Raw genomic sequence first — 127,759 nt, 5'->3', positions numbered from 1 at the left:
CCCTGGCTGGGGGGTCTAGAACGAGGGGTCACAGTCTCAGGATACGGGGTAGGACATTTAGGACTGAGATGAGGAGAAATTTCTTCGCTCAGAGGGTGGTGAACCTGTGGAATTCTCTACCACAGAAAGCTGTGGAGGCCAAGTCACTGAATATATTTAAGAAGGAGATAGATAGATTTCGAGACACAAAAGCCATCAAGGGGTATGGGGAGAGAGCAGGAATATGGTATTGAGATAGAGGATCAGCCATGATCATATTGAATGGCGGAGCAGGCTCGAAGGGCCGAATGGCCTACTCCTGCTCCTATTTTTCTATGTTTCTAACTGCTGTCCGGAAAAAAGTTTGGGAGCAGTGGTTAAGTCCTGATCACTCCCACTCTGACCTCGGCCTCCTACACTGTTCTAATGAAGCTCAACATAAGCTCGAGGAACAGCACTTCATCTTTCGAGCCTTCCAGACTCAACATTGAGTTCAACAATTTCAGATTATAACCAATGGGAAGAGAGCATAGATAGGCAGAAAGAGAGCCAAATGAGGCATGTGGGAAAATGGGCAAGTTTTAGAAAGAGGGCATGAACAAGTTCAATGGTGGGGCAGATGTTCTGAGTATCAAGGCCCCTAAATGATTAGGACAAGCAGTCCCCAGAGAGAGGAGGGAAGTGAGCAGTCACCAGGAAAGATCCACTGAGGCAACAGTGGCAAGTAGAGCTTAAATAAATTAAAAATAAAGCTTATAAATTTAAAATAAAACTTACTGCAGGGAATATGGCAGCCCAGAAAAGTTAGAAATAAATATATTTAAATAAAACTTACATGTAGCATCACCAAGGTTTGTTTCTCTCCATCTGTGTCTGCCTCTCTGTCTTGTTTTTGCCTTTGCTTATCTGTATATGTCTCTTTAAGTGTGCTTTTACAATACAACAGTAGCCTAAGTGTGAAGTGGCTTCAATTCACATTGCGTTACTGTTAGAACGTAAATCTAGTGTAAACATGGAGTTGAGGCCCGAACTGACGCTCGTGCAAAATGGAGTGCGAGGGTGGAGAGAGTCTCACATCTTTTTGTCCCTTTCGCCCCAGTTCTGGATTTTCACTACACATTTAGCGGTAATGCAACACAGAAATTGCTTAAAAACAATTTATAATGTAAATGCACCCTTTGACTGTATCTTTCTCTTTCCGTCTGTCTTCCTCCCTCTTTCTCCTGTTTTTCTCTTCCCTATCAGTAAGTAAACAATTCCCAGAAAATAGTTTCCTGTCAATAGTTTTGAATGAGTAGATTTTTGGCAAAAACAAACTCAGAATGACGGTTTATAATTTCTGGGCTTCATGTACTGCACAGACAAATACTGAGGCATCATGGAAAGCTTCTCCACTGTGTCCAGAGTTTACACTGCAGCATGCTGGGAATTGTAGGCACAGATGCATGCTGGGAGCTGCTAGTGGTACCTTTGGTCTTTCAAATCAATTAATTCTAGATTTTCAGATAAACTAAGTCCTCCAATGAAAGACATTGTTATGCACATTTTAAACAAGAAAAATGCTGTTGTATGAGCAAATGTAGTAACTTTTTTTGATTTTAGTATTGTACAGTCCTTAATTCCAGTGGTAATGAAAGTTCAAGAAGGCAGATGGAATGATTTTCAAAGTGTTTGGAGCAATTTGATTGGTTTCTGCTCCTTGCTATTGGTTTATTGTTCCATTCCAAAATATGCAACATTCAAATATCAAGAGCTCACGAAGAAGGGTAGATCCAGGTAGCCTCAGCTAGGCCAAGATATATTTGACTTTTCAAGGGTCCAAAATGGAAAAATCAATAATTCCAGCCAGAACCAAACCTTACTGAATGATGAATAATCAGCACAGATCATATTTTATTCTGAAGCTCAGAACAGCACACTTAGACCAAGGTTTCCATTCAAAAAATCCTTGTGGGCTCCTTTTAAGGTTTTCAGGCCAAAATGATGTTGACAGTAGTCTACAAAAGACTAGGTTTAGAAAAATGTGTCCAGTTTAAATGTGAAGCCTGGTTTCACTTGTCAGGGGTGGCGTTAGGACCATGCAAGTGCACGGGGCCGGAGCGGATCCAGTGACATCAGATTAAGTCGGTAGTATTTAGTATCATTGTCCAGTACAAGCCCAAAATGCACGAGGATCCTGCAAATTGGCGGGAGCAAGTTCCCGCAAACAGCGATGTGGACATTGACCAGATAATCTGTTTTTGTGATGTTGGCTGAGGGTTAAATATTGGTCAGGACAAGGGGGTGAACTCCTATGCTCTTCTGGGAAATAGTGCACCCGAGAAAGCAGACAGGATCTCAGGTTAAAGTCTCATCAGAAAAACAGCACATCCAACACTCGCTCAGTACTGTACTGGGAGTGTCAGCCTAGGTTTTTGTGCCCAAGTCTCTGGACTGGAACAAACGAACACACAACATTCTGACTCGGAGGCAAGAGAGCTACCCATTGAGCTACGGCTCACACTCAATGATGTAGGAAGATATATATAGTTTTTTCACTTTTTTCTGTCATTTCAGTGTTTTATATTTTTTAATTTTCTTGCCAATTTTCTCCCCTCTCCTGAAAAGAGTTGACTCCTTGCTCGGCGTCAATCGCCATGGGCACCAGTTGCTCTCTGATAACTCTGATCCAACTAACTATTATTCATGTGTGAATCTTGACAGTGAGTGAATCTTGACAGTAAGTGTCCTTGTACAAGACCTTGACTAGACCTCATTTGGAATAGTGTGTCCAGTTTTGGTCCCCTCACATAGTGGGAGATATTGAGGCTCTGGAAAGGGTGCAGAGGAGGGCCACAAGATTGATTCCCCGTTCAAAACACCTTAGCTTTCCAGGTAGGCTTAAAGAGCTGTGTTTGTTTACTTTAGAGAATACATGATGCACTCTCTTTCCTTAATGACTTCTCTGCAGCCTTTGGACACAGTTGACCACACAATCCTCCTCCGTTGTCCAGCTGAGTGGGACTGCCCTCGCCTGGTTCCACTCTTACCTATCCAGTTGTAGCCAGAGAATCTCCTGCATTGGCTTTTTTCTTGCCCTGCACCATTACCTCTGGAGTCCCCCCAAAGATCTATCCTCCCCCCACCCCCATTTCTCATTTGCACGCTGCTCCTCGGTGTCATCATAAGATACGATGTCTGGTTCCACATGTATACGGACGATCCCCAGCTATACCTCACCACCACCTCTCTTGAACCCTCCACTGCCTCGGTGTTGTCAGACTGCTTGACCAACATCCAGTCCTGGATGAGTCACAATTTCCTCCAATTAAACCTTGGGAAGACTGAAGCCATTGTCTTTGACTCCCACCACAAACCCCATTCCCTCTCCACTGATTCCATCACCCTCCCTGGCAACAGTCTCAGGCTGAACCAGAGTGTTCACAATCTCGGCATCCTATTTGACTCCAAGCGGAGTTTCCAACCCCATATCCTCTCCATCACAAAGACCACCTACTTCAACTTCCATCTCCACCCCACCTCAGCTTATTTGCTGCTGAAACCCTCAACCATGCTTTTGTTAGCTCCAGACTCAACTATTCCAGACTCAACTATTCCAGACTCAACTATTCCAATGTTCTCCTGGCCAGCCTCCCATCTACCACCTGAAACGCACCAAGACCTGTTCACCCGTCATCCCTGTGCTCGCTGACCTACATTGGCTCCCCATCCACCACCACCTTGATTTTAAAATTCTCATCCTCACGTTCAAATCCTTCCACGGCCTCGCCTATCTCTATCACAGTGATCTACTCCATCCCTACAAACCTCCATGAACTCTGTGTTGCTCCAACTCTGGCTTCTTGTATATCCCCACTCACTTCCCCCAACCATTGGCAACGTGCCTTCACGCCATATAGACCCTAAGCTCTGGAATTCCCTCCCTAAACCTCTCTCCCTCTCCTTTAAGACCCTCCTTAAAACTTACCTCTTTGACCAAGCTTTTACTCACCTGTCCTAAAATCATCTTCTTGGTATCAATTTTTTTCTTTTACTAAGCTCCTGTTGTTAAATCCGTGAATCTTTAGGTAGTGTGTCCTTCAAATAATCGACAGAGACGGCAGAGAACAATCAACAGGTGTTTACTGGATGAGGGTTGCTCTAAAACTAAACAATACAGATCCCTACTCAGGGTTATATACAGGTGTGGTCACTGCCGGTACTACAGTATACAGGAGCTGTAAAAAGTAGTTCTCCCCTTAAAGGTACATACACTACAATTCCTCCCCTTTTAGATTAACAGTACCATAACATTCATTTAACAATTAACACTTTTAACATGCAACATTAACTGAAAATAGTCCATTTATAAATTCAGTCTTTGGGGCGGCTTCCTGATCCTTTCTGGATAGCGCCTTTCCTGAGTGTCTTGTTCTTGGTGCGGAGGTGATTCTGGCCCCCTGTCATCGGTTGGTTCATCAGCTTCCGATGCTACTGTTTCTGGGGTAGATGCTACCTGTATGTCGGGTTCATTACCAGGTACGCGAGACATGGGGTTGACTCGTTCTTGTGACGCTAGGATCTGGTCGACATAGCGTCTCACAATGTTCTCCCCAACATCCACTGCGTACATTAGTGGCCCCTGCCGTGTGCATATCATTCCTGGTTGCCATTTCTCTGTTCGGTAGTCGCGGGCCAAGACTGGTTGCCCTACATTGAAGCTCCTGGTCGGCTTCTCATTGATGTGCTGGAATTGCTTATTCTCAACATTTCTTCGTACATTTGGTCTGAGCAAATCCAGACGAGATCTCAACCTTCGGTTAAAGAACATCATGGCCGGGGTCTGGTTGGTAACTGCATGTGCCGCATTTCTGTAGGCTAACAGGAAATTGTCCACCTTATGCTGCAGTGGAATGTCGTCATCGCACATGGCCCTTACTGCCTTTTTAAAGGTACGTACGAACCTCTCAGCCAATCCATTTGTGGCTGGATGATACGGGGCGGATGTGTAATGCCTTACCCCATTCCTTTTCATAAATTTCCGAAACTCTTCGGACACAAACTGTGGTCCATTATCAGAGCAAATCTGCTCTGGCAAGCCGTTCCTGGCAAATATGGTCCGTAGGACTGCAATCGTTTTCTCCATGGTGGTGGAGGATATTTTGATCACCTCAGGCCATTTCGAGTGCGCATCCACGGCTATTAAAAACATTGAGTCCATGAATGGACCAGCAAAATCAATATGCACCCATTGCCATGGAGAGGAGGGCCACTCCCATGGGCATGTGGTGGTGCATTTTTGGACCTTCTGGCATCCTGAGCAGCTCTTTGTCAGGTCCTCGATTTGCTGATCGATCCCCGGCCACCACACATAAGCCCTAGCAAGGCTTTTCATTTTCACCCCTCCCAGATGGCCTTTGTGAAGCTCATTGAGCACTCTCTCCCTTAACTTGGGTGGAATTACCACTCGGGATCCACACATCAAGGTCCCCTGGCATACTGACAGCTGTTCTCTTCTGGATGAGAATGCTGGCAACAGTGAGTCGCCATGTGTTGGCCATCCCTTCACCATCAAGTCATATACCCGAGACAGTGTCGGGTCATTTCGGGTCTCCTTCTCTATATCCGCGTTAATTACTGGCAAGCGTTCAATTATAGTCGAATAAAATATTTCGACAGGGTCCACTGCTGGTGCTTCCTCCGCAGTAGGCAGTGGCAGGCATGATAGCCCATCAGCGTTTCCATGCTGTTTCGTGCCCTTATACTCTATTTCATAATGGTTCGCCCCTAGAAAAAGGGACCATCTTTGTAGCCGTTGCGCAGTCATCACTGGAACACCCTTCTTTGGATTAAAGATGGAGACAAGTGGTTGGTGGTCGGTCAGCAAGGTGAACTTCTGCCCGTGCAGATAGTGGTTGAACTTTTTCACTCCCCACACTAGGCTGAGGGCCTCCCTGTCAATCTGGGTGTAGTTACGCTAGGCTGAGGTTAGTGACTGAGACGCAAAGGCTACCGGCCTCTCCGAGCCGTCCGGGAATTTGTGCGACAGCACCGCTCCAATACCATAGGGTGATGCATCACACGCCAACCGAATTGGTAGTGCTGGGTTGAAATGAGCCAACACCTCTTTTGATGTGATCAATTCTTTGCACTTCTGGAAAGCTCGTTTACATTCGTCATTCCACTTCCATGGTACCCCCATTTGCAGTAGGGAGTTCAGTGGGTGTAGTACTGTAGACAAATTCGGCAAGAACTTATGGTAGTAGTTCACCAGCCCGAGGAATGACCCTCAGTTGCGACACATTTTCCGGTGCTGGAGCCTTGACTACTGCCTCAATCTTTTCAGGGGACTTATGTAACCCCTCTGCATCAATAACGTGGCCGCAATACGAGATCTGCTTCTGGAAAAACTCGCATTTGTGGCGATTAGCTCGGAGCCCATATTCCTTCAATCTAGTGAGCACCTGCTCCAGGTTGGCGAGGTGATCACTGTCATTTTTGCCCGTGACCAGGATGTCGTCCAAATAACACTGGGTCCCTGGAATCCCTTGCAGGACTTGATCCATTGCACTTTGCCAAATAGCCGGAGCTGATGCTACCCCGAACACCAGCCGGTTGTATTGGTAGAGACCTTTATGAGTGTTGATCGTGAGGTACTGTTTCGAGGCTTCTTCTACCTGCATTTGCAGGTACGCCTGGGCCAGATCAATCTTAGTGAAGCGTTTTCCTCCAGATAGCGAGGCGAAAATATCTTCAATCCGCGGAAGCGGATATTGTACCGTGTGAAGGACTGGGTTCACTGTCACCTTAAAGTCCCCACAGATGCGAACCTTCTTTGGTTCCCCAGGCGTATTACTCAATGACCTCTTCATTACAGGAACGATGGGTGTAGCCCACTCGCTCCAGTCCACTTTGGACAGTACTCCAGAATGTTCCAAACCTTCCAGCTCTGCTTCGACGGCTGGGCAGATCGCATAAGGCACCGGTCTGGCCTTAAAAAACTTTGGGCTTGCATGTTCCTCAATTTTAATCATCGCTGTCATGCCTTTTAGTGTTCCGAGTCCTTGCTGGAACACTTTTTTCGCGTCAGTTAGGATCTTTGACAGTCGCCCAGGTGTGACGTCGTCATCCTTTTTGTCAGCCACAGTCAGTGCCTGTATGGAATGCCAATCTAGCTGTATCTTCCGGATCCATTCACGTCCTAGTAGTGGTGGTCCTCCATCTGGCAATACATATAGGTCCATTTTTGGTGTTTCCTTGCCGTTGTATATCACGTTCACCCTTATTTTTCCTTTGGGATAGACTTTTTGCCTCGTGTACGTCTTCAAGACAATCTCTGTATCTCTCAAGGGTATATGTGAGAATAGCCGCTTGTAGTCCCTTTGGTTTATGACTGTTAGGGCTGATCCTGTGTCCAATTCCATTTTCACTTGGACTCCGTCTATCTTGAGCGTGACCCAGATAGTTTGGTGATCCTCCATTTTGATTACATTATGTAGTTTCAGACAACCCAGCTCCTTGCTTCCAGAGTCTGTATCACTTTTCTGTTTGCCTGAACTACTCTCCGTCACCTTATGTACCTTTTTGTACTTCTCTGTGGAGATTTCTTGCTGCTAGTTTTCTTTCCCGACCTGCAGACTCTTGTTATGTGTCCTACTTTTCCACACTGTCTGCACACTTGGTCCTTGAACCAACAATCCTTATGGCCGTGTGTTGTTCTGCCACAGTGATAACACTTCACTGCTCCATATGACATTTCATTTGTGCCATATTCTTGCGGTCTCCGTTGTATCTCTGCAGCGCCCCATGCGGCTGCTTCGTGTGATACTGCCATGTTGAAAGCCTTGTCCAGCGTAAGATCCTTTTCTGATAGAAGCCGTTTCTGGGTTCCTTCACTTTGAAGCCCACACATAAACTTGTCCCTTAAAGTATCTGCTAGTCCCGTTCCAAACTGGCAGTGTTTCGATAGCTTGCGCAGTTCCGTTAAATACTCAGCATTACTTTCGTCTTTATGCTGGTTCCTTTTGTGAAACTTAAATCTTTCTGCTATCAGCAGCGGTGTGGGGTTTAAGTGGTCCTGTAGGATTGCCACTATGCTTTCAAAATCCTTTTCCACTGGCTTCTCTGGGGTTACTAGGTTTCGCAGTAAGCCGTATGTTTTTGCACCCATGGAATTCAACAATACCAGTGCTTTCCTGGCATCTGGCACTTCATTCGCCTTGCAGTACGCTTCTATGCGTTCTACATATGTCGCCCAATCTTCGACTTCATTGTCGAACGCTGTGACACTGCCACTCTTCGGCATCCCTGGGTGTGGTTAGACTGGCTAAAAATGGCATCTCCCGTGCTCTCCCTTCTTCTCCGCTGGCTCAAAATGGCGTCTCCCGCGCTTTCCTTTCTTCCCGCGCTCTCCCTTCTTCTCCACTGTGGCTCAAAATGGCGTCTCCCGCGCTCTCCCTTCTTCTCCGCTGCGGCCCAAATGGTGTCTCCCACGCTTTCTTTTCTTCCCCCGCGGACGCTGCTCAGCCCTTGAACACCGGCTGCGCTCTGCGCGTTTTCCTGCGCGCCTCTCTCGTTGACGCCGCTCGGTCCAAAACCCCGGCTGCGCCCTGTGTGCTTTACCCTCTCTCGTTGACGCCGCTCGGTCTTCAACCCCGGCTGCGCCCTGTGCGCTTTACCCTCTCTCTTACCCGTCGACGCTGCTCGGCCTTTTTCTGTGCCGTCGGTCGGCTCCCGCCGCTGCTGTCCGGGAAGGGTCTGCGCTGTACCTGCTGCCAGCCCGCTGCGCTGGATTGTTGCGACTGGAGAACCAAGCCCAGCGCTCTACAGCCTCCTCTGCGATGCTCAAGTCCTCCCTGGATGGTCGACGCCTGCACTGGTGGAATCGGCCTTCTTCTTCAGAGTTGCAGGTAGATTCGAAACGACTCATCGCCAATGTTAAATCCATGAATCTTTAGGTAGTGTGTCCTTCAAATAATCGACAGAGACTGCAGAGAACAATCAACAGGTGTTTACTGGATGAGGGTTACTCTAAAACTAAACAGTACAGATCCCTACTCAGGGTTATATACAGGTGTGGTCACTACCGGTACTACAGTATACAGGAGCTGTAAAAAGTAGTTCTCCTCTTAACTCTTTTTATTTGAACCCAAAAAACTGTAAATAAACAAAAGTTTAACTAAATCTTAACAAATCAAATTAAAATTTGGTTTTCCGAATTAATTATGCACTCCAGCCCCCGCGGCGCCCACCGGTCGCGGAAATACTCAAGCGTACTGGCGGAAGTTCTCCCCTTAAAGGTACATACACTACACCTGTGAAGCACCTTGGGACATTTTCCCACCTTAAGGTGCTCTTTTAAATGCAGTTGTTGTTGTAAACGTAAATCACCTCTAACTGGTATCAGGTTACACTATTTAGCATTGACTGCAATAACAAATATGTTCAATAAGTAAATAGCACATGGTTAAGGTCCAATTACCTTGTGTATTTAATCCTCTCTAAGGGCTGTGGGGTTACAGCTTGCACTATTCAGCATTGACTGCAATAGCAACCATGATTGGAAAGTGTCAGCATTAAATTCAAACTACTGAACAAAATCATGAGTTGCCCAAAATATATCAGTGGTCAGTGCAACCTAGCACAGCACTTGGGTCTTCCAAAATCTACTGTCTTGGAGTTGCTGAAACAGTGTGAAAAGCAGTATGATGAATAGCATCAGAATTACAATCCAAACAGAAAAAAGAAACGTGAGGGTAAGAATGGGGAAGTCGAGGAGGCATTTCTCCGCTGGTTTGGAAATGCGCGTGGGAGAGATGCACCTATCACTGACCTTCTAGCCCAAAAAGCCAAGCAGTTGGCTGAATCGCTTGGAAATCCTGATTTTAATCTCTCAGACGGCTGGCTTCAGAGATGGAAGCCTCTGTACCACCGTGCATATGGGTCAAAGTTTAACACAGATACTACACGTGCAGAGCTGTGGATAGAAAATGTGGCTGCAATGCGAGCCCAAAATGAAGAGGGGGAACAGGATCAGATATTATGGTAACATTGGCCTATGTTCGCTCTGTGGTTGTTGCATTGCGGCTATGGAGCGGCACCTGCTGTAAAATTAGCCTGGGAAGCCATCATGAAGGAGGTCCCAGATTGGCTACAAATCTCCTCTGAAATGCCATTAGCTAAGAATTTTTATTCAATGACTTAATTTGTATGGAGCATGGAACAAAATTAAATCTTTTTAAAAGTCTGATGGATATTTTCCTTGATAGTGCCTCACAGTTGTTAATTAAAAATTAATCCATCCTATCACAGACCTTCCCTTTGTTCTTCCCTCCCCTCCTCCCTTTCCCTGTTCCACACTTGCTTAAAAATCTGTTACTTCTCCAGCTTTTTCCAGTTCTGATAAAGGATCATTGACCTGAAACGTTAACTCTGTTTCTCTCTCCACGATGCTACCTGACCTGCTGAGTGTTTCCAGCATTTTTTGTTGTTAATTGAAAATGTTCTGTATGGCTGTCAGTGCATTCTGGGTATTGTAGTTGCAGAGGAACAAGGTGAAAACTACAATTCCTATAATGCATCTCGCACACATACACACTGACTTTAAAACCCAGGCTTGAGACAAGCAGGCAGAAAACTTATTGGAGAAATGTCTAACATTAAATAACCAAGGTTGTTGATTTTATTCAGAATTGTCAGTTTTAATTTTTTTTAAGTAAATGTTATTCTAGTTATACAACTGACTCAAATGAAGAAGGAAAATTGAAGTTGATAAGTGTGAAGAAATTATTGAGGTGCTATTTTGATCAACTGACTTTAAGGAACCAGCTGTTTTGTGAATAGCATGTTTGAAAACAATTGAAAGATCCGATTAGGCACTTTCCAGCCTTCCGGACTCAATAGCGAGTCAACAATTTCAGATCATAACCTCGGCCCCTATTACATTTTTATATATATTTTTTATCCACACCTTTGTTTTGTGTCCTTCCCTCTTTTTTTCTCTCCCACCTGGCAGCTGTCTCTCATTCTGCCAGCGCATTTCACACCTAATCTAGAGCCGCCTTTTGTCTCCACTAGTCCTATCACCATCTCGTCTTGTTTTGAATACCTCTTTTAATGTCTCTTCTCTTTTGTTCTCTCATCCCCATTTCCCAGCCCCCAAACTGGCCTTTTAATCGGTTTCATTTCCTGTGTTTTCTCAGTCTTGATGAAGGGTTTTGACCTGAAACGTTGACTCTATTTCTCTCTCCACAGATGCTGCCTGGCCTGCTGAGTTTTTCCAGCATTTTCTGTTATTTTGGATTTCCAGCATCCACAGTATTTTGTTATTGTGAAAGATTTGATTGTTTGTTTGGTTTTCTGTTAGCTACTCGTTCCTCTTGGTACTATTTGCTACTTTTTGATTCACCGGCAGTTAAAAGGATAATTGATTGACACCCTCAAAGCCTCCTTGAAAAAGTGCAACATCCCCACTGCCACCTGGGAATCCCTGGCCCAAGACCGCACAAAGTGGAGGAGAAGCATCCGAGAAGGCGCCGAACACCTCTAGTCTCTTCGTTGGGAGCAAGCGGAAGCCAAGCGCAAGGAGCGCACATCAACCCAAGCACCCCACCCCTTCAACCACCGTCTGCCCCACCTGTGATATAGACTGTAGGTCCCGCATTGGACTCATCAGTCACTTGAGAACTCAGTTTTAATGTGGAAGCAAGTCATCCTCGGTTCCGAGGGACTGCCTAAGATAGATGATTTGATTAGTAAGAAAGACTTGCATTTATATAGCACCTTTCACGACCAGCGGACGTCTCGCAGCGCTTCACAGCCAATGAAGTACTTTTTGAAGTGGAGTCACTGTTGGAATGTGGGAAGTGTAGTTACTTGAGCTCCTCATTATTCTATTGCTCTACAAATGACACTTTGGAGATATGACACTTTTCAGGTGACTCGTCTGAGGTCGCACCTTCAGGTGTGATGTCTTTGAAAGTGGTGACAACACACACCCTGTGTAGATTTCTTTAAAATTAATTGAATTCCAGAGCTGGGAGTCGGCCACTGCTTCTGGAAGGCAGTTTGGTGCATTTCACACACTAGCTGGGGTGTTTTAGAGGCATGTGGTGCATACAGCTAGAGGGAGACAGAAAGGTTAGCCTTCAAAAAAAAAAGTGGAAAACAAAAACCATTGTATTAAAACTGCAAGGCAGGTCTACCAACATTAAGTAGGAGACTCTAATGTGACCGTTTCAGGATAGCAATCTCGCGGGGGGGGGGGACGCACTCGGCCAATAATTCCCATACTTTCTCATTTCTTTCTAGAGAAATGCCTAGAAATGATTGGCACAGTCAGTGCAGGTGATGCAATCTTGTATGTGACTCGCCTGTTGAATGTAGGGGAGTTGGGAGGCCTGCCTTGCAGTATTTCTGGCTGTAACAGTAGTAGTAGGCCCTCTATTATATGGCTGAGATAATGATTTAAAGCCACTGCGCTCTGCAACACTCTCCACCCCAGGTCCCCAATGGTGCTCAGCTTACCTGGAGATTTCATCACATGACCTGCTGCCGCTCAGGGCCCTGTCCCTGCCATTGGTTGCCTGACCTGTCCATCCTCCCGGCGCCCCGCCTCCCCACGCCAATCAGAGAGCAAAGCCACTCTTCCTTACCCAATTGGACAACTCGAGTGTCAGTCAAACAGCCGTTCCCCCCCATCTCCAATTTTTAATATAAACTAATAAATTAAAGTTCTAATAAAATGTAAAAAGAACACTTTTATTAAGTGGCCCTATGATTTTTCTTGTGGGTCACTGGCAGCAGTGTCCTAAAGATTAATCTATAATTCCTGGAGACTCGGGACAATTTTGGCGGGTTGGTAAGTTCAACCCTAAGCAGTGCCAGCACTCTGAAAATTAGCCCAGAAATTCTGCAGTGGTTGCATTTTATCTCTCTGCACAGGACAATCATTGGAGGAGCACAGCGTTAAACAGGCGAAACTTTAATTCTTGGCCTTTGGAAACCCCGGCCTCGGTGGGGAAAGTTGTCAAAACGCCATTGAAGTGTTAGCTGGATGTTCAGAAATATTGGAGGCGGTAGACCCATGTAATTGTTGCAGGAACAGTAACTCTGTCCGGAACAGTTTCAGGGAGTAAGGGGCATCGTCCAGTTTACAGATTCACTGCACTCAGTTCCAATCTGGGAGAATCGAACACGTTTGGTCGAGGAGGTTTTTTGCCTTTTGCACATTGTGCGGTTTGTTTCTCATCCGTGCTTGCTGCTTTTTCCTCTCTCACTGCAACAGAACGAAAGGTTAGTGGGAGGAGCGTGCTGTCCCGAAAAAAAAAAGTGTCTCGGAAGTGAAGCATTGCCCGTTTAAATGGTAAACGCGAGGCAGCCCGGAACAGGAGCTTTACAGAGGATTGGAGTCGGGTTCGTCTGATGCAACAACGCTCGGGTCTGGCGCAGCTTTTCCCTTACGCTGTTTTTGAGAACAAATTCCAACTAAACCGATGCGATTTGCTGGGGCGGACCGGACTCTTTCATTCGACTTCGGGGTGTGTGTGTGAGAGAGATGGACCTTCACATCTTGGAGCACCGGCTCAGGGTGACGAGCCTCAGCAAAGCCGGGCTGGAGCGTTACACGCACGGGCTCATCAAACTAGTCTTCCTGCGGGACAGGACGAGGTAACGGCGCGGATCCTGACACTGACTCAGTCCATTTCACGCTTCCCGGGCTTGTCCAAGCAAACACTGGCCCTGTTATTGTCATTGCAGCCGCGACCGGCGCCTTTGTTCTAATGGCTTTTAAGGATTTGGAGTAAAGATGCACCTTTTTTAAAGGTCTTACTTTCATTAAATATTAAATGGAAATTGGGAATCCAGTCCCCGAATTGAGCTGTGTGTTTTTTTGAGGTCAGCCGTTATGACAACTGTACCTCTGCTCAATGCATCGCTCAGTCGTGTAACATTTTTTAATTTAAAAGTAGTTACTTAACCTCGTGGTGATTGTGCACTTATATCCTATTTTGTTATTAAAAGAAAATCCAATGATTGTGGCGGGGTGCTGATAGTCTTTCGGTTAAATGTTTACCCTACTTTTTACATATTTAAAAACCAATCTTCATATTTTAGGCAGCATTTAAAGGGACTTGGCACATCCACCCTCCTGCAAAACACATTCCTCTGTTGTGCAATCCTCATTAGTGTTGAGACATGGATTCGGTTATTTTACTTAGTTCGGCTTCATTAGCATATTTTTGTTTTTATTTAAGTTCTGGGCAAACCCTGGCAGTTCAGCTGAAGTCCAGATGGCCCTAGATTCATTCCAGGGCCTGTGGTTAGGTGATCTCAGTTGGACAGTGGTGTGGGGTATTCCAGTTCACCTCTGAACTGGGGGAGGGGAAAATATTTGGCCAGGGGGCCCGATTCCTTATCAATAGCCTAAAACTCTGTTGAGAGGGCAAATGTGTAGATGCAAAGTGAGGACATAACTGAGATCAGCTGTGATGTGTTTGATCTGCAGGTTTAACTCTCACATGGCATAATTAAAGGAAGAAAGAACATGCATTAACGTAGCACCTTCAGGATGTCCCAAAGCACTTCATATTCACTAAATTGCTTTTGAATTGCCTTTTGTTATGTGGCAAATACGGCAGCTAATTTGTGCACAGCAAGGTTCCACAAACGGCAATGAAACAAACGACCCGTCGATCTGTGTTTACATAGAACGTACAGGACAGAATCCGGGCATTCGGTCCAATTGGTCTGTGCCGGTGTTTATGCTTCACATGAGCTTTCTCCCACCCTACTTCGTCTAACCCTATCAGCATATCCTTCTGTTTTTTTTCTCCGCCATGTAGTTATCTATCTTCCCCTTAAAGGCATCTATGCTATTTGCTTCAGCTACTCCACGTGGTAGCAAGTTCCACATTCTAACCATTCTCTGGGTAAAGAGGTTTCTCTCGAATTCCTCATTGTTTTTGGTGGTACTTTAGTAATAAACATTGACCAGGACGTTGGGAGAACTCCTGCTCCTCTTTGAAAATTGTTATGAGATCTTTTACAGCCACCTGGAGAGGCAGAGGGTGCTTCTGTTTAATGTTGCATTTGAAAGGTAGACTGAGAATGAATAACTGCAAATGCTGGAGAGTGATGTCACAACAATTTCAAGGATGTTGTCTGTAAGACTTCTTGACCACATTCTTTCCAATGGTGGAGGATCCCAGACTTTTACCACCACTACTGCTGCTGTTCTGTGCCCTTGTAGAGGTGGGCTGACCATGGCCATTCTTAGAAAGTTTTTCAGTAAACTAGAGAAGACCAAATGATCTTTCTAATTCTTGCATTTGTCAATGAGACCCCATTTGTAAGTTTGCAATTCTGGTCTTTGAGGTGAGACAACCCGCTAGTCATGTGTAATGTCCCAACGTGGCCTCATTCAGGCAGGAGTGAGGGACACGCCAGATTCTCACTATTTCACTGGCTGTGGTGGATAAATAGAGATTTAAATTGTGACGTTGAAGGGGCCTCTCATCTTGGAGAAATATTTTCAATGTAAAATGCTCCCTCTCAATTCTCCTACCTGCTCAGAGAAATTACCCATTGTCTCTGCCAGCAACTTGCTGGAATCCTGCCATGTTCCATCATTCACTTGGAAGAGAGCCATTGTGCTGATTATATGGTGGGTCTCTTGGCAAGTGGACCTTGTATGTGGAGTATGTATGGATTAACATATCTTCTCCTAGATCCCAGTTTTAAAACAAGGCTGGCTAGTACTGAAATTGAACCTTTAGGGCTGACTTTTGGGATGAGAGGCTCCATCAGACTGCTAGAGCAGCAGGAAAATAAAATAAACACTGTATGTAATTGTTTTTCAAAGTTTATTTCGTAAAGCTAATCATTACAAATAGGAACAGGAAGCAGTTGCATCGAGTGTTTTCCAAACTAAGTGCTGAGCATACTTTCTTGTTATTTCTGCCCACTCCCCCAGAACACATGGACAAAGTAATGTTAATTGGGAAATATTACTGCAAAGCCCAAGGGTGCCAGCACTTCTGTGCAAAATTAGTTTTGATGAGAGATTCGAGTCCAGAGCATAATCTCCCTCTGGAGGAACCTTTCAACAGTACAAATTATTTTAAAATGTTTTAATTGTAACACTTCCTGAGCAGCATCCGCTGATATTCCACATGATCTTGCATTTGCACTTAGTTTTAGATGATTCTGTACTGAATTTAATTAACCTATTCGTCCTGATGCACAGTATGTTACTCTTTTGCTATCGTCTCCATTATCACTGGCAAGAACAGCAAAGAACACGAGTTTTTGTCAGGAACCTGTACGGTAAATCAGGAAATTGCTGTCAAATTTTAATATTCAAATTCTACACGAATGTAACTAAATGTACTTGACGGGAAATTTACCAATTTATTGTTTCACTTTTGTGTGACTGCCAGTGCAGTACCAAGGGAGTGCTGCGGTGTTGAAGGTGCCGTCTTTCTGATGTTGCGTTAAACCGAGGCCCCATCTGTCCTTTCAAGTGGGCATAAAAGATCCCATGGCTTTTTTTGGAAGAGAAGCAGGAAGCTCACCTGGTGTCCAGACCAACATTTATCTCTCAGCCAACATCACTAAAACGTTATCTGATCATTTATCTCATTGCTGTTTGTGCAACTTTGCTGTGTGCAAATTGGCTGCCATTTTTTTCCACTACATTTCAACAGCAACTGCAATTCATTGGCTGTGAAGCACTTTGGGATATCCTGAGATCATGAAAGGTGCTATGCAAATGAAAGTTCCTTCTTCCACAGTCCTTTCACTTTTAATGTGTTATTTGCAATTCTGATATATGCAAAGGAGTTTTAGGACTACAGCCCTAAAAAGGAGGAAATGTTATCGTCCTGATAAGTTCCTAAAGAATTACCATATTCTATCTTCATCCTCTACTGTATTTGAACCAACACTGTGCGGTCTTTCTGTCAGGTGTTTCCCCAGCACTGTATTAAAGGAAAGTGAAGTAGAGTTATTTATTATTGTGGGTGTAAATATACAGTAAATTGATCCACAATTTGCACTTTTTGTGGCTGCACTCTGTTGATAGGGCTCATGCCCTACAGAACTATCTGTATTTACTATCTGTTCTGACCCGTGGGTAGATAGTTGTAGAATTAATACATGGTATCTACTGGTCTTCTTTTAGGTTTGGCTGTAATTGTAGTTCTAAATATGGCAAGTGAAACTTTACATTTAAAATGTTGCTTTGCGTTGTATATCATGTGTGTTCTGAGTGGTTCGGGGCAACTGAACCTTTTTTACTGTGTGTCTGAGAGCGCATAAACAAGAACAACACAGAGAAAGAGTTAACTTAAAGGAGGGACTGTATCATTACTTGAGTAGGGAGGGAAATAGGTTAGCAATATTTTTTAAAGTCCTCAAGTCCGGCATGGACTCGATGGGCCGAATGGCCTCCTTCTGTGCCGTTATGACTCTATGACTCTAAGTTAGGAATGGCATATAAGTAGAAACTCTTTTTTAATAACGAGGACTATTGCAGAGACATTTGGTAAGGGAAAGATGCAAGCTAATTTAAGTTTTGGATTTTTGGTTCTTGTTGTAAAAATTCAGCCACTAGCCTGATGAAACAGTTTGTTTATTAGTTCCAGGTAAGGCCGGCCTTATTTATTTCAATGAAGATGTTATGATTTGTATTAATTTTTGTTCTGCACATTATATTCGCTTCTAATCATCCAGGAACAATGAAATGAATTATTAAATAATCTGCTGTATATCAGTCTGTTTATTTGGTAATTGTAGCATAGCATAATTAAGTTATTTTGTTGATAAAATAAATGTTTTCAACCATACCCAGCTGATTTCCTGTGTCTAAATAAGATCGAGACTATAGAGGGAGGAAGGAAAGAATAAAATGCAAGCAGAACTGCAGCACAGAGCATCTATCAGAACTAGCCAGATTCCCTTGACACCAGTTTAGGCTGTGAAGATGGTACTTTAGGCAAATGAGTTACAGATTTTAGTGTTACTTGCTACCTTTGATCTGTACTGAACAGTGTATTTGGACACTGCTAAGAAAGCCCTATTCAGCCTGCACCTCACAACCAACCTGACGACTCCCAGTGATTCAGAGACACAGAGGGCTGGATTTTACCAGCCCTGAGGAGGCGGGTCTGGAGGCGGGACTGCTGGGAAAATCCCCAAAAATGGGAGCGGGTCCCGAACCCGCTCCCAACCCGCTTTCAACCAATCTTCCCGAGAGTCAGGTACTCGATTTGCGCAGGGACCCGGCTCCTAGTGGCGGGAAGAGGATTATAACCACTTAACTGCCTGTTAACAGGTGGTTAACAGGCAGTTAAGAGGCTTTTCCCATTTTGAGACTTCTGCGGGCTTCCCGACGTCTGGGAACCCCGCCAGGGTAAGTGAGGCATGCTGTAGGTCTGTTATGTTTGTGTATAGATGACAGCTGCAGAAGTGGTGTGAAGGATGCAATGGGACACTGGTGAGTATCAGAGGTAAGGAAATGTTGAGAAAGTCATTTTTAATGTGTTTAGATTTTTCTGTGTGGCTGCACCTCATTGGGAGAAGCGACAGATCGCTTCTGTACCCTCACCTACAGCTGCCATCTGTTTTATCCTAAGGAGAGCGTCATTGGAGAGCCTTGGTGCAAGGGCTCACCGTTGCACAGTGATTGTCAGTGTTTGACAGCACCTCAATGCTGTCAAACACTGACAGATCATCTGTCAAAAATAAAAGGTTCATGTCACTTTAAGAAAGCCGGCAGATGAAGCGTCATCAACTGACGTCATCTGACACCGGCTTTCCCTTAATTGGCCGGCAAGCTTGCAGGGCGGGCTTAACAAGGCCAATCATGGAAAAATAGCGTCTGTGCATCGGATGTCGCTGGGGGCGGGACCAGAACCCAGAAAGCAGCAGTCCCGCCCCCAACTCCTCTCAGTAGGTAAAATCCAGCCGAGAGTGTCCACGGCGCCTGGTCTGCACTCAAGTCCTCCATAATCAGCACCTGTGAAGAGACGCTCGGTCACTCGACCAGGAAACATCAAGACTGGTTCGACGGGAATGACCAGGAGATCCAGGAGCTAATAAGCTGCAAGCGCAAGGCATTCCTGATCTGGAAACAGCAACACAACTCAAGAGCAAGAAACCAGCTCTACAGATGCCTGAAGGCTGAGGTCTAACAAAAAACTCGAGACCTAAAAAACAGATGGTGGGTGGAGAAAGCGCAGGAGATCCAGCAACTAGCCAACAACCATGATGTGCGTGGATTCTTTAGCGCAGTCAAGAACACCTATGGCCCAAGGTCCTACCCCACTGCGGGCCAAGAACGCAGAGGTACTCATCAAGGACAAAGGCAGTCAGTGCCCGCTGGAAGGAGCACTTCGAAGATCTCCTTAACCAAGACTCTGTCTTCGACGTGAGTGTCCTCAACTCCATCCCGCAGCATGCTAACCGCCACCACCTCAGTACAACCGCAGCCAGGCATGAGGTTGAAAAGGCCATCCGACAACTGAAGAACAACAAGGCCTCATGACCAGATGGAATCCCCGCCGAGGCACTAAAACATGGTGGAGAAGCACTATTGGCGCGAATACATGAACTCAGTTCTCTTATTTGGAAGGAGGAGAGCATGCCAGGGGATCTCGGAGACGACGTAATCGTGACCATCTTCAAGAAAGGTGACAAGTCCGATTGTGGTAATTACAGAGGAGTTTCCTTGCTGTCTGCCACAGGGAAAATTATCGCAAGAATCCTCCTCAGTCTCCTCCTCCCAGTGGCTGAAGAGCTCCTCCCAGAATCGCAATGCGGACTCCACCCACTAAGGGGCGCAATGGACATGATCTTCACCGCGCGTCAATTACAAGAGAAATGCAGGGAACAGCGCCAACCGCTGTACATGGCCTTCTTTGCTCTCACAAAGGCCTTCGACACTGTCAGCCATGAGGAATATGGAGTGTCCTCAAATTCGGCTGCCCTCAAAAGTTTGTCACCATCCTCCGCCTGCTTCACGACGACCTGCAAGCCGTGATCCTGACCAACGGTTCCACCACAGACCCAATTCATGTACGGACCGGGGTCAAGCAAGGCTTTGTCATCGCACCAACACTCTTCTCGACCTTCCTTGCTGCAGTGCTCCATCTCACCCTCAATAAGCTCCCCGCTGGAGTGGAGCTAATTTACAGAACAAACGGGAAACTGTTCAACCTCCGTCACCTCCAGTCCAGATCCAAGGTCGTCCCATCCTCTGTCATCGAATTACAGTATGCAGACGATGCTTGCATCTGCGCACACTCGGAGGCCGAACTCCAAACCATCGTCAACACCTTCACTGAAGCGTATGAGAGCATAGGCCTTGCACTAAACATCCGTAAGACAAAAGTCCTCTACCAACCTGCCCCCGCCACATAGTACTGCTCCCCGATTATCAAAATCCACGACGAGGCCTTGGACAATGTGGACCACTTTCCATACCTTGGGAGCCTACTGTCAACAAGGAAAGACGTCGATGACGAAGTCCAACACCGCCTTCAGTGTGCCAGTGCAGCCTTCGGTCGCCTGAGGAAGAGAGTGTTTGAAGACCAGGACCTCAAACCCGGCACCAAGCTCATGTCTACAGAGCAGCAGTGATACCTGCCCTCCTGTATGCTTCAACGACATGGACCATGTACAGCAGGCACCTCAAAGCACTGGAGAAGTACCACCAACGCTGCCACCGCAAGATCCTGCAAATCCATTGGCAGGATAGGCGCACCAACGTCAGTGTTCTTGCTCAGGCCAATATCCCCAGCATCGAAGCTTTGACCACACTTGATCAGCTCCGATGGACGGGTCACATTGTCCGCATGCCCCATACGAGACTCCCAAAGCCAGTGCTCCACTCGGAGCTCCGTCACGGCAAGAGAGCCCCAGGTGGGCAGAGGAAATGTTTCAAGGACACCCTCAAAGCCTCCTTGTAAAAGTACAACATCCCCACCGACACCTGGGAATCCCTGGTCCAAGACCGCACAAAGTGGAGGAGAAGCATCCGGGAAGGCGGCGAACACCTCAAGTCTCTTCGCCAGGAGCAAGCGGAAGCCGAGCGCACATCAACCCAAGCACCCCACCCACCCGCCCCTTCAACCACCATCTGGCCCACCTGTGACGGACTGTAGGTCCCGCATTGGACTCATCAGTCACCTGAGAACTCATTTTATTGTGGAAGCAAGTCATCCTTGGTTCCGAGGGACTGCCTAAGAAGAGAAGATTTGGACACTTTGCTTTGGCTTCCCTATAATCATGAAATGTAAATGGTGATTTAGTGTGGTCAGTTTATGAACAGCATTTATAGCCATTTCATCAAATTTACTTGAGGCTTCTTTTGACTCAAACATACTTGCATTGGTACCGTACTTTTAGTCTGTACAGGCCCTAACCTCACAATTCTGCTCCCTCTACTTAGTTTCTCGTGTCATTTGAAATAATGGATGTGATGGCTAAGTATTACAGCAGTGTACCACCCAGTACCTTGGGAACGGGCCAGACTGTGGCTGGCAGAAATATGCTCCAGAGCAACCTGCCAAGTCGACACTTAGCTGCTAATTGCCAGTTATGGCAGGCTAGCAGAAATGTTTGTCCACTAATGCACTAGTTTTTAATGCATATTAATGTGAATTCCTCGAAGTTCACTGTTTATTGTAAATGTTATGAAATAACACACTTGCATATGGAGAGAGCAGTTTTAAGATCAGTTTGTAAAAGAACACTTTCAAGGCTACTGTAGAAACATTGGACTCCACTGTGACTTTAGAAGGCAACAGTTTGAATTGCCTTTTCCCTGGATAAAATATTTTGTTGGTGAAATGACTTCTACAGATGAATGGTATCTCTGTTAGAGATGAAACATTATTACAGGAATTTCATTAGCATTTCCTGGTTAGATAGAGTGCAGTTGCTCATGTTCGAGATGCAACATTCATGCCAGATAATGACCGTCTCAAAAAAGAGCAAGTCCAGTCATCTTTTTTACCTTCAGTGGTACCACCATTGCCGAGTCCCTCGCCAACATCCTGAGGGTCACTGTTGACCAGAAGAACATAGAACATAGAACATAGAACATAAGAAGTAGGAGCAGGAGTAGGCCATACGGCCCCTCGGGCCTGCTCCGCCATTCAATAGTATCATGGCTGATCCAAATCTAGACTCACGTCCACTTCCCTGCCCTCTCCCCATAACCCCTAATTTCCTTATCTGCTAGGAAACTGTCTATCTCCATTTTAAATTTATTTAATGTTGCAGCTTCCGCAGCTCTCTGGGGTAGCAAATTCCATAGATTTACTACCCTCCTGAGTGAAGAAGTTTCTCCTCATCTCAGTTTTGAAAGGGCAGCCCCTTATTCTTAGATTATGCCCCCTAGTTCTAGTCTCACCCATCAGTGGAAACATCCTCACCGCATCCACCCGATCAAGCCCCTTCACAATCTTATGTTTCGATAAGATCGCCTCTCATTCTTCTGAACTCCAATATGAGTAGAGTCCCAACCTACTCAACCTTTCCTCATACGTCAACCTCCTCATCTCCGGAATCAACCGAGTGAACCTTCTCTGAACCGCCTCGAGAGAAAGTATATCTTTTCTTAAATATGGAAACCAAAACTGCACGCAGTATTCCAGGTGTGGCCTCACCAGTACCCTGTATAACTGCAGCAAGACTTCCCTGTTTTTATACTCCATCCCCCTTGCAATAAAAGCCAAGATTCCATTGGCCTTCCTGATCACCTGCATACTAACTTTTTGTGTTTCATGCACCAGGACCCCCAGATCCCTTTGTACTGTAGCACTTTGCAGTTTCTCTCCATTTAGATAATAACTTGCTCTTTGATTTTTTTCTGCCAAAGTGCATAACCTCACACTTTCCAACATTATATTGCATCTGCCAAATCTCTGCCCACTCACTTAGCCTGTCTATGTCCTTTTGCAAGTTTTTTATGTCCTCCTCACTCACTGCTTTCCCTCCCATCTTTGTATCGTCGGCAAACTTGGATATGTTGCACTCAGTCCCTTCCTCCAAATCGTTAATATAGATTGTAAAGAGTTGGGGCCCCAGCACTGACCCCTGCAGAACACCACTAGTTACTGATTGCCAGCCCGAGAATGAACCATTTATCCCAACTCTCTGCCTTCTGTTAGATAGCCAATCTTCCACCCATGCCAGTATATTACCCCCAATCCCATGATTTCTTATCTTGATCAGTAATCTTTTGTGTGGAACCTTGTCAAATGCCTTTTGGAAGTCCAAATACACTACATCCACTGGTTCCCCTTTATCCACCCTGTATGTTACATCCTCAAAGAATTCGAGCAGATTTGTCAAACATGACTTCCCCTTCGTAAAACCATGCTGACTCTGTCCTATTAAATTATGTTTATCCAAATGCTCTGTTACTGTTTCCTTAATAATGGACTCTAACATTTTGCCAACCACAGATGTTAGACTAACTGGTCTATAGTTTCCAGCTTTTTGTCTACTTCCCTTCTTAAATAAGGGTGTTACATTAGCAGTTTTCCAATCTGCCGGGACCTTTCCTGAGTCCAGGGAGTTCTGGAAAATAAGCACCAATGCATCCACAATCCCTACCGCCACTTCTCTCAAGACCCTAGGATGTAGGCCATCAGGTCCGGGGGATTTATCTGCCTTAAGTCCCATTATTTTACTGAGTACCATCTCCTTAGTGATTTTAATCGTGTTTAGCTCCTCCCCGCCACCCCCCCCCCCCCCCCCCCAACCACCATTGTCCCCTGTTTGTCCAGTGTTGGGATATTTTTAGTGTCCTCTACTGTAAAGACTGATACAAAATATTTGTTCAGCGTCTTTGCCATCTCCATGTTCCCCACCACTAGTTTCCCGGTCCCATCCTCTAAGGGACCAACATTCACTTTAGCCACCCTTTTTCTTTTTATATAGCTGTAGAAACTCTTGCTATCTGTTTTTATATTTTTTGCTAGTTTACTTTCATAATCTATCTTCCCTTTCTTAATTAATCTTTTAGTTATTGTTTGCTGGCTTTTAAATGCTTCCCAATCTTCTATCCTCCCACTAGATTTGGCTACTTTATATGCCCTTGTTTTCAGTCGGATACTATCCTTTATTACTTTACTAAGCCACGGATGGCTGTCTTTTCTTTTATTCCCCTTTTTCCTCAGTGGAATATACTTATCTTGAAAGATGTGAACTATCTCCTTGAATGTAGACCACTGCTCTTGTACCGTCTTACACTTTTTAATCTGTTTTCCCAGTCCACTTTAGTCAATTCTACTCTCATACCTTCATAGTCTCCTTTATTTAAGCTCAGTACGCTGGTTTGAGATCCAACTCTCTCATCCTCAAACTGAATTTGGAATTCAACCATATTATGGTCACTCATTCCAAGGGGATCCTTTATTGGGACATTTTTTATTAATCCTGTCTCATTACACAGGACCAGATCTAAGATTGCCTGCCCCCTGGTTGGTTCAGTTACATACTGCTCAAGGAACCTGTCCCTAATACACTCTATGAACTCTTCCTCAAGGCTGCCATGCCCAATTTGTTTAGTCCAGTCAATATGAAAGTTAAAATCCCCCATGATTATAGCTGTTCCCTTATTACAAGCCCCAACTATTTCCTGATTTATACTCCGACCAACAGAGTTGCAACTGTTAGGAGGCCTATAGACTACGCCCACTAGTGACTTTTTCCCCTTATTATTCCTTATCTCCACCCAAACTATTTCACTATCCTGATCCTTTGACCCAATATCATTTCTGACTATTGCAGTGATTCCATCCTTCATTAACATAGCAACCCCACCTCCCATTCCTTCCTGTCTGTCCTTCCTAATTGTCAAATACCCTTGTATGTTTAGTTCCCAGTCATGATTATCTTGCAGCCATGTTTCCGTAATGGCCACCAGATCATACCCATGTGTAGTTATTTGCACCGTCAACTCGTCAATTTTGTTACGAATGCTGTGTGCATTCAGATAAAGAACTTTCAAATATGTTTTCTGACAATTTATTCCTGCTTTTACCCCTTTTACTACTTTACCTTTATCATTATACATTCTGTCCCTTCCTGACACGCTCTGGTTTTTAATTCCCCCACTGCTATTGCCTTCTCCGCTGTCATTTTTATTTTTCGCTCTCTTAAAACCTCCCCCCCACTAATTAGTTTAAAGTCCTCTCTACAGCCCTAGTTATTCGATTCGCCAGGACTCTAGTCCCAGCACTGGCCAAGTGAAGTCCGTCCCAACGGAACAGCTCTCTCCTGTCCCAGTACTGATGCCAGTGTCCCAGGAAGCAAAACCCATTTCTCCCACACCAGTCTTTGAGCCACGCATTTAACTCTCTAATTTTATTTACCCTAGCCAAATTTGCACGTGGCTCAGGTAGTAATCCAGAGATTATTACCCTTGTGGTTCTGCTTTTTAATTTGGCCCCTAGCTGCTCAAACTCCCTCAGCAGAACCTCCTCCCTTGTCCTATCTATGTCGTTGGTACCAACATGGACCACGACAACTGGATCCTCCCCCTCCAAGTTTCTCTCCAGCCCAGAGGAGATGTCCTTAACCCTGGCACCGGGCAGGCAACACAGCCTTCGGGACTCTCGCTCTCGGCTGCAAAGAACTCTATCTATCCCCCTAACGATACTATCCCCTACCACTACAACATTTCTTTTATCTCCCCCCACTTGAATGGCCCCCCGCTCCACGGTGCTGTGGCCAGGTTGCTCATCCTCCCCGCAGTCCCCGTTCCCATCCTCACAGGGAGTAAGAGCCTCAAACCTGTTGGACAAGAGCAAGGGCTGCGGCTCCTCCAACACTACCTCCTGGACCCCCGTACCTGCCTCACTTCTAGTCACACCATCCTGGCCACGGACTACATCTGAATTAATTAATCTAATTGGTGTGAATACCTCGTGATACACAGAGCCCAGGTAACACTCCCCCTCCCTGATGTGTCTCAGTGTTTGAAGCTTGGACTCCAGCTCTTCAACACGGAGCCGGAATTCCTCGAGCAGCCAACACTTACTGCAAATGTGATCACCGTGAGCATCAATGGTGTCCACCAGCTCCCACATATTGCAGCAGCAACACATCTGATCTCCCATTCTATGTAATTAATTAAATTTATTAATATTATTCTTAAATACCCTCTGCCCCGATTCTAGATGATGAATATCGCACCTTAGAAACTATAAACCACAGAGTTTAAGCTTAAAAAAGAGAGAAATACTCACCAACCAATCACTTACCCGCTTTCTGGTGACGTCACATTTGGATTACTTTTTACCTCCTTCCCTCTGAGTTCCAAGATTGGAGATTGGTAAGCCTTACCTGGGTCTCGGGAGCCTTTATACAGCCGCTCAGCCCGTGATTCCCGCCGATTCTCGCACTGAGGCCTTACCTGGGTCTCGGGAGCCTTTATACAGCCGCTCAGCCCGCTGAGCTGTATCAACACCATGGCTACAAGAGTAGGGAAGGAACTGAGTACTCTGTGACGAGTGGTTCACCTCCTGACCCCTCAAAGCCTCTCCACCATCTATGACGCCCAGGAGTGTGATGGAATACTCGTCATCCACCTAGATGGTTGCAGCTAAAACAAGAGTCAAAAAGCTCGACACCATCCAGGACAGTGCATTCCTGTCACTAGGCAGACTATCTACTCTCTTGGTGCCCTGCTGCTGCAGTAGGTTATTTCCACAGCCCCTCTCCCTCCGTGACCTCTACCATCAAGAAGTACAAGAGCAATAATGTTATGGGAACACCACCAATGTTCCCTCTTTTTTTGGGTGGCTGGCCCATTCACAGTTCCGCGCATGCGCGATACTTTACGTTGGAAAAAGTCAGTCCCGGGCTGCGCAGGTTAGGGAACATTGAACACACCTCCAAGTTCTCCTCCATGTCCCACACCATCTTGGATCAGAACTCTTATTAAAATTAATGTCTACTGCAGCAATTCGGTGGCTTGATGATCTACAGTGGTTTTGCCATACTTGGGTACAACAACTACAACTACTTGCATTTATTTAGCGCTTTTTAATGTGGTAAAACATCCCAAGGCTCCTCAGCAGCGTAATCGGACCCAACTTAACACAGGGCCAAAGGAGGAGATATTGGGACTGGTGACAAAACCTACCTCTTTCACCAAGTTTTTAAAGAGGAGAGTGAGGCGGACAGGTTTAGGGAGGGAATTCCCGCGCTTAGGGCATCAACGGCTTCAGGCACGTTCACCAGTGGTGAGGCGAGGGAAGCGGGGGCTGCACAAGAAGCCAGTGTTGGAGGAACGCAGAGTTCTCTGAGGGTTGGAGGCAGCTACATCAATGTACCGCCCAGTAGCTGGGAAACCAGGCTGAGATGAGGCGAGGCTGTGGAGGGATTTGAACACGAGGATGTGAATTTTAGAATTGAGGCATTGGTGGACCGGGAGCCAGTGTAGGTCTGCGATCACACGGGAATTGAGTGAACGGGACTTGGTGCGAGTTAGGATACGGGCAGCAGAGCTTTGGATGAGCTCGAGTTTATTAAGGGTGGGAGATGGTAGGCCGGCCAGGAGAGCATTGGAATAGTCGCATCTGGAGGTAACGAAAGCATGGATGAGAGTTTCAGCAGCAGATGGGCTGAGGCAGCATTAGAGATGGGCGATGTTCGAGGTTGAAGTAAATTATTCAATGTTAGATTGTCATTTAAAAAAATTGAGTATGGCCTATTTAAACCTAAAGGTTATTTTACAAAAGTGCCCTGATAACAAAGTTAAGACTAAAACTTCACCACATTTCGATTTATTATCTCTCTGGCTTTTAAATTAGTTTAGAAGGTAACAATTGAAGATGGCTTTTAAAAGGCAACTTAAGACATTTTGTTGCAAAGATTCTAAACTGGGATCATTTTGAAATGGAAACCAACACTTGGCAAGATCGGTGCTGCACCATCAACTTGTACCATTCGCGAGATTTTCTTGAGTTAATTTTGTTCTGGTAATTTTGCTAGAATGATATGCACTTCTTACATTGTCACTGAAAGGCTTCTTGGTGCAATTTCCAGAATCATTGCCTCCTTGAGGGGTGTGTGGTTTTAAAGTATGTGTGTTACTGTTAACTTGTAAGAATAAGATGCTACCGAAGTGATGATGGAATGTTCTTAGACACAGGATATATCTTTAGAACTGGAATTAGCTGAGAGATATTATAGAGAATGACCATGTCCCTGTACTGCAGAAATTGAAAACTCAGTAAGAAAGTTGAGTGTTGACTGGGTTAACAGAATTAAATTGATAATTGAGATGAACAACGGTCCATTTTTCTCCGTTCAGCTCGGCAGTATCCTGCATTGTGTATGGCTTGCACTGTGTTCTGCTAATATCCCTTTCTTTTGCTGCTGCAGGTGTAAGTTTTTCAGCCTGACCGAGATGCCTGATGACTACACACTGGTATTAGATGAGGAGGGATTTAAAGGTACAAAGTTATTTTGCCTCAATTTATGAATACAAGAAGCACCTCTCTCTACAATGTAGACTTTCAGTTGGCTGCCTCTGTTGAAATGCTGTAGCACTGGTATTCACACAGTCGGATATCTTATTACAGCCGGCAATTGATCTCTTGTCCTAAACAACTATGGATTTCATTTTCCCTGTGCAATATTTAGTGTTGGTTAGCTTACTTCCTCTGTGCACTATTTAACAAGTTTGTTAACCTATCCTAAATGCCTGTGTTTAATTTTCTCTTATATTTAGGACATTGGTTAACAGGTTGCTGTCTGACTTGTTTTAATTCATTTTTAACATGTTATTTTAAATGGGTTAACAATTGCATTTAAAATAACATAAAGAGAAATGTTTGCATGATAGCCAATGCACTAATGGACAAAGTTAAAATAAGCATTTGTATAGCACCTCAGTGCATTGCAAAGTGCTTCATAGCCAATTAATTACTTTTTGAAGTGTAGTCACTCTTCATTTTCTAGACAAGCCTGATGGCTCCGACACTGTCCGGTTCCACTGACAGCAGTGAGATGAATGACCAGTTAAACTGTTTTGCTGACGTTGGTTGAGGGACACTGGGAGGACTCCCTGCTCTTCTTCAGAGTGCCATGGGATCGATCTTGTTTACTTGAACGGGCAGATGGGGTCTTGGTTTCATGTCTTCACTGAAAGATGGCGCCTCCAACAATGAAGCACCCCATAGTACTGTACGCCACCCCCCCACAGTACTGTACTGAAGTGTCAGCTAGATTATGTGCTCAAGTCCTAAAATTGCACTTAAGCCCACTCCCTTTCTACTGAGGCGTGGGTACTGCCACTGAGCCAAACTGACACTTAAACCCCATATGTAAATATAGTGGTGAAGGTGAGCAATCTCTTTGATTTAGATTCTACAAAATGCAGCCTCCAGCTTAAAAGTCAACCTGAAACACTCATTTCATTAAAAAATATTTAACACATTTTTGTTTCAGTAAAATCCTTTTTTTTGCCATTCTTAAATCTTTTCCTCCTAAGATGATAAAGGTTACGTGGTCGATCAAGCGGGTTCTTTCCAGGGACTACACGTAACTCTGGAATGTGTTTAATCTCCTAAGCAAAAGTTCTGCAGTCTTTCTCCCTGGTCCCTAAAATGAATTGAGGAAAAACTCTTGTATTTAAAATGAGAGAGATACTCATTATTCATCCACAAACTGATATTTTTTTTTCTTCCTTGGCATAACATTTCTGAGGTGCCAATAGTTTAAGAACCATTATGTTCCACATAGTGTTCAGCTTAACTGGAGGTACTCAATCCTGTTCCTGACCAGATATTCAGCCAGTTAATAGGTGCTAATCAGTACATGAACAATTATTGAACTTAAAGTTACTGACTACTTCTGTTCCAATAAATTGTCAAATAGTCTTGAATCTTTCAAAAATATTAAATGCTGTTTGTTTTCTAAGTTACACAACTGGCATGCTTTAAATAATCTTTATCGGAATGAGCATTTAAACATGAACTTTGATTTCAATGGTGTAAAGTTTTAGAATCTAACCGATGAGCCGTTGGGCCATATGTGGTGACCTTAAATCACTGAATTTCTTTCACAGAACATGCACCGTTTTACATTGGGAAATCGGTGAAAAACCCAGGTGTGTGTTATGTGATACAGTTTTTTAAAGCATCAAATGTATTTGATACTTTTGAGGTATTAAGTACTAACATTAAACCAAAACTCACTGAATTGCTGAGGAGATACTCTTTCACTCCAGTTTAGATTAATTTCTTTCTATTGAGACTTCCTGTTTCTCATCTTCCCAGTCAGTACTGCCCTTATTGGGAGGGTTGGGTGGTTTTACGTTTTAATACTTGTTCACAGGAAGGAACATTTGGGTAGAGCCGGAAGGGGAGTCTGCTTTTAAAGAAAAGGAAATTTAGTTTCCCTGACATCCGAGTGTAAAGGTACTGTCTGATTTATCACAAAGCTATAAAGACCAGAAAATGGCAGGTTCAATCCCTGACTGCATCGAGCTTACTGCTCTCAGCCAGAACAACAACTTGCATTTATATAGTGCCGTTTATGTCATGAAATGTCCCAAGGTGCTTCATAGAAGCCTTTTCAAACAAAATTTGACACCGAGTCTCACAATGAGCTACTAGGCTAGATGACCAAAAAGCTTGATTAAAGACGTAGGTTTTAAAGAGCATCTTAAAGAAGGCGGGAGAGGTAAGAGAGGTTTAGGGCGGGAATTCCAGAGCTGATGGCCTACGCAGCTGAAGGCACAGCCACCAATGGTGGAGCGATTGAAATCAGATCACATAATCACGGAATCACAGAAACCCCACAGTGCAGATAGAGGCCATTTCGGCCCATCGAGCCTGCACCGACACATATCCCACCCGATCCCCGTAACCCCTACACCAACACATATCCCACCCTATCCCTGTAACCCCACGTATTTAATCCCCCTAACACTAAGGGTCAATTTATCATAGCCAATCAACCTAACCTGCACATCTTTGGACAGATGTGCAAGAGGCCAGAATTGGAGGAGCGCAGAGATCTCGAAGGGTTTTACGGCTGGAGGAGGTTACAGAGATAGGGAGGGGTGAGGCCATGGAGGGATTTGAAAACCAGGATAAGAATTTTAAAATTGAGGCGTTGCTGGACTGGAAGCCAGTGTAGGCCAGAGAGCACAGGGGTAATGGGTGAACAGGACTTGGTGCGTGTTAGGAAAAGGGCAGCAGAGTTTTGGATGACCTCAAGTTTATGAACAGCAGTTGGGGCCCTGTATCTGGAATTGCTACGACAATTCCTACTCTGCACCATTGTGCTAGGAATGGGAAAAGTTCAGTCAGGGTTCCTGTCCCTGATGGTTGCCTGTTGACACGCGTGAGAACAGGATTGCATTTGGCCGCAGCCTGCTTCTTGATTGAATGTCCTACTAGCATTCTTTGTCTAGGCTCACTCCTGACTGGTTGCTTGATTAGGGTACTGGAGGATTGCTAGCTCCAGTGAATCCGCACATCAGTAGGAATTTGCACCTTTTAAGGAGAGAAGTGTATATGTGGTGGGGGAAATTAGACAAACTGCATCTCCTGAGAGTGCTTGATGCTAACATTGAATATTTAAAATGCTCCCAGCAATGACATTTTTGGTGACTGAAAAATTCACCAAAAGATTTAAAAAAAAATAAGGGGCCAGAAATTCGGGTCGGAGGCTTCCCGCGATGCAAGCCCCCGACCTGCACTTACCTAGTGCGCCGGCCGTTGTGCTGTGGGCCCGGGTGGGATTCCGATCCTGGGCCTCCTCCAGCTGCTGGCGCGCAGTGCTTGCGTATCCCAGGGGCGCAGTTAGTTCAAAGCGTCCCCTGGGATCACGTGGGCCATGGAGAGCCAATCGTAGCAGGGAATCTCTATTCATAGATTTGACAGGAAGACCTGTCAAATCTATGAATTGGAGATCGACCCCAAAACATAACTAAAACTTAAAATAAATTTTTAAAAAAAAATCATATTTTTAAAATAACAAATTACATAAAATAACTATTTTAAACAATAATTTTAATTTTTGAAAAAATTAATTACAGTTTTTAACAGGGCTAAAAATAAACTTACCTTTCTTTAAATTATTTAAAAATAATAAAACTGTGGAAAAAATGTTTAAATTTTACTTAATTCACCGCTTACCTTGTTAAAAGCAGGCCTTGCGACTGCTTTTTAAAAGCGTAGTTGCTGGAGACTTACCTCCCGGAGAAACCTGTTTTTAAAAAAAAAAGAAAGCGGAAGTTCCGGGCGTGCACGTGTTCGTCCTGTGAACCCCTTCCTTGAAGGGAATGGAAGTTTCGGTTTCCTGCGCATGCGCAGTGCATGCACGAAACCGGCACTTTCGTTGGCCCTACGCGTGAGTACCCAATGCGTACTCACCCGTGGGGACCTGAATTTCTGGCCCAAGAAAATGTAAATCAGCACTCCACTTTGCAGCTGAGTGATGCTGGCAGTGGTTGGAAACAGGGCAGCTTCTTTATTAACCCAGTGGTGGAAATGGTTTATATGGAGGAACCTAAGAAGGAGAGAACCAATAACATAAAATGGGTGAAACCATGCGAACCTTAGCCCTTTCTAGTTCCTATGTGAAGTGAACATCTTTTCAATGACTGCACCCCAGTCAGGCCCTAGTTGAGAGCTCAGTGCTGTAAGTTATTCGGCTGCTCCAGAGTTTGCTATGTTTTTTCTTATTGTTCAAAGCACTTGCAATTAGCTGTATGATAGTGGTGGGCTCTCAAAACCTTATCCTGGGCTGCAGATACATCAAATAGTTCATGGAAGTTTGTTTTTCTTTTTCAAAAACTAGATTAGCAGACTTCTGATTTCCAGATTCCCATACCATGGTACTCCCTGAAAAATGCATGCATGGGATCACCTCATGAGACGATTCACAGACTAAACACAGATTTCTGTGAATTTTTAATGCATCAGCAAGACCTATCATGATGGCCTGGATTTTTTGGTCTGCAGCAAAGGAATGGCGCTAATTACAGGAAACTGTGCTATCCAGCACCAACGGGACTGAGCTGTTGCCGTCCCATCAAAACTGCCGGACAAACCAGCGCTAATGTTGAAACATACGGAGATTTTGAGCTCCGTATCGGGCAACAAACCCTGTTGCTTAGCTTCTAAACAGTCGGCCGTACCTTGCAAGCGTCTCTGTAGCTTAGCAACAGCTTCAGCGAGACCTTGCAGAGCCTGACTGGTGGAAAAAAAAGCAACGAAAAGGGAAAAAAAAGCAACGAAAAGAAAAAAAACCTAACGAAACGGCTCCTGATTTTTGCTGGTGGCTCGAGCATTCTGGACAGTTACCCTCCGGATAAACCAAAGTTTCCTGTACACTTATCCAATGACTTTCTATGGGCTTTTGCACTAGAATTTGTGGTAATTCGAGATCCTAAACAACACAGTGCCCTCTAGAGGGGATTTGGGACCTGTGTGAACAGGGCAAGCAATGCTGTCGTCTTAACCAATCAAACTGAAGAAGCCTGCAGAACCACGCAGAGTCTGAACCAGTAAGTGTCAGTTAGAATAGTTAATTCAATGCCAAATCATATACAAAAAACGAAAGAAAGATGGGATTAAGAGATAAAAGCGACAGAAAGAAGTAAAAGAAAGTATTTACATTAAAAAAAAATCTCCAACAATAATTAAAATCTGAAGGAATGAGACTCCACACATGTAAAAGTTAATTTTCAGTGCCAGAGAGGTTGTTTGCCAGTAATTAAGGCTTATCACGCCATTAAAAAATCACTTGCATTTGAATGGACAAGCCCTAACATTTTCTGCGAGTTTATTGGATATCCGTTACGTAAGTACCCCAACTTCACGGCGTTGCATGTATTGGAATGCTGACTTTCTCCGCGCGATACCACTGCAGTGAAGCTTGTGAAGGCGCTGATTTCCACGTTTAACTGCATATGTGCGGTTGCCGGAAGTTGCTGTCCAGTTTACACTTTATTAACGCTGAGTGCTGATAGCCTCATCATCATTTTTACCGCAAAAACCGGGCCGATCTTTCCGATGCATGAAACGACTACTCTAGGTCTACATTAACTAGCTTCATTCTGCACATGGTGAGGGTATGGGGGAAGAAGATAGCATTGATTCCACTTAAACATGAAATGTATTGTGTGAATGCTGCTAGTGTACATAAATCAATCAGGTAGAGAATTGTCTTGTTCCAGCTGTTGCCAGTCATGTTGAATGACTCTTATCAGCACAATTTGAATAGTTGTTTGTTGCCAGGCAACTGAGATTCTGATTGTCTTTAATAGCCAATTAGGATGGCCCAGGAGTCATCAATGAAGCATCAATTGATTCTGAAATGCAGTTTCTTTGTGTCTGTACAAAGAAACTGTACAGTCAATTCAGTCCTGCACTAACTTGGGGTCCATGACTACATTTTGGTGGAATCCATTGGGCCATGTGGGAGTCTATCTGAGGTGCTTAAATATTGCAGCATGAATGAAGTCCAAATACAATGCTTTGTCCACCATTTTATCAACCCCTTTGGCTCTTTTCTGGAATCTTCTTCTTGGGCAGTCCCTCGGAACCGAGGATGACTTGCTTCCACACTAAAATGAGTTCTCAGGTGACTGATGAGTCCAATGCGGGACCTGTCACAGGTGGGGCAGGTGGTGGTTGAAGGGGCGGGTGGGTGGGGTGCTTGGGTTGACGTGCGCTCCTTGCGCTGCCTGCGCTTGGCTTCCACTTGCTCCCGGCGAAGAGACTCGAGGTGTTCGGCGCCTTCCCGGATGCTTCTCCTCCACTTTGTGCGGTCTTGGGCCAGGGATTCCCAGGTGTCGGTGGGGATGTTGCACTTTTTCAAGGAGGCTTTGAGGGTGTCCTTGAAGCATTTCCTCTGCCCACCTGGGGCTCTCTTGCCATGTCGGGGCTCCGAGTAGAGCGCTTGTTTTGGGAGTCTCATATCGGGCATGCGGACGATGGGGCCCGTCCATCAGAGCTGATTGAGCGTGGTGAAAGCTTCGATGCTGGGGACGTTGGCCTGAGCGAGAACACTGATGTTGCGCCTATCCTACCAATGGATTTGCAGGATCTTGCGGAGGCTGGAAGAGTTCAGATTCCCACACTGTTGCCTCAGCACTGTGTTAATTTCTAAGTAATTTACTTAGACATACATACCAGCCTAGAGAAGTAGCAAAAACTTCAGACAAATTGACCCAGTTCCCTAAAAAGCTGACACTTCAAGAATGGCCCAGTTTATGATGTGTGTAGGCAAGTAACTACATAGACTTTTAATTTAACTGTAGATTATATCCACCATTCCTTCACTTATATTGTCAAAAACATATAATGACATTAAAACCTGAAGGGGGAAATCCAAATGTTAAAGTATAAAAGTAATGGTTCATTTCTTGGGGCAAGCTCCCTTGGACAATGTTGACTTAGTGTGAAGGGTATAGAGGGTGCGGAATTCCTAAAATGCATCCAGGAGAACTTTTTTCGCTAGTATGTAGCAAGTCCAAAAAGGGAGGGGGCGGTTCTGGACTTAGTTTTAGGGAATGATGAAGCTGGGCAGGTAGAAGGCGTATCAGTGGGAGAGCATTTTGGTGCTCATGACCATAATTCAGTTAGATCTAAGGTAGTTATGGAAAAGGACAAGGATAGACCAGGAATAATAATTCTAAATTGGGGAAAAGCTAATTTTGCTAAGCTCAGGGGGGATTTAGCCATAGTGGACTGGAAACGGTGTCAGAGCAGTGGGAGGCATTCAAGGAGGAGATCCGGAGGGTTCAGACCAAATATGTGCCCTTAAAGAAAAAAGGTGGGTCTAACAAATCTAGAGCCCCCTGGATGTCTAGGGACATACAGGGTAGGATAAAGAAAAAAAGGGAGGTGTATGACAGATACCGAGGGCTAAATATTCCAGAATCTTTTGAGGAGTACAGAAAGTGCAGGGGTGCAATTACAAAGGATATTAGGAAAGCAAAGAGAGAGCATGAAAAATTCTTGGCAAGTAAAATCAAGGAAAACCCAAAGATGTTTTATAAATACATTGAGAGTAAGAGGATAATTAAAGAAAGGGTAGGGCCTATTCGAGATCATGAGGGTAATCTGTGTGTGGAGGTGAGAGACGTCGGTAGGGTTCTTAATGAATATTTTGTGTTTGTTTTCACAAAGGAGAGAGGCGAAGCAGACATTGCTATCGGGGGAGGAGTGTGAAATATTAGACAAAATAAACATAGTGAGAGAGGAAGTATTAAGGGGGTTAGCAGCTTTAAAAGTGGATAAATCCCCAGGCCCGGATTAAATGTATCCCAGGCTGTTAAGCGAAGCAAAAGAGGAAATAGCAAGGCCCTGACCATCATTTTCCAATCCTCTCTCTCTGGAGGACTGCTAATGTGGTACCCTTGTTCAGCCTAACCTCGGTGGTGGGAAAATTGTTGGAAAGAACTCTGAAGGACAGGATAAATCTTCATTTAGAAAGACATGGATTAATCAAGGATAGTCAGCACAGATTTGTTAAGGGAAGGCCGTGTCTGACAAACTTGATTGAATTTTTTGAGGAGGTAACAAGGAGGGTAGATGAAGGTAGTGCGTTTGATGTAGTGTATATGGACTTTAGCAAGGCTTTTGATAAGGTTCCACATGGCAGACTGGTCACGAAGTTAAAAGCCCATGGGATCCAGGGCAAAGTGTCAAGTTGGATTCAAAACTGGTTCGGAGGCAGGAAGCAGAGGGTAATGGTTGCTGGGTGTTTTTGTGACTGGAAGCCTGCTTCCAGTGGGGTTCCGCAGGGCTCAGTACTAGGTCCCTTGCTTTTTGTGGTATACAGGAAACTTTGTGATATCCGGCACTGACGGGACCGGCGTGTTGCCGATCTATCAAAACTGCCGGACATACAAAGTTAATGTTGAAGCATACGGAGGTTTTCATCTCCATATCTGACAACAAACACTGTTGCTTAGTAACAGCTTCTAAAGAGTCGGCTGCAGCTGCAAGCGTCTCTAGCTGAAGCTGTTGCTATAGCTACAGACCTTGCAGTGCCTGACTGGGGCGAAAAAAAAAGAACGAGAACTAAAAAAACTTATAGAAAACTGATTTTTGCCGTTCGATCGAGTATTCCGGACATACAACCTCCGGATAAACCAAAGTTTCCTGTATATCAATGATCTAGACTTGAATATAGGGGGTATGATTAAGAAGTTTGCAGATGATACTAAAATCAGCTGTGTGGTTGATACTGAAGAAGGAAGCTGTAGACTGCAGGAAGATATCAATAAATTGGTCAGGTGGGCAGAACAGTGGCAAATGGAATTCAATCCGGAGAAGTGCGAGGTAATGCATTTGGGGAGGGCTAACGAGGAAAGGGAATACACATTAAATGGTAGGACACTGAATAGTGTAGAGGAACAAATGGACCTTGGAGTGCATGTCCACAGATCCCTGAAGGTAGCAGGCCAGGTAGATAAGGTGGTTAAGAAGGCATACGGAATGCTTGCCTTTATTAGCCATGGCATAGAATAAAAGAGCAGGGGGGGGTTATGCTTCAACTGTATAAAACACTAGTTAGGCCTCAGCTAGAGTACTGCGTGCAGTTCTGGTCACCACATTACAGGAAAGATGTGATTGCGCTAGAGAGGGTGCAGAGGAGATTTACAAGGATGTTGCCGGGAGTAGAGAATCTTAGCTATGGGGAAAGACTGGATAGGCTGGGTTTGTTTTCCTTGGAACAGAGGAGGCTGAGGGGAGACCTTATTGAGGTGTATAAAATTATGAGGGGCATAGATAAAGTGGATAGAAAGGACCTATTTTCCTTGGCAGAGGGGTCAAAAATCAGGGGGCACAGATTTAAAGTAATTGGTGTAAGGTTTAGAGGGGATTTGAGGGGAAATTTCTTCACCCAGAGGGTTGTGGGGGTCTGGAACTCACTGCCTGAAAGGGTAGTAGAGGCAGAAACCCTAACCACATTTAAAAAGTACTTGGGATGCTGTAACCTGCAGGGCTACGGACCAAGAGCTGGGAAGTGGGATTAGGCTGGATAGCTCTTTGTTGGCCAGCGCGGACACGATGGGCCGAAATGGCCTCCTTCCGTGTTGTAACTTTCTATGATTCTATTCTATGACTGTTTACAGGATAATGATGCATTCTGCTTAGAACAACAACTTACATTTATAAAGCACCTTTAATGTAGGAAAACGTCCAAATGTGCTTCACAGAATTGTAATCAGACAACAATTGTCACTGAGCCAAAGAGGGAGATATTAGAAGGGGCGACTAAAAGCTTGATCAAAGAGATGAGTTTGAAGCAGGGTCTTAGAGATGGAGAGCTTTAGGGAGGGAATTCCAGAGGATCCAGAAGTTCCTGTTCCTACAGTATACAGACTGGGATCTCTGTCATTAGCCATGCCGAGAAGAGAGGGTTTTCCGTCTAGCCCATTAGCATCAGGTTTTGGGTAGGAGTAGGGGATTAGGAAAGACAGGAGTGGCAGTAATGATTTTAGAGGGCTTGGTCTCGACTGGGCACCCAAAACACCGACTGTTGGCATGAAACACTGATGGGTGGCATTTACGAAAAAGTGTTCAATATTAGTGCCTCGAAAATACCAAATGTGCATGTTTAGTTAACGTTTACAAATTTAATTAACTGCTCCAGTACAATTGAAAACTTTCAAAAAACAAGAGTAAGGAAGAAAGGTAATTTCCTGTAATGCTGTGAATAAATGGAATAGATTCCCTTTGAAAAGCAATTGATGCCAGTTCGCTAACAGCCAAATTCTGGAACCAAGTGATTCCTGCGCTGCTAATTTCGTAGATTATCATCTGTGATTTCAACAGCTTGTCAGACTCGAAGAGAATTTATGACTGGAGGATTATCGTATGGCCTTACCTGAATATCGCATTTTACCTGTGCTTCATTGCCTCCTTCAGGAAATTTAATAGAGTCTATAATCGAGCAAGTACTATAGGAAGGAATGGTCTTGAATGTGCTATTTTCCTTCCATTTCTCTTTTTTAATGTAATCTAAAAGAGTTAAACAATTTCCCAGATAGCCACCAACAACGAGCAAAAGCTCCTTGGCCCATTCCACCCATCACTAAAGATAATTGAGTGAAAACTTCCACGATATTAATTCAATTTTAACAGCTTGCACTCTTCAACCCTGACATTCCTGTGATCACAAAAGCCCATCTGTATATGTCGCTATCCTTTTATAGCCATCCGTTGTGTTCCTAAGCAGAGATTTCATCCAGCTCCTCCCTTCAAAGGAGCTAATTGACATTATGTCTAGTCTACTTCTTATTCTCATTCCCATTGTCCTTCCTTGCTCCAGTCTCAAGTTTGAGCCCACAAATGTCTGGGGGAAATGTTTGGACAGGAATGTACAGCTCAATCAAACTGATGGTTTGAAGAAGAATGATAAAATTGACTTCCAGGTCCTTGAGCTTTTCATGCTGATGTATCCCAGTTGAGGATGGCCTCTCATTGATCACAGCTGGAAGTTTAAAACAAAATGATCAGCATTAAACAGATCTGAATGGGTTAACTGAAATAAAACTGTTTTCCATTAACCGGCAAAGTAATCAATGATGTTTGATTTTTTTAAACCATGGTTTAACCTTGTAAATAAGCCAGCTTTCTTTATGACCTGTGATATTAGAAACACTCTTTGTGAAACTGCAGCAAATATTTGCTAACTTGGGTACAATAACTTCTTGGCAGTCTTCTGATGAAGACAAGGTTATGGGCTTTGGCAGACTGTGGCTTTATTCTGTTAAGTTTTAGCTAAAGGGACAGGACCTTTGGTATTGCTTTCTATTTATGCAAAACATAATTTTGCAGAACAGTATCCGTGTACACCAAACTGGAACAACTTGTGTTTATAAACAGAAAACAAAACTGCAATGTTGGCCAATGATCCCAAGTTACAGATGAGTGATTTTTTTTATTTTATTTTTTATTTCAAGGATTTTCCAGCATTTATTTCCACCATCTGCTGAAGTAGCCGATGGTTACCAAAGATAAATGTTATTTGGCCACAAACTTCCTACAAAAATTATGTTTTCTAAGTTCCAAACTTTATATGGTTGATCGGGAGCTTTATCAATGTCCATTGCATGCAGAAGGTTTTGAAGTCATAAAACAAGGAATTGACTTTTCTCTCGGACTCCATAATGTGTTCGAGTTCAGTAGAGGGTCTGAGTTCCAATTTCAATCCTGTTTTTAAAAGTAGGAGCTTTAACTGTTCTCTTCATGTAGATTTTCAGTAGATCATGACTGATGACCCTTTTATTGTTGGCCCACTACTTTAACTCTTTACATCACGGATTTGGAAAACGATTCCACACATCTCCTTGAAGTTTAGTCTTTAGTCTTTAAGGAAACTGAGAGAAGTAATTACCCACAGACATGTTCCTGCTGTTCATTTCCTAATGCATTCATTTGTATAGGGCTTCCAATGTTCATCCATTTCAGAAATGCGCACTGTCTTGATGTAAAGAGACGCCATTGGAGGATGGTTGGCAATGATGCATATCACAGAATCACAGAATCCCCACAATGCAGATAGAGGCCATTTCGGCCCATCGAGCCTGCACCGACACATATCCCACCCGATCCCCGTAACCCCTACACCAACACATATCCCACCCTATCCCCATAACCCCACGTATTTAATCCCCCTAACACTAAGGGTCAATTTATCATAGCCAATCAACCTAACCCGCACATCTTTGGACTGTGGGAGGAAACCCACGCAAACACGGGGAGAATGTGCAAACTCCACACAGACAGTCGCCCGAGGCTGGATTTGAACCCGGGTCCCTGGCGCTGTGAGGCAACAGTGCTAACCACTATGCCACCGTGCTGCCCTCCATATCTGAGGTCGTTCGGTTTCAGCTTTCACAGAAAAACAAACCGAATTGTGGAATGTGATCTTGAAAACACGTTCTTTAAAAAAAAAAAAAAAAAAAAAAAAAATAAATCCTGAAATCCAGTGCAGTGAAAAGGAATTTAAATTATTCCGTTGCCTTGAGGCAATGGCCTTGGTTATAGGCGTGTGTTTATTTCAGTAGTACATTGTTTTTCTGTTGAGCTATCAGCTTTTCTGGGGCTGCCAGCTGTTTCGGCTTTGAGTTCTGTAAGTTGGCATGTATGCACTATAGGGATGGAAGCTGTAGGTGCCAAACTTGTGGTTTTTTTATGGTTGTAACCAACTGCAACAGTATAAATTTTCACATTCCCTTCCTGACCTAATTGATACTGAAGGATTATTAATCAATAGTGTTTATCATAGCATATCCTTTTACTTTTGAATAAAAGCCCTCAAATGTGCCACTTCTACATTAGTTGTTGCTGCGGCAGCCAAGTGTGTTATAGACTTACAAAAATAATTTTCATCTCTCTCCGTGCTTTTTAATGTTTTCTCTTTCTCCTTGGTGTTGGCACACTACATCATTCAGTCATGCATAGCCAGTGACATATTGTAGGGAATTGCATGTGTGAACTTGTGTACTATTATTCTCTGGGACTATGTGTTTGGAGTACTACTGCATTAAGACAGCTCAAAATTAGTACGGTAGTTATCATCCTGAAATGCCTGAATGACATTGCTAATTGGAAACACTCTTCAGAATTAATGTAGAAACATAAGCTGTGCTATTTTGACATCCCTCATTCTGCTGTAGACAGTAGCTAACAAGAATAGACATGTTATCTCTATTTCAGTCTTCATGATGCTACATACAAGTGACTTGTGGTTGGGTTTCACTGTGGTTCGTGTCATTATTTTGTTTCTAAATCGTGTTTTGGCAAATCCTTCACACTAAGGGAAATCTACACTGTCGCCCAACGCACTGATTTTAGTTACAGGAGACTTTGGTTTATCCGGAGGTTGTATGTCCGGAAACCTTGATCTACCGGCAGAAATCAGGAGCCGTTTTGTTTGGTTTTTTTTCTTCTCGTGGCTTTTTTTTCCAACAGTCAGGCTCTGGAAAGTCTCTCTGAAGCTGTTGCTAAGCTACAGAGACGCTTCTAAGGTACAGGCCGACTGTTTAGAAGCTGTTGCTAAGCAACAGTGTTTGTTGCCAGATACGGAGCTGCAAATCTCCATATGCTTCAACATTAACGCTGGTATGTCCGGCAGTTTTGATAGATCGGCAACGGCTCGGTCCCGTCGGTGCCAGATATAACACAGTTTCCTGTATTGAGAAACCGCATTTTGTGAGAAAATTGTATGAATTTTTAGAAACAAAGCCAACAGATTTCACCAAATTTCTATAAACCTCATTATTGTGAATTTGGTGGGATTTAATAGTCTTTAATAGCAGTGTCAGCTGTGGCTCAGTTGGTAGCACTCTGGGTTGTGGGTTCACGTCCCACTCCAGAGACTAGGCTGACACTCCAGTGCAGTACTGAGGGAGTGCTGCACTATCGGAGGTGCCGTCTTTTGGGTGAAACATTAAATCGAGGCCCCAACTGCTCTTTCAGGTGGACGTAAAAAGATCCCATGGCACTATTTTGAAGAGGAGCAAGCGAGTTATCCCTGGTGTCGTGGCCAATATTTATCCCTCAATTAATATCACTAAAAAACGATTATCTGGCCATCATCACATTGCTTGTGGGAGCTTGCTGTGTGCAAATTGACTGCCACTTTTCCAACATTACAACAATGACTACACTTCAAAAGTACATCCTTGGCTGTAAAGCGCTTTGTGATGTCCTGAGGTTGTGAAAGGCACTATATAAATGTAAGTCATCTTCCTTTTAAACAACAGTTCATGCTGCTGACTTCCTTTTCTCCCAGTGGTAAAAAGCAAACGTGGAACTGAATGAAGTTAAATTTTGGACAAGAGAATTGTGACATGGATTAGATGAGGAGCGTTCATTAAATCTGAACTTTCGGGCCACTTTTTAGGTACCATATTTCTGTGAGGATTTCTTTGTTTGGATCTGCATGTTTCGTTTCTGAGGCTATGTTAAGTATTTGCAAGTATTTAATTCTTGAACAGGTTGTTATTAAATCCTTGCACGTAGTTCAGGTTTGATTTTCATTGTTCATTTCTTTGTGTGGGAATGGGTTGTGGAGGGGGAAGAGGAGAAGTTGAACCTGAATTCCTAATTTAATTTGAATAGTTATTGCTACTGCTTAGTATTAATTTGGCTTTGAGAAGCCATCAGGATGGAAGAAATGGGAACTCCCTTGCTTAGAAGCAGATCGTGCACAGAAGCTAACTTAAGGAAGCTTATTGAGTACAGTGATAATAGCTTCACACGGCACTTAATATATGTGCCATGCTTCACTTCAAAGGATTTGTTGCTATCATTTAAATGCGGTGGGGGGAGGGGAATATGTATTCTCTAGCAATCAACCCATACACATATGGATCCAGGTTTCTTGAAAGAAAATCAATTCATGAAAATGTGCTGTATGTGTTTGGGGACTGACCTCTCATTATACCTCTCTCTTTAAGAGCTAATTTCTCCAGCTTTTAGCACCGTGACAGAATGTCACTGGCTGTGCCTCTATAGCTGGTTGCCAAGATGTGCTGATTTGAACTGTTGGCGTTGTGGGAGATGAAGTGTGCGCACACACATGTATTGAATGTTTGTGATTAATGCAGTCACAGCAAGTGCCAGCAACCTGATCGTGAGCTAGCCTGGTTTTATCCAGCAATGAGAATGTGATGAACCATGCTTCACATAGGAGGAGGCGGGGGTGGAGAGAGACACCTGGGATCATGTCCCTCTTCCAGAAATTATTTATTTTTGACACATTCGTTATTACATTTTCTGGCATCTTAAAGCCGACTTTAATTCTGCTTTTCAAGCCAATGTTTATCCTGGATAGGTTACAGAAATTTTAAGTATGAAAATAAAAGTAGTTGCGGGGTCTTGAGTACAATTTTACTGGGTCCAGTTCTTTTCATTGGGAATATAACCCCAGACACATCACAATTCCTGAATTGAAAGCTCTTGCAATATGCACCTACCATAATCCCAACCAGCAGTGGATTCCACACTTGCAGGCAAAACTGGCTCACTATCGCATCGGTCTGTCCTTGTCCCAGACCCCAAGGCAGCTCCGTGCCAGACGGGGGATTACCTGGATCGAGAACATGCTGATTGAACTATTTTTACCAAATAACTTCTTTATTTGTAATTATCTTTTGAAGAAGGATCAGGGCGAGTCAAAATCGTCAAAACAAAATCTTAGAACTGAGTTTGATGAAGGTTCATGCCCAAGCCAGATGAAAGGTAGCTTTGGTCACTAAATACTGTCCTCCTCGTGGGAGTGATGTACAGCAAATTCAATCTTTTAGTAAACCTTTCACACTAGAAATTCCTGGTCTGGAAAAGACTAAAGATTGTGGTTAGACTAAGCCAAAAAGCAATATATATAATACATGTATGCTTGAAATTTGTTTTGCATTTCTAGAGAAAGAACAATGAAAGGATTTGTATTTTTATGCACTTTTCACATCCTTAGGCTGTCCCAAAGTGTTTCTTAGCTAAATAATTAGTTTTGAAGCGTAGTCGCTGTTGTTCTGTAGGTAGATGTGGCACATGGTAAGGCCCAACAAACACCAATGAAATGAATGATCAGATTATCGATGGTGGTGCTTGTTGAGGGGAAAACATTAGTCTGGACATGGAGAAGGGAGCTCTCCCATTCAAAAGTGCCATCGAGTGTTTTATGTCCACCCTGAAGAGGTAGACAGGGCCTTGGTTTAACATCTTATCTAAGAGACTGCACTTTCAGTAATGCAGCACTCCCTCGGTAATGCACAAGTGTCGGCCCTAGTTTTTGTGCACAAGTCCTGGAGGGGACTTTGAAGTCAAAGGCAAGAGTGCTGCCACTGAGCCAAGCTGACTCTTGAATATACAGACTCAAGCCTAGAAATGTTTACAAATAAAGCTGCAAGTTCTTCTAACTTGAGGATGCCCAAATAATTGGAATCTATTGTATGTACACCTAATGGGTATAAAACCTACTTCTTTTAAATGTAACACTTTTGTGAAAGGTGAGAAATATAAAATGCGAATGTTTCTAACCTGAGTGTAGAGGATGTGATGATAGAAGGTGTTAAGTTTGATTCTTTGTGACCTTTTCTCTGGTGTGGGTGTGAGTGTGAGGTGTTGATTATGAGGGGGCTGTCTGTGGGCAATTTTAAAGACCATGGGGGGGGGGGAGATTTGTACTTGGTTAATGGGAAAAGCCAGCTAATTCTATTCTGGCCATTAGTCCATCTAATAGTGGAAGGGATTTTCAGAGCACATCACTGATGGGACCTCCTGAAGAGGATAAGTGTGATTGACCAGCTGGGTGGAGAGGTGGCCACTGTCCAGGCAATGTTTTGCTGGAAAAATCCAAAGAACTGAGAATTTAGTTTTCAAGCCCATCCCATTTGTTGTATCCTTGGCCGCCTCCTATTCCGCATCTACATGCTGCCCCTCGGCGACATCATCCGAAAACACGTCGGGTTCCACATGTACGCTGGCGACACCCAGCTCTACCTCACCACCACCTCTCTCGACCCTGCCACTTTCTCAATTGTCAGGGACTGCTTTTCTGACTTGCAGAAATTTCCTCCAACTAAATATTGGGAAGACTAAATTCATTGTCTTTGGTCCCTGCCACCAACTCATTCCCTCTCCCTGGCATCTTTCTGAGGCTGAAATGGACTGTTCACAACCTTGGTGTCGTATTTGACCCCGAGATGAGTTTCCGACCACGTATCCGCAGCATAACCAAGACCGCCTATTTCCACCTCTGTAACATCGCCCGACTCTGCCCCTACCTCAGCTCATCAGCTGCTGAAACCCTCATCCATGCCTTTGTTACTGCTAGACTTGACTATTCCAACGCACTCCTGGCTGGCCTTCCACATTCCACCCTACGTAAACTTGAGGTCATCGAAAACTCGACTGCCCGTGTCCTAACTCACACCAAGTCCTGTTTGCCCATCACCCCTGTGCTCGCTGACCTACATCGGCTCCCCGTTAAGCAACGCCTCGATTTCAAAATTCTCATCCTTGTTTTCAAATCCCTCCATGGCCTCGCCCCTCCCTATCTCTGTAATCTCCTCCAACCTTACTACCCTCAGATATCTGCGCTCCTCCAATTCTGGCCTCTTGCGCATCCCTGATTTTAATCGCTCCACCATTGGCGACTGTGCCATCAGCTGCCAAGGCCCTAAGCTCTGAAATTCCCTCTCTAAACTTCTACGCCTTTCGGCATCTCTTTCCTCCTTTTAAGACGCTCCTTAAAACCTACTTCTTTGACCAAGTCTGCCCTGATATCTCCTTATGTGGCTCATTGTCAAATTTTGTTTGCTAACACTTCCTCTGAAGTATCTTGGGATGTTTTACTACATTAAAGGCACTATATAAATGCAAGTTGTTGTTACTGCAACGATCAAAGGATTACATAGAATATACAGCACAGAAATGGGCCATTCGGCCCAACCAGTCCATACCGGTGTTTATGCTCCACTCGAGCTTCCTCCCATCCTTCCTCATCTGAATCTATCAGCATAATCCTCTATTCCCTTCTCCCTCATATATGCTTCTCTAACCGCCCCTTAAATGCATCTATACTATTCGCTGCAACCACTCCCTGTGGTAGCGAGTTCCACATTCTCACCACTCTCTGGGTAAAGAAGTTTCTTCTGAATTCCCTATTTAATTTCTTGTTAGAACAAGGGGTTAAAATTCTGGTCTGTTCTGTAACTGGTAACTTAAAGAAAGACTTGCATTTATATAGCGCCTTTCATGACCCCAGGACTTTTCAAGTACTTTTGAAGTGTAGTCACTGTTGTAGGAAATGCGGCAGCCAGTTTGCGCAGTGCAAGGAGCCACGTGAAAGTGGCCGGATAATCCACTCTTTTTAGTGATGTTTATTTAAGGATATAATAAAGTATTTATTTGGTTTAAATTGCCTTGCTTAACTGTATACAGGTGTAGGCTGTTAAAACAGGCCTGATTATCTTTTATTGATCGTGTCAAACTGTCAACATGGTGTACCTGATGAACCTGCAGTGTGACGTGACCTGGAATGTACATAGGCTAATTTGCTTTTTTGTTGTTTTAAAATGAACTGCATTCGTGTCCTGCACACTTTCTGAAATTGCTTTCTCCTTGTGTGTAAATGGATTCAGCCCGGCCTGCTCTCTCCTGAGGCCAGTTTTCACTTTGGACAAAATCGGCATTAATGGTGTGGTGAGAGCCTAAAAATAGTGTCCTCACCGCCCCGTTAACTCCGATGACAGGCTCGCTGCTAAAGGGGCGGCCGCTGGGCAGGTGAAACACCTACCTGTTTCAGGCAGTAAGCCCCTTTTTAACGTGCAAATTGGGGTCCTATGAGATACATAGTAGGACCCAGCAGTGTAGCACTCCCCTCAGTATTGTACCAAGATTATGTGCTCAAGTCTGTGGAGTAGGACTTGAAACCACGACCTTCTGACTCGGAGGCGAGAGTCATTTTAGGAGAGAACTAAACAGAGAGAGCGATACTGTACAATCAGTTCCCTAGGCGATAGAGAAGAGGCCCAGCAAAGGTAAGTTTGAAATTATTTTTGTGGGACGAGGAGGAACATGAGCGTTCCTCCGGGCCCCACAAAAATAATCTGGGTTGTTGCGCACCCCACCACCCCCCCCCCCCCCCCCAACCACACAGCTTGCTGTCAGCCGAGGCAGCCCGATGGTGGTCAGTCTCAGTCCGCATCGGGGGTTCCCCTTTCGGCGCCCTGCAGCTTTGTGTTCCGATGTAAATGAGGCCCGGGCCTCACAATCATGGCCGTCTCTTCACCACCTGGACAGGCGGACAACTGGCGCGCTGTGTCAGACAGCCGCCCAAGACTCTGATCACTTCCTCCACCCCTTGTATTTGAAGTGGAGGTATGGATCCCCAATTCACAACAATGTAACCAGGTGTCAACTATGGCTCAGTGGTAGCACTCTCGCCTCTGAGTCAGAAGGTCGTGGTTTCAAGTCCTACTCCACAGACTTGAGCACATAATCTTGGCTTACGCTTTGGTGCAGCACTGAGGGGAGTGCTGCATTGTTAGAAGTTCTGTCTTTTGGATGAGACATGAAACCGAGACCTCGATTAGATTTTGTTAGTTAAACCAGTTTATTGAGAACGGTTAAGAAAAGCTACCCCTCAACATGCCATGCAATACATATAATGATCACCCAAATCCTCCTCTTCTACACAAACACTTCTACATCCTGAAATGACGATTAAGGCTATTTGTTTGCTGAGGAGTGAGAGAAAGCAAAAGAACACTAGAGGGAGAGCTATCCCAGCGTCCGCATGGGACATGGGTACTGAAAGCCCTCCTATTAAAACTCCAGTACATGCAGTTTTAATCAAGGGCTTTCAATACCATCATGGATGCTGGGATAGCCTCACCTCGACCTTCATTCTTCAGCAAAACAAAGGAACAGAATATTACAAAGCCAGGATTTACCAGCCTAATGAAGGGGTCATGAGATCAAGGTTCTCAGATGCAAGATTGCAATCTGATGCGGAGAGTTGATTATTCGGTGTGTACTGTCTGGAAGGGAAAGGCTGAATGGCCTTATCTTATTCCATACCATATAATGTTCAGCTCTCGGGTCAATCTGCACAGTGCAGTAAATTCTGGTTATCACACCATAGCATTGTAAATCCCATTTATTGCGAAGATAAAAGCCGCTTTGTAATAGAAATACGGGGTGTGTAAATTGGTGGGTTATTACTTCTGGCTTACAAAATAGTAAAAAGAGGCAGACTGGATTACTGATGGCCTTTTTTTTTTATTGCTCCTATCTAGCTTGTTGTGGAAATATACTTTCTTGGTGTTTTTAAACTCATTTTTTAACGTGGATCTTGTGCAATGTTTTGAAATGTTTTCTTGGAAATTTTTTATAAACGGTTACAATCGCAAAGTGCAATACATGCAGGTTGAAACACTCTGTCCTCACTGCCTCCCTCCACCAAGTGTTTTAGTACCTATCCAGATTAGATCATATCATCGATAAATGGGCATTTGTTGGGGGTGTGGGTGAATGGGAGGGTTATCTATTGCATGGCAAAGCGATTTTGTAACATGCAGAAGAATCGTTTTCAGAGCTTATTTTTATGTGAATGTGTACTTTTGTGGCACTTTAGCTGCCTTTTATGGCCTCGTTGAGATTGCTATAATAGATACTAAATTGGCAGCTTTTGTACTGTGGATTTCTGCCAACCTGGAGCTGGGTTAAAACTTGCTAAAACTCCTATCACTTGTGATACTGGCATCTGGCAGAGTGAGGAGACATTCATCCTCTCGGCATGGGCTGGATTTGAGAAGTTATGTTCTACTTGCTGCGCCACCCTGTTCTTCAATTTGATTTTTTTTTAAACCAACTCACAGTATAATTACACTCACCACGTCCTTTCTCCTCTCTTTCCACCCCGTCTCTTCCCCCCCCCCCCCCCCCAAACTATTTATATTAAGTTTTATGTAAATAATTCTGAGTTTCGGATTCAGGTGTTAAATATTTGTAGCACACGCAATGTTAAATTTAGCATTTTCAAATTGTTGCGTCAACCAACCAAGCTCTGCAAAGTGACCTGAGGACATAGCCAGCCCGTTTTGGAGTTGCTCCAATTTTAGTGTTTTCTGAACCATTGGTTTGCTTTCTGTCTGGTTGCTGGAGACTGGATCTCACTGTGATGGTCTCAGCACTATATGTGCCCCCCACCCCTTATCCCACAAGTGGAACAATGACCTTGATTGCCAGTTATACCAACGCAGTGGGTCAGTGTCTTAATCCACTAAAGTTTTGGAGTTTTAACTTCTAACCCCTTAAAATAAATAGATTTGAATAATGTGTTTTTTCTGAACATTTGGTGACAAAAATACTTTTTTCGAACCACTTTGCTGTGTTTACTTTCCTCCCCCAACACCTGTCAAATTAAGCAGTCACATTCAAATAGTTCTCAGTGATCCTCTTCACCATGATCTCAATTATGACCTTTTCTGAAGTTTTATATTAAAAATTTGTTTTTCTCAATTTCTTCCCCCGCACACCGCCATCTCCCTTGAAGGCCCCGACTTATGATATTACATAGTTTCATGGTGTTGGCAACTAATCAGTACCTCACTGGAAGTGTTTAGACAGTGATTGCTGGGAGGACTTTCAACTATTTGGGCCTCACAGTTCAACTTCCCTCCACACATGCATATTTTCCTGCAGGAATTCTAGAAGCATGGGCGGGATCTGTGACAAGAACTTGCATTTATATAGCGCATTTAACATAGTAAAATGTCCCAAGGTGCTTCACAGAAGCTTCATCAGACTCAATTTGACATAGCAGCACCTAAGGAGGTATTAGGACAGGTGAGCAAAAGCTTGGTCAAAGAGTTTGGTTTAAAGGAGGAGAGAGATGCAGAGAGGATTAGGGAGGGAATTTCTGAGTTTCGGGCCTAGACAGCTGCAGGCACGGCTGCCGATGGAGGGGCGAAGTGAGTTGGGGATCCTCAAGAGGCCAGAATTGGAGGAACACGGAGTTCTCGAAGGGTTGTAGAGCTTGAGGAGGTTACAGAGTCAGGGAAGGCCATGGAGGGATTTGAACAGGAGTATGAGGATTTTAAATTTGAGGCATTGCTGGACGGGGAGTCAATATAGGCTGATGGGTGAACAGGACTTGGTGCAAGTCAGGATACGGGCAGCAGAGCTTTGGATGAGCTGAAGTTTATGGAGGGTGGAAGATGGTAGACTGGCTAGGAGAGCACTGGAATAGTTGAGTCTTGTTGAGATGAGGATGAGGGTTTCAACAGCAGATGGGCAGAGACAGGCAATATAGTGGAGTTGGAAGTTGGTGGTCTTGATGGTGGAGAGGATATGGGGTTGGAAGCTCAGCGCAGGGTCAAATGGGATGCCAAGGAGGGGGATGGAATTGGTGGCTAGGGAACAATTTGTGGCAGGGGCCGAAGACAATGGCTTCGGTCTTCCAGGAAAAACTTTCTCCAATTAAATATTGGGATGTCGGACAAGCAGTCTTGACAAATTGGATGCAGTGGAAGGATGGAGAGAGGTGACAAGTTAGAAACCGTGGAGGGGTTGAGAGAGGTGGTGGTGAGGTGGAGCTGGGTGTCATCAGCGTACATGTGGAATGTGACTTGTATTTTCGGATGATGTCGCCGAGGGGTAGCATGTAGCTAAGAAATATCATGCCAATAAAGCGATGTGAATTGTGAGCCAAGGATAGATCCTTGGGGGACTCCAGAGGTAACGGTGCGGGAGTAGGAAGAGAAACAATTGCAGGAGTTTCTCTGGCTATGACTGATTAAGAATGGAACCAAGTGAGGGCAGTCCCACTCAGCTGGACGACAGAGGAGAGGCATTGGAGGAGGATGCTATGGTTAGCCATGTTCCAGACAGGTTGAGCAGGGATGAGGAGGGATAGTTTACCGCTGTCACAGTCACATAGGAGTTTTTTTTTAATAAAGGTGAAGTTTTTTTAATAAACTTGGCATAATTGTGGATATTCGCAGCTGTGAATCTAAACCATTTGTTCAACCTCATTTTATTAAGTAAACAAATTGAACTTGATCAAGAATATTGTAACTGCGCACTTGCCTGCAAATACTATATATGCAGAGACTTGGGATGATGTAATGTTTCTTTCTAAGCGACAGCCATGCCGAAGAACTTGTCTCCTCCTTCCTGTTGGCTGAGTGATCCGCACTCCGTGAATAAAGGCTCAAGACCCAGGAGTCAGATCAACTTGACAGATTTTAGTGGACAGCACACAGGAGTAATACAGATTGAGCGTCCCAAATCCAGAGTTCCGGAATGATCCGGACTCCGGGACGATTGTTGGCAGGAATCCGGAATCTGTAAAATGTTCCGGAATCCAGACACCCTGAGGGAGGCTTACCAAAAGCACAACCTGGGCCCAGGCATTTCCGGACTCGGCACGTGTTTCTGATGTCCAAAGTCTGGAAATATCGCAACCTGGGCTCGGGCGTTTATGGACTTCGGACACCAGAAACACGTTCCGAAGTTCGGGGAAAACCGGCTCGGCCTCGGTCCCGAGGTTGCCGGATTCGGGATGTTCTACCTGTACAAGCAAACGATACATCTACACATTTACCAGCAGGAGACTCCTCAGGCTAGGAGCATCACTAGTTGAGGTTGTTCCTAATGCTGAGTTCACCTGACTGAGATTTTCATTATATATTTATACCTTTCTTGAAACACACCTCCTTGTACTGTTTCTTTGTCTGCAACAATCACTCATACTGACTTAGCAGATATCACATGACTAGTTTCAGCATGAAACCATGGGAACTAAGGGCCCCAATTCTTATCTGTCCTTCTCCAGCTTTGCATTCCTTAATGTTCAGCTGAGCTCATCCATTTTCTCAGTAATTTTCCATTGTCTCTAGGTCCCAGTTGTGTTAGTTTATTCTAATCATGCTTTAACTTAATTGAGTCTCTCCATTGTTCATTCTAAATTCAGTTTACATTGGGCTGGATTTGCTGTGAGTGTCGAATGTTGTTTGTTAGACTTGCACTTGCCCGTAGACTTTCAATGGGCTTTTGTACGGCAAGGTCCCGTCAGCCAAACATCTAATCAGCACTGCGCCCTCTACAGGGCATCTGGGACTTGTGTGAACAAGGCAAACAACTGTGCATCTCCTTAACCAATCACATTGAAGAATCATTAATGAGCAACGCAGAGTCTGAACCAGGAAATGTCAGTTAGAATAATGAATTCAATGTCAAATCAGGCACAGAATGCAAAATAAAGGGACGGAGAGGAAGATTGGATTGAGAGAGAGAGCTAAGAGATGGAGAAAAAGTTTATTTTTATTTAAATGATTCAGGATGGAATGTTTTTCTAAGGGCAGTGTTGCCATGTGGAAACAACAATTGCAGCTGGTTTTCTAGATTATTATCTAACTGGACTTTGATATAATTTAATGACTTGCTCTTGAAATAATCTACTGCTCACATTAGGTCGGTTCAGGCTCGTTTTTCTTGGGACTCATTCTCGTCCATAATGACATGTGTCCTGCTTGTGAAAATATGCTTCAGGGGACTGGCAATGTCCGACACTCGGTAACTTCAGACTTCACTGCTCTCAGAGCGGGGACCGCGTAACCCAGTGATCTACTTTTAATAAACGTGGAATTTGAACATATTCTGCATTGAGTGTTCTACACTATGCTCTAGATTGCTGCCCACAGACTAACTATAGTTGCAAAGAAATCCATTATATAGTCTCTGTATTTAAAAAGAAAATTATGATCTTAGTTTCAGAATTAATGGACTCATGAGAATAAAACAATGTGTCGGGTATGAGATTTTAGTACTTTTAGTAATCTGTAGTAGCAATGATAAGAACATTGTCATGTAAAGCAAAAACACAGCCCTCCACTCCCAGCTGACTTGGAAATTAATCTAATTTCCATTTTAATACCAACTTAGTCATTCTGTGCTACACTAGATGGCAGTCTATGCCATAAGTTAATGACTTTAAGTATTAAAAGGTAATTTATTATTGGCTTTGTAAAAATTTGCAGCAAATTTTGTTTGTAAACCACTTGTGCTGTTTGCATCAAAAATAATGTCTTCTACACATTGACTTCCATTGGGTAGAAAATGTAGTCCATTATTACATTATTAAAACAGCACTCGGACATGATGTAATGGGGATGAGAGTGACTTGCTGTCCACCCAATGATTCAGACAGTGCCTCTAAGATTTTGGTGGGTTTTTTTGGCTTATTATTTAATTGATTTTTCTAATTCTGGCTTCATATGTTTTCACATCCACCATTTTATCAAGTTTCTTGATTGCTTAGGAACACTCTTTGTTTCCTCCTCCACCGTCCCACAAAAATAATTTAATTTTGTCCAATTAGAATAATTGTTCTTGGTATGTGGGTGGCAGCATTTATTTATTGCCCACAAATTACAACATTTATTTGAATTCAGTTTCACAATTTGCCATGGTGGGATTTGGACTTGCAACCTCCTGGAGTGTTCGTCTAGTACCTTAACCATTAGGCTAATGTATCCATTTGTATTTAACATAGAAAGAATATTCCAAGGCACTTCAGAAGTGTGAGGAAAGTGGATGCTCCGCTAAAGAAGGAAGGAGCAGGAGGGGTGACCAGCTTGGTTAGAGGTACATTTTAATGAAGGTCTTAAATGAGGAGGTAAGAGGGGTTTACGTAAGAAAATCCAGAGCGTGGGACCTAGGTAGCTGAAGGTACACTGACAATGGGGTGGGGGAGAGGATGGGAGGACATGAGATCAGAGAAAGAGAGTTTGGGAGGAAAGGGGTAGTAGGGCTGGAGGAGGTTAGAGTTGGGGAGGTGCAAAGCCAGGGAGGAACTTAAACACAGTTTCTGTGTGCCTCTGTATTCTTGTACATCCAGATATAGTATTCAGTGTAATTTTTAGACTTGCAGTATATGTATCTACTCATACATTTTAACTTTGCTGTGGTCAGTACTTGTCAAAGGTTGGTCAACTATTGCATTAAAAGTCACATTTTTGAGTTTTCACATGATATATTTTCTTGGGCTCAGTGTTACTGGACACTTTTAAAAATTCATTCACGGGATGTGGGCGTCACTGGCAGGGCCAGCATTTATTGCCCTTGAGAAGGTGGCGGTGAGCCGCCGCCTTGAATACAACAGAGTGGCTTGCTAGGCCATTTCAGAGGGCAGTTAAGTGTCAATCACATTGCTGTGGGCCTGGAGTCACATATAGGCCAGACCGGGCAAGGACGGCAGATTTCCTTCCCTAAAGGACATTCGTGAACCAGATGGGTTTTTACGACAATCCAGTAGTTTCATGGTCTGCCACACTATGTAGTTGTGAACAGCAAAGGTCCAAGGACTGATCCTCTACTATTCTGATGCTCTCCTGGCCGGCCTCCCACCTTGCACCTTCCGTAAACTTGAGCTCATCCAAAAATCTGCTGCCCGTATCCTAACTCGCACTAAATCCCCGTTCACCCCTGTGCTCGGTGACCTACATTGATTCCTGCTCCGGCAACACCTTGATTTTAAAATTCTTATCCTTGTGTTCAAATCCCTCTTTGACCTTGCCTCTCCCGACCTCTCTCACCCCCACAACACTTCGTTCTCTCTGCACTCCTCCAATTCTGGCCTCTTGCATATCCCCGATTTTCAACGCTCCACCATTGGCGGCCGTGCCTTCAGCAGCTTAGGCTCAAAGCTATGGAATTCCCTCCCTAAATCTCTCCACCTCTCCTTTTTTAGGCTGCTCCTTAAAACCTACCTCTTTGACCAAGCTTTTGGTCACCTGTTCTTGTATCTCCTTATGTGGCTCGGTGTCAAATTTTGTCTGATAACGCTCCTGTGAAGTGCCCTGGGACGTTTTACTACATTAAAGGTGCTATATAAATGCAAGTTGTTGGGGTATTCAGCTAGTCACAGAATTATTAGAATTTCTCAGTACTGTTTGTTTCCTATTGCTTTGCTAATTTATTTTCCATTTATAATCCTTTTATCCCAAGAGTTTTCATTGTACCTGCAAGTCTCTTGTGAGATCCTTTTATTAAATATCATTGAAATTCATGATACACCATATCCAGCAATTCTTAGACCCAGAAATTATCCCATGGGATATTGGTGTGTAAATGCTTAAATGTGCTTGTCTGAAATTCCCCTCTCTGCTATCTCGACAGAGAGATTAATCCATTTAACACCTCTGCTAAAGTGGGCTTATTCTGTAGCTGTTCATTTGCTTATCCCCTGCCCTTCAATTCCTTTTCTGGCCCTTTCTCCCTCTCCCTCCCTCCCACCTTCCCTTCATTTCCCCCTTCAATCCTTTAGGGTACACATAGAATCATTAGAATAGTACAGCACAACATAGAAGGAGGCCATTCGGCCTATCGCGATTGAAGAGCAATCCAGTTAGTCCCACACCACTGTTCATTCCTGATATCCTTGCAATTTTTACTCCTTCAAGTATTTATCCAATTGCCTTTTGAAAGCTACTATTGAATCTGTTTCAACTCATTTCCATGGTTGAGAGGATAGCGAAAAGGCAGGAGCCAAGTCTTCGTCTTGCTATGCTTTGATATTATAGATATAAGCAAGTTTCTACTAGTGAATTATTTGAAGTAGAGTGTAGTGAACTTTTATTTTGGGCATCATTTGACGTTTGTACTGAGCAGTTTTTAAGTTTTTATTTTACTATAAATGTGCAGAAAAAAAGCATGCAGGGCTCTTTCATTCAGATAATCGTCTTGCTATTACCATTATTGCAGTGTTGTGCCAAAACTGGTTCTGAATTTGAAGACTTGTTAGTATTTTTAGACATTGCAGCAGAGAAGAGTTACCAGGATGATTCTGAAACTTGGGGATTTCTTAAAATGCTTTTGCACTACAGGAGTGTAGCTGACGAGAGCCATGTCGGTCTCCCTCCACAGTGTAGACGAGCTCAGTTTCTCGGGGGGGAAAAAATGTGGGTCTTGAGTTTCTGCTGGAGATGAATGTAATGTAAACGAGTGGCGGCTGCAGTCACCTCCTGATATGATCTTCAAACAGAAAGTAAAGGTCATAAGAGGTTTTTAGAGCTTCAGAATGTAACTCATTTCCATGGTTGATGGGATAGAGAAGGGGCAGGAGCCAAGTCTTCGTCTTGCTATGCTTTGATATAGATATAAGCAAGTTATTGAATTTGGACTGTGTTCTCGGAGAAGAGAACGAGGAAAAGATTAAAAAGCTTCAAGGAAGAATTCCTTTTTTTTTTCAGTGGCAGTTATTGGAATAGACTCCCAAACGAAAGGAGTTAATTGATCAGTTTCTTAAAGTAGCAGCTGGATGAATATCTAATTGAGAATATTATTCAAGTTTATAAGAAGGATGTTGATCAAATAAATTATGAAATATGGTTACTGTGTTGCTGAGAGTATGGAAATGTCATCTTTGGAGTGCAACTGGTCAAAGTTGAATGAAGTAGCTTGTTGGGATGATATCCTGAAGATTCCCTTTGGGGCAGAGATACCTTTCATCGCGATTAATCTTACAAATTTTACCTGTGGTTATTCACCTACCTTGGGTTGGAACTTGCATATGATCTGTGGAAAGAAAAGTGTTTATAGTTGAATGACCATTTCTTCCATATTATGTTCTGATTGATCAAGGTTGAACTTGTCTGTTGTGTTGGAAGTCTAAATATCACATTGTTTTTTTCCACCCCCCCCCCCCCCCCCCGCCTCTCCCTTCCTGGTTTCAGAATTGCCTCAAACAGACTATCTACAAGTGGCAGAAGCAACGTGGCTGGCACTGAATGTTGTGTCCAATGGTCATTCTTCGACCAGTTCTCAGACAATTGGAGTGACCAAGATAGCGAAATCCGTGATTGCTCCTCTAGCACAACATAATGTTTCTGTGTTTATGTTGTCGACCTACCAGACTGACTTCATATTGGTGAGCATGCTCTCTTATCTCTTTCACAGCCCTTGTTTTGTGTGCAGTACCCTGCAGGCAGCAGTACTGAATATCATTGTAGTCTCATGCAAATGTGTGTTTGGCAAACTTCCATTTACAGGAAACTCTCGTTTAAACGGCACCTAAATATTCGGAATTCTCTATGAACCGGCAAAATTCATACTCCGAAAACAACACCTCAATAACTGGAAATGTTGCCGAGTCCGAGTCTCCCGCGGTGGGCGAGTTAATCAGTGGGATTAGTTCTCCAAACTGCCACTACTCGGCTTCTTGGCGCTGTCTGAAGTCCGAACACCTCAATAACAGGAGTCTGACTCTCCCGCGCTGTATACAGTCGTTTACTGTATAAGTTTTGTTTTACTGTTAAGTAATTAAAGAGTTATGGATTACCCTCAACTGGCAGTACTGTACTTAATCAAGCATCTTCCACCATCCATTTAACACAACATTCTGTAGGTGAGTACCCAATTACTGTATACTGCACATTTCTTGATTTTTTAATTTTTGTTTGTTAAAAATAGCCTCGGTAGATAACCATCTCCGTCATCCGGAATTTTTAATCCCTTGATCCCTTTAGCCTTAAGAAATATATCTAACTCCTTCTTGAATATATTTAATGAATTGGCCTCAACTGCCTTCTGTGGTAGAGAATTCCACAGGTTCACCACTCTCTGGGTGAAGAAATTCCTCTTCATCTCTGTCCTAAATGGCTTACCCCTTATCCTTAGACTGTGACCCCTGGCCATCGGGAACATCCTGCATCTAGCCTGTCTAGTCCTGTTAGAATTTTATACGTTTCAATGAGATCCCCTCTCATTCTTCTAAACTCCAGCGAATATAAGCCCAATCGACCCAATCTCTCCTCGTACGTCATTCCTGCCATCCTTCCTCAGATAAGGCGACCAAAACTGCACACAATACTCAAGGTGTGGTCTCACCAAGGCCCTGTACAACTGCAGCAAGACATCCTTGTTCCTGTACTCGAACCCTCTCGCTACGAAGGCCAACATACCATTTGCCTTCTTAACCGCCTGCTGCACCTGCATGCTTACCTTCAGCGACTGGTGCACAAGGACACCCAGGTCTCGTTGCACTTCCCCTTCTCCCAATCTACTGTCGTTCAGATAATAAATCTGCCTTCCTGTTTTTGCCACCAAAGTGGATAACCTCGCATTTATGCACATTATATTGCATCTGCCCAATAACCCAACCTGTCCAAATCATACTGGAGTTTCTCGGCATCCTCCTCGCAGCACACATGCCCACCCAGCTTTGTGTCATCTGCAAACTTGGAGATATTACATCTAGTTCCCTCGTCTAGATCATTAATATATATTGTGAATAGCTGGGGTCCTAGGACTGATCCCTGCGGTACCCCACTAGTCACTGCCTGCCACTTGGAAAAAGACCCGTTTATTCCAACTCTTTGCTTCCTGTCTGCCAACCAGTTCTCTATCCAAGTCAGTACCTTGCCCCCAATCCCATGTGCCTTAACTTTACACGCTAATCTCTTAAGCGGGACCTTATTGAAAGCCTTCTGAAAGTCCAAATGCACCACAACCACTGGTTCTCCCTTATCTATTCTACCAATTACATCCTCAAAAAATTCCAGTAGATTAGTCAAGCACGATTTACCTTTTGTAAATCCATGTTGACTTTGTCCGATCCTGTCACTGTTTTCCAAGTGTTCTGCTATTACATCTTTTATAATGGACTCTAGCATTTTCCCCACTACCGATGTCAGGCTTACCGGTCTATAATTCCCTGTTTTCTCTCTACCACATTTTTTGAATTGTGGGGTAACATTAGCTACCCTGCAATCCATGGGAACTGTTCCAGAGTCTATAGAGTTTTGGAAGATGACCAGCAATGCATCTACTATTTCTAGGGCCACTTAAGTACCCTAGGATGTAGATTATCAGGCCCTGGGGATTTACTGGCCCTCAATCCCATCAATTTCCCTAACACCATTTCCCTACAAATACTGATTTCATTCAGTTCCTCCCTCTCATTAGACCCTATGTTCCCCGACATCTCTGGGAGGTTATTTGTGTCCTCCTTTGTGAAGACAGAACCAAAGTATGTATTTAATTGGTCTGCCATTTCTTTGTTCCCCATTATAAATTCCCCTGATTCTGACTGCAAGGGACCTACGCTTGACTTCACCAATCTTTTTCTCTTCACATATCTATAGAAGCTTTTACAGTCAGTTTTTATGTTCCCTGAAAGCTTACTCTCATACTCTATTTTCCCCCTCTTAATTAATCCCTTTGTCCTCCTTTGCTAAATCCTAAACTGCTCCCAATCCTCAGGTTTGCTGCTTTTTCTGGCCAATTTATATGTCCTCTCCTTGGATCTTATGCTATCCCTAATTTCCCTTGTTAGCCACGGTTGAGTCACCCTTTTTGTTTTATTTTTATGCCAAACCAGGATGAACACATTCTGTAGTTCATCCATGCGATCTTTAAATGTTTGTCATTGCCTATCCACCGTCAACCCTTTGAGTAACATTCCCCAATCAATCCTACCCAACTCGCGCCTCATACCATCATAGTTTCCATTATTTAAATTCAGGACCTTAGTCTCTGTGTCAAATATTTCACTCTCCATCTTAATGAAGAATTCGATCATATTATGATCGCTCCGCCCCAAGGGGCCTCGCACCACAAGATTGCTAATTATTCCTTTCTCATTACATAATACCCAGTCTAAGATGTCCTGATCTCTAGTTGGTTCCTTGACATATTGGTCCAGGAAACCATCCCGTATACAGTCCAGGAATTCCTCCTCCACAGTATTATTACTAATTTGGTTAGCCCAATCTATATGTAGATTAAAATTACCCATGATAACTGCTGTGCCCTTATTGCATGCGTCTCTAATTTCCTGTTTAATGCCATCTCCAACCTCCGCATTACTGTTTGGGAGTCTGTATACAACTCCCACTAACGTTTTCTGCCCCTTGGTATTTCTCAGCTCTACCCATACAGATTCCACATCAGCAGAGCTAATATCCTTCCTTACAATTCTGTTAATCTCTTTAACCAGCAATGCTACCCCACCTCCTTTTCCTTTTTGCCCATCTTTCCTGAATATTGAATACCCCTGGATGTTGAGTTCCCAGCCTTGGTCACCCTGGAGCCATGTTTCCGTAATCCCAATCATATCATATCCGTTTACATCTATTTACGCAGCTAATTCATCCACCTTATTACGAATGCTCCTCGCATTAAGACACAAAGCCTTCAGGCTTGTTTTTTTAACACTCTTAGACCTTTTAGAATTATTATTTACTGTGGCCATGTTTGATTTAAACCCTTGATTTCTCTGACTGCCACTTTTGCTTTTCTCCTTCCTGTCTTTTGCTTCTATCCTTGTTTCCCTTTCCTCTGTCTCCCTGCACAGGTTCCCAACCCCCTGCCATTTTAGTTTAAACCTTCCCCCAGAGCACTAGCAAACACTCCCCCTAGGACATCGGTCCCAGTCCTGCCCAGGTGCAAACCGTCCGTTTTGTACTGGTCCCACCTCCCCCAGAACCGGTTCCAATGTCCCAGGAATTTGAATCCCTCCCCCTTGCACCATTCCTCTAGCCACGTATTCATCTGAAGTATCCTTCTATTTCTACTCTGACTAGCACGTGGCATTGGTAGCAATCCTGAGATTACTACCTTTGAGGTCCTATTTTTTAATTTACCTCCTAACTCCCTATATTCAGCTTTTAGGACCTCATCCCGGTTTTTACCTATATCGTTGGTACCTATATGCACCACAACAACTACCTGTTCACCCTCCCCTTCCAAAATGCTCTGTAGCCGCTCCAAGACATCCTTGACCCTTGCACCAGGGAGGCAGCATACCATCCTGGCGTCTCATTTGCGGCTGCAGAAACGCCTGTCTGTTCCCCTTCCAATAGAATCCCCTATCACTATAGCTCTCCCACTCTTTTTCCTCCTGTCCTGTGCAGCAGAACCACCCACGGTGCCAGGAAGTTGGCTGCTGCTGCCTTCCCCCAATAAGCCATCTCCCTCACCAATATCCAAAATGGTATATCTGTTTGAGAGGGGGATGGTCACAGGGAATCCCTGCACTACCTGCCTGCGCCTACTATTCTGCTTGGCGGTCACCCATTCCCTTCTTGCCTGTGCAGCCTTTACCTGCAGTGTGACCAACTCCCTAAATGTGCTATCCACAATGTCCTCAGCATCGCGAATGCTCCAGTATGTATCCATTCGCAGCTCCAGCGCCGCAATGCGGTCTGCCAGTAGCTGCAGCTGGATATACTTCCCGCACACATGGTCATCAGGGACACTGGAAGGGTCCCTGATTTCCCACACAGTGCAGGAGGAGCATACCACGGTGCCCAGCTGCGCTGCCATGACTTGCCCTTTAATTAATTCAAATTAAATTAAATCAAATGAATGCCACTAATTACACTACAATTACATGAGACACTCCAGGGCCCTTGTTTACCAGCAGTCCCTGCTACACAACAGAGACCCTAGAAACTATAACCACAAAATTTAAGTTTGGAAAAAATGAGAACGAGAGAAATACTCACCAACCAATCACTTACCTGCTTTCTGGTGACGTCACACTTCGATTACTTTTTACTTCTCTCTCTCGCTCTCGGAGCTCTGAAATTAAGAACATAAGAACATAAGAAATAGGAGCAGGAGTAGGCCAATCGGCCCCTCGAGCCTGCTCCGCCATTCAATAAGATCATGGCTGATCTGATCCTAACCGCCAATCTACTATCACAGAACCATCTCCTGAATCTAACAGAATTAGACACACGAAATAGGAGCAGGATCAGGCTACACGGCCCCTGGGCCCGCTCCGCTACCCACCGGGCCATGACCGATCCGAACCTAGACTCATGTCCAAATTCCTGCCCGCTCCCCGTAACCCTTAATTCCCTTTACTTCTAGGAAACTGTCTATTTCTGTTTTAAATTTATGTAATGATGTAGCTTCTACAGCTTTTTGGGGCAGCATATTCCATGGACCTACCACCCTCTGAGTGAAGTAGTTCCTCCTCATCTCAGTTTTGAAAGAGCAGCCCCTTATTCTAAGACTATGCCCCCTAGTTCTAGTTTCACCCATCATCAGGAACATCCTCCCCGCATCCACCCGATCCAACCCCTTCACAATCTTATATGTTTCAATAAGATCGCCTCTCATTCTTCTGAACTCCAATGAGTAGAGTCCCAATCTACTCAACCTCTCCTCATATGTCCATCCCCTCATCCCCGGGATTAACCGAGTGAACCTTCTTTGTACTGACTCGAGAGCAAGTATGTCCTTTCTTAAGTATGGACACCAAAACTGTATGCAGTATTCCAGGTGCGGTCTCACCAATACCTTGTACAACTGAAGCAATACCTCCCTATTTTTATATTCTATCCCCCTAGCAATGAAAGCCAACATTCCATTGGCCTTCTTAATCACTTGCTGCACCTGCATACTAACCTTTTGAGTTTCGTGCACCAGGACCCCCAGATCCCTTTGTACTTCAGTACTTTCCAGTTTCTTGCCATTAAGATAATAACTTGCTCTACGATTTTTCCTGCCAAAGTGCATAACGTCACACTTTCCAGTATTGTATTCCATCTGCCAAATCTCTGCCCATTTACTTAGCCTGTCTATGTCCCCTTGCAGGTTTTTTATGTCCTCCTCACTCACTACTTTCCCTCCCATCTTAGTATCATCTGCGAACTTTGATATGTTACACTCGGTCCCCTCCTCCAAATCATTAATATAGATTGTAAAGAGTTGGGGACCCAGCACTGACCCCTGCGGAACACCATTTGTTACTGATTGCCAGTCTGAGAATGAACCATTTATCCCAACTCTCTGCCTTCTGTTAGATAGCCAATCCTCTATCCATGCCAGAATATTACCCCCAATCCCGTGATTTTTTATCTTAAGCAATAATCTTTTGTGTGGCACCTTGTCAAATGCCTTTTGGAAGTCTAAATACACTACGTCCACTGGTTCCCCTTTATCCACCCTATATGTTACTTCCTCAAAGAACTCCAGCAAACTTGTCAAACATGACTTCCCCTTCATAAAACCATGCTGACTTTGTCCTATTAAATTATGATTATCCAAATGTCCTGTTACTATCTCCTTAATAATGGACTCCAAAATTTTACCTACCACAGATGTTAGGCTAACCGGTCTATAGTTTCCAGCCTTCTGTCTACTGCCCTTTTTAAATAAGGGTGTGACATTAGCAGTTTTCCAGTCTGCCGGGACCTTTGCTGAGTCCAGGGAGTTTTGGAAAATTATTACCAATGCATCCACAATCCCTACCGCCACTTCCCTCAAGACCCTAGGATGTAAGCCATCAGGTCCAGGTGATTTATCCGCCTTGAGTCCCATTATTTTACCGAGTACCACTTCCTTAGTGATTTTGATCGTGTTTAGCTCCTCCCCCCCCCCCCCCCCCCCTATAGCCCCCTGTTTGTCCAGTGTTGGGATATTCTTAGTGTCCTCTACTGTAAAGACTGATACAAAATATTCATTCAGTGTTTTTGCCATCTCCATATTTCCCACCATTAATTTCCCGGTCTCATCCTCTAAAGGACCAACATTTACTTTAGCGACCCTTTTTCCTTTTATATAACTATAAAAACTCTTACTATCTGTTTTTATATTTTTTGCTAATTTACTTTCATAATCTATCTTCCCTTTCTTAATCAATCTTTTTGTTATTTTTTGCTGTCTTTTAAAGTTTTCCCAATCCTCTATCCTCCCACTAGATTTGGCTACCTTATATGCCCTTGTTTTTAGTCGAATACTATCCTTAATTTCTTTACTTAGCCACGGATGGCTGTCTTTTTTTTTTACACCCTTTTCTTCTCAGTGGAATATATATTTTTTGGAAGTTGTAAAATAACTCCTTAAATGTACACCACTGATCATGTATCGTCTTACCCTTTAATCTATTTTCCCAATCCACTACTCAATTCCGCTCTCATACCTTCATAGTCTCCTTCATTCAAGCTTAGCACGCTTGTTTGAGATCCAACCTTCTCACCCTCTAATTGAATATGGAATTCAACCATGTTATGGTCACTCATTCCAAGGGGATCCTTTACTAGGACATTTTTAATTAATCCTGTCTCGTTACACAGGACCAGATCTAAGGTTGCTTGCCCCCTGGTCGGTTCAGTTACATACTGCTCAAGAAACCCATCCCTAATACACTCAATGAACTCATCCTCAAGGCAGCCCTGCCCAATTTGATTTGTCCAATTAATATGATAGTTAAAATCCCCCATAATTATAGATGTTCCCTTATTACAGCCTCAACTATTTCCTGATTGATACTCCGTCCAACAGAGTTGCCACTGTTCGGAGGCCTATAAACTACGCCCACTAGTGCTTTTTTCCCCTTATTATTCCTTATCTCCACCCAAACTGTTTCATTATCCTGATCTTTTGACCCAATATCATTTCTCTGTATTACAGTGATTCGTTCCTTTATTAACATAGCCACCCCACCTCCCCTTCCTTCCTTCCTGCCTGTCCTTCTTGATCGTTAGATTGGTAAGCCTCTCGGGCCTCCCTCTTTATATTCTCAGGCTCCGCTCTCGCTCCCTCGCAGGTCCACTGCAAAGAACCACACCGCCACCACTCGCCTACCAAACATCTTCACCTACTCAAACTCCCATCCACATCTCATGCCTTGCCTACAATCACAGCTATTTAGTAACGGCAGGCATATCTCCCAAACACATAGCTGGACTCTGACTCAAACACATTTGTTTCTCTTGCAGGCCAGGATGGCCCACAATAGGAGGGAGCAGCAGAGAACAGGCGGGGGTGATGCGCAGTTCCAGCTGGTCTCAGACCTGGAGGAGCGAGTGCTGTGACTCATTGGGCAGCAGGTGGTGGGCGCCGTGGCCGTCGGCAACGTTGACCCCATTGTGGGGCAAAAACGGTATCTTCAGCCCCTCTCCTCCTCTCATCCCACTTCCCCCTCACACCACAAACCTTTCTCACTTTCCACCTCCTGAGAAGGTCTGCATTCCTTGCTCCAGTCCTGCACCCCTGCCCTCAACTTAATGCGAGTCTTGTGCCTTTTTGCTTTCAGAGAATCAGCAACCAGCTGACCAGCCTGTCTCTGAGCCTCCCACTGAGAGTGAGGAAGGAGAAGAGGAGGAGGAGGAGCAAAGCACCACGTCACTGCATCTCTCACCCACAGGCACCACCTCAGATACTGGCACTACGCGATCTTTAGAGGCAAGTTTAGTAGAGGGGTCTGCACTGGGTCATGCACCGGGGATGAGCGGGCTGCAGCAAGGCCAGGGGGAAAAGGGTATCTCGGGAGCCAGCTCCCCAGAGGGTGAGTTCGCGCGCGAGTTCTGCTGCACAGGACTCAGATGAGGATCTCGATTGGGAGGTGTTCACAAGAAGGGTGATGGCCATGCACACCAAGATAATAGGTGTAATGGCAAGGATGCCCCAGAGCCTCTCTGCAATGGTAAGGAGCGTGGAGGTGTCCGCCTCCAACATTGCACAGGGCTCTGCGCACACCATGGAGCCCATCATTTCCAATGTGCAGAGGATAGTGGATTCCCAGAGAGACCGTGTGGATCCAGACCTCATGACGTGTGTCATGGGTGATGTGGCAGCTTCCATTGCAGCACAGGCGGAAGCGACGCAACATCTTGGTGCTGTAATGCAGTCAATGGTAGGTACCATCGAGTCTCCGACTGCTCTCCTGCAGTCTCCGCTTGATGCCATGTAAGCTCTGACTGCTGCCATCATCGCTGGGTCCGCCTCAGCCTACCAGCGATCTCACAGTGTCGCAGCAGGCCAGCAATCTGTGCTGCAGCGGATTGGTAAGTGCTGCCCTGAGGGAGTGCTGTCCTCTCCCAGGATGACCGCATTCCTGATCCCATCATTGCTGTTGCACTTGTCGCTGCCTGTCATCCAGTCAGCCCAGACTGCTGCCGCCCAGCCTGAGGTGATGCAGTGTACAGCCGGGCCTTCCAGGCCCAGAGCTAGTCGAGGGCGTCCTGCAAGGCCATCTGTAGTCTCTGACACTGACACTCAGCAGCCTTCCACCAGCCCTGCTGCAGCCACTGGGGAGACTCTACGCAGGAGCACTAGGTTAGGAAAGGGGACTGTAAAGAGGGGAGGCAAGGGTTTGCACAAGGGTGAATAGTCAATATTGTGTATATATGTGGTTAATGGTTTTTAATAAATTTATTACTGGAATGTTGCAGATTTGGTGCTGTGTCTCATTTCAGTTCTGGGGTGTGGTATGGAATCACAAAGTGATGGAATGATGGCGACCGAGAACTCGAAGTCACTGGAAATTCAGTCTGATGAGGCGGTCACGGACCGACCTGGCAGAACGCCGATTGAGTGGCTGCCTCCTCCTGTTCCTCTTGCTCCTCTTCCTCCTCCTCCTCCTCCTCCTGAGGTGGTGCGGCTAAGCCTGGTGGCAATGGCTGGGCCCTCATAATGGCCAAGTTGTGCAGCGTGCAGTAGACGACAACGAAGAAAAATGACACCTGCCCAGCCGAGTACTGGAGGGCTCCTCCCGAGCGGCCAAGGCAGCGGAACCGTTTCTTGAGCACTCCAATGGTCTGCTTGATGATGTTCCTGGTGGCAGCATAGCTCTCATTGTATGAGTGTTGGGGTTGTGGAGGGGAGTCAGATAGCCCTCATCTCCCAGCAGCCAGCCGCAAGCTTCATGCGGTGGCTGGAATAGATCTGGCACACCGGTCTGGTGCAGGATGAAGGCATCGTGGCTGCTGCCAGGATAGCGGGCATTGACGGTCAGGATTCGCCATGTGTAGTCGCACAGCAACTGCACATTAAGTGATTAGTAGTCTTTGTGGTTACGGAATACTTCAGGATTGTTATGAGGTGCCTGCAAAGCGACATGGATGCAGTCAATGGCGCCCTGCACCATGAGGAAACCAGCTATCCCGGCAAAGCCACATGCATGCTCGCGCTGCTTCCCTCTGGTCATGGGGAAGGAAATGTAGTCCCTTCTTCTGTACAGAGCATCTGTGACCTGGCGGATGGAGCAATGGATGGCAAACTGGGAGATGTTGGAGATGTCGCCTGTCGCACACATGAATGATCTGCTGGCGTAGAAATTGAGTGCGACGGTGACCTTGACTGCCACTGAGAGAGCCATGGTGGTCCTGATCTGAGGCTCGAGGTCTGGCTGCAGGAGGTGGCAGAGCTCTGTGAGCACATCCTTGCTGAAGTGGAGCCTTCTAACACACTGGTCCTCAGTAAAATTCATGTAGGAGAACTGCTGCCGGAATACCCTGGGTGGGTAAGGCCTCCTGTTGAGAGTCCTGTTGGCCGTCCTACCTCTGGCCACATTTTGCACTCTTTCTTGTTGCCTCTGATGTTGACGCTGGAGCGTGAGGTCCAGTGCCAGTACAGCCCCCATGAAAGGATCCAAATATTGCACTTTCAAATCTCCCCTCAATGAAACTCAAATGTGCTAGAACACTCGTTGAAATGAAAAACGCACCAATTGGTCAAAAGGCCTCTTTGCCTATGTGAAACTAACAACGCAGCATTATTGGCCGCGAAAACTACACCAGAAGTGGACGCCTTTAAATATCGCTCCTCCCGGGGACATCCGACTGAAAGCTGCCTCCTCTACCTGTCGTCGTTAACGGCAGGTGCACAAGCAGGGGGGGCGAGAGGGAATTTTTCATCCGGGGCGCTGCGCACGGCAATGACATCATGATCCCCGGGCGCAGGATATCGGGGCGCAACGTCTTGCCGCCGCCGCAAAACTCCCGCCAAATTTAGCGGGAGGCGTTGATATCGTCGCGCCCGGTCGCAAACCCATTGACGCCCCCCGGAGACGCTAATGGAAGGCGCAAAGGAGCCCAATTTCTAGCCCTTGAAAGTGTAGACCAGATACAGAGCAAAGACCCGTGTCCACTGCTCTACAATGTGTATTGACCTCCAACTGCATTGACTGCACCAGTGACTATCCTTAAGGTGCGTGTGAGTAAAACTGATGGCTTACTGTGAAACACTAAGTGGTTTTATTGCTGTGGGTTGATACTTACCAAGTCCTGGGATGTGACTGTATGCAAATGTACTTCACATAGGACCCCCAACACCTGTGTAATGGGACTGCATTATCGTCCTCTGCTTGTGTATTTAATATTCTCTTCAATTTGTGTGCCCAGGTGCGAGAGAGTGATTTACCAGCAGTCATCCACACCCTGTCTGAAGAGTTCAGTATTTACAAGGAGGAAAATGGTGAATCAGTCCCTGTGGACAGTAACAATGTCACAAATGGCTTTATAAAACCCAAAACTGGTAAGTTAAAATTGCTAGATTAGAGTGTTCATAATTGTCATATTTTCCACATGGCTAGAACAGGAGTCTTAAAATTAGCAGACGACACCAAAAAAAAGGTGTAGTTAAAACAAAGGAAGAATGTGACAAAGTACAGGAAGACATTCATAAACTTGCAGAACGGGCGTGTAATTGGCAAATGAATTTCAACAAAAGTAAGTGTGAGGTGGTGCATTTTGGTAAGAAGATCAAGGGGGCCATGTACTGCTTGGATAATAAGAGTCTGAATGGGGTAGAAGAACAAAGGGATCTAGGGGTATAGATACAAAAATCACTCAAAGTAGCGACGCAGGTTAATAAGGCCATAAAATAAGCAAACCAAGCATTGAGGTTCATTTCTAGAGGGATAGAATTGAAAAGCAGAAAAGTTGTGTTAAACTTGTATTGAAGTTTGGTTAGACCACACTTGAGCACTGTGCACAGTTCTGATCTCCATATTCTAGAGGCATTGGTGAAGGTGTAAAAAAAAGATTCATAAAAATTATACCAGAGCAGAGATGATATAGTTATCAGGAAAGGCTGAACAGGCTGGGGCTCTTTTCTATAGAAAAGAGAAAGCTGAGGGGTGAGCTGATAGAGGTCTTTAAAATTATGAAAGGGTTTGATAGGGTAGACATGGAGAAAAATGTTCCACTTGTGGGGGAGACCAGAACTAGAGGTTATAAATATAAGATAGTCAGCAATAAATACAATAGGGAATTCAGGAGAAGCTGCTTTACCCAAAGTGCGGTAAGAATGTGGAAAGCGTTACTACAAGGAGTAGTTGAGGCAAATAGCCGAGATGCATTTAAAGGGAAGCTAGAGAAGCACATGAGGGAGAAAAGAATAGGCTGATATGCTGGTAGTGTTAGATGAAGAGGGGTTGGGATGAGGCTCGTGTGGAGCATAAACATCAGCATAGACCAGTTAGGTCGAATGGCCTGTTTCTGTGCTGTAGACTCGCTGTGTTTCTCCTCGCTTGCACTCCTCCCAAAACGCAGTATTTGTTTTTTTAAAATATTATGTTTATAAAAGTGTGCATAGAGCATTAATTTATCCCCTTGTTCCACACCAGTATACAACCATGACATTTCGATTAATTATATTTACAAAACCTCATTTGTTCTGTGTACTTTGTGACATTAGTGTCCTAGCCTAAGCAAACCATTCCTTAAAGTTAATCCCATTTTAGCCAGTGTTCTGAGATGCTTGCAGGAGTGCTCCTAGAATTCCTATTCCCCTTAGTAACAGTATCTGAATGGTAAATTTGATTGTAACCAGGCTTGTGTAAATTGATGGGTTTAGGGTGAGCTTGACATTTCGGCCTTTTACTGCGTTCTGTGATCGATTAAACAAGGGTTGATTCAAAAACTCCCTCCCCTTTTGCATTTTTCTGTTTTTTAATTTATTTTTTCTTAACCTGGCCCTTTACCTTGTATTTAGACCCGATCAATTAAAAGATTTAGACATAATCATACTCATTCTTTGCACTTGAAAGAGTGTTCTCCGAACTGGTGACTTCAAAAAAGTGTCGAATACAGGTATATGGTAAAAATACGAAGCATGTGTTGCAAAAAAGGGTTTTTGTAGGATGTTCCATCTCTACTGCAGGCAGTGGTATCAGTGACAGCTTTACATAACTTCTGGAACAGTTTGTATTTAAGGGAAGGCAAGCTAGGCAAACACAAAGGACTTTTGTTTCATACAATCGGGCTTTATTCTAAACTTAGTTTACTCCCACAGGGACATCTGCAGTGCAGTTTGAATTAAATGGTCATTGAAATTTGCTGGAAACTGAAGCTTATTGGAAGAGAAAAAAAACTTGTGTTTAATTTTTTTTTAAACATAATTTGACCAAACAAGTGTCTAAATCTACAAACATAACCCTTGCTCCTAAAAGGAGAAATGGAAGGGGGAAGCTAAAGTAGCTGCTTATTTTAATGGCGATTGGAGACCAGAGAAGACAAAAGCGTTCACAGTTTGTTCTTGGGAGCGAGAACCTTAACTACTCTCTTCTGTTACAGCTGCCAGCCCCACAGTTCATCCGGTGTTAAGTCCCAAGAACCAGTTCTGTGTAATGAGCTTGGACCCAGATACCCTTCCCACTATCGCCACTATTCTCATGGATGTAATGTTCTACTCTGCAAGGTACAGATCTCTTGATAAATCCCTTGATATATGGTACTTAAGAATTGCTTTCTGTAATACCCAAGCTGGGAGGGAGCACATTGTACTTTGGTCTTTTATAAAGTACATTTGATGGGCTGAGTGGCTGCCTTCTGTGCTGTAATTTCTGTGATTCTGCTTTTGCTCCGTATTAACCAAATACCCTTATCTGTAACTTCGATTAAGTAACTGGCAAAATACTGCGGGTGCTGGAAATCTGAAATAACAACAGAAAATGCTGGAAACACTCGGCAGGTCAGGCAGCATCCGTGGAGCGAGAAACAGAGAGTGTTCTGACGAAGGGTCACAGACCTGAAACATTGGGGTCGATTTTCATTAAGCTGTCGGGAAGGAGGCGGGACTACAACTTTCGGGTTTTAGTCCCGCCTACATCGACGTCCGGCCAATGCACGCGATTTTCCCTTGATTGACCTTGTTGAGTCCGCCCAGTGGGCTCAGCAGGCCAATTAAGGGCCACCCGGCAACAGGTGACGTCACAGACTGAAATTTCATCTGTCAAGAGGTCTTGACAGATGAAATATCAGTGTTTCACAGCTGTTTGAAGCTGTCAAACACTGACAGTCTGACTTCTAACCTGAGTCCTTCTACACAGACTCAGTTAGAACTCACACCGGCAATGAAAACTGAAGGCTGTCACTTTTGACAGCTCGCAGCCATTTTGCTTTCAGTGCCGGCTGAGTGATGGACTCCCGAAACCTAGAGGAAGAAAGGCTGTTAAGGTAAGTACAGGTAATTTAAACTTCTTTACACACTTTAGACACACCAAACACACTTACCTTTGCACTCATGCACCCATCACTCACCTGAACACCGACATCGCGACCCCTCCAAGTTCTTCAACCCGACGGCCCGCCTGCTCTAACCTGGCGTGGTTTGGAGCTGTCGGGAATCCCACACGACACCCCTCAAAATAGGGATTAGGCTAAAAACTGCCAGGTAACAGGCAATTAATTGGCACTATTCCCTTCCCGCCTCGGGTCGGCGGGTCCCAGTGGAAACTTACGTGGAGGTGGGTTTTGGGCGGGATGGTGTCGGGACCCCCGAATTCAGGATTCCGCCCCCACACGCCTGAAACCCCGCCTGACGGCTCCAGGAAAATCGACCCCATTAACTCTGTTTCTCTCTCCACGGATGCTGCCTGACCTGCCGAGTGTTTCCAGCGCCTTCTGTTGCTGTTTTGATTAAGCAAATATAGCTTTTGCTCAATCATCTGTGTCACATTTTGCAGGACCTATGAAATTTCACCACCTGACCTGAAATAGTTCATGTGGGGAACCTTCAAGTAAACTCCAGTCCTTTTTTTTCCCCCTTACAATACCTGACAAATGAATGAAATGCTCTAAGAGCTGAATGAACTGTACCCACGTTTGATTTTATAAAAGATTTAAATACATTTGTGATTGTTCCTCAAAAGGAAAGGCCTGAGAGGTTTGTTTATCCTTCTGTTGCAGTTTGAAAGCCCGAGCTGCTGATCAGGATCTTGACTGCATCCGTTTCTTTTCTTTTTCCTTGATTGATGGCTATATTTCAATTGTAGTGGACACGCAGACACAGAAGAGGTTAGTTTACTTGCAGCTCTTTTAAGAGAACTTTGCGAAAGTAGAGATTTGGAGGTGTTCTGATGTGTTTTAAATGCTATGTTTTGTCATTTCATGTTATTTGGCCAGGTTTTTTTTAAACAATGCAAGGGACTATCCAAAAAGAAAGTGTGAACATTGCAGTTTGGGTTAACTTTACTCTGTCTTGTAAGTATGGCAGCAACTGATTATTGAGATTGTGCTGGTTCGAACAGCCCTAGATGAAACTCGTTTTCTGCTACTCGCTCTCTCGTCATACCCGTGGAATCCTACAGCACAGAAGGAGGCCATTTGGCCCATCGTGCCTGTTCCGGCTCTTTGAAAGAGCTATCCAATTAATTCCACCCACCTTTCACCATAGCCCTGAAAATGTTACCTTTTCAAGTATCTATCCATTTTGAAAGTTACTATTGAATCTGCTTCCACCACCCATTCAGACAGTGCATTCCAGATCATCATAACTTGTGTAAAAAAAAAAAATCAAAAAAATCTCTGCCTCTCCCCTTTGGTCCTTTTGCTAATTATCTTAAATTTGTGTCCTCTGGTTACTGCCACTTCATCCACCACTTCCCCCACACCCCCCAAAAAAAAACAGCCAGAGGAAACACATCCTCTCTGAGCTACTCCTATCAAAACCCTTCATAATTTTGAGCACCTCTATTAAATCTCCCCTTACCCTTTTCTGCTCTAAGGAGAACAATCCCAGCTTTTCTAGTCTCTCTCCACATAACTAACGTCCCTCATACCTGGTACCATTTCTAATAAACTTCCTCTGAGACCTTGACATCTTTCCTGAAGTGTGGTGCCCAGAATTGGACACACTATTCCAGCTGAGACCTGACCAGTGCTTTATAAAGGTTTAGCATAACTTCCTCGCTGTGGTGTTTCAGTTGGCCCAGTAATACATAGCGGTAGATTACTTGATTGGCTTGTACTATTGAATGAGTTTAAAAGTAGCAGTCAGTACTTCAACCAGTCACTTTGAGGTCTGGCACTGATTGGTGCAGTTACCACAGACACCGCTCTGTAAAGAACTGAGTTGCGCTCTCCATGTCTATTCCAAAATGTATGGAAAATGTTAAAGTTTGAAGCACATAAGAGTTGTTGATAATTTAAGATTAATTAAATTTTCTAAAGGCAATAATGAGAGGTGTTGTACCTGTTTGTTTGAAATTGCTCTATAATTGACTCTTGACCCTACTCATTGCTATTGATTGCTTTACGCCACTTCACACATGCAAAAATGAGTCCTACAGATAGTGATGTTACCATTGATAACTTGAGTGAGGTTATTGTATGAGTCCTGGTAACCTGTAGCAACAAAGCCCCACACTGCTGTCTGTATACCATTGTTTCAAGGGGTTGGATTCATATGCTGGCAACATCAGCTTTGGGCTGAATGGCCTTTTCCCATCATTTTCTTCTGTGCTGAGGGTTGGGATGGATGATTGTCTAGAGGACAGGACACCAGGGTCAAATAGTGCAGATGTAAGGATGCATGAGTATTCTATACTTTAGCTTTGATTATCTTTGGGGATTATTATTTTTTTTTTACGCTGAACTTTCCCTTGGGGTGATTTGAATGGTTGCGGTCGAGACCGCGATGGGGTAGATTACATGTGGCAGGGTGGCCTTCCCGAGGCCAAATGGGCCCTTTTGTCATTCCACGTTTTCACCTGACCACCTGCTTCCTCTTGCAACAGATTCCCCAGCAACCTGCTGCTCACAAGTGCTTCGAGTGAGCTATGGAGGATGGTGCGAATAGGTGGGCAGCCCCTGGGATTTGGTAATTATGAACCATCTGTTTGTCTTTTCAATCGCTGGATAGGAGTTGAAAAGTCTGAGATTTAACGGGTTAAGAATCCTGGTTTTAATTTTCCTACAACGTGCCTCTGATGTGTGGGTTGATTCCAATGGAGGTAAATAGGACTTTGTGTGTATAGACTCGATCGATTTCAGAGAATGCTGAAAATGGCCTTTAGTACTTGGACAAAAATGTACCGAAAATAGAGTTGGAATGAAAATAATTTATTTTTGGAAAGAATATATGCTCCAAGTTAGATTCATTTAGCAAATGTATTCCACACCCAGGTATAATAGAATGGAGATATGAAGCTACAGGGCTGGCACTGGGGTCTACAGGGCCAGTCTTAGGAAATGATGACCCTGATGGTGAGCTTCATTGCCAGGCACATCTCTCCATCTTGTCTGTCACTTTGTTTTTCTTGGTGACCCTGTCTCAATAGAAAAGGTGTTTTTTTTTTTTTAAATCCTGTCTTTCGGCAGTAAATTATCCCTTCGCAGGATGCCTGTGAGGTTCCCATGAATGTTATCCTGAATGATGGATGAGACGTTAAACCGAGGCCCCGCCTGCTCTCTCATGGAGATCCCATGGCACTATTTTGAAGAGAAGCAGGGGAGTTTCCTCCCCGGTGCCCTGGCCAATGTTTACCCCTCAATCGATATCACAAAAACAGATTATCTGCTCATTATCACATTGCTGTTTTGTGGGAGCTTGCTGTGCGCAAATTGGCTGCCACGTTTCCTACATTACAACAATGACACCACTTCAAAAAGTACTTCATTGGCCGTAAAGCGCTTTGGGACATCTGGTGGTCGCGCAAGGCGCTATATAAATCCAAGTCTTTCCTTTTTTAAACGGACCTAATGACCTTAAATTAACAGGGATTTTTCTGCTGATTCAGTTTATATCCTGTATGGAAATGATCTCTGCATCTGAATTGCACTTTGCAAACAGGTGAATAACATTCATGAAATCTTTGCAGTGTTAGAGGATGCAGTTGATTATGCACATGCATAAGAATGTCGGCAGAGCAGTGTTAGTTTGACACAGTGCTACAAAAGTTCTGCCCTGGCGCGAGCACAGTGAGGACTTGGGGCTGAGCTCTTGCCCTCCGACACTGTTACTGCAGAGCACAGCACACTGGACTTTCGAATGTTACGATCTGCAGTAGCACCACCGTTTTTCTTGTGTCCCTTTCGAAGTGCACAGTATTTGTTTTGGAGCCGGATGTAAAAGTTTAAGAAATAAACAAACCCTGAGGCCTAGGAGAACTTAAAAAAAAAAGCCACAATAACCAATCTGAAAAGCAGCAAGGTACAGATAATGCATTGCAACGTCGCAGGCTGTTGTGTGTCAAGAGGCCTACAGTCATTGTGTAGGTAGGAGGAAAGAGTCTGGTTTAAACCGCTTAAAAAAAAAAAAGTGACATTATATTAAAACTAGTAAAAGCAAAAATACTGCGATTCCATTAGGCTAGATGTCCCAGTCGGACTACCTTGGGCCTTCTATAGACCAGAGTGACTTGTTGAATTGTAACTATCTTCTGTGTCGCAAAGAAGTACACAGGAGCCACTTAACTGGCAATTTTGAATAACAATTCAAGGTATAATTAATTAAAATATTTAAATATGCTGAAAATGATTGCTTTACCAGGACAGTTAAACCGTGTTAGGAACCTACTGTAAAATGGTCTGTTGCAGTGTTCTAAGGAATCAAGTCAGGAGATGAAATGAATAGAGAAGACAAAGGAGAATATTTACACAATAGGCTGAGAGAGAATGCAGACATAACTGGTTACTATAGCAACGGGCGAGCAAACACTTGTCAGCATCCATGAGCACCTTTTGGCATCTGTTCGATCAGCTGCATGTTCTTTTAATGTGAAATGTCCGATTATGCCAAACTTTGCAGCAACGTTAGCTCACTAGAAGATGTTGTAAAAACAACTACACTGGCACCACGGAAGAGCTGGATGAAATAACAACAGAAAATGCTGGAAAAACTCAGCAGGCCAGGCAACATCCATGGAGAGAAAAAAAGAGTCAACGTTTCGGGTCAAACCCTTTGTCAAGACTGGAAAAGCACAGGAAATGAAATAGATTAAAAGGCCGGGCTGGGAGAGAACAAAAGAGAAGTGAAGAGACATTAAGAGGTATTCAAAACGAGACGAGATGGTGATAGGGCTAGTGGAGACAAAAGACGGCTCTAGATGAGGTGTGAAATGCGCTGGCAGAATGGGAGACAGCTGCCATGTGGGAGAGAAAAAAAGGGGGGAGGACCAAAACAAAGGTGCGGATAAAAAATAAGTAAAAATGTAATGGGGGCCGAGGGTATGAGCTGAAATTGTTGAACTCGATATTGAGTCCGGAAGGCTGTAAAGTGCCTAATCTGAAGATGAGGTGCTGTTCCTCGAGTTTACGCTGAGCTTCTGTGGATGAATCCAGCTTCTGGAACAAGCTAACTCCTGCCCTCTTGCTGCAGAGTGCAGCATAGCAGGTTTCTTTTATTACAAGCTTAAATTCTGCGGTTTATATTTTCTTGGGTCTCTGTGGTGTAGTGGGGACAGTTGGTAAATAAGCGCCCTAGAGTATATCTTTAACTGGTGGTATTGAATTAATTTAAATTAATTAAAGGGGTAAGTCATGCCAGGAGAGCCCAGCCCCGTGTTATGCTCCTCTTGCTCTATGTGGGAATTCAGGGACGCTGCCAGTGTCCCTGATGACCACGTGTGCCAGAAATGCATCCAGCTGCAGCTACTAACGGGCCGTATTGAGGCGCTGGAGCTGCGGATGGATGGGCTGTGGAGCATTCACGATGCTGAGAGGGTCGTGGATTACACATTTGATGAGTTGGTCACGCCGCAGGGTAGGGCTGCACAGGCAGAAGGGAAATGGGTGACCACCAGGCGGAGCAGTAGAAGCAGGCAGGTAGTGCAGGAGACCCCTGTGGCCATCCCCCTTTCAAACAGGTATACCAATTTGGATACTGTTGAGGGGGATGACTCACCAGAGGAAGGCAGCAGCAGCCAACTTCCTAGCACCGGGGGTGTTGCTGCTGCTCAGGAAGGGAGGAAAAAGAGTGGGAGCGCAATAGTGGTAGGGGATTCTATCATAAGGGGAACAGATAGACGGTTCTGTGGCCGTAGACGTGACTCCAGGATGGTTTGTTGCCTCGCTGGTGCCAGGGTCAAGGATGTCACTGAACGGCTGCAGGGCATTCTCAAGGGGGAGGGTGAACAGGCAGAGGTCGTGGTTCACATTGGGACCAACGACATAGGTAGGAAGAGGGATGAGGTCCTGCAACAAGAATTTAGGGAGCTAGGTAGCAGATTAAAGAGCAGGACCTCAAAGGTTGTAATCTCTGGATTACTCCCGGTGCCACGTGCTAGTGAGTATAGGAATAGGAGGATAGAGCAGATGAATGCGTGGCTAAAGAGTTGGTGCAGGAGGGAGGGCTTTAGTTTCCTGGATCACTGGGCCTGCTTCTGGGAAAGGTGGGACTTGTACAAGTCGGATGGGTTGCACCTGAACCAGAGCGGGACAAATATCCTTGCGGGGAGGTTTGCTAGCACTGTTCGGGGGGGGGTTTAAACTAAAATGGCAGGGGGTTGGGAACCTGAGCAGGGAGACAGAGGAAAGGAAAACAGGGATAAAAGCAAAAGATAGGAAGGAGAAAAACAAATGTGGCAGTCAGAGAAATCAACGATTTAAATCAAACGTGGCCACAGTAAATAATAATTCTAATAAGTTTAAGAGCGTTAAAAAAACAAGCCTGAAGGCTTTGTGTCTTAATGCGAGGAGCATTTGTAATAAGGTGGATGAATTGGCTGCGCAAATAGAGGTAAACGAATACGATTTGGTTGGGATTACAGAAACGTGGCTCAAAGATGGCCAAGACTGGGAACTCAACATCCAGGGGTATTCGATATTCAGGAAAGATAGGCAAAAAGGAAAGGGAGGTGGGGTAGCATTACTGGTTAAAGAAGGGATTAATACAATTGTAATGAAGGATATTAGCTCTGATGATGTGGAATCTGTATGGGTAGAATTGAGAAATACTAAGGGGAAAAAAACATTAGTGGGAGTGGTATATAGACCTCCAAACAGTAAGGTGGAGGTTGGGGATGGCATTAAAAGGGAAATTAAAGAAGCGTGCAATAAGGGCACAGCAGTCATCATGGGTGACTTTAATCTACATATAGATTGGGCCAACCAAATTAGTAACAATACTGTGGAGGAGGAATTCCTGGAGTGTTTACGGGATGGTTTCCTGGACCAATATGTTGAGGAACCAACCAGAGATCAGGCCATCTTAGACTGGGTATTATGCAACGAGAAAGGATTAATTAGCAATCTTGTTGTACGAGGCCCCTTGGGTCAGAGCGATCATAATATGATCGAATTCTTCATTAAGATGGAGAATGAAGTAGTTGACTCAGAGACAAGGGTCCTCAATTTAAATAAAGGAAACTACAATGGTCTGAGGAGCGAGTTGGGTAGGATTGAGTGGGGAATGGTGCTCAAAGGGTTGACGGTGGATAGGCAATGGCAAACATTCAAAGACCAAATGGATGAGCTACAGAATTTGTTCATCCCAGTTTGGCGTAAAAATAAAACAAAAAAGGTGACTCAACCGTGGCTAACAAGGGAAATTAGGGATAGCATAAGATCCAAGGAGAGGACATATAAATTGGCTAGAAAAAGCAATAATCCTGAGGATTGGGAGCAGTTTAGGAGTCAACAAAGGAGGACAAAGGGATTAATTAAGAAAGGGAAAATAGAATATGAGAGTAAGCTTACAGGGAACATAAAAACTGACTGTAAAAGCTTTTATAAATATGTGAAGAGAAAAAGATTAGTGAAGTCAAGCGTAGGTCCCTTACAGTCAGAATCAGGGGAATTTATAATGGGAAACAAGGAAATGGCAGACCAACTAAATACATACTTTGGTTCTGTCTTCACAAAGGAGGACACAAATAACCTCCCAGAGATGCTGGGGAACATAGGGTCGGATGAAAGCGAGGAACTGAAAGAAATCAGTATTTGTAGGAAAATGGTGTTAGGAAAATTGATGGGACTGAAGGCCGATAAATCCCCAGGGCCTGATGGTCTACATCCCAGGGTACTTAAGGAAGTGGCCCTAGAGATAGTAGATGCATTACTGATCATCTTCCAGAACTCGATAGACTCTGGAACGGTACCCATGGATTGGAGGGTAGCTAATGTTACCCCACTATTCAAAAAAGGTGGTAGAGAAAAAGCAGGGAATTATAGACCGGTATGCCTGACATCGGTAGTGGGGAAAATGCTAGAGTCTATTATAAAAGATGTAATAGCAGAGCACTTGGAAAGCAGTGACAGGATCGGACAAAGTCAACATGGATTTACAAAAGGTAAATCATGCTTGACTAATCTACTGGAATTTTTTGAGGATGTAACTGGTAAAATAGATAAGGGAGAACCAGTGGATGTGGTGTATTTGGACTTTCAGAAGGCTTTCGATAAGGTCCCACATAAGAGATTAGCGTGCAAAATTAAGGCACATGGGATTGGGGGCAAGGTATTGACTTGGATAGAGAACTGGTTGGCGGACAGAAAGCAAAGAGTTGGAATAAACGGGTCGTTTTCCGAGTGGCAGGCAGTGACTAGTGGGGTACCGCAAGGATCGGTCCTAGGACCCCAGCTGTTCACAATATATATTAATGATCTGGACAAGGGAATTGGATGTAATATCTCCAAATTTGCAGACGACACAAAGCTGGGCGGGAGGGTAAGCTGCGAGGAGGATGTCGGGAAACTCCAGTACGATTTGGACAGGTTGGGTGATTGGGCAGAAACATGGCAAATGCACTATAATGTGGATAAATGTGAGGTTATCCACTTTGGTGGCAAAAACAGGAAGGCAGATTATTATTTGAATGGCAATAGATTGGGAGAAGGGGAACTGCAAAGAGACCTGGGGGTCCTTGTGCACCAGTCGCTGAAGGTAAGCATGTAGGTGCAGCAGGCGGTTAAGAAGGCAAATGGTATGTTGGCCTTCGTAGCAAGAGGGTTCGAGTACAGGAACAAGGATGTCTTGCTACAGTTGTACAGGGCCTTGGTGAGACCGCACCTTGAGTATTGTGTGCAGTTTTGGTCACCTTACCTGAGGAAGGACGTTCTTGCCATGGAGGGAGTGCAGCGAAGATTCACCAGGCTGATACCTGGGATGGCAGGAATGACGTATGAGGAGAGATTGTGTCGATTGGGCTTATACTCACTGGAGTTTAGAAGATTGAGAGGGGATCTCATCGAAACCTATAAAATTCTGTCAGGTCTGGACAGACTAGATGCAGGAAGGATGTTTCTGATGGCCGGGGAGTCCAGAACCAGGGGTCATAGTCTAAGGATAAGGGGTAAGCCATTTAGGACTGAAATGAGGAGGAATTTCTTCACCCAGAGAGTGGTGAACCTGTGGAATTCTCTGCCACAGAGGGCGGTGGAGGCCAGTTCATTAAATATATTCAAGAAAGAGTTGGATATATTTCTTGAGGCTAAAGGGATCAAGGGATATGGGGAAAAGGCAGGGACAGGGTACTGAATTTGGATGATCAGCCATGATCACATTGAATGGCGGAGCAGGCTCGAAGGGCCGAATGGCCTACTCCTGCTCCTATCTTCTATGTTTAGCAATTGTGTTTCTGCTTTCAGAGACACATGGGTTGCGAGCCTTTTAGTTCCATATCTTTTTAAATAACTGTCTGTTCAGTCATTCTACTAAATGCAGCTGTTTGCGTTTTTTAAGCAACACTTAAACGAGGAGGAAATTTATTGATTAATTAGACGAGCAATTTGTCAATTGATTAGCTTTTATGTACCTGTCATTGCTGCAAAGGCTTCCAATGGTTCACAGCTAGGAAGCAAATGTAGGCCAGTGGTTGGGTAGCATGTGCAGTTGCTTTTGCTATTTTTAAGTTCTATTTTTTCCCCCTCCCCCCACCAATTTTAATCGCACAAACTCGAAATACCTGTTTTAGGAGCTTCATTTACAAGAAAGTGGTCCTTTCTTATAAATATATACTCTCCAAGTAGATTCTTGGTATCCTATTAAACCATATTTAAATAATATTTCTTTCAATTTGGAGAGGAATATGAGAAATTCAGGATTAGCTTGAATATGGGCCCAGTCCTGCAACAAAAGTCAACTAGGTTCGGTGGCAGCAATCTCCCCTCTGCGTCATAAAGTTGTCGGATCAAGCCCTACTCCAGGACTTGGGACACCACCGTGGCTGACACTTCAGTACAGTGCTGAGGGAGTGTTGCTTTATTGAAAGTGTTCGTTCAGAGGAGATCTTAAAGGCAACAAGTTTTATTAGGAAGCTTGGTCAAAGAGGTGGGTTTACAGGAGGGTCTTAAAGGAGTAGAAAGAAGCAAAGTGGTGGAGGGGTTTAAGAGGACTAGCAGCCTATGCTAGTACAGGTAGACTATCCTTTATCCGAAAACCTCGGGACCAGCCGTGTTTCGGTTTTCGGAGAATTTCGGATTTCGGAAGGTGGGTCGGCAGGGGTCTGCGGGGGGGTTGGCGGGGGGTCGTGCGCACGACTTATGCTGACGCGCAGCGTAAGTCGTGCGCGCGACCCCCGCCGGCCCCGACCCCCGCCGGCCCCGACCCCCGCCGACTTACGGTCCGCGTCGGCGGGGGTCCGCGGGGGGGTCGGCCGGGGGGTCGTGCGCGCAACCCCCGCGGAGCCCGCCGGCCCCGACCCCCGCCGACCCCCCCCCCCCCCCCGCGGACCCCCGCCGGCCCTGACCCCCGCGGACCCCCGCCAGCCCCGACCCCCGCCGACCCCCCCCCGCGGACCCCCGCCAGCCCCGACCCCCGCCGAGGGGGGTCGGCGGGGGTCCGCGGAGGGTCGTGTGCACGACTTACGCTGGACTTACGCTGAACGAAAAAACCTTCGGTTTTTAGAGGGTTTCGGTTTTCGGAAGTTCGGATAAAGGGTAGTCTACCTGTACGTCCTATTTATCAAAACTGTTATTAGCCAGATCTGGATTCCCTATTAACCACATGTGTCTAATATATTAGACAACTCTGGTGCAGTTGACTGTCAAAGGCTGCAGAGAGGTTGAGGACATTGAGGAGGGATAATGCACCATGTCACAGTCACGGAGGATGTCATTTGTGACTTTGCTGAGGGCTGTTTTGGTGCTGTGGTAGGGCAGAAGTCGGATTGGAGAGATTCCAACAGGGAGTTCTGGGAATAAAGGCAAAGATTTGGTAGGCGACAAGACATTCAAGGACTTTGGAGAAGAAAGGGAGATTGGAGATGAGGTGCTCGCTTGCAAGGATGGGGGGGGGGCGGGGGTGGCGGATGGTGGTGTCGAGGATATTTTTTGGGGGGGGCGTGGTGATGACTGCAGTTTTGAAAGGGAGAGGGATGTCTAGAGGCCAAATGAAGATTCCACGCTCATTTATCCAAAGAGGCAGAAAGTATGCAATGCCTGTAGTATAAGAGAATTTCAGTAAACTGACGTTTGCCCCAGACCAACAAAATAAAATCAGAGCACAAAAGCAAAATACTGCAGATGCTGGAAATCTGAAATAGAAACAGAAAATGCTGGAAATACTCAGCAGGTCAGGCAGCATCTGTGGAGAGAGAAACAGAGTTAATGTTTCAGATTGATGACCTTTCATTAGAACTGGAAAAAGTTAGAGATGTAACAGATTTTAAGCAAATGCGGGGGCGGGGAAAGGGGGGAGGGGAGGAAGGAGCAACAGGGGTGGCCTGTGATAGGGTGGAGGGCAGGAGAGATTAAATGGCAAAAGGGATGATGGTACAAAGCAAAAGGAGATGGTAATGGGACATCGTGTATTCGCTGCTCACGATGCGGTCTCCTCTACATTGGGGAGACTAGACGCAGATTGGGTGATCGGTTTGCGTAACACCTCCATTCATTCTGTAAGCATGACCCCGAGCTTCCGGTTGCCTGTCACTTTAATTCTCCGCTCCACTCCCACTCTGTCCTTGGCCTCTTACACTGTTCCAACGAAGCTCAACGTAAGCTTGAGGAACAGCACCTCAGCTTTCGATTAGGCACTTTACAGCCTTCTGGACTCAACATCGAGTTCAACAATTTCAGACCATAACCTCTGCCCCTATTTTTCACATGGCAGCTGTTGATGATTCTGCCATTCCCATTTACACCTCTTCTAGAATCATCTTTTGTATCTTTACTGTGGTGTATGTGCCTTTAAGAGCCCCCTGTGTACTGTAATGCCGGTAATGGCCACTCGGGCTATATAAGCCTGTATATTGTCTTGTATCTGTTAGTTGACCTCCAGACTTTGTTCAGTAAACACCTGTGAAACCAACTCCTGCCTTCAGTGTCTCTATTAACACACGGATACAACAGTGGCGACGAATTGGAAACGGACTTACCTGCAATTCGGCAGCACCTCCAGGACATCGATTCCTCAGACGTCCAAAGTCGAAGAAAAGCAAGAACATAAGAACATAAGAAATAGGAGCAGGAGTAGGCCAATCGGCCCCTCGAGCCTGCTCCACCATTCAATAAGATCATGGCTGATCTGATCCTAACCTCAAATCTTCTATCACTCTGCATCCACCCGAACCCATGTGATCTCCCGGGAGAGGCGAAAAACCAGATAAAGACCCAATGGCCAATTTGGGAGAAAAAAATCTGGGAAATTCCTCTCCGACCCATCTAGGCGATCGAAATTCTTCCAGGAGATCACTCTGTCCCTATATTTTCTACAGTACTTACCTTCTGTAAAGGCGATCTCCACCCCAGCCAGGAACAGGAATAAAACCATCTCCTGAAATCTAACACAGAATTAGAACACAGTAGGAGCAGAACCAGGCTACACGGCCCCTGGGCCCACTCCACTACCCACAGGGCCATGACCATTCCGAACCTAGACTCATGTCCAATTTCCTGCCCGCTCCCCGTAACCCTTAATTCCCTTTACTTCTAGGAAACTATCTATTTCTGTTTTAAATTTATTTAATGATGTAGCTTCCACAGCTTTCTGGGGCAGCAAATTCCACAAACCTACCACCCTCTGAGTGAAGAAGTTTCTCCTCATCTCAGTTTTGAAAGAGCAGCCCCTTATTTTAAGATTATGCCCCCTAGTTCTAGTTTCACCCATCATTGGGAACATCCTCACCGCATCCACCCGATCAAGCCCCTTCACAATCTTATATGTTTCAATAAGATCGCCTCTCATTCTTCTGAACTCCAATGAGTAGAGTCCCAATCTACTCAACCTCTCCTCATATGACCACCCCCTCATCCCCGGGATTAACCGAGTGAACCTTCTTTGTACTGACTCGAGAGCAAGTATATCTTAAGTATGGACACCAAAACTGTATGCAGTATTCCAGGTGCGGTCTCACCAATACCTTGTACAACTGCAGCAATACCTCCCTGTTTTTATATTCCATCCCCCTAGCAATAAAAGCCAACATTCCATTGGCCTTCTTGATCACTTGCTGCACCTGCATACTAACTTTGAGTTTCGTGCACCAGGACCCCCAGATCCCTTTGTACTACAGTACAGAAAAAAAAAACTGTGGTTTCACCAGCTAGCCGAGCTGGTGGCAGGTACTGCAATAATCCTTCCTGGGCGGCGGGCTGGGGCTCCATCGGCTGGCTCTGCAGCGAGGCCGAGCAGCGAAGTCGGAGGCAAACAGAAACATAGGGGGGGAGCACTCGGGAGACGGCCGGCGCTGCAAAGCAGGTCGGTGTTCGGACCAAGCAGAGGGGGGGGAAAAGTCCAAGAGAGTCCGGCGGGAACAAGTCTCCACCTGTAAATAAAAAAACCGCGGAAAACAGCGTTGTCAGCAGCAGCGGCGGGAAAGCGCGGGAAGCGCCATTTTTTTTTCTGCAGGGAAGAAAGGAAAGTGTGGAAAGCGCCATTTTTTTTCCAGGATGCCTAAGGCTGGCAATATTGATGCTTTCGATAGTGATATAGAGGATTGGACCACATATGTGGAAAGAGTGGAGGTATATTGCACAGCAAATGGAATAGAAAATGATAAAAAGGCGTCAGTACTTCTAAATCTAATGGGCGTAAAGACATACGGGCTGTTACGAAACGTAATCACTCCAGCCAAACCAAAGGACAAGAATTTTAAGGAGATTGTTGATACCCTACAGGAGCACTTAAACCCAACACCGCTGCTGATAGCGGAACGATTCAAATTCTTCAAGAGGAATCAGCACAAGAATGAAAGTAACGCTGATTACCTCACCGAATTAAGAAAGCTATCAAAGCACTGCCAATTCGGGGCAGGACTGGCAGATTCTCTTCGAGACAAATTCGTCTGCGGTCTCCTAAGTGAAGGAACACAGAAAAGGCTGCTTTCTGAGAAAGATTTGACACTAGACAAGGCTTTCAGTATGGCTGTATCATACGAAGCAGCTGCAAGAGGAGCTGCAGAGATGCAGCAAAAGCCACAGGAATACGGCACCCATGAAATGACACGGGGATTTCAAAGATGTTATCACTGCGGCAGAACAACCCATGACCAGAAGGACTGCTGCTTCAAGGACAAAGCATGCAGGCAATGCGGAAAGATTGGACACATTGCACGTGCATGCCGATCTGGACAAAAAAAATCCACGGACAGGAAAAAAATCAATAAGGAAAAGTACAGAAAAGTACAAATGATGACGGACAGTAGCTCCGAAGACCAAAAGGGCGATAGCGACTCCGGAAACAAGAGACTAAGCTGTCTCAAAATACATAATGTAATTGCCAAAGAAGATTACCAGACCATTTGGGTTACCCTCACGATAGCGGGGTCCCCAGTTCAAATGGAACTAGATACAGGATCAGCTCTGACCGTCATAAATCGACGGGATTACGAGCGGCTATTTCCGCATATACCTTTAAAAGACACATCCATTATCTTGAAAACATATACGGGACAGAAAGTATACCCCAAAGGAAAAATAAGGGTGCCTGTTGTATACAATGGCAAGGAAATACAGAAGTTGTATTTATACGTTCTAGAAGATGGTGGTCCACCGCTGTTGGGACGTGAATGGATCAGGAAGATACGTTTAGACTGGCACTCCATTCAGGCACTGACGGTGACCAGTAAGAAAAAAAATGATGATGACGTCATACCTGAACGATTAAAAGACATCTTGGCCAACGCCAAAGAAGTGTTTCAACAGGAACTAGGAACCTTGAAAGGCGTCACCGCCTCAATAAAAGTGGAAGATGCGGCAATTCCCAAGTTTTTTAAGGCAAGGCCGGTGCCATACGCAATTCATCCAGCAGTCGAGGCAGAGCTGGAGAATTTGGAGAAGGCAGGCGTATTATCCAAGATAGATTGGAGCGAGTGGGCAACACCCATCGTCCCGGTCATGAAGAAAACGTTGAATACTGATAAATCTGAAGAACAGAGAAAAATTCGCATCTGTGGAGACTTCAAGGTGACTGTAAACCCAGTCCTTCACACGGTACAGTATCCTCTTCCGAGGATAGAAGATATTTTCGCCTCACTATCCGGAGGGAAACGTTTCACCAAAATTGACTTGGCACAGGCATATCTACAGATGGAGGTTGAAGAGGCCTCTAAAAAGTATCTCACGATAAATACACACAAAGGCCTGTACCAGTACAATCGACTGGTTTTCGGAATAGCATCAGCTCCAGCTATCTGGCAAAGAGCTATGGAACAAGTCCTGCAAGGGATTCCTGGGACTCAATGCTACCTAGACGACATCCTTGTAACAGGAGAAAACGACAACGAACACCTTGCCAATTTGGAGAAGGTGCTCACTAGGCTGAGAGAACGGGGCCTACGAGCAAACCGCCCCAAGTGTGAATTTTTCCAGAAACAAATATCATATTGTGGCCACATAATTGATGAAGAAGGGTTACATAAGTCCCCTGAGAAAATTGAAGCTGTCATAAAAGCACCAGCACCTGAAAATGTCTCGCAGTTAAGGTCGTTCCTGGGATTGATAAATTACTATCATAAATTTTTACCGAACTTGTCAACTGTTCTGCACCCTCTTAACGAACTGCTACAAACAGGAGTAATTTGGGAATGGAGCGAGGACTGTAAACGTGCCTTCCATAAATGTAAAGGCTTGATCACGTCCAAGGAAGTTTTGGCTCATTACAACCCATCATTGCCAATCAGACTGGCGTGCGATGCATCCCCTTACGGCGTAGGAGCGGTATTATCGCATAGATTCCCTGATGGCTCAGAACGGCCGATAGCTTTTGCGTCACGCTCATTGAACTCAGCTGAGCGTAACTATGCCCAGATCGACAGGGAGGCACTCGGCCTGGTATGGGGAGTGAAGAAATTCAACCATTACCTACACAGACAAAAATTTACCTTGTTGACTGACCATCAACCCCTCGTCTCCATATTCAACCCTAAAAAGGGCGTTCCCATTATGACAGCACAAAGGCTATAGAGGTGGTCCCTTTTCCTAGGGGCACACCGATATGACATAGAATACAAAGGATCAAAACAGCATGGAAATGCTGACGGTTTATCGCGTCTACCGTTGCCAACGGTAGAAGAGGCACCTACAGTGGACCCAGTGGAAATGTTCCACTCTACCATAGTAGAATGTCTACCAGTAACAAATTCTGCCATTGAAAAGGAAACGAGAAATGACCCAACTCTCTCTCAAGTCTACGATTTAACGGTGAAAGGATGGCCAGCACATGGCGAACCACTGTTGCCAGCATTCTCGCAAAGAAGGGAACAGCTGTCAGTGTGCCGAGGAACCTTGATGTGTGGATCCAGAGTGGTAATTCCACCCAAACTCCAGGATAAAGTGCTAAAGGAGCTTCACGAGGGGCATCTGGGTGGAGTGAAAATGAAGAACCTAGCCAGGGCGTTTGTATGGTGGCCAGGTATCGATGGAGACATCAAAGAAATGACCAAGAGCTGCCTAGGATGCCAGAAGGTCCAAAACGCTCCACCACAAGCCCCTCTACATCCATGGGCGTGGCCCTCATCTCCATGGCAAAGGGTACACATCGACTTTGCTGGTCCATTTATGGACTCCATGTTCTTAATCGCGGTTGATGCACACTCCAAGTGGCCAGAGGTAATAAAGATGTCCTCCACCACCACGGAAAAAACCATCACAGTATTAAGGACCATATTTGCCAGGAATGGGCTGCCTGAACAGATCTGTTCTGATAATGGACCGCAATTTGTGTCCGAAGAATTCAGGAAGTTCTTAAAAAAACAATGGGGTTAAGCACTACACGTCCACCCCATACCATCCCACCACCAATGGATTGGCTGAAAGGTTTGTCCAGACCTTCAAGAAGGCCATAAAGGCCATGGGTAATGAAGACATAAAACTTCAGCATAAGATGGATAACTTCTTGTTTGCATACAGGAATGCAACACATATGGTTACAAACCAAACTCCCGCCATGATGTTCTTCAATAGAAGCCTAAGATGCCGGCTGGATTTGATCAAGCCAAACGTCAGAAGGGATGTGGAGAACCGGCAATTTCAAGGCATGAATGAAAGGCCAACTCGAACCTTCCAGATAGGTCAACAAGTTTTGGCCCGGGACTACCGTACCGAGAAATGGCAGCCTGGAACTATTTGCACACGACTAGGACCGCTGATGTATACCGTGGACATTGGAGAAAGCATAATAAGGCGCCATGCTGACCAGATCATAGTCATCCGAAAAGGGACAACCTACACCACAACTCTATACGCCTAATGATGAAGTAGAGATACCCATAGTATCTACCTCCGATCCGGTGATACTGGAACCAGATGAACCCGACACTGGCATTCAGGCCGAATCAGCCTTGCCAAAAGAACCTACTACACCACCAGAAACTACTACACCACCGAGGCGTTATCCGGACCGAGTCAGGAAGCCTCCAGAGAGACTGACTTATAATTGATTAACTGCAGCAATGTGTAGATTATTGTTCTTGTAACATGTAATTAATGATTACTTAAAATATTATGTACTGGTTGGCTAAAAGGGGAGGAATTGTGGTGTATGTGCCTTTAAGAGCCCCCTGTGTACTGTAATGCCGGTAATGGCCACTCGGGCTATATAAGCCTGTATATTGTCTTGTATCAGTTAGTTGACCTCCAGACTTTGTTCAGTAAACACCTGTGAAACCAACTCCTGCCTTCAGTGTCTCTATTAACACACGGATACAACATTTACTTGTCCCATTACCATCTCCTTTTGCTTTCATCATCCTTCATCCCTTTTGTCATTTAATCACTCCTGCCTTTCACCCTATCGCAGTCCTTCCCTTTTTGTTCTTTCCTCCCCCCCCCCCCCCTTTCCCTGCCCCTGCACGTGCTTAAAATCTCTTGCATCTCTAACTTTTTCCAGTTCTAACGAAAGGTCATTGACCCGAAACATTAACTCTGTTCCTCTCTCCACAGATGCTGCCTGACCTGCTGAGCATTTCTGGCATTTTTTGTTTCTATTAAATAAAATCAGAAGGTTGATCATGTCAGGAAAGAGGGAACCATTTACAATGCCAGCTAGCGTGGGGGCCAGGAAGGGAAGGTGGGTGACCAGTAGTTTAGTGGGAATGGGGTCATAGCAGCAGGTGGTGGGTCTCGTGCATGACATGAACTCAGAAAGGGAATGATGGGAGATGTGACAGAAACTAGAGAGAGACACAGGTTCAGTTTGGGGCAAAGGGTGGGTGTGGTGGGGTAGTGCATGTGGAGTAGTGGGTGGATTTGGCAGAGGAGAGTGAGGCCCAATAGTGCTTGATGTGGTGATGATTAGCTAAATCTTAAATTTGTTCAATGCTGCCCTTTGAGCAACACAATCAAGTACACTGCTCGCAATTCTGACAACCTCTTTCGTCCTGGTTTCCGTTTCCATTTAGTTAATACTCTGATCTGTTTTAATGTCGGTGTCAATGTACAAGTTCCAGATTCACTGTATGCTTGGAGAAAAAATTAGTGTGTAAACGATATGGGGAGATACAATGATTTCAATAGACTGTGACTGCAGGTCTGGGAGAACAACAAACTATAATAGTCACAGTTAACAAATGGCTGTTGATTTTGCTCATTTATGAGCTAGATTTTCTTTTGTCTGTTGACTTTGGCTGAAAAATCAAAATAGATATCTTTCATAGTAAATGTTTAGCAGATTGTGATTCTTTCCTTTTTTTACATGCACTGCCTAGTAATGGGACTACAGTCTCATTTAATTGCTTTCAAAAGGTTTACATTCCAAGCATCTGCACACCAGAGTGAATTTCCCTTTATATGGCATTTTATGGTTGATTTTTTTGTGCAATTTCTGTCTCAAAGATCAGCATTCAAGATTTGGTTTAAGTATTCAATGCTTTGTATTGGCCCAACTGTTATCCCTCACCCCTTTTGAACAAGGAAAGAACCAGTGAACAAGGAAAGAACCAGTCAGCAAGTGCTCACGACTAATCTCGGAAAAGTACAACATTGTAATCCTCGTAGATTCAGGCCTCTTCTGACCCCTTCCGTTTAGGCCTGATTTTCGAGGTTTGGGACGCTATCCTGGGTCTGTCTTCCTGCTATCTTGAGTACAAATCTAATCTGCGTAGTAAAGCTTGCAGCTGCTGCTGATGATGCGATCTCTCCACATAAAAATAAATGAACATTTCAACTCGAATGTCAAAGGAAACTCACTCAACTATTTGACCTTCACTTATCCATGTGTGAAGATGACACTGCCATGTATCATTCTTAGCAAATGACGGAGTTGAGATCACCGGTTATTTCCAGGGTTTGGAGGAGTGGAGCCATCCAACTAATGCAGTGAATATAATTTAAAAAAAAAAAACATTTAATTGTCAATGAGATGTGGTACAGTGATGTCAATTGTTTGTTCTAACTCTTATCTATAAATCCTGATGGGTTTTTAATCTGTCTCTTCAGATGAATGTGGGATTGTTGCACAGATCTCCGAGCCTCTAGCAAATGCTGACATTTCCGCTTACTACATCAGCACCTTCAACTTTGACCATGCGCTGGTAAAAGTCTGTTTCTTGTCTGTATGTATTTATATGTCGACTGCGCTATCTGGTGCCACTTTGTTTAAAGACAGTGGACGTGATCAGTTCAAGACAGAACAGGGAATAGAGAAAGGTGGAAATATAAACAGAAAATGCTGGAGATACTCAGCAGGCCAGGCAGCATCTGTGAAGAGAGAAACAGAGTTAACGTTTCAGGTCGATGACCTTTCGTCAGAACTGGAAAAAAGCAGGAAATGGAACAGATTTTTAAGCAATGTGTAGGGGCTGGGAAAGGGGGGAGGGGATGAAAGAACAAAAGGGAAGGTCCGTGATAGGATAGAAGGCAGGAGCGGTTAAGAGACATTAAGAGATATGACGAGGGTGGTGCTGCTGTTGTTTGGCGAACTGACCTCTACCTAGCGGAAGCTGAACGCCAACTCTCCGACACCTCCTCCTACCTCCGCCTGGACCATGACCCCACTACCAAACATCAAGCCACTGTTTCCAAGAAACTGTCACTGACCTCATCTCCTCTGGAGATCTTCCCCCCACGGCCGCCAACCTCATAGTTCCCCAACCCCGCACAGCCCGCTTCTACCTCCTTCCCAAGATCCACAAACAGGACTGCCCTGGTAGACCCATTGTTTCAGCCTGTTCTTGCCCCACGGAACTTATCTCTTCCTATCTCAACTCTTTTTTTCTCCCCTTGTTCAGTCTCTTCCCACCTACATCCGCGACTCTTCCGACACCCTCCGCCACTTTAACAGTTTCCAATTTCCTGGCCCCAACCACCTCTTTTTCACTGGACGTCCAATCCCTCTACACCAGATTCCAACCACCCTCTGGGTGAAAAAGATTTTCCTCAAATCCCCTCTAAACCTCCTGCCCCTTGCCTTGAAGTTATTCCCCCTAGATATTGACCCCTCTACCAAGGGGAAAAGTTCCTTTCTATCTACCCTATCTATGCCCTTCATAATTTTGTACACCTCAATCAGGTCCCCCCCTTAGCCTTCTCTGCTCTAAGGAAAACAACCCCAGCCTGTCCAGTCTCTCTTCATAGCTGAAGCGTTCCAGCCCAGGTAATATCCTGGTGAATCTCCTCTGCACCCTCTCCAATGCAATCACATTTGTCCTATAGTGTGGCGACCAGAACTGCACACAGTATTCCAGCTGCGGCCTAACTAGCGTTTTGTACAGCTCCATCATAACCTCCCTGCTCTTATATTCTATGCCTCGGCTAATAAAGGCAAGTATCCCATATGCCTTTTTAACCACCTTATCTACCTGTCCTGCTGCCTTCAGGAATATATGTACGTGCACACCAAGGTCCCTCTGATCCTCTGTCTTTCCTAGGGTCCTACCATTCATTGTGTATTCCCTTACCTTGTTAGTCCTCCCAAAATGCATCACCTCACTTTTTTCAGGGTTAAATTCCATTTGCCACTGTTCTGCCCATCTGACCAACCCGTCTATATTGCCCTGTAGCCTGAGGCTTCCCTCCTCGCTATTTACCACTCCACCAATTTTCATGTCATCTGCGAACTTACTGATCATACCTCCTACATTCATATCTAAATCATTAATGTACACTACAAGCAGCAAAGGACCCAGCACCGATCCCTGCGGTACACCACTGGACACAGGCTTCCGGTCATAAAAACAACCTTCAACCATCACCCTCTGCCTCCTGCCACTAAGCCAATTTTGGATCCAATGTGCCAAATAGCCCTGGATCCCATGGGCTCTTGACTTCTTGACCAGTCTCCCATGTGGGACTTTGTCAAAAGCCTTACTGAAATCCATGTAGACTACATCAAATGCACTACCCTCATCCACACACCTAGTCACCCCCTCGAAAAATTCAATCTATTTGGTTAGACATGATCTCCCCCTGACAAAGCCATGCTGACTATCCTTGATTAATCCTTGCCTCTCCAAGTGGAGACTAATTCTGTCCCTCAGAATTTTTTCCAATAATTTCCCTACCACTGATGTTAGGCTCACTGGCCTGTAATTCCCTGGTTTATCCCTACTACCCTTCTTGAATAATGGTACTACGTTAGCTGTCCTCCAGTCCTCTGGCACCTCCCCTGTGGCCAGAGAGGTTCTGAAAATTTGTGTCAGAGCCCCTGCAATCTCCTCCCTTGCCTCACACAGCAGTCTGGGATACATATCATCTGGGCCTGGAGATTTATCCACTTTTAAGCCCGCTAAAACCGCCAGTACCTCCCCCCTCTCGATACTAACTTGTTCAAGTATATCACAACCCCCCTGCCTGATTTCTATGCCTACATTGTCCTTCTCCATAGTGAACACAGATGCAAAATATTCATTTAAAACCTCACCCACATCTTCCGGCTCTACACACAGATTGCCACTTTGGTCCCTAATGGGCCCTACTCTTTCCCTGGTTATCCTCTTGTCCTTAATATACTTATAAAACACCTTGGGATTTTCCTTTATTTTGCCCGCCAATGTTTTTTCATGCCCCCTCTTCGCTCTCCTAATTTCTTTTTTTAAGTACCCCCCTGCACTTTCTGTACTCCTCTAGGGCTTCCACTGTTTTTAGTCCTTTGTATCTGCCAAAAGCCTCCCTTTTTTTCCTAATCCATTCTTGTATATCCCTTGACATCCAGGGTTCCCTGGACTTGTTGGTCCCACCCTTGACCTTTTACGGGAACATGTTGGCGTTGTACTCTCTATTTCCTTTCTGAAAGACTCCCACTGCTCTGATGTGGGTTTTCCTACAAGTAGCTGATCCCAGTCCACTTTGGCCAGATCCTGCCTTATCATATTAAAATTGGCCTTCCCCCAATTTAGAACCTTTATTTCCGGTCCATCTTTGTCCTTTTCCATGACTACCTTAAATCTCACTGAATGATGGTCACTGTCACCAAAATGCTCTCCTACTGACACTTCTACCACTTGCCTGGCTACATTCCCTAGAATTAGGTCCAGTACCGCCCCCTCTCTTGTAGGACTTCCTACATGCTGGCTCAAAAAGCTCTCCTGGGTGCACTTTAAGAATTCTGTACCCTCTAAGCCTTTCACACTCTGACTATCCCAGTTAATATTGGGGAAGTTGCAATCCCCTACTATTATTACCCTATTATTTCTACACTTCTCTGAGATTTGCCTACACAATATCATACTCCCATGTGTTCATCAACACCTTCAATTCATCTGCCTTACGCGCAAGACTCCTTGCATTAATGCCATCCAGCCTTGCCATACTCCCTTGTGCCGTTACATATTTGCTCTGCCTTCCAGGCTGACTTGTTTTTTCCTCTATATTTGGCTGTGCATCACCCCCTACTATAGCTCTACTCCGTATCCCATCCCCCTGCCAAGTTAGTTTAAACCCCCCCCGCCAACAGTACAAGCAAACCTCCCCACAAGGATCTTGGTCCCGTTCTGGTTCAAGTGCAACCCGTCTGACTTGTACAGGTCCCACCTTCCCCAGAAGCAGACCCAGTGATCCAGGAAACTAAAGCCCTCCTGCACCAACTCTTTAGCTACGCATTCATCTGCTCTATCCTCCTATTCCTATACTCATTAGCACGTGGCACCGGGAGTAATCCAGAGATTACAACCTTTGAGGTCCTGCTTTTTAATCTGCTACCTAGTTCCCTAAATTCTTGTTGCAGGACCTCGTCTCTCATTCTACCTATGTCGTTGGTACCAATGTGAACCATGACCTCTGACTGTTCGCCCTCCCCCTTCAGAATGCCCTGCAGCCGTTCAGTGACATCCTTAACCCTTGGCACCAGGGAGGTAACATATTATCCTGGAGTCACGTCTGCGGCCACAGAAACGTCTATCTGTTCCCCTTACGATAGAATCCCCTATCACTATTGCTCTCCCACTCGTTTTCCTCCCCTTCTGTGCATCTGAACCACTCGTAGTGCCACGGACTTGGCTCTTGCTGCATTCCCCTGAGAAACCATCTCTCCCAGCAGTATTCAAAACTGAAAATCTGTTGGAGGGAGATGGACCCAGGGAACTCCTGCACTACCTTCCTAGTTCTTTTACTCTGTCTGGCGGTTACCCATTCCCTGTCTGCCTGTGCACTCTTTACTTGCGGTGTGACCACCTTGTTAAACGTGCTATCCACGAAGATCTCAGCCTCGCGGATGCTCCACAGTGACTCCAGCCGCAGCTCCAGCTCCGAAACGCGGATTTCGAGTAGCTGCAGCTGGAGACACTTCCTGCACATGTGTTCGCCCTGGACACCGAAAGTGTCCCTGATTTTCCACATAGCACATGAGGAGCACGCCACGCTGCCGAGCTGCCCTGCCATGTCCTACCCTTAATTTACTCCCTTTACTTCCTTTAAATTAAAGAATATTAAATATACTAGGGCCCTTACTTCCCTTTTAAACACTACTTACTCTAAACTAGAGACATTATTTTTACTTCAACGACTGGACTGTAGAAATACTCACCAGGTCCTACTTACCAATCAGCTCCTTCCCGGGTTGTGACGTCACTTTAGTGGTTTCGCAGTTGTTGTTGTTTGACTGCTCCCGCTCTCGGACTCTTTCCCAATTCGCAGCACTCCAGTGTCTGGCCTCCTCTGCAGCGCTCCTTTATGGCCGCTCCGCCTTCTCTCGGGTCCCGCTGCTGCTCCCACACAGGTCTGCCTCCTCCGGTGTCGGGCCTCGTCTGCCGTGCTCTTTTATGGCCGCTCTGCCTTCTCTCAGGTCCTGCTGCCGCTCCCACACAGGTCCGCCTCCTCCGGTTTTATCCACACCTTTTGTTTATGTCTTTTCTTCTCCCCCACATGGCAGCTGTCTTTCATTCTGCCAGCACAATTCACACTTTATCTAGAGCCATCCTTTGTTTCTTAACCTGTCCCATTACCATCTCCTTTTGCCTTGAATATCTCTTAATGTCTCTTAACCTCTCCTGCCTTCTATCCTATCACAGACCTTCCCTTTTGTTCTTTCATCCCCTCCCCCCTTTCCCAGCCCCTACACTTGCTTAAAAATCTGTTCCATTTCCTGCTTTTTTCCAGTTCTGACGAAAGGTCATCGACCTGAAACGTTAACTCTGTTTCTCTCTTCACAGATGCTGCCTGACCTGCTGAATATCTCCAGCATTTTCTGTTTTTATTTCAGATTTCCAGCATCTGCAGTATTTTCTTTTTGGAGAAGGGCGGAAGATGTTTCTGTCAAAAGCAGCAGGTCGAATTTAGTGGCTTTTCATAATTTATTTAGTATCTGGGCTACAGGATGTTTTTTGCTCTTTGCTCTCTCCATTGGGCTCTGTACCTACTTCCAGCAGTGGCAAAGGAACCTTTCGTCCGAGAGAGACTTAGCACTTGAGTCTCTCCTTCAGAATACTGAAAACACATTGCAGAGAATGAGCACGAGCCATTGGGTGATGGTGGGAGGATGAGACTTTGACCTGGGGGAGGAAGAATGTATTCACACAGACTAGTGGAAAACAATGTTCTTTGGGTGTGGGGGAGGAGGAGAGAAGGTTAAAATCTTGGTCATTTCCGGTTAGAATCCTAACTATTCAATATATCCTTCCCCAACACTCCACATATATTTGTAACTTATGTTGGTGTTATCACAGGTATAAAGCAATCCTGGAATGACCAAATGAGAGGGAATAAATCCTCTGATTCCTAGACACAAAAGGCATCAAGGGGTATGGGGAGAGAGCGGGAATATGGAATTGAGATAGAGGATCAGCCATGATCATATTGAATGGCGGAGCAGGCTCGAAGGGCCGAATGGCCTACTCCTGCTCCTAATTTTCTATGTTTCTCCCAACTTCCCTATAACTGAAGCTCTGCCCATGCATTGCAATAATATAATCATTCCATATTATATAGAATGTAGTTCATGCAACAGAATCCTATATGATATTTAACGGGCTTCATCCTTGTGAAAATGTGTTTGTTCATTCTTTTTAAGTTTTGGGGAGGTGCATGTTTTTATGACGTTCTCCTTTATGGCTTAGCATTCCTAGGCATGCAACAAGAGAGCTTTCTCCAGCCCACGTGCAAGATCCAGGGCTAAGCTGTTGGGAGGATATGTGGGAAAAGGGGGAAAGTAGCGGCATTAAGCGAGGGTTCTAGCTTACCTGACCTATCACTGAGAACCCCGCAAGGGAGCCAGTCTTGTGCAGTCACTGCAACAACAACATCCCAATGTACGAACATACAAAAATGACCGAAAGAAAAAGACCATCTGGCCCATAAAGACTGCCTCACACAGTCGTGATGCCTGAAGCATCACCGAATGATACAGCACAGAAGGAGGCCATTCAGCCCACCGTGCCTGTGCCGGCTCTTTGAAAGAGCGATCCAATTAGTCCCACTTCCCTGCTCTTTCTCCATAGCCCTGCATTTTTTTCCCCTTTCAAATATTTATTCAATTCCCTTTTGAAAGTTATTATTGAATCTGCTTCCACCACCTTTTTCAGGCAGTGCATTCCCGATCCTAACCACTCGCTGCGTAAAATTGCTTTTCCTCATGTCGCCTCTGGTTCTTTTGCCAATTACCTTAAATCTGTGTGTTTGAACACAGGAATAGGCCATTTAGCCCCTCGAGCCTGTTCCACCATTCATTGAGATCATGGCTGATCTGTGACCTAACTCCATGCCTTTGCCCCATATCTCTTAGAATTTTGTTAACCAAAGGTATTATCAATCTCAGATTTAAAACTGATAATTAACCTAGCCTCAATTGCTGTTTGCAGAAGAGAGTTCCAAACTTCTTCCACCCTTTACATTAAGAAGTGTTTCCTAACTTCACTCCTGAAAGGCCTGGCTCTAATTTTTAGACTATGCCCCCTAGTCCTAGACTCCCCCACCAACACCTCTATCAAATCTCCCCTTAATCTTCTCTGCTCCAAGGAGAACCACCCCGGTTTTTCTAGTCTTTACATAACTGAAGTCTTTCATTTCTGGTATAATTCTAGTAAATCTCCTCTGCACCCTCTCTAAGGCCTTGACACCTTTCCTAAAGTGTGGTGCCCAGAATTGGACACAATACTCCATCTGGGGCCTAACCAGTATTTTATAAAAATTTTGCATAACTTCTTTGCGTTTGTTCTCTATTCCTCTATTTATAAAGCCAAGGATCCCTTATGCTTTTTTAATAGCTGTCTTTAACTTTTCCTGCCACCGTCAAAGACTTGGGTATGTACACCCTCAGGTCTCTTTGTTTCTACACCCCCTTTAAAATTGTACCATTTAGTTTGTATTGCCTCTCTTTATTCTTCCTATCAAAATGAATCACTTCACATTTCATAGCATTAACTTTCATCTGCCACGTGTCTGTCCATTTTCACCGTCTGTGTCCTCCTGAAGTCTGTTACTGTCGTCCTCACTGTTTACTACATTCCTGAGTAAACTTTGAAAGTATGCGCTGTATACCCAAGTCTAGGTCATTAATGCTTATCAAAAGGAGCAGTGGTCCCAACACCGACCCCTGGGGGACACCACCGCACCCTTCAGTCCGATAAACCGTTCACCACAACTCTCTGCTTTCGTTCCCTTAGCCAATTTCGTATTCATGCAGCCACCGACCCTTTAATCCCATGGACTTTAATTCTGCTAACGTCTACTGTGTGGTACTTTAATCAAATGCCTTTTGAAAGTCCATATACACAACATTAATCGCATTACCCTCATCAAGCCTGTCCGTTCCTTCATCACCAACTTCTTCATTAGATTGGGCACCCTCTAACCTCCAGCAGCCGTGTAATCTGGTGGAGAGGCAAAAAAAAATCAGAATGAAAACCCAAAGGCAAATTAGGGATTTAAAAAATCTGGGAAATCCCTCCACATCCCCCTTTAGGCAGATGGAAACTAGTCCAGGAGACCGCATTGACCATGCTTGTATTACCTGGTATTTCACTTCTCTTTTCTAAGCGGTAATCTCCGCTCCGGCGAGGAACTGGTCCAGCTCTCTCTGCACAGATTCAGCACAAGCTGGCAACTTGTTGCGAAAGGTCTACTAACCTCTGGACAAAGAACTGCCTAAGATCTAATCTACCCCAACCCCTTGCATAATGTCCAAGCATGACCCAAATCTATTAAATAATCTAGCAATAGGAACACGCAATCTAGTCCTTTAACACTTTTATATACCTCTATCAAATCACCCCTAAGAGAGTACGCATCTCTAAAGTGAATAGACACATTTTTAAGTCTCATTTATATACCGTCTTTAATGTACAAAAAAAAATCTCATGGTACTTCAGCAGCTCGAGGGGAAAAAATGGACGCTGAGACAAAAAAGGAGCTATTGGGAAGTGTGACCAGAAGCTTAGTCAAAGAGATGGGTCTTAAAGGGAGGTGGAGAGGCAGAAAGGATTAGCTAAGGAATCCCGGAGCTTGGGGCAGATGACACTAGTGATGAGACGAGGCGGGGGTTGAGCAAGAGGCCGGAGTGAAGAGGAAAACCGTATATTTTTGATTGCAAGCACTTTTTGGTGATTGAAGATACCCTGTATTGGTTTGAGCCTGGTGCCTCAGCACTTCAGGAATAGCCAAGTTGTGGGGTTTTGCTCGGGAAGAGGTATCTTTACAAAAGTGATTAAAATTTGAATTATTTTTGTTTAGCCAGATTAATCAACTTATTTTTTTTCTCCCTCCCTCAGGTGCCTGAAGAAGATATTGATAGCGTTATCACTATGCTACAGAGACGCCAGAATGGTGAAAGATAGCAGAGATCCGCTGATTTTATATTAACAAGGGCTTCATCCATCAAGTTGATGCGTAATCTTTGAAGACCAGGAATTGTTGTCTCCCAGAAGCCTGTGCTGTCGGCACAAAACAGACATTTAGGCCAATGGTTTTCTACAATATTTAGCAGTTAAACAGTTCACTTAGAATAAGATTAGCTCATTTTCTTCAGGAAATTCAGTTGAACTCTGTTTACTACTTCAATGATTGAACTCGTGCATACAGTCATGAAAATTTGTATTACTGTTTTTGCACTTACACCTTTTAATGTGTGGACGGTCTTGTTCTTGAAGACCTACGAAAGAGCCCCGTTTGCTACTCGAGGCTAAACTGAATATAGCTAAACGGCCGTGAAATGCAGGTAAGTCAGGTCATTGACCTTAAAATGTTTGAGCTGTTACGAGCCTCCGACCCAGGATCTTCTTAAAACTAAGCCTGAAGAAAAATGAAGGAGGTGGGAGGGAGGAGGCTTATAGGTTTACTCAGCCCTCTAGTATGTTATTGGAATTAGTTTATGAATGAATTTTTAGCCTGAAGTATGGCTTTAATGAACTATATTCTTTGTAATTTTCCATGAAAGTCTTATTTAATTATACTTGGTTTCTAAAGTATTTTCATATGCTTGCAGCAATAATCCTCCAAGATATGTATTGTACTAAAGGGTTGCTGCTACCCTTCCACTACAGCAAGCTTCCTTTTCCTCAGGAGGCAAGGAAGATGAAATCAAGGAGTGTAGAGTATGAAAACTCTCATTTTTGCAGTAATTTCATCAACTAAATGTTAATGTCTAATATTTTATTCATGAAACATTCGACCGGTGCTTTAGTCGCACGGCGACCACAGTGTGCTGAAGTCTGATTTAAGCTTAGTTTTTTTTTGGTTCGGGAACTGATTAAATGCTGGGCCCTGTAGCTGTGAAGTTAAGTGCTGGACAGACCTCTGGTTGCTGGCTGTAAAATGTCAACTGATTTTTGGGATTGTTTAAGTGATATTAAAATAAGAATTAATTTACAAAAAAAAAAGGCTTTTGTGTGTGTCCTTTCAGAAAAGTGAACCAGGTCAGAAAATGGCCAAGTGCATCACTAAAGGAGACAGTAGCTGAATGGGCCGAGTACTTTCAATGTTAGGTGCTCCTTAATCTAGTCCTTCCTCTTTTTTTCTTTTTTCTTTCCTCCTCCTCCTCCCACCTTTTCATAACATAAGAAATAGGAGCAGGAGTCGGCCATTTGGCCCCTCGAGCCTGCTCTGCCATTCAATAAGATCATGACTGATCTGATCTTGGGCTCAGCTCCATTTCCCTGCCCGCTCCCCATAACACTTGACTCCCTTATTGTTCAAAAATCTGTCTTATCTCCACCATAAATATATTCAATGACCCTTTTCCTTTCCTCCCACCTTTTTTACTTTGTCCTGGGGTGCCCCTCCTTTCCCCACTTGCTCACTTAAGTGGCTTCATGTGTGAGCCTGACACAGTAGCTGGCAGGCTGTTTGAGAACAAACTGTGGATGATTTTTCCACTCCCCAATAGTAATGTTCCCTGGCCCTGATCAGCTAACTGCTTGATCCTGGCTTGTGTGGTTTATAACCCCAGAGGGACGAAGCTCCTAGTTCTGGTCCTGTAGAATGTTTGTTTTATATTTGCACATTAAAATTTCACAGGAATAGGCGTGCATATTCGTAGGACAATTAAAATCTCATCATACGCTCCTGTCTGCTGCCCCCACTCCTCCACTATATGCAGGGCAACAATATTTATTGTGAAACTATCTTTCTGGGTTGAATTGTCCTGTGAAACTATCTTCATGGTGAATGCAAGTATCTTCCCTTCCTGCAGGAAGCTGCTCAATTGTCACCAGTTTACAGGAGTGTTGCTGGGCAATGCTGAACTGATCATCATCTGATTGTCTGCTAAAGAATAATGAGCACAGGCTAAGTACACTGTTGTATTCATCCAATACTGATCTATCCTGACTGATAATCCCTCACTGGCATTCAGGCTGGAAAGGATGCTCCTGTACCTGACCATGACACACTGGCTCCTGTACCTGACCACGACACAGTGGCTCCTGTACCTGACCACGACACAGTGGCTCCTGTACCTGACCGCGACACAGTGGCTCCTGTACCTGACCGCGACACAGTGGCTCCTGTACCTGACCGCGACACAGTGGCTCCTGTACCTGACCGCGACACAGTGGCTCCTGTACCTGACCGCGACACAGTGGCTCCTGTACCTGACCGCGACACAGTGGCTCCTGTACCTGACCGCGACACAGTGGCTCCTGTACCTGACCGCGACACAGTGGCTCCTGTACCTGACCGCGACACAGTGGCTCCTGTACCTGACCGCGACACAGTGGCTCCTGTACCTGACCGCGACACAGTGGCTCCTGTACCTGACCGCGACACAGTGGCTCCTGTACCTGACCGCGACACAGTGGCTCCTGTACCTGACCGCGACACAGTGGCTCCTGTAACTGACCGTGACACAGTGGCTCCTGGGAACCTGAGCAGGGAGACAGAGGAAAGGGAAACAAGGATAAAAGCAAAAGATAGGAAGGAGAAATACAAAAGTGGCAGTCAGAGAAATCAACGGTTTAAATCAAACATGGCCACAGTAAATAATAATTCTAATAGGTCTAAGAGCGTTAAAAAAACAAGCCTGAAGATTGTGTCTTAATGCAAGGAGCATTTGGAATAAGGTGGATGAATTAGCTGCACAAATAGAGGTAAACGAATATGATTTGATTGGGATTACAGAAACATGGCTCCAGGGTGGCCAAGGCTGGGAACTCAACATCCAGGGGTATTCAATATTCAGGAAAGATAGGCAAAAAGGAAAGGGAGGTGAGGTAGCATTGCTGGTTAAAGAAGGGATTAACACAATTGTAAGGAAGGATATTAGCTCTGATGATGTGGAATCTGTATGGGTAGAACTGAGAAATACCAAGGGGCAGAAAACGTTAGTGGGAGTGGTATATAGACCTCCAAACAGTAATGTGGAGGTTGGGGATGGCATTAAAAGGGAAATTAAAGAAGCGCGCAATAAGGGCACAGCAGTCATCATGGGTGACTTTAATCTACATATAGATTGGGCTAACCAAATTAGTAACAATACTGTGGAGGAGGAATTCCTGGAGTGTTTACGGGATGGTTTCCTGGACCCAATATGTCGAGGAACCAACCAGAGATCGGGCCATCTTAGACTGGGTATTATGTAATGAGAAAGAATTAATTAGCAATCTTGTACGAGGCCCCTTGGGTCGGAGCGATCATAATATGATAGAATTCTTCATTAAGATGGAGAATGAAGTAGTTGACTCAGAGACTAGGGTCCTGAATTTAAATAAAGGAAACTATGATGGTCTGAGGCGCGAGTTGGGTAGGATTGATTGGGGAATGTCACTCAAAGGGTTGACGGTGGATAGGCAATGGCAAGCATTCAAAGACTGCATGGATGAACTACAGAAATTGTTCATCCCAGTATGGCACAAAAATAAAACAAAAAAAGGTGACTCAACCGTGGCTAACAAGGGAAATTAGGGATAGCATAAGATCCAAGGAGAGGACATATAAATTGGCCAGAAAAAGCAGTAAACCTGAGGATTGGGAGCAGTTTAGGATTCAACAAAGGAGGACAAAGGGATTAATTAAGAAGGGGAAAATAGAATATGAGTAAGCTTACAGGGAACATAAAAACTGACTAAAAGCTTTTATAGATATGTGAAGAGAAAAAGATTGGTTAAGTCAAACAAAGGTCCCTTGCAGTCAGAATTAGGGGAATTTATAATGGAAAACAAAGAAATGGCAGACCAATTAATTATTAAATACATATTTTGGTTCTGTCTTCACAAAGGAGGACACAAATAACCTCCCAGAGATGTCGGGGAACATAGGGTCTGATGAAGGGGAGGAACTGAAAGAAATCAGTATTTGTAAGGAAATGGTGTTAAGGAAATTGATGGGACTAAAGGCCGATAAATCCCCAGGGCCTGATAATCTACATCCTAGGGTACTTGAGGAAGTGGCCCTAGAAATAGTAGATGCATTGCTGATCATCTTCCAACATTTGATGGAATCTGGAACAGTACCCATGGATTGGAGGGTAGCTAATGTTACCCCACTATTCAAAAAAGGTGGTAGGGAGAAAACGGGGAATTGCAGACCGGTAAGCCTGACATCGGTAGTGGGGAAAATGCTAGAGTCCATTATAAAGGATGTAATAGCTGAGCACTTGGAAAACAGTGACAGGATCGGACAAAGTCAACATGGATTTACAAAAGGTAAATCGTGCTTGACTAATCTACTGGAATTTTTTAAGGATGTAACTGGTAAAATAGATAAGGGAGAACCAGTGGATGTGGTATATTTGGACTTTCAGAAGGATTTCGATAAGGTCCTGCATAAGAGGTTAGCGTGTAAAGTTAAGGCACATGGGATTGGGGGCAAGGTATTGACTTGGATAGAAAACTGGTTGGCAGACAGAAAGCAAAGAGTTGGAATAAACGGGTCTTTTTCCGAGTGGCAGGCAGTGATTAGTGGGATACCGCAGGGATCGGTCCTTGGACCCCACCTATTCACAATATATATTAATGATCTAGATGAGGGAACTAGATGTAATATCTCCAAATTTGCAGACGACACAAAGCTAGGTGGGCGTGTGTGCTGTGAGGAGGATGCCGAGAAACTCCAATATGATTTGGACAGGTTGGGTGATAGGGCAGAAGCCTGGCAGATGTAATATAACGTGGATAAATGTGAGGTTATCCACTTTGGTGGCAAAAACAGGAAGGCAGATTATTATCTGAATGGCAATAGATTGGGTGAAGGGGAAGTGCAACGAGACCTGGGTGTCCTTGTGCACCAGTCGCTGAAGGTAAGCATGCAGGTGCAGCAGGCGGTTAAGAAGGAAAATGGTATGTTGGCCTTCGTAACGAGAGGCTTTGAGTACAGGAACAAGGATGTCTTGCTGCAGTTGTACAGGGCCTTGGTGAGACCACATCTTGAGTATTGTGTGCAGTTTTGGTCGCCTTATCTGAGGAAGGATGTTCTTGCCATGGAAGGAGTTCAGCGAAGATTCACCAGGCTGATACCTGGGATGGCAGGAATGACGTATGAGGAGAGGTTGGGTCGATTGGGCTTGTACTTGCTGGAGTTTAGAAGAATGAGAGGGGATCTCATTGAAACTTATAAAATTCTGACAGGACTAGACAGACTAGATGCAGGAAGGATGTTCCCGATGGTCGGGGAGTCCAGAACCAGGGGTCACAGTCTAAGGATAAAGGGTATGCCATTTAGGACAGAAATGAGGAGGTATTTCTTCACCCAGACAGTGGTGAACCTGTGGAATTCTCTACCACAGAAGGCAGTAGAGACCAATTCATTAAATATATTCAAGAAGGTGTTGGATATTTTTCTTAAGGCTAAAGGGATCAAGGGGTATGGGGAGAAAGCAGGGACCGGGTACTGAATTTGGATGACCAGCCATGATCGCATTGAATGGCGGAGCAGGCTCGAGGGGCCGAATGGCCTACTCCTGCTCCTATCTTCTATGTTTCTATGACCGTGACACAGTGGCTCCTGTACCTGACCATGACACAATGGCTCCTTGTTGGGGCTGTGGGGGGTGGGGCGGGGAGAATGGTGGGTGTTCACAGGCAAAAGGAAAAGATGCTAATTATTTCCAACAAAGTAGAAATCATCCACTTCAAATCTAGGGAACAGAAGTTAGAGACCATTTTCTTGCAATTGAAAGTTCCCCCATCTCTCCCCAACTGAACCACTGCTTTCAGTGGCTGTGATATTGTGCACAATGAAGTGTGTAGTTTCATAGCAATTCCATTGAACTACAGCATAAAGCAATGCACTTTCAGCTTTAAAAGTAATCAGATATATTCTGGTATTGTGACGGTTCTACATCACAAAACTGATAAACATTCAAGCTCTTACATTATGTTTTACCCAGTGGGCAAGTAATTGAATACAGTTGTATGTAAATTCCTTGCGGAGCAAGTATTGCACCCAGTGCAGCGGTGCGTCCCGCTGGATCTAACATTAACTCAATCATGGGCCTGGACAGCCGCACACGCTACTCCAGCTTTGTTTCGCCTTGATTTTAGCCCAGCCGCTTCAAAACTCGCTGCAGTATTCAATTATCCTTTTTGATTTTAAACTGGTTTGTTTGTGCTTGATTTGCTTGAGAGGCCCCACCTTAATCTCCTACGGGAAAACATTTCTGAAAGGAAAGTCATGTTTAACCAACCTTATTGAATTCTTTGAATAGGTAACAAAGAGTAGACAAGGGCAATGCAGTGGATGGACTTTCAGAAGGTCTTTGATAAGATGCTGCATAAAAGACTCACGACAAAGGTCAGGGTGTGTGGAGTTGGGGCCAGGTAGCAGAATGGTTTGAAATATGGCTACAGAACAGAAAACAGATGGTAGAAGTTAAGGGGAGTTTCGCAGAAAGTGGGAAGTGGTGTTCTGCAGGGATCTGTGCTGGGACCACTGTTGTTCACCATATGCATTACTGGGACTCGGGAATTGGAGGTATGGTGTCAGAATTTGCTGACGCCAAATTTTGGGGAGGGGCGGGTAAAGCCAACAATGTGGAAGACATAATCAAAAAACAGGAAGACATGAACAGGTTTGCAGAGTGGGCAAATAAATGGCAAATGAAATCCAATAAAGTGTGATGTGGTTCATTTTGGTCGGAGCAATAAGGAGGTCACTTTTCCTTGGAAGGTTAAAAAAAACTAAATGGGGTAGAGGAAGAAAAAAGATTTGGGAACACAGATGTATAAATCGCTAAAAGTAGCGCTGCAGGTGACGGCTCAGTAGGCTACACGAGCAGGTGAGCCAAGTCCACAGTAAAATGCTCGTCATTTTGTTGTGAGCCCCAGTGGAGTGCATCGTAGCCCGGACAAAACGCACCCCTTTTAGAATGCAACACCATTTCAGTAAAGATTTGGGTGACTTTTAACTGAGATTATTTTCCGTATATGAGATGTTGGCGATCAAATGGATTGAGCAGAGGTGTGCTGGGCTCTCCTATTGGACGGGATCACCATGTTGAAATTGGTTCCTGGCCTCGATTTACACCGTTCTGTAACTTGTGTTTGACTGAGCACAGTGTGCAATAAATCAGGACCCATAGAGTCAGAGTTAGACAGCACAGAAAGAGGCCCTTCGGCCCATCGTGTCCGCGCCGCCCATCAAGCCTATTTCTAATCCCATTTTCCAGCACTTGGTCCATAGCCTTGTATGCTATGGCGTTTCAAGTGCTCACCCACCTTTAGCAAAGTTCATGCTCTAGTGCATAACCGATAGTATAATTATAAGGTGCCATATTCCCAACATATTTAGATGTTTAAGATATTTTGTCAACCGCACACTTTTTAACCAGTACTCCTCCTAGAAGATAAAATCCTTTTGCCAATAGGAGGCTCTAATTGTTCAGTGACCTAATCCGCCAAATATTTCAATCTGTTTATTTCATTGGGCTGTACAAACCCTAGAGAACAGCAGTGTCAAATGTTGCGTAAACATTTTCTAAATGCTTCCATTGTTGTAATTCTACCTGGGCAAGGCGGCTAATCTCGTGTTTCCACAGGAGTTGGCTTTACTGCTGCACGTGCTTCATTAATATTTTAATTAAGGTCCCTGTTCTCTGGACAAAGGCAGTTTAATCTGTAAACCTGGGAGTGAAGCATTCTGAGACGTGTGTTCAATTTATTTTCTGTTTGCACTTAGGCCAGATTGTGTTCGTGGAACTAACCGCAAACACTTACTGAAGAGATCCGACCAAATATTGATGCTGTAGTTTTAAGAAGTGATTTTTGTCATTGAAGTTTTTTTCCATTGGAAAAGTGCAATGTGGTAGAGTTTCCGCTTTGGGGGGGGGGGGCAAATTGCGTCCAAAAATTGCGCTAGTTTTGGGTAGGGTTCCGGTCAAACTCATTTGCATATCGCCAAACTTAAAATTTGCCCTGAACCGTGCAATCGGGCAGCGTTTTCGAACGCCGATTTATAAAAAGGCATTTTGCTTTTAAAAAATATTCCTTGCTATATTTAAGGGTGCAGCTTTATTAATACGGCTGAAAATGGGTTTATCACGACAAAAAAAATAAGCATTTTTATCAGAGCGTCTAGCTCACCACCTGAGTAACCCGGTTTTAAATAATTGAAAATGACTTTTTAAAAAAAACTATACGCCACCATTTGCTAGTTATAGTGGGGTATAGTAGTCAGTTTCTTAGTAAATTGAAACAAAATGTTATTCAAAAGCGTTTAAAACGTGCCTATTAGTGTCCTTGCGCCCGAAAGAGCCAGTTTAGGTTTAAGAGCTTCCTCGAAGGCCCGCAAACGGGCGTTATTAGCGGAACCTCGCCGCGGTGATTAATTTGATTGGGGGCGGGGCCGGCTTCTGGCGCGATGCTTTTTAATCCGGTGCAAAAAAAAATTCGCGGAAACTCAAATTGCGCTGAACATAATTTGTGCTTGAAATGCCGCGAATCTTTTGCGCTGGCTTGGTCGATTTCGGGCGAATTCCGCTCGCAAAAAAACAGCGCAACCGAGCAGAAACTCCAGGCCATAATTTCTATTGTAAATGTAATTTTGTCCGTTCCCATCGAGCTGGTGTTCAATTCTTGTTCACAGGCTCCCTCTGGTGGTGGAGAGTGGGAACACCAGGCATGAAAAATTTAAATGGAATTTCAACAGCTGATTCAGTGCCTTAGGACGTTTTTACTAGTTAAAGGCGCTACATAAATGCAAGTTGTTGTGACTATTACATTTTTTTTAAAAAAGAGAGCTGGAATGACAACGAACAAATTAAAACTATTTCAATGTACACTGATATCTGCAGCTTCCTACCATAGTTTGTACTATTTAATTGTACCTAAAGGGCTTGCCTTAAATTTGCCAATTTAATTCTCTGGACAGAAGAACTGTAAAGTGATTTTTTTTCTCACAAATTGGGAGAATTGTAATGTTTTCATAGCCTGTGTGTCAGAGTTAACTTGAACTGCTATTCTTTTATGGTAGATTTGATTTTTTTCCATTACTTTTTCCAATCGTGCTTATTAAATTGTTCTGTGGCATTGGCAATTCTGCAAGATGGGTTTCGGTCCAGTTTTGTCATTGGTAAAAATTACCATGGGATGGGGGATGGATGGGGGTGGAGGGAGCTGATGATTCGTGCCCAGGTCTGCTTGTGCTTTGCACTTGTGTCACAGTGGAGTAAATGTTTGCTGAGAGTGGTTTAGACACCAGCATTGAAAAGTGACTAGTCATTACTGCAGTTGGAGCCGTTCCACACTGAGGAAAGCGTAAAGTGAACATTGCCTGTAGCACATGCATTAGTGCAGACACTGCAATCCTCGGCATGCAGGCAATTCAGTAAAAGTGTGCCGGCGTACTTTTATTGGGGTGTTTTTCTAGGAAGCTGTCTTGCATTAGATGGGAATCTATTGGATGTTAAGTTTGTTATGTTTCAATGACTATAGATTGTTGAAAACACTCGGAGAACTATAAAGACTGCTATATCAATCATTTTACACATTGAACGTCTCAAAGTTGAAGGGCTTCTTTTCTGATGAAATCTGGAAATGTATCAAGTGACTGCATTTCTCTCCTTGAGATCTACATTTGATGGCCGAGCGGTTAATTTGTCTTAAGATTTACAGATAATGGGCTGGAGTTTCCGCTCGGTTGTGCTGGTTTATTCGGCGCAATTTGCCCAAAATCAGCGAAACCAGCACATAAGATCGCGGAATTTTTAAGCGCAAATTACGTTCCGCGCTACTCGAGTTTCTGCCATCTTTTGCGCTAATTTATAAAAAAAAATTGTGCTGGAAGCCGGCCGCTCCCCCAGATCGAATTTATCACCATTGCAAATTTCCACTAATTGCACTCGTTTGCGGGCCTTCGAGGAGGCTCTAAAAATGAGGCTTTTTTTTAGGTGCAAGGGCACTAATGGGCACGTTCTTCAAAGCTTTGGAATAGCACTTTTTTAAATTTACTGAAACTGACTACTGTACCGCAATATAACCAGTAAATAGTTCTGTCTAGTTTTTAAAAGTCCTGAAGTTATTAAAAATTGGGTTAATCACAGGTGATGGACTCGACACTCAAATGCTTATTTTTCGCGATGAACCCATTTTCAGCGGTGTTAATCGAACGGCACCAAGTTACTGCTGTCAAGTATATCGAAGAATATTTTATGAAGCAAAAAATTAAAAAGACATTGTAAAACATTGCCCGACGGCGCTGGTTCATGGCAGATTTTATGTTTGGCGATATGTAAATGAGTTTGAGTGGAAAATTGAGGGGGGGGGGGGGGGGGGAAGAAAACGCTACTCGGGACTAGCACAATTTGGGCCAGAACTTCTCTTGCACCCAAAGCGGAAACTCTATCCCAGAATGTGTAATAAATGTTTTTTTGAGAAATCAAAACTGATTTGGATGATGCTTTTGTATGCTCGCTGGAGTCTACTTAACTACCAGTGACTGGCCGCCCTGCCCTATGAACATGTCCCTATTTAGCGATGAAGAGTTAGTGTTGAGGAGAGAGAGACCTGGAAGAGCTTAATGTGCTACAACCAGATCTGATGAAGGATGGTTAAGCCAGTTGTGTGCCAGATATGCTCAAGCCTGCACCCCTTGGACTTGAGGGAATGGAGTTGGGGCTGTAACTGGGGGAACAGCTGGGAAGAGAGACCGTGAAATGTTTAAAAAAAAATTGTTTATGGGATGTGGGCGTCGCTGGCAAGGCCAGCTTTTATTGCCCATCCCTAATTGCCCCTGAGAAGGTGGGGTTTTTTGTGGTGGACAAAGGCATCAAAGGTGGAGGTGAGGGATAGGTTGAGCAAGTAGATGTCTGCAGAGGTATTGTGGCAAATAGCGGGCCAAAGGCTAGGCAGTTGGGAGTTTGTGCAGTTACAAGCAACATTCCCGTTCTGACCGCTGTCGCTAGCCTTGTACACCATTTCAGCAAAGGCACAACACAAGCTCCAAGAACAATATCTCCACTTTCTCTGAGAACCCCCCCATAACTCTCTGGACTGAACATTGATTTCAGTAACTTCAGACATTAGCTATATCTTCATTGTTTTAATTTCATACCGAAACTCTAGGTTTTTCATCCCTCCAATTTCCTTTGAAAGGAAGAACCTGCATTTGTAGAGCGCCTATCTAGTCCTTGGGATGTCCCGAAGCGCTTCACAGCCAAGTGGAGTGTTGGTATAGTAACGCAGCAGCCAATTTGCATACAGCAAAGTCCCACAAGCAGCAATGAGATAAATGACCAGATTATTATGTTTTTTTGTAATGGTATTGATTGAAGGAGGACTGTTGGTTAGGACACCGGGTACTTCCCCTCTTTGAATAGTGCACTAAATCCACCTTAATAGGCAGACACCGGCATCGGTTTAATCGCTTATCTGAAAGATGGTGGGCTCGATTTTTATTGAGCCGTGGAGTCGGGCTTGGAGGCGTGCGGGGGGTTAAAATCGCAAAAACTGGCGGGCGGGACCCCCCCCGGCCTGGTTCCCGACTCCGAGCAATTTTAACTTGGGCGTGTCTGATGGTCCCGACTCCGTCCCGCATCCAACAGGCGGGACTGGTCTTTAAGGCCCTTAATAACCACTAAATGGCCTCTATAATCCTATTTTAACAGGCCCTTGCAAATTTAACCCTTTTCCCACATAAAACACGCCTGGTGGGAAACACGAAAGTGAAACCTGGTGGGAGCACTATTGGATTGCTGACTATCAACTGCAGGTCAACCATTAAAGAGGAGATTTGATCAGCCATCATTTGCAGGTGGCAGGACTTAGTGGTCTCAGGCCTGGGGCAACTTTTAGAAGGCTTAACCACACCTGTGGAAGGTTGGAGCCTCACACACACATCTCCAGTGTGGCCTCCTGGGAAACCCCTCTCGCCACCTTCACTCAGCGCTTCCTCAACGGAGGCATATACCAGAAGCATGGGAGCCATTTATTTCCTTCCCATCTGGGCATTAGAGGAGCTCGAGCACCAGCTGCGGCACCAGCAGAACCAGGAACAACAGCAGGACTAGCAACAGCAGCAGCAGCAGGAGCGCCAGGCTGCTGCTCACCCACCTGAAGCTGCCAGAAGGGGCCAGTGCCTGGAAGCCCATCGGCGCAGGAGATACCCCCCAAACAGGGTCTACAGACGCAGGGTCAGCTACCTCAACATGTCTGAGCAGCAGTGCCAAAGGTGGCTCCGACTTTCGCGAGAGGTAGTGACTGACATCTGCGCAATGCTACAGCAAGACCTGCTGCCCAGAGGACCAGGTGGACAAGCATTACCAGTGGCCGTCAAAGTTACCACCGCACTCAACTTTTTTGCCTCAGGCTCATTCCAGGGATCAGCAGCAGACATCAACGGCATCTCCCAGGCGGCCGCACACACTTGCATCATTCAGGTAACCGATGCCCTTGCGCACAATCACATCCATTTCACCAAGGATCGAGCAAGTGTCACGGTGCGAGCGGTTGGATTAGCTCATCTGGCAGGCTTTCCAAGGGTGCAGGGCGTCGTTGACTGCACACATGTGGCCCTTACAGCACCCCATCACAATCCAGGTATTTTTGTCAACCGCAGGGCTTCCACTCCCTCAACGTGCAGCTGGTGTGTGACCACAAGAAGGAAATTTTGCATGTTTGTGCCATGTACCCTGGCAGTTGCCATGACTCCTTCATACTGCGCCAGTCTAGTGTGCCTCCGCTATTCAGTCCGCCAGACCAACTTAACGGATGGTTACTTGGAGACAAGGGCTATCCCCTGAGGACGTGGCTAATGACGCCATTGAGGAGCCCATCCAACGAAGCTGAGGAGCGCTACAACTCCAGCCACATGTCCACCAGAGCCATAATCGAGCAAACCATCGGTTTGCTGAAGATGCGCTTCAGATGCCTGGATAGATCAGGTGGAGCCCTGCAGTACTCAGCAGCCAGGGTCTCCAGAATCATCGTGGTTTGCTGTGCACTTCACAACATGGCACAGCGTCGTGGCTTGCAGATTCCTGAGGACCAAGTGGTCCTCACATATCCTCCTCAGATGAGGAGGAGGAGGAGAAGGAGGGCAAAAATGAACATCCTGCAGAGGCCCATCAACCAGTGGCAGCATTACGCGAGAGCATTGTTGCCCGGGATGCAAGGAACGCATTCATCCTGGCCAGATTTGCTTAGCCGAATCAATCAAACACTTTTGCTTTGCAGCTTCTTACCAGAGCATTGACAATGGCCAAGAACCAGAGGATTCCTAGCACTCCGACCACCATACTGATAGTTGCAAGTATTCCTAAGGCCTCAATGTGGAAGTCCCAATAGCGAAATGACAGACGCCACAACTGCAACATTTGCCATCGGAATTTTTATGTACAATTACGACGTGATGGCATTTTTACACTAAATACAAAATTCCACCCAAGTGACTACCCTTGTGATTACTTGTGCTTTATCTTCCTCTTACGCGTGCTCCTACGTAGTGCTTCCCCTGTGGCTTCAGCAGATGTGGAGGCCCCTTGCTCACTTTCCTGCTGCTCCTGTCTCGACACCTTTGGCGGGCGTCCTCTGGGGTTGCGAGCCTGTGAGGGCTCATCAACAGTCTGCTGTTCCTGCGGCTGTGCAGGGGTTGAGACGTCTATCTCACTTGGGTGTGGACTCCGGTGGGGCTCTGACCGAGGGCTCTGCAGTGGCATGGAAGTGTGAGCGCTTGGAGAGGAGCCCCCACTTCCTTGAGGTATGCCACCAACCTCCCTCTCATGGGTCAGGTCTCCCTCAGTGCCTGCAAGTGGCTGGAGAGCACCTTGCTGCACATCAGGGGGGCCATGGGGACCCTTATCTGCAATGGCAGTCCTACTCAGAAGGACTTCCATGAAGGTCTGGTTTCTCTGTTCAATAGATGCCCATCGCTCCTCAAGAGATGTCATTCTATTCTGAACAATGACCATGTTTCCCATACCCTGGTGACTTAAGCTCCTCCATGGCCGTAGCCCTCCTCTCCTCTACCGTAGCCATCCTCTCCTGTATGGTAGCCAGCCTTACCACGGAGGTAGCAATCGTTTCCACAGAGGTAACCATCCTTTCCGTGGTGATGTGTTCATGCGCCAATGACTCCACAAAGGCTCTGCTCATGTTCGCTATGGACTCCTCCATTCGCTCCACACTCCCAGCGAACCTAGAGACAAAACCTGCCAGAGACTCCTGCATCTGTGCCTGGAGTTCCATCACCTCTGATCTTATGGATGGACCCAGAGGCAGAGGGTCAACATGCTGCTGAGCCGAGCTGGCAGGGTCTTGTGCCCTCCGACGAGGACTCTCCACTGCTGTCCCTGTCTCCACAATCTGCTGATGCTCACGTGTGAGCTGTGATACACCAGGTGACAACACTACTCTATGTCCCGAAAGTCCCACCGAGGTGTGAGTGTCTGCGCTGGTGCTGTGTGCGCTGAATTCTGGTGACACTGCGCCCTCAGAGGTTGCAGCTTCCTCTGAGGAGTCTGGCTGCTCAGCTTCTTCTTCCTGGCTAGGGGGGATGGATGCTTGTGATGGTCCTGTGGGGGAGTAAAGGAAAGAGTCAGAGATGTGGTGCAAAGGCTACATGCACATAGCTTTTTGCAGATGCTCATAAGTCCATCTGTTACAGCTTCACAATCATTATCAGCTACTCGTGCAATGTCAAAGAGAGAGATGGGAAACTTTTCTTTCACCAGCTTGCTGTGTTGCACCCGTCTGTCCGTCCCCCACGCGCGAATCATCGTCAATGCCCATAATTTCCAGGACAGCCTCCTCCCAGGGGGTCAGGTGGGCTAATGAGGCTGTCCCTCCTCCTGTCCTGGCTCGCTCTCTCCTGTTGTGAGCTCTCTTTTCCTGCAATGAGGGAGACAAGTGGCGGTTGAGTGAGAATGAGGGAGTGAGTGTACAGATTGCATAGCATAGCTACTTAGAAGGAGACAAAGATGGAGTGAGGTTGCAAGACCAAGGGCCCTCCCTGTGTGTTGTCAGTTGTGTTCAAAGCATCAGAGTGATAGGGAGTGTGAGGGCTGCATGGTGGAATAGTTATGTGAATGTGAGCATAGAGAGAGAGGGAATGGGTAAGGTTGCATGGATGTGAGTGTCAAGTGGGATGTGGAGGAAGAGACTGCTAAAGCTGAGTGCTGGTGAGGAAAGGCAATGGGGATCAGATTGAGAGTGATGGGAAATTCATACTCACTTTTCCAGTGCGCTGAAGGTCATGAAATCTTTTCCTGCACTGTATCCAGGTTCTGCGGGTGACTCCCAAGGAGTTGATCTCCTCAGCCACCTGCATCCACACTGCCTTGGTCTGAGTGGGAGGCCTCTTCCTCCCTGATGAAGGGAAGAGCACCTCCCTGTTGGCCCTCGCCCCATCGACTAATGCCTGCAGTGCCGCCTCGTCAAAGCGAGGATCTGCTCTTGCCCTCCCGCTTGTCATTTTTGCTGCAGCTCCCTCACAGTGCACAGTCAAGAAGATTGGCAGTCTGCAGAAGAAGCAAGGCTTGCTGTGGCCCTTAAATGCAGCAGCAATGATGACATCATCGGAGGGGACTTTCAGTCATGAAAAACCCATTTGCAAAGGCTTCCCACACATTGGAATCAATTGGCCAATTGAGTTAAAATTGCATCAATCTCCCACATCCATTTAGATTCGTGTGGGAAACGCGAAATTCGGATAACGCGACAACAGCCCGCACCTGAGTTAAAATCCAGCCCGGTATCTCTGACAATGCAGCATTTCCTCGGTACTGCGCTACGTGTTTGTGGTGAAGTCTTGGAAGTGAGACTTGAACCTATGACCTTTTGACTTGGAGGCAAGAGTTCTACCACTGAGCCCCTGTCTCGACGCCTTTACTATTTACACACGCTCGGTTTCATTACTGTCTTGATGTTTGTATCCATTACTTGATTGAAATGATCTGTCACATCATTCCATTCATGATTCCTCTCTTGGGTGTGTCTGTGTTTTATATATTTCTGATTGGATTAATATGCCTGTCCGCATCTAATGTTTTAGTTCTGAAGAAGGGTGCATTTCCACCAGATATTGACCAACATGTTGTGACTTGTGAGCTTCCAGCATTTTCTGTTGTTGTATTTTTCTTTTTACCCTTTACAGAAGAAGAGATTTACAGTAAGTTAGTCGTTGTTTTGGGTGGTCATCCTCTTCTGCTTTGACTGCAAATTCTTTTAAGTATTTTACTGTAATCACCCAAGGTGTATATACAAGGACAACTTGCATTTATATAGCGCCTTTAAGTAAAATGCTCCCAGGCGCTTCACACTGGGCCAAAGAAGGAGACAGTAGGACAGGTGACCAAACGCTTGGTCAAAAAGGTAGGTTTTAAGGAGCGTCTTAAAGAAGGAGAGAGAGGCGAAGAGGTTTGGGAAGTTTAATTTATATATTGTACAGATATTTGTCCAATCAGACCATTTTCCTTTTCTGTTTTAAATGTTTAATTTCTTTCCCTTTCTGTCACTTCCTGGGCTCAGGTGATCTACTCTGACTCTCTACTAACATCACTGTTCAAGCATCTGCTAAAGAGGTGCAATATATTTGGTTACCCTTCCGTGAAGGCATGAAAAGCCCAAGGGGCGAGATTTAGATGATAATATTGACCCTGAATTTCCTCAATGCCTGTTGCGTTATGCTGCTCACCACCAGAGGGCGTTGCACGCAGGTTTCCTGGATAAGTTAATGAGCCTCTAAAGACTGCAGACTGTGTTACAGCAAAGGGAGGCTGATTCTTACCTTGACCCTTTTGCATTTTATCCACTCGGGGCATCCCCCACCCTCCTCTCACTTGCTTCCTGCCGGAAACATGAGCAGTCACGGGCCAGCTGTGACCATGGGTCACCACGGCAGGGCAGCATCTCGCCAAAGGGCTGCGAATATTTCCACGGGAAGACTGGAGGGATGGACTCCTGACTGATGTTGCACAGATCCCCGTGGCACCTGGATCCAGTGCCAAAAAAAAAAAATTCCCCGACAGTGGTCACTTTCCCGGTGACCGGCAGAGCTGTTTCTGGCAGTGAAGTCGGCTGAAGATCTTTGCGAAGAAGGTCAGAGATGCTCAATGGCAGCCTTGGAAAATTGCCCCCTTCAAACACAGAGCTCCTCTGAAAAGTCTTGGAAGCACAGTGTGAGGAGGGATGGGGCGGTGAGGGTGGTACCTCCTGGGCTCGTGTCTTCTGCCATACTGTCTTATTCTTGCCCCCACATGTTGGTGCTCCTTCTCCTCCATAATGATGGCATAGAGAGATATAGCCATGGGAAATGCCAGACCTTCAGAGTTCTGAGCATGTGGGGGCCATTTTTTATTCGTTTTTATGGGATGTGGGTAGTAACCGTTTTTTGCGGTAGCCAATTTCCCCGCCCGTAGCGAGCACGCAAACCCCCTTACTACAAGTTCTGGATGATAGGGATTACTGAGGACAGATTTGAACATGGACAACGTTTTCGGACTCACCCGTACAGTGTTATTAAGGTTAACAAAAACCACTCCACTCGCATACAGTACGAGCAGTGTGAACACAACAGTACAGTTTAAAACAGTACAACCCTGACTTGTCCAACAAGCCCCTGCCGTGCTGACTTACCATGGCCTAAAAACATCCTCCCGTGAACTAAACTATCACAGGACCCTTCCAACGCTAAACCCCCTCTGGTTTGGTAGGAACATACAGGCACCCCCTCACACAGCTAAGTGATCTTGTGGGTGTGTAGGCTTGGCAATGCTCACCTAGATTGCCCCTTTTGATCTTGCTTGCAGCTTCCTTCCGTCCGTCTCAGCTACCTGGTTCCGTACCAGCCTTGCGGCATGCGAGTCCCAGCCTCATTCGAAGTCCGTCTCGGTTGGAAGAGCAAGGCTCAGCTCCCCTTGATGTTCCGTTGTGTGGAGGGCAGGAGAGAGAGAGAGAGCTATCCAAACTCTTCTCTTTTTATACCCCTCCAATACACAAACCGTTGTCTGTGGTTTTAATGAACACATGGCCTGGGGGAATGGTTTTCGATCTCTTGAATGGTTTTTGATCTCTTTTCGATCTTCCTGCCGATTAACTTAATGAGTTCATCTTGACTAGAACAATGAGTCATCAACCTTGTTAATCAAGACTTGGGAGTGGGCCTCTCGGGCCATTGTACCTGTAATGCTATCTTAGTAACGTAATTACGAGCCTCACAAGCAGTTGTTGAGGAGAACCATTTTATTCAGTCCTGCTTCTGTGTCTCCCAGTACAGTCTGAAAGCATGGCCAAGATGGCGTCGGATCCCACCCCCGGATATGACATCAGCCGTCAACCAGCTGTCAATCAAACCCCCGCTGTCCTTACAACAGCTACGGTTATCCTTACATTTTCCCCCTTCAATGAAGACATAACACAGTAACAACATAACATAACATAACACATAGAGCTTGTTAACATCATATAGAACCAGTCAGTGTAACTAATTGCAGGTAGGTATAAACCTTACCCACACCCATGAGTCCATTAACTGTTTACAGTCTTATCAATCCCTGTCTACAGGTCAAGTTTAACGACAGGCTTTCTTGTGCGCTGTGACCTGTGTGGCTGGACGGGTGTTTGCTGAACCACCCCAGATGTATCCACATTATCACTATTGTGTCCTTCGTCTCTTTGTGGCATTTCCCTCATCTTGTCTCTTTGTGGCATTTCCCTCATCTCATCTCTTTGTGGCATTTCCCTCATCTCGTCATCCTCTCCATCCTCCTGAGGCTGAAAGGTCTCTGTGGTTTTCAGTAGGTACCTCCTGTTTCTGCGAAGCACATTGCCGTTCTCTGTCATGACACTGTATGACCTGGGGGCGACCTGTTGTAGAACTGTGGCTCTTGTAGGCCATGACTCAGGCCCTTCAATGAGGACTATATCCTTCTCCTGTAGCGGCACTAGTGTAGTGGCTGTGCGGTCATGAAGTGTTTTTTGTTTCTGTTGTAGCTTACGAGCCTTGTCTGACCACACCTCATCTCTGTGGTCAGGTGTGACATAACTGGGAAGTCGTGTACGGATTTTCCGACCCAGTAAGAGCTCAGCTGGAGACTTGCCACTTGCTAGCAGGCCCGCCCTGTACGACATCAGGGCCAGATATGGGTCAGTGTTGCTGTGTGCTGCTTTCTTTAATAGTTTTTTCACAATCTGTACCCCCTTCTCCGCCTTTCCATTAGCCTGAGGATAGAGCGGGCTGGAGGTTACATGATTAAACTCATACTCTGAAGCAAATAACTGAAACTCATGACTGGCATAGGGAGGGCCATTATCAGAGACCAGGGTTAGAGGGGTGCCCTGCCTGGCAAAGATTGACTTCAGGTGAGTTATCACAGCTCTTGATGTAATACTGGACAAGAGAGCAATCTCCGGATAATTGGAATAATAATCAATAACTAACAAATAGTCTTTTCCTTCATAGTGAAATATATCAGTTCCGACCTTTTCCCAAGGTTGTGATGGGAGCTGTGTGGTAATGAGGGGCTCTTTTACTTGCTTGTAGTGATACTCCTGACATGTAGCACACTCGCTGATCAACTGGTCAATATCAGAGTTCATGTTTGGCCAGTTGAGTGCCTCACGTGCTCTCCTTTTCGACTTTTCTGCACCCAGATGCCCTTCGTATATCCTGTTGAGCATTTCTCGTTGCATAGAGGTGGGCACTACTATCCTGTCACACTTAAGCAGTAATCCATTGACCACAGAGAGCTCAGACTGAATGTGATAATATTGTTTACATGACCCTTTCTTCCAGCCCTCTTGAAGATTTCTCATTACTTTACTCAGGACTGGGTCCTTTGATGTCTCTGTGACTATCACTGATAGTTTCTCCTGTGTGGCGGGCAATGCTGCGTAGACCATATCCACATGAAGAGCCACATCCTCTTCTGTTTCACTGTTTTGTGTGGAATACGGCGCAGCCCTGGATAATGTGTCTGCAATGAACATTTGTGTCCCTGGCACGTATGTTAGCTCGAAATCGTAAAGTTGAAGTCTCATCACCAGGCGTTGTATCCGTGGTGACATGTCACACAGATTCTTCTTTGCGATCCCTAGCAGTGGCTTATGGTCTGTTTCTAGGATAACCTTGGGAAGACCATAGATGTAGGTATGACATTTTTCACAGCCAAATGCCAAGCCAAGGCACTCCTTCTCGATCTGCGCGTACCGGCACTCTGTAGCCGCCATGGAGCGTGACGCATATGCCACTGGTCGCCATTCTCCTTCATCTTCCTGTAGAAGGACAGCTCCTAATCCATTCTTAGAGGCATCTGTGGACACTTTTGTCCTCTTTTTAGGGCAGAAGAACTTCAGTAGGTGTTCACTTGCTAGAATGTGTAGCAGCCCCTTCCATTCTCTCTCATGTTCATGTCCCCATTGGAACTCAGTCTCTTGGTGCAGCAGTTTTCTCAGATGAACAGTTTTCTCTGCTAGATTTGGAATGAATTTTCCTAGGTAGTTAACCATGCCAAGGGCCCGCTGAACCCCTTTCTTGTCCTTTGGTTTCTCCATGTCATGTATAGCTTTTACCTTTGACTTGTCTGGCTGAATCCCCTCTGCAGAGATCTTGTCTCCGAGGAATGTGATTTCATTGACACCAAACTGACATTTGTCTTTATTTAGTTTGAGTCCATACTGCTGTATTCTCTGAAGTGTTTTCTCCAGTCTGGTGTCGTGCTCCCCCTGAGTGGAGCCCCATACTACCAGATCATCCACGTGCACCCGTACTCCCTCCAGGCCCTCGATGATTTGCTCCATTGCTCTGAAAGATTTCTGGGGCGGAGCTAATACCAAAGGGCAGACGTTGGTAGGAGTATTGACCAAACGGGGTGTTAAAAGTGCACAGCTTAGCACTTTCTTCATCAAGTTTCAGCTGCCAGAAACCATGTGAGGCGTCCATTTTGGAGAAGACTTTCACTTCTGTCATTTCGCTGACTATTTCCTCTCTCTTTGGAATTTGGTAGTGCTCTCTTTTGATATTGGCGTTAAGGTCCTTGGGATCCATGCAGACACGCAATTTATCAGTTTTCTTTGAATTGACGCAGACCATGGAATTTACCCAGTCAGTCGGTTCCTCAATCTTCTTTATGACAGCTAGTCCCTCCATGCGGTCTAACTCTTTCCTCAGTTTTTCCACGGAGAGCCACTGGAACTCTCCTGGGTGCGTGATTTACAGGTTGTGCATCCTCTCTCAGTTTGATGGAGTATGTAAAGGGCAGTGCTCCGAAACCCTGAAAGACATCTGCATATTTGTGTGCTATAGTCTCATGAGTCAGATTTGTAGTATCTTGGGGGGCACTCTGCACACAGTTCAGTTCATTGATAGTATAGACTCGTTTTACCAAGCCCAAATCCATACAGGCCTTGTCCCCCCAACAGTGACTCATGTCCTTCAGGCACTATAACAAAGGTCAGAGGGTGAATGTGATTTTTCACCTTAACATTCAGCCTACTCGTTCCTTTTGTTTCAATGCTTTGTCCATTGTATGCCTTCAAAGACACAGTCTTGTTCAGTATTTTAGGTCGCACTTTGAGATTCCGTGCATCACTCCAACTTATGAGGTTTGCCTTAGCACCTGTATCTAGCTTAAAGGGAACAATGGTGCCATTTACCAGCAAGGGAGCTATCCAAACTTCAGTCTGTGGTCCTACAGAGTGCACTTCATTAGCATTGTTGCCCTGTTTTGACTCATTTTGCACCATTCCAACAAACAAAGTCTCCGCTCCTGTCTCTTCAGTCGCAATAGCATGCACTGTCTTTTTACCTTCAGTTTTCTCTTCTAAAAAACACATAGAGTCATAGAGTCATAGAGTTTTACAGCACAGAAAGAGGCCCTTCGGCCCATCGTGTCTGCGCCGCCCATCCATCCCTGTCCAGTCTAATCCCATTTTCCAGCATTTGGTCCATAGCCTTGTATGCAATGGCATTTCAAGTGCTCATCCAAATGCTTCTTGAATGTTGTGAGGGTTCCTGCCTCTACCACCCTTTCAGGCATTGAGTTCCACATTCCAACCACCCTCTGGGTGAAAAAGTTCCTCCTCAAATCCCCTCTAAACCTCCTGCCCCTTACCCTGAATCTATGCCCCCTTGTTATTGACCCCCCCACTAAGGGGAAAAGTTCCTCTTTATCTACCCTATCTATGCCCCTCATCATTTTGTACACCTCAATCAGGTCCCCCCTCAGCCTTCTCTGCTCCAAGGAAAACAACCCCAGCCTGTCCAGCCTCTCTTCATAGCTGAGGCGCTCCATCCCAGGTAACATCCTGGTGAATCTTCTCTGCACCCTCTCCAAAGCAATCACATCCTTCCTATAGTGAGGCGACCAGAACTGCACACAGTACTCCAGCTGTGGCCTCACCAGCGTTTTGTACAGCTCCATCATAACCTCCCTGCTCTTATATTCTATGCCTCGGCTAATGAAGGCAAGTATCCCATATGCCTTTTTAACCACCTTATCTATCTGCTCCGCTGCCTTCAGGGATCTATGTACATGTACACCAAGGTCCCTCTGACCCTCTGTACTTCCTAGGGTCCTACCACTCATTGTGTATTCCCTTGCCTTATTTGTCCGTCCAAAATGCATCACATCTTGGCAAAGTGATTCCTGCCTTTACATTTTGTGCAGTTCTTCCCATAAGCAGGACACTGTCTGGCCACGTGTTTATTACCGCACCATCTGCATTCGTAAGGCGTATTCGTCTTGAACTCCGTGGGCCCTCTTGTGTCCCTTTTGTGTGTCACATCCACCGGCAGGTTTTTTAGCCCCAGGGCGCGCTCTTCTGCTATGCTGCGCCCTTCGAACGTTTTCGTGTTCATGGCTGAGAGTTCAGTAGCATGACAAATTTTCACTGCTGCATCCAAATTTAGGTCATTATCTCTAAGCATTCTCTCCCTCATCTTCTTGTCGAGTATTCCAAAAACGACTTGATCGCGTATCATCGATTCCTTCAGGTCCTTAAAGTTGCAAGTTTGTGCTTTTATTTTCAAGTCCGTCAAAAAAACATCAAAGGATTCTCCTTGCTTTTGCACGCGGGAGCGAAACACGAATCTCTCATACGTTTCATTCTTTTTTGGAGTGCAGTATTCGTCGAACCGTTCTATCACCTTGTCCAGATCATTTTTATCATCTTCGGCTGCAAACGTAAATGTATTAAACAGCTCGATTGCCTGCAAGTCAGCCACTGTTAGCAACAAAGCTACTTTACGTGTTCCAGAGCTAGTCGAAGCGTCAATCGCTGTGAGGTAGAGAAGAAAGCGTTGCTTGAAGACACGCCAATTTTCATCCACATTTCCTTCTAGTTGCAGATTAGCCGGAGGTTTAATTCCTTCCATTCTTGTAGTATGTCCTTATCGTGAGTTCTATAAACCCTGGTACCATGTAATGTTATCTTAGTAACGTAATTATGAGTCTCACAAGCAGTTGTTGAGGAGAACCATTTTATTCAGTCCTGCTTCTGTGTCTCCCAGTACAGTCTGAAAGCATGGCCAAGATGGCATCGGATCCCGCTCCCAGATATGACATCAGCCGTCAACCAGCTGTCAATCAAACCCCCGCTGTCCTTACAACAACTACGGTTATCCTTACAGTACCCAAGGAATGTTCGTTTCCATACAAATGAGTCATCTCCAGCTTGAATGGTTTTTCACTGCTCCCCCCCCCCCCCCCCCCCACAAACAGCCTGTCCAGTTTTTAATAAGGGTTAAAATCCATGGGGTCTGAACTGACTGCTTACAGGGCGTCACTTGAGAAGGTGCATGGATAATGGAAAATGGAGCATCAATAAATGTAGAGCGGAGGTGAGCGTGAGGGGAGGGGGGGAGTGAGAGGGGGGGAGTGAGAGGGGGGGAGTGAGGGAGAGGGGGGGAGTGAGGGAGAGGGGGGGAGTGAGGGAGGGGGGAGTGAGAGGGGGGGAGTGAGAGGGGGGAGTGAGAGGGGGGGAGTGAGGGTGAGGGGGGAGTGAGGGGGGGAGAGGGGGGGAGTGAGGGGGGAGTGAGGGCGGGGAAGGAAAGTGAGGGGGGGAGTGAGGGGGGGGAGTGAAAGTGAGGGGGGGGGAAAAGTGAGGGGGGGGAAAGTGAGGGGGGGAAAGTGAAATAAAGCATCTGCAATGCCAGAAATCAGCCAGCAAAATCTGGGGACTCCTCACAGCTCTCTAACTTCCGCCTGAAACAGGTGATTGGAGGAACAGCTGGACTTGTTTTACATGGGTCTAACCTTCCCAGAGTGAAGTCGTGGTGCAGGAAACTGCGAGCACAGCGCCACCAGGTGAATGGTGATTATGCGCAAATAAATCACACGGGGTTTGGGTGGGTGGATCATCAAAGCTGCCAAAAATATTGAAGAAACTCGTGTCTAACGCATTAACGACACATAAGCAGCGTAATGCGCTAAATGTGCTTTTCCCTAATCTTTTTAGTGGAATAATTAAGTGCTGAAGATAGCAAGCAAACTCAGGGCCATTGTCTGCTTCTCCAGTTGGGTTCTAGGTTTTAGTCCTGCCCTGTCAGATGGGTGATAGTCTTACTTTGGTAATCTGGAGTGAATAGTTGCGGTCGGTGTTCATGACTGGCACAGAACACAGTCAACTAAAAGTCCTGTCAGACAGAGAGCAACACCATGCACCTCACGATCCACAGGCCACTAATTCTGGTCACTGAAGCAAGGAAATGACTCGCTTTTGTGGCGAACCCTCCCGAGTCTTCAACCAACTGTCTCGGTAGAACTCCCGGTCCTAAAATATTCAGCCCATTTACCGTTACAGGTCAGCCTTGGCCTCCATCTTGATAATTCTTTTAGGAATGCAGAATACTGGCTGCGGTTAAGGGTTGTGTGTAGGGCTGGTGGACGTGTAAAGGGCAACATTTAGAAATGCGAATGGACATCTTGATCAGTTTTATATAAGAATGTACCCTGGAGAAAACCCATTTCAATTATCCATTGGCGATTCTTCCCAAAAGGAGATGTGGATAATTTTACATAGAAACATAGAAGATAGGAGCAGGAGTAGGCCATTCGGCCCCTCGAGCCTGCTCCGCCATTCAAATTCAGTACCCTGTCCCTGCCTTCTCCCCATACCCTTGATCCCCTTAGCCTTGAGAAATATATCTAACTCCTTCTTGAATATATTTAATGAATTGGCCTCCACTGCCTTCTGTGGTAGAGAATTCCACAGGTTCACCACTCTCTGGGTGAAGAAATTCCTTCTCATCTCTGTCCTAAATGGCTTACCCCTTATCCTTAGACTGTGACCCCTGGTTCTGGACTCCCCGGCCATCGGGAACATCCTTCCTGCATCTAGTCTGTCTAGTCCTGTTAGAATTTTATAAGTTTCAATGAGATCCCCTCTCATTCTTCTAAACTCTAGTGAATACAAGCCTAATCGACCCAATCTCTCTTCATACGTCATTCCTGCCATCCCAGGTATCAGTCTGGTGATTCTTCGCTGCACTCCCTCCATGGCAAGAACATCCTTCCTCAGATAAGGCGACCAAAACTGCACACAATACTCCAGGTGTGGTCTCACCAAGGCCCTTTACATATCGTAGCACTTGTACATTGGCGATATAAAGGATGCAGAGATATACACGGTGTAAACACGAAGAGCTGAAAAAGGGAAGAGAAGGAAAATTGGGCAGATTTTGAAAATTGTTTTCAGAATACTGATGCATTTTGTGAAGGCGTGTACTTTTTTTTCCATTTGCCTTATGAGTGGAGACACCAGTCGAGATCCAATTCTAAACCAGCCAATGCACGGCACAAAAGCAAAACACTACGGATGTTGGAAATCTTAAACAAAAACAGAAAATGCTGGAAACACTCAGCAGGCCAGGCAGCATCTGTGGAGAGAGAAACAGAGTTAATGTTTCAGGTCGATGACCTTTCGTCAGAACTGGAAAAAGTTAGAGATATAACAGATTTTTAAGCAAGTGCAGAGGCAGGGAAAGGGAGGAGGGGAGGAAAGAACAAAGGGGAAGGTCTGTGATAGGGTGGAAGGCAGGAGAGATTGAATGACAAAAGGGGTGATGGTGCAAGGCAAAAGGAGATGGTAATGGGGCAAGTAAAGAAACAAAAGATGGGTCTAGAAGAGGTGTAAATGGGAATGGCAGAATCGTCAACAGCTGCCCTGTGAAAAAATGAGGGCAGAGGTTATGGTCAGAAATTGTTGAACTCGATATTGAGTCCAGAAGACTGTAAAGTGCCTAATCGAAAGATGAGGTGCTGTTCCTCGAGTTTACGTTGAGCTTCGTTGGAACAGTGTAAGAGGTCGAGGTCAGAGTGGGAGTGGAACAGCGAATTAAACTGACAGGAAGCTTGGGGTCACGCTTACAGACTGAACGGAGGTGTTCCGCAAAGCGACCACCCAATCTGCGTTTGGTCTCCCCATTGTAGAGGAGACCGCATAGTGAGCAGCGAATACAGTATACTAAATTGCAAGAAGTACAAGTAAATCGCTGTTTCACCTGGAAGGAGTGTTTGGGGCCCGGACGGTGGGAAGTGAGGAGGTAAAAGAGCAGGTGATGCATCTCCTGTGCTTGCACGGGAAGGTGCCGGGTGAAGGGGAAGGGGTGTTAGGGGTGATAGAGGAGTGGACCAGGGTGTCACGGAGGGAGCGGTCCCGTCGGAATGCTGAAAGGGGAGTGGGGGGGGGAGGGGAAGATGCGTTTGGTGGTGGGATCACGCTGGATGTGGCGGAAAACGCTTCGTTGAATGTGGAAGCTGGTGGGGTGATATGTGAGGACAAGGGGAACCCTATCGTGGCTCTGGGAGGGAGGGGAAGGGGTGAGAGCAGAAGTGTGGGAAATAGAACAGACACGGTCGAGGGCTATGTCAACCACAGTAGCGGGGAATCCTCGGTTGTGGAATAAGGAAGACATGTCGGAAGCACTGGTAGTAGTCGTCAGAACAGATGTGGCGGAGATGGAGAAACTGGGAGAATGGAATAGAGTCCTTTCAGGAAGTAGGGTGGGAGGAAGTGTAGTCCAGGCAGCTGTCCATACATGAGATAAATTTTAAATCTTACAAATCGTACAATACTGTGTGGACTAATATGACTGAGGTTGAAATGGTGTCTGATGTGTTTTTAAAGAGTCTAGTAGTGAGATTATGCCTATTACTCATTAAATCTAAATTTCTAATCTAGAACAGACTCCAAATGTAATGAGCAATAAATGACTGAGGATTCCCCTCCACTGTGGTTGACAAGGCCCTCAACTATGTCTGTCCCATTTCCCAAACCTCCGCCCTCGCCCCTTCCCCCTCCCTCCCAGAGCCACGATAGGGTTCCCCCTGTCCTCACCTTTCACACCACCAGCCTCCATAGTCAACGGACCATTTTCTGCTACCTCAAACGCGATGCTACCACCAAACATATCTTCCCCACCCCTCCCCTTTCAGCAATCCGAAGGAACTGTTCCCTCCATGACACCCTGGTCCACTCTTCCATCTCCCCTTCCCACGGCACCTTCCCGTGCCAGCGCAGGAGATGCAACACTTGCCCTTTCACCACCTCCCTTCCCACCGTCTCCTTCCAAGTGAAGCAGCGATTTACTTGTACTTCTTTCAAGTTAGTATACTGTATTCGCTGCTCACGATGCAGTCTCCTCTACGTTGGGGCGACCAAACGCAGATTGGATGACCACTTTGCCTAACACCTCCATTCAGTCCGCAAGCGTGACCCT

The 127,759-nt window shown here is 45.1% G+C and overlaps 1 protein-coding gene across 2 annotated transcripts; it reads left to right on the top strand.

Moving 5' to 3' along the window:
- The first annotated feature begins 12,582 nt into the window (after positions 1–12,582).
- LOC147104309 (cytosolic arginine sensor for mTORC1 subunit 2-like) lies at positions 12,583–101,069 on the top strand. Of its 2 annotated transcripts, XM_085961526.1 has the most exons (10): positions 12,583–13,626; positions 28,366–28,436; positions 30,053–30,094; positions 57,215–57,408; positions 68,618–68,750; positions 70,793–70,916; positions 72,407–72,514; positions 74,236–74,318; positions 91,253–91,347; positions 99,952–101,069. In XM_085961526.1, the coding sequence occupies exons 1-10, from the start codon at positions 13,514–13,516 to the stop codon at positions 100,015–100,017; spliced, it is 1,029 nt and encodes a 342-aa protein (XP_085817652.1). In that variant the 5' UTR covers positions 12,583–13,513; the 3' UTR covers positions 100,018–101,069. The 2 variants fall into 2 exon arrangements, with proteins under 2 accessions (XP_085817652.1, XP_085817653.1); XM_085961527.1 differs by lacking the exon at positions 30,053–30,094 and having other exon boundaries at positions 12,607–13,626; positions 99,952–101,068.
- The last annotated feature ends 26,690 nt before the right edge of the window (positions 101,070–127,759 follow it).

Source organism: Somniosus microcephalus, chromosome 19 (genome assembly GCF_052327205.1).
Source record: "Somniosus microcephalus isolate GS21.2 chromosome 19, FLI_Smic_1.0, whole genome shotgun sequence".
NCBI classification, from domain to species: Eukaryota; Metazoa; Chordata; class Chondrichthyes; order Squaliformes; family Somniosidae; genus Somniosus; species Somniosus microcephalus.
This window is presented reverse-complemented; position numbering and strand designations above follow the sequence as displayed.

Coding starts and splice junctions, on each gene's coding strand:
- LOC147104309 (XM_085961526.1), top strand. CDS start 13,514: ATGGACCTTCACATCTTGGAGCACCGGCTCAGGGTGACGAGCCTCAGC. Junction 28,437..30,052: donor AGATGAGGAGGGATTTAAAG/GTACAAAGTTAT, acceptor TTTCTTTCACAG/AACATGCACCGTTTTACATT. Junction 57,409..68,617: donor ACCAGACTGACTTCATATTG/GTGAGCATGCTC, acceptor TTGTGTGCCCAG/GTGCGAGAGAGTGATTTACC.